Genomic DNA, 144179 nt, shown 5'->3' on the forward strand with positions numbered 1-144179 from the left:
AGGCACATAGATGTGCACACCACTGCAATGGGAATGTTATAATATATCCTGGATGCGGGATGATGATTATATGATAATGATATGATGATGACGTACTATACACACACACACACACATACACACACTTGTATATGATTTTTAAACTCATGCATTGCATATTGCACGTCCTTAGATGGCTCAGGTTACTTCTATACTTCTATATTTATGTCTTACTTATGATGTTGTTTCCTGTCTTACATACTCAGTACTTTTGTCCGTACTAACGTCCCATCCTACGAGACGCTGCATTTCGTGTTGTATGTCTTGACAGGTGTAGCAGAGGACCACAACCACAGTAGGACTTCCAGCTTCAGCGGGTGTAAGCAAGTGCCACTACTCGGGACTGGCTATCTTTCGGTAGATTTATGTTATCATGATATATGTTCACATGCACACTCTTAGAGGCTCATAGACACAGTGGGTATGTAGATATTATGTCTGGCCTTGTCGGTCATTTTTTGATTTTGGTATTCTCCTGATAACCTTGCCGGCTTTATGACACTTATTATGTTATAGCGGCCTTGTCGGCTCGCTTATGTGTGTGTGTGTGTGTGTGTGTGTATGTATATATATATATATATATATATATATATATATATATATATATATATATATATAGAGAGAGAGAGAGAGAGAGAGAGAGAGAGAGAGAGAGAGAGAGACATACATATATGTATGTGTGTGTGTGTGTCTCTCTCTCTCTCTCTCTCTCTCTTAGAGGCTCATAGACACAGTGGGTATGTAGATATTATGTCTGGCCTTGTTGGTCATTTTTTGATTTTGGTATTCTCCTGATAACCTTGCCGCTTTATGACACTTATTATGTTGTAGCGGCCTTGTCGGCTCGCTTATATATATATATATATATATATATATATATATATATATTCTGCGTGCAAGGTGTCCCTCGAGTTATATTATATGATAATCATGGTAGCTGTAATGCCTGGTGGTATCCGACCTATGGGTCGGTGCCTGTCATACTCCTCATCGGGGTGTGACACAAGCATCACAAAACCCTTTTCAAACCAAATCAAAATGGTCTCCAAACCATCATCCTCAGAGCACTCAATCTTCTCTAACTAAAGAACCTATGAACCAATTCCAAAATCCCCCATACTCGTCCCTCCAAAAACTAATAGACGAAGAGTTTCAAGAAAATCTACATCCTTAACTGGTTTCCTTGACCAAAGAAAACTTTTCGACCTCATAGGAAGTGATGTAGATGTATACCTGCTATCATCAGACTCTTCATCGAGAGAATCAGACGACAGAAGTGGAGGGATTAAAATGGAAAGAGCTAACATCGACAACTCTGTAGGACAACAGATCGAAAATGGTAATAGGGAAGAAAATCCTATTGATGTCTTACCCATCTCCCACCCTGAGAAGAAAACCCGGTGCCCATCTGTGCTGAAGCACTAGGTGCATCAAAAGAAAATAAGCAAAGGAAATCAAATGGAAAGACGGGAGGAAAGGAGGAGCTAGGAGGAGAGTCTGCTCTTAAAAGAAGAGGAGGATAAGCACAACTAAAAAACCAAGTGCCTCTATGAGACATGGAAGTAGACTGAGAGAAGGACATCTCCAAACACAGAAGATTCTCTTTGGAATGATGATTGATGTAAACCTGGAGAGGAGAATAGGATGAAAGAACTGTTGGAAATGGTGGAATTTCAATGTTGGACTCATCTTCTTACTCCGCTGGCTCTGTGCGAGTATGAAGCTGAAGTGATTGAACTGTTTACAAATCTACGTCATCTCGATAATAGTACTTTGATTCTAACAGTGAATGTGACAGAGTTTGTTTTGACTGAATCAGTGTTATCCGAAATCTTGGAAGTGTCACTACGACACATTTGGTACTCATGAAAGCCTTATCAGCCTTTGAACCAATCAATCTGCCAGCTATCATGATCAAGGCAGTGAGCACGGGGGCAAATGAGCCTGGTCTTCCTTATGGCTTTCTCTTGACAAAAGTGCTTGGGAATTTCAATGTAAGAACTAGAAAAGCTGCCTTAGAAACAGAAGAGAATTTGCTCTCCAGAGCTACTCTGAAAAACTGTGAGTGTGTGGCTGAAGGAGCGGATTCCACCATTCCTATCCTAACCGAAACACTAAAGGTAGCCAATGCAGAAATTCAGCAGCTGAAGGCTGAGAACGCTCTTCTGAAGGATCAGTTGAAAGCTACGGTGGAAGATCTTAGGAACCAACTGCTCCAGGATCAGGGTGCACACATTGAGAAAATTTACAAAATTCTTCACGATCTAGATCATCCCTAGGAATCAGTCCCTAGCATTTCCCTCCAGTCCCTATACTCCCCTCCTATGTCTAACTTCTCTCTTTCTGACTGGCATAAAATTAGTTTATTTAACATATGTATGCACTGTTTGAACTACTATCTATTTTTGGGCTATTATTTTTTTTTATCGTGCCTTGTTGCTCGTGCCTCTTATTGGTTGTGGTCTATTTTCTTTTTGGTGATGCTAAAAGGGTGAAGATATTTGTTGATGATGATGTGTTGCTGTGATTCTAAGGGTGAAGATATTTGTTGATGATGATGTGTTGCTGTGATTCTAAGGGGGAAGATATGCTAAAATCAAGGGGGAAAGATTTATATGTGCTGTTTATAATTAAAGGACCCTTTAGTGGGCAACAACCTGGTTTTCCAGTAGAGGAAATGGTATTATGTTGCTAACATGTTGCAGGTGCCTTGACAATAATGATCTGCGTCGCAGGGGGAACAAGTGGGATCTGGTTCTCATGGGAAACGTTGTCTATGAGTTTGTCATCATCAAAAAGGGGGAAATTGATACGTCCAAGTGCTTTTTATTTTGATGATTGTCAAACTGATTTAGAACTGGATAGAGACCTGGTCTGTGACCTGCTCTCTGTGCACCTTGCACGATAAGCAGAGACAACTGTAAAGTTGAGCTACTCATTGCTAACAAGTACAACAGTTGAGCTGGCCCATGTTTTAGGTCAAATATTGAATGAATGGTCTTTATCCATTCCACATACTTCCCTTTATATAAACAATATGTTGCAACATATCGTGTATCACTTGAAAAACCTAAAAATCACTCAAAAGGTGCAGTCGTCATAAGACACTCCAAGTTCAACAAAGCTAATCACAAACTGAAGGATCAAATTCCACACTAAAGATGCTTTATTCTCTTAGTTTGTTTTAAGCTTTGTTTTATGTGCTTTAATTGTTTGAAGCTTTGTTTTATGTGCTTTAACCTGTAAATCTACTCTTCTCTTATAAGAAGTTGTTGTAGGTATTTCAAATTCTTAGTAGTTGTTAGGTAGTTTACCTTTCAATCTGTTAGGTGGTATCCTTGGCTAGTGTTTAGTCTAAGGTGTATTAGTTGGGTTTGGCTAGAGGTAGTCAACCTTATGTCCTTGGCTAGAGTTAGTCAAGTGGAGGTGCTTGCAATCAGAGTATCACAAATGTGGAGGGACTAAGGGGTTTAGTTCCTGGGTTGCAAAAGCGTTATTGTAAGGGTGAGGGATTATGGGAGTTGATTCCTAGCTTACAATAGGTTGTAATCTGAAGTTGCTCGTGTAGTGGAGTTGAAATCCTACTGAGGTAGGTCGTTTTTTTGAATCCATTGAGCAAGGAGTTTTCCACGGTAACATCCTGCCTTATGTACTTACTGCATTGCATAAGGGAACTGGTACTCAACCAGGTCCCTCATACACTATTTGGTGGACGCATAGCCTTTAACAGTTTCCCCTTACCCTCAATTCGGAAAATTCTTTTATCCAAAATGGTATTATGTTTTTTTGAGATTGGATTCCTCATTCTTGAGATTGGAAATATCTTTTTCCAAATCTTGTGTTGTGGTAGGAGTACTTATAATATTTCTCCTTTGTTCAAAAAGTCTTTTAACTTCAGACATGGTGTATGGACCTGATGATACTTGACTCTGTGTTTCACCTCAAATTTCAGGTGCTTCATTAATTTTATCAATAATCTGAGACCTGAGCTCTGGATCCTTGACAATCTTTAATAAATCAACCAGGCTATTACCATCTAAGACATGGATATTCAAATCTTTGAACTGAGAGAAAATATTATAAAATTCATCATCCTCTTTGTTGCCTTTACTAGAACAAAGTTGTCCCATTTGAGAAGGAGCACATTCCTCATATGAATCCGAATAAATATAACTTTCATTTTCAAGGACCCGGAGATCTTCATGTGAAGTAGAGTCCTCTGATTCATCTGAATCAAAACCTAAATCTTCCGGTTTTGAATTCAATAATAACTTGAATAATAAATCCTTTAATTCGTCATCAATGTTAAGGTTCTTAATTTTCTCCTTAGCTTTGGAGTCTTTATAATAATGACCTATGCGACAACATTTATAGCAAGCTTTAGAATTTTTGGATTTAATAAAATTCTTCCTTTTCCGGAGTTCCTTTTTCCTTCTTGCTTTCTTTTCCAAGTGTTTTTCTTTCCAGGCTTGGAAATTTTTCTTCTTCTTTCTATTCCTATGGGGCGCTTTGGTTTGTGAAATATCCATACCAAATTATCCACAAAATTCTCCTAATTGTTGTCTATCATTTAGATGATGTCTCTTACTCTGCTGGTTTAATTTAATCTCATTGCATAAGGATAAACCTTCTTGGACACAAGTACCTATTAACTTGCCATAGGTATATTCATCATAATTGATTCTAGTTTCTCCTTTTCTAAGAGTTTTCCTAACTCTTTCTGCAAAAAAGCTAGGTAGTCCATCTATAAACCTGGACTTCCAATGGGTGTTATTATACTCAAGTAATTTCATAACCTTACTAAAGAATACATCCTTATACCACATAAATGAGGTAAGGGTTTTACATCTTAAATTCTGAAGTATGGTCCTAATGTTTTCACTATTATTAGACCATCTTTCATAAAAATGCTCTATTATTTTGAGAACGAAAGAGCAGACAGCATCCTGTACAGGAACAGTTCCTTGTTTTCCCTGTTCCTACTTGATAGCAGTCAAATAATTATCCCACCATCCTTTCAATTGGCCAGTAAAACCAGCAATAATCATTTCAGCAATGTTCTGTACATTAGCATTCTATGTACCAAGGTATAGATTTATCTCTCGGTATAGCCATCAATATTCCATTCATAAATCTCTTTACCACTATAACTATTGGTAACAATATGCACATGTTCTTCGAGTAATACATAGTGAGGAGTAGGACGAGGATAGTAGAACATCCTTTGAGAAGGCTTACGAGCATAAGCTTCCGATATTTAATTAATTTCTTCTGACACGTTCTGCTTATAATCATGATCAGAAAGGTTAAAATCATTCTCTTCCACTATTAACGGACTAATTTGCAATCCTTTGAATTTATAATCAAGTAATTGCTCCAATTCTGAAAAAGCTTTTAACTTAAAGTCTTTGATTTCAGGAGGAGGCTGCACACTAGGAGTGGCGATGGTTTCCTGCTTTTTGTCTTTAAATTAGCAGAATGATGTAATTTTTCGATTTCGAAAAACAAATTTTCAATTCTATCATGTAATGAAATAATTTATTCGCCCAATATACACTAGTAAATACTGGTGTAATTTTGTTGCTTTAGCATAATATTAATACGCCTAACAATGGTGTAAAGTATCATGTTCAAATAATTTTGAAAAAGCTGCAAAATGAAGGACCTTATCATCCTTTTCTATTTGAAAAGATTGTTGTTGAGAGAATATAGTATTAATAATCTCTCCATTAATCAATCTATATTCTCTTTCTAAAATAGAAATATAATTTCCGACATATTTGGCCATAAACCAAGGAACAAAAGATATAATCTTGTTGACCTGGGAAAGATCTTTATAAAAGTTTTTTGAAAAAATGTCTGTTCTTCAGTATTAAAATTTTCAAAAAACCATTTTCTAAATGGTTCCCATCTGGGTTTGAAAAATTCTTCACTAATTTTTGTCTTGCGGGTGATACCCGACTAAAATCTATTTTTTGGTCTTGATCCATGTTAAACCATCTGGAAAATTTATTTTTAACTCGGTTAATTTCATGTCCTGAATACCGCTGACAATATTATCTTTGTCAATTTTGATGCTACAGATTCTATTATCATCATTCATATGGATCATGTCAAAAGAATGAAAGTTAGCCTTAACATACCTCAAGTCATCAACACAGTCCCACAACAAATCCGTCGAACTAGTACTCGAATCCTATAACAAAGAAAGGCATTTACAAGCTTAGATGGTACTAGTATATCACGTATATGAAGTGATAAATAGATTTTATGTAATGACCCGTCCGGTCGTTATTTAATACTTCGCGAACCCATGCCAAATCTAGGTCTACGATCGTATATGATGAGCCCCATGGGGTGTTTTAAGGATTAATAGTGGAAAAAATCAGTTTCGGAAAGAGATAAAAATCGTGGGCCTGGGGCAGGAGGTGGACCGCTATAGCAAGACCTCGTCCACCGCAGCGGACGAGGCAGGGCAGTGGACGCGTTTTTGGTTCCTCAGTTTATATTTCACCCTCCTATTTAATAAAAGACCTTCCAAGGCTGCCATTAGATTTTCACAAGAAGAAAAACCTTTGACACCAAGAAAAGAGATTTTTTCCAACATTCTCCACATCCCTCTCCACAACTATCATCTCCCCTAGATTTGGATAAAAGCTGGGAAGGCGAGCAATTCATGGAAATTCAAATAGTTGTTCGTCATCGAGGTAGGTTATGATTTACTTGAGTTAGACTTTGATTAGTGAATCGTATATACAGTTAGAGTTGACGGGAGATTGCATGATTAGGTTTTCAGACATTGAGTTTGAGTGGACACATTCGAAAACTTAACGAAAATTATGTGTAAATAGTAACTAGGGTAACATTGAGTATTCACTTGAGTGTTGAGTGCTACTAACGTTTAGGGAGGGGGGGGGGGGTGTTAAGAAAGGGGAATTGATTAATCATCATGGCTAGAAAAGGGCATTGCGTTGTGTAGGATATGCATTCCTAGGAGTATTCAATTTTCGTCTTATTTTCCAAGTATATTGAAATATTCATATGATTTTTCATTTGTGTTAACAAGAGGTTTGTAGTGAGAGGACTGAAGGAAATCGCAATAGTGCTACCCCCAACAAGGGCATGATTGATGACATTGTTTCATTCATTTGCATCATTGCATACAATGCATGTGGTTATGAGGAAATACATGGAGTAGGAAGTATGAGTACGTGTCAGTTGTGTTATCCGGTCATATGGCCGAGTCAGGTGGAATATGAGGTACTATTTGGTATCCAATTATTGGCAGCAAGGTGACGATGAGTATAATTATATGATGTTGATCAGAATTCGAGGTTCTTTTCGGAGCAGAGGATTTATGGCTTAGGTCCGATGAGTATCCGAAACGAGTAGTACATAGACACCATGGGTCCCCTACAGGTCATGACTACTGAGCAATGACATCAGTTAACATGTATGTACAGTGTGATTGGGCCCTTGCGTCGCATCTGCATTACATTTCATACTGCTATGCCCTTATGGTTGTGTACTGTCAGTCTGTTATATTGCATTGTGCATCTCTTATGATTTTGTTGAGGCTGTGTGAAGTGATGACTTTATGAAGGTAAGTGTAAAAACGAATTCAAAATGGTAAGTTGTTCCCTGGGTGCATCACATCGTAGTAAGCAAATTGGGTAGACAAACTCTACGGTTAAAAGTTAGAAATTAGAGGTTACGGTAAATATGGAGATGAGATTTACTTAATTGGCTTAAAGGAATGGGACTGTAATGATTAATTAGAAAATCGGTATTTTCCATGGGGATAAGAAGAAGGATTAAATGGGAATGGAAAGGTGAGTTGTGACGATAAAATAATCTATGATTGAGAGTCTAGAGGGTAGTTGACTTATCTACTTATCTTATTGACTTTACATTGTGTTGCATGAACTAATCTTAGTCGACCTATGATGCTTACTAGTACGTGTGGTGTGCTGATACTACTCTTGCTACATCCATTTTAGATGTAGGTATGTTGCAAGTTTAAGTTGAAGTTTCTTCGTGTGAATTACCAGGCATTCTCCTATAGCCTCGCTCATCTCACTCCAAGCAGAGGCTGGGTCATTTATTTTGTTTCCCTTGTATAATAGGAGCTCTTGTACCTGTCTAGACTAGGTCCGGGGAAGTTGCTTTCAGTTTTCTTGTATTTAAAACAAAGTCTGTGTGAGCTTTTACTTTAATCTTTGTGATTTTTGAGAAATTGTTTATTATAAAATGGAAGAGTATTTGAGTTGGTTGGTAATGGTTCCCCTACTAGTTAGTAATATGGTAGGTGCCCGCACAGCCCGTAAGTGGGGTCGTGACATTTTAAAATGAAACGGACAACATCTCTCCTACTTCTTAATCATCACAACACATCCAACAGCCAACAATCAACACAGTAACCTCATATGATCCTTTTTAACTCATATTATCAACATTTAGAGATGTACAATAAAACAGTCCGGTATACACTTCGCATACGACAACTATACACCTCCTTCTTCCAAATACACACCAATTATAATAACCCCAACACAATCTCAACATCAACTACTATCCACACAACAAGAATTTAGCTAAAAAACATATTAACAATCATGACTCAAAATAGATTGCGACTCAAAATAGATTAGAACTCAAAATAAACTCAAGTTCATATTTAAACCTTTCCTCCAACTTCATTCCCTCCAAACCTAGCATAACCATCACATAAACTTATAAACATGGAAATAAGATGGAATCTTACCTCAATTCCAAGATTACTTCACCTTGAAGTATTCTCCAAAGCTACTACAAAGAGGAAAACAAAGCTTCAACAACACTTTGGAAACTTTAGGCACTAATCCGTTAATGTCATTCGGCGGTTGATCTCATATGTTGGAGTGGTTTCTAAAAGTGTTAGAGGCCCGTGGAATGAAGAAAAAATGAAGGGGTACGAAATATATAAAAAAGAAAGTTGGCACCGACTTAAATTTACTGTCCACTTTTACAGACCGTAAAAATTATGCGGTCCGTATATCTGACCGTAAAACCCAACTTTCCGAAACGTATTCTCGTCGATTCATTTAACCTCTAATCCTTACATCTCATATTAAGCATGAACTTAAACTCTTGTATCCTCGAGATGAACATGCCTAATCTTATAAAACCTCGAAGATAATTCTGTATCCTAAATCTATAACAACCAACTCATGAAGAAACTTAACGTATGAAAGTATAAGGTGTAAGACCTCACTTCCTTTAGGGTGTTGTCTTTATTTTAAGTAGATATGTTATGTTAGACAGTCAGTTATGCTAGGGAGCTTGTCCTAGCAATAGTTAAGTATTTCAGATTCATCTCAAAGATTTCATAGACTAGTCAGTATGTCATGTTGGGTATTCAGTTGGTCAGCCTGGTGGGCTACACTGTCATGTTTTCAGATTATTTTCACACTTATGTTTTAAACAATATTTTCGATATTATATGATGTCACACATGTTTTAACTAATATTTTGCATCAGTACATGTCCCATGTTGATTCAGTAAGCCATGTGGTTCGCTCGGTCACATGCAATCGGGAACGGAGTGCCATGTTACGCCCAGGCTCCTGTATGGGGTGTGACAGATTATGCGTACAACATATATAGTTCCTATTAGAGCTGTTAAAATGAGCTAGCCCAACCTAGCTCAACTCAACACAAGCCTTGCGACCGAGAAATTTGATGGGCTAGGATGGGCCAGCCCTTTACTTTAAAGGACCTTAAAATGGCCAACCCAATCAAACCTTAAAAGGCCTGTTGGCGGGCGCCCTTCATTTTTACTAATATCTTTTTAAATTTATACTTTAAAAATGAAATATTGGTTAGAAACTCCACTAAACGTTGCACTACTTTCTAACTTTAGCTTCTTAAATAGTGTAAGACTTTAAAATTAATTCTGGACTTTTAATTAACTTCAAAAGAACTTAATCAAACTAACTGATGACATCACAAATAACAGATCATTACTTAACAAAAGAGGACGATATTCAATTCATTAAGTTGGTAGCAACACAAAATAACAAAAAAGAACTTAATCAAACAAACTCCTCTTTATAAAATTTTCGCGAGCATTTCTACACTTCAAGATGGATGCAACTTCTATACTTGGTGGGATCACGACCACCAATACTGAATGTTTGAGTCCGATGCTACAGTAGTAATCGGGATACTGAGTACATCACACACTATCACTGAAAGATACCTTCTTATCTATACTCATTCTTTCAAACAATCATATATAGCAGAAGTCAATTCAACTCATGTGGGGAGGATACACACGACACAAATTTAGAATTTACAAAACCAACCTCCAATTTTCATCAACAAGTTGGGCAGCTAAAAAATATAACCCCCAGAATTAGATTATGTCCAACAATCAGAAGTCAAACATATTTTATTAGGAATTTTAGCTAAGGTTTGTTTCAATTTTTCCTTCCGCCTAATATGTACTTTCTTGACATTTACAACACGAATATTCTGAAAAGGCATCATAACATCTGAACTTATATAATTCACCCAAGCCTTAATTCCATTAATCTAACACTTAAGTATTAGCTCTCTTTAGTTTATACCTTTTCTTTGAGTATCAAATTGAAATGACATTATTTTGGCGCATGGCCGGCCCAGGTCTAGTCTCGATAAGTCTTAAGGGCTAGCGGGTTAACTTGGGTCACCTATAAGCCTCAGTTTCAAATGGATTCGAAAAATTGGAACCCAATCTTATCTAACTAGCGGGATGGGTTAGGTTGACCCTACGAGTCAAGCTTATTTTTACAGCTCTACTTCCTATCAACACAGAACATAAGTTTGCTCGACAGGGAGGATCCTGGATGATCTGGCTGGTAATTGCATCAATGCTTCTTGCTTCTTCTTTTCTACTGAAGAATCCTCTTGTGCTGCTCTGTCCATACATGATATATTGTTACAACTATAGCCATTTCATAAACAACTATTTGTGATCTCCTTTCTTTGGAATATGTTATTACTCATATTATTTCCTCATTTCATTCATAAGAGCTTCTTGCAATGCCTTGTCATAGTAGGACTTTCTGGCAAATAGTAGACGAGACAAAGCATTTGAAAAATAGATGTCGGCGGTCTTCTTCTTCATCATCACATAATGGACAAGTCAAGCTCGTTGTGTATTTTCATAATACACAACGAGAATGAAAACCTCTTCATATGTCAATCTCTGGTGCACTTGGATAGATTAACAACATAATAGGATCATACATGTACTTTTATAGTACGGAAACATGAAAATACATAATGGGTAGATGACAATTTTGATGGCAATCGTTGGGTGACAACTCATATGTAGTATTTGATTGATCATTCTAGGAACAAAGAAAAATCAAGGGCTGAAGATTTGATGCAATCGTAACATAATTGGAATGAGAAAAATAAAAGTAGTATTGTCAAAATGTATTTGTTATCATTTTCTCATCAAATTAAATTCGAATATGCAAAAAAGTAAAATTGGAAGATGAAACAGATTTCCTAATTCATTTGCTAGAAATAATAAGAATCAAGTAAACTAAAGAAGAAGATATAAAGAGATAAAAGAAAAATTATAGACGCTGTTTTTATAAATTTTCTTATCATTGAGGCACAAAAGCATAATTTAAGGGGAAAATTTCAAAAATATACAATTTGGTCACTTACATTGTGAGCAAATAGAGCAAAACTTACATTGCAAAGCTTTGACCCAAAAACACTTTTATACAGTCTTATATACAAAAAACAAGTACATTATGTATATAGTGTTTGAAAGTGTATAATGTGTATGTAGGTGTTTGAAAGTGTATAATGTGTAGGTATATACACTAATATATAATTATACAATATGATACACAAATATACATACTTATACGCATTTATACACAATTATACAAGATTGTATAAGTGGGTATAAACATAGATCTAGACTAGTTTTGAATAAGAATCAGACTTTTATACAAGACAAATACATTATGTATATATGTGTATAAAATGTATAATAGTGTATCAGAGGTGTGTATATACCCACATACTACTATTATTCAATATTATACACTTTTTGCAAAACTAACTCCAACACCACCAACGACAGAGCGGTAGCAGCCACTAGCCATCGCCGGAGTTCCGTTATTTCCGGCGAGAACTACCAGCCACCACTACTAGATCTGAGAGAGAGAGAGAGATTTCTTGCCAGATCAGCGGAGGAGGCGGCCAGATCTGAGCCACCGCAGGCAGCCGACGATGGAAGAAAAATCATCGTCTTTAGAGAAAAAGAGAGGAGGCGAAGAGAGAGATGAGAAGGAGGAGGCCAGAGAGAGAGGAGTGAGTGAGTCATTTTTTGTAAGATTTAAAAATATGGGTTAATTTTTGTAGCGTTGTTACCCTAATTAACATATAGTATAATTATCTCTAATTTAAGCAGTTTTTAATTGCATCAAATTTTATTATCAAGTTGTAAAAATTAGAAAATACTAAGAGCCCGTTTGGATTAGCTGAAAAAAAGTGACTTTTAAACATAAGTGCTGAAAATTATTTTATAAATAAACAATTACGTATTTGGATAAAAGTGCTTAAATGGTTTTTAGAAGTAAGGGTAGTATTGAAATTAATAGAAAATATAAGGGATAAAATGGTAAAGTTGTTGGTCAAACCAAAATGACTTTTAAACCAAAAAAATAAGTTGAGGTTGAGCAACTTCTCGGTTTTGGCTTATGTTAAGCACTTTTTAACTTAACTAGTCACTCTAAGAGCCTGTTTGGATGGGCTTATGCCTTTAAGCTGAAAACAACTTATAAGCCAAAAAACAAAAGTTGGGGTAGTCCAACTTATTTTTTTTTGGCTTATAAGTTATTTTCAGCTTATAAGCTGCTTTAGATAAGTTAAGTCAAATGGACTCAATTATTTTTTTGAGCTTATTTTAAGCACAAAATGACTTTAAGCTGGTCAGCCAAACACTCAAAAAAGCTAAAAACAGCTTATAAGCCAACTTATAAGCCAATCCAAACGGGCTCTAAATGTGCGTTGCACATTATTTCCTGTCTATCCCAGTCATCGCAAGAAAATGTTCGATAATATTATCCTTAATTACATTACATTTGTTTTTTAGGTAAAAAAACATGTTACTACATATAAGATTGTATATTCATATATTTATTTCGTACAAATATGATATGGAAAAGCATTAAGACTTGAGAGTCCAATTTGAAATTTTCATCCCTAAAAGAACATAAAATTCGTAAAGAAAAAGCTATGTGGTGCCCAATTTAGAATAGATTAAAATAGCGAGAATATATATTTCAATACAATAAGAAAATGACAAATCTATTTAGAGAAAAAATATATGACAACACTTAGAAGGTTTGATTTCGGACTTTAACTCTGAGTATTAGACAAACGTAATTAATTTCAATACAATTTAATCCAGTATAGGATTTCTTCTTTTAATATAACAAGGAAAGAGGATCGAAGTCAGTGTTAGTTTCTATTTAAAACTCCACCTCTAGCAAAGTATGGCTCTTTTTACCGAAATAGCCCATCAATTAAAATAAATAGGTGTATAAAAATAGTTCAATATTAAAAGAATATTTTGGTCAACCAACATTTATATTCATGCTTTTATAATAATAGTTTCTATGAACATGCCTCGCATGTTATTCCCTATCAATCATAATAAATGATAGGTAATATTATTTGAAATTATATATTATTTATTTTATTAAGATATTGTCTTTTGGTATATATCCTTTGTATTTTTACCTAGGTGGAAAAATATATTTAAAAAAAAGAACGGCAGCTCAGTGCACAAACATTCCGGTGGAAAAATATATTTCATCATATATTGAAAATCATTACTAAGAAAAAATATTTTTTTATCAGTTAAAGGGATTAAATACTTGATCTCACTTGCTTATATTTTTTTAAAATTAACTCCGCTAGACAATTCTATATCATTCATTTTATTTGGTGTAATTCTAAAGATTGTATCAGATCACGATACCCGGTAAGAAGATAGGATGGAAAAGTAATACTAATACTAATAAATAAGAATAATGCGAAGAAATTAAATTAAAGTAGTTGCATTACAATGTTTCCTTGATTTCAATTATTAATTTTAAGTGTTTATTAAAACAAAACTCAAAGAAGTAGTTGTTTTGGTTGAATCAGTTACCTGATACTGAGTAAGATAGGAGTCCTTGTCTCTTAATAACTCAAATTAAAAATATTTCAAAAAAGAAAAAAAGCAAGGGGTACGTGGGTATAGGATTTCTAGGATTTCAATAGTCCTAGTATATTACAACAAAGATTAATATTACAATATTATCCTATATGAAATTATTTTTTAGATAAACTTCAACTTAAAAGGGTATAAAGGTCGTTCAATATGTGAAAGATATTTTGGTCAACCAACATTTATATTTATGCTTTTGAAATAATATAGACTAGTCTCTATAGACATGCGTTGTCATGCCAATCTTTAGAAGTTTTATGCAAAAGCTAGTAAATTTTAACCGCATTAATATTAAAAAAAAAATAGTTGAGCTATGAACAGATCAATGGCAGAAGCATAATTAATCCTTCCATAACTTATTCTTACATTACTAATACCTGAATAACTTTAACCAGCAACCAAACGACCTCTAAGTTCCTTTTATTTTTGTTCTTATATCTGCTTTTTGTTTTCTATTATATTTTAGTCGTAGCATCCGTGAATAAGTTATTTTTAAAAAATTAACTTTATTTTCACAGAGAAATTTAGGTGTTAGATTGTATCATATTAGTGTAACATTCTATTTGAATTGGTTGCTATTAAGTGAGTTCCCGATAGGATTGGAGTAATTTAGGTGTTAGAATTGTATCATTTAGTGTAGTTTTTTTTTAATTGAGTTGCTATTAATGTGAGTAAATTAGTTCCTAATAGGATTAGATTTAGTTAAGTTCATAGTCGTATAATTATTATCCTAACGTGCACAATACCAGTTGTGTCCTTTTCTTGTATGTTCTAATGAAATAATTAAGATCATAAAAGTCGTTCAATATTTAAAGTATATTTTGGTCAATCAACATTTATATTCATGCTTTTAAATTAATATAGATATAGATGTATATGTAGGTTTAAGTTATTTTCTATTTTTGCCAAACATCTAAATAAGTTAAAAATTGCTTATCCAAACGAGCTCTAAATTTAAAAAAGGGAAAAGGGTAAAAAATACCCCTCTACTTTGGAAAAAGGGCTAAAAATATCCTTCGAACTTATTTTGGGTCAAAAATATCCCTCACATCATTAAAATTTTCAAATATATCCATGTCTTGACGGAAATTATCCCCCAAAATAACCCAAAATTATTTTTTAAACCCACTCCATCATCTAAACCCAACCCAACTAAATAATAACCCATAAGATCTCCATATTCCCCCCAATCCCCATCATCAAACCTACGTATTGGGGGAATAAGGGAATCTTATGGGTTATTATTTAGTTGGATCGGGTTTAAATGATGGAGCGAATTTACAAAATGATTTCGGGTTATTTTGAGTGATAATTTCTGTCAAGATAGGGGTATATTTGAAAACTTTAATGATGAGAGAGATATTTTTAACTCAAAATAAATTTGAAGAATATTTTTAGTCCTTTTTCCAAAGTAGAAAAGTATTTTTTGACCCTTTTCACTTAAAAAAATCATGGAAGGTGAAGTATCAAACGCGTCGGTGACAAAAAAAAAAAAAAAAAAAAAAGTTATAAATTGGGAATTAAGCTGCATGATTAGGGAAGCCTAAAATAATTATGATTGGGCTTTTAGTCACCCCCAGTATTGACCCGTATTATGCCTAACCCGAAAGAAAGCCCTAAGAGCCGTCAATTAAATCTAGCTCCAGCTATATGCAGTCCATTCATGCTCTTTATTTTTAGACAGATCCATAGTGAGATTTACACCATCAATCAAGATTAAATAAAAATGACTTCTTTTGGTTCTTGCCATCTTTGCTAAAGAAGGGGATGTTCATAAGGTGAGGCTCACCAACTCTATTTATTATTAGCATCTTATTTTATATTTCTAGTGACTTTGTTAGTTGGAATATTTTGTATCTTGCCTTGTTCTTTTCTGCTAAATTGTGAGTATCTTGCTCCCCCTTTATCAACTGAACTAGTTGAATCTCTTGGTATTATTTTAATTTAATGCATGATTAAAAATGGATTACAACATAAGGTATATATTGATGGGGTAGCACTATTGCTTGTAGCATCAAGATTATTTTTTGCTTGTAAAATGTGCCCAGAGCTTAAACAACTTGTGATTGGAATTTTCTGCTTATTGATAGACAATGCTTGAATTCCATGGTAAATCCTCAAAATGTAAAAATTTCATAATTTTCTTTTTAAACTTCTTTCGCAAGGATGGTGGAGCAGGTTCTTCAAGGTGTTTGCTTAACCCCAACCGTAACCAGCCCGATTAGTTACTTTAGATATATAAAAAATATAAGGGAATGTTGGACTATTTTTTCAGTCCATGTAGTCCACCTCCACCTTTCTAAAGCAGATTGCAGAATAGATCTTCCGCAAAAATTATCAGCAGTGGCAGTGATACACATTGATATAGGATGATTTTTGGTTTAGAAAGTGTGTTATCCTAGAATCACATTAGAACTATCGAGTCAAAATTTGCTTCTGTGGACTTTCTTTTTTCGGTTATTTGACCATGGTCAAGGTAGACCATGGTGAAAAGCCTTGTTCTTGATCATCAGTGAAGAATTGCATAAGCATTTAAATAACACATTTGTTTCCTCCTGGTGACGTAACAAGCACCGGAGGTGATTCACTGTGCCCTTCTTGTTGCTTAGAATGGGTAAGAAGGCTACGTAGCCCATACACATTTCTTAAGTTGAATTGTTAATTGTTAGATAAGCTGATGACCAGTGGCCTATTCCTACCTTGAACAATTTATGAAGACATGCAAACAATAACCTGTTATTTTGTTTCTCCTTGGTGTCCTACATCTTGCGGTAATTCATAGCAGTGTTGTCAAAGGTGCGCTTTAGCCCTGAAGCGAGGCTCAAAACATGCTGAGCGCTTCGCCTCGCTTTATGTGCGCTTCAGTGTCATCATCAAGGCTCTAAGACATACTTTTCCTTGCCAATGAGCCTCTCTTGAAGAGGGGACACTAAATAATTGATATTCCACTTTATCGTAATGTTTGTACTCTTTCTTTGTCCATACATTTGTTATTCATGCTTATTATTATTAGTCTTAGACTAATATATATATATATTTGTATTTTTGCACCTTGCGCCTTTTTTCATTAAAGCCCATGCTTTATTTGCGCTTAAAGCTCCAGCTGACCTTAGAGCTTTTTTGTGCTTTTCGCGTTTGATAACACTGATTCATAGTCCCCTACTTTCTTCTTTGTGAGAATGTAGGCTATGATAGCCCTACATCTCTACGGAAGGTACTAATCTATGATCATGCAAATTTGTTGCCTCTCTTTTGCTCCTTATCCTATGAGTTATGTCCTTCATGTGGTTCAGGAAAGTTTGATGGCCTTTTATTTTCTTTAAACACTGGACACCAAGAAGAATGCAAACAACAATAACCTATTAGTTTCTTTCTCCTTGGTATCTTACATGTTGTGGCGATTCAAAGTCCCCTACATTCTCCTTCTCATGAAAATGTGGGCTACGATAACCCTACATCTCTATTCGGTTATCTTTACGGAACCTACGGATCTTTGATCATTTAAACTGGTTGCCTCTTCTTTTGATCCCCTACCCCAAGAGTTCCTTCATGTGGTTAAGCAAAAGTTTGATGGTTTTTAGTTTGTTTAAACATTGGACACCAAGAAGACATGCAAACAACAGCCTATTAGTTTGTTTCTCCTTGGTATCCTACATGTTGTGGCTACTCAAAGTCCCCTACATTCTGCTTCTCATGAGAATGTGGGCTACGATAACCCTACATCTCTATTCAGTTATCTTTACGGAACCTACTGTTCTTTGATCATTTAAACTGGTTGCCTCTTCTTTTGATCCCCTACCCCAAGAGTTCCTTCATGTGGTTAAACAAAAGTTTGATGGTTTTTAGTTTGTTTAAACATTGGACACCAAGAAGACATGCAAACAACAGCCTATTAGTTTGTTTCTCCTTGGTATCCTACATGTTGTGGCAATTCAAAGTCCCCTACATTCTCCTTCTCATGAGAATGTAGGCTACGATAGCCCTACATCTCTATTCTGTTATCTTTACAGAAGCTACTAATCTATGATCATTTAAACTTGCCTCTCTTTTGCCCCTAACCGAGAGTACCATGCACATTATCTCATCCCTGTGATATTGCTTATGATTGACAGTTAAATGGATGGACAGCACATCAAGGATATGCTGATTGTAATGTGAAAATAATGAACTTTGACTATAAGCCAGCTTGTATTGAATGTGAAGAGTTAAGTTGTTCCTTGGGGTTGTACTCTTGCTGGGTGTTTGTTTTCTTGGATGTTTGTCTTGAAAGCTCGTGCATTCTCTTTCTTCCATTGGAGGTTATTCTATGAGTTTGTTTTGGATCATAGTGATTCTTTCTGGTCCTTGCTAGCATTTCTCCTTTTCCCCTTTTCTATGTGCTACTGTTTTATTTCCTGAATAGCGAATAGTGGCCAAAGGTTCCTAACTAACCTAGTGTATTTTTATTTGGTTACCTGTTGACTGCTACTTCTTGAGTAAACTAAGCTTGTCTACGCATTCCTAACCTACTACTTTCATGTAGTTGGATAGTAATACCCATAATAAAATACAAAATATCTGATGTTATCCTGTAAAATATTCTTTAATGTTCTCCTTACTCAAGTTCAATGAATATAGACATGTCGTGAATTTAGAACCTATAATTTCATTGATTCTCTTGACTTCGTGTACTCTATGGTTTGTCGTTCAAGAAGTCATATTTGCCAGTGTTGTCAAAGGCGCGCTTAAAGCGCGCTTAAGCCCTGAAGCGAGGCTCAAAACATGTTGAGCGCTTCGCCTCGCTTTATTTGCGCTTCAGTGTCATCAACAAGGCTCTAAGACATACTTTTCCTTGACAATGAGCCTCTCTTGAAGAGGTGACACTAGATAATTGATATTTCACTCTATCATAATGTTTTTTCAATTTTTTTGTCCATATATTTGTTGTTCATGCTTATTATTAGTAGTCTTGGACTAAACATATATATATTTGTATTTTTTCACCATTGCACCTTTTTCATTAAAGCCCACGCTTTATTTGCGCTTTGCGCTTAAAGCCCCAGCTGACCTTAGAGCTTTTTTGCGCTTTTCGCTTTTAATAACACTGATATTTGCTCAGAAATTTGGATGGCTACCATTTTTTCAGAAAGATATCAGTAAGTTGGATGGCCTAACAGTTATAGCCAAAAACATGTGCAAATTGGACAAAAAGAAATGCAGAAAATACCTAGTGATTGTTTGTTGTATCCTGTTGTCCTACAACGTATGACTGATGAACAATCTCCTTCTTCAGAGTGGAAAGGAGGCTACAGTCACTCAGACAGCCTCTTAACATGCTGCTATAGTTATCTTTGGGAACATGCAATAGCTGTAAAAATCCTTTGCCTTCCCATTCTAGGTGTATATTTTTGTACTGTACAATTGGACAAAAAAGATTACAGAAAATACTGAGTGATTGTTTGCTGTATCAAGTTGTCCTATAAAGTTAGAGTGATGAACAGTCTCCTTCTTCAAAGTGGAAAAGGAGGCTACAGTCACTCGCACATCCTCTTAGCTTGCTGCTGTGGTTCATTTTTGTTTTCCTTCACTACTTTATGTACATGTCCTAGTTTTATGGGTTTCTTGGTCGGAATTTTAGCTCTGAAGCACGATATCAGACATACTTGAATGTTGAGGCTAAGTGATGACAAAATGAATTACATTATGGTGTCCATTGAAAATTTTGAAATATGATATGATGAAATGTAGGTTTTGAACTGGTTTTTATGGTTAGCGGTTAAGGTTGGCTCTCACTCAGTTCTTTTTTGAAAAATGAAAATAGAACACTTCATCCACGGGAGCATAATCGCCAAAAATAAAACCTTGCAAGGTTCAGATTTGTGTAAATGCAGCAATCAACACTACCACCGCACATGGCGGCGGTACCAGGAGCTTCAGCGGCGGAGTCCAACGAGGCGAATGGAGATGCGCCACCGAAGCAGGTGGCAATGGCACTGGAGCGGCTGGGGCAGGCTAGTCGACTCATAGCTGATATCAGACTTGGCGCAGATCGGCTTCTGGAAGCCCTATTTGTGGCAGCTCAGCCACAACACTCTTCTAAACCTTTGCATCTTATCCTCAAAGAAGAAGATTCCATGAGACAACACCTTCAAGACCTTCGCTCTGTTGGAAGGCAGTTGGAGGATTCTGGTGTTCTCAATGATTCCCTTCGATCACGAAGTAATTCATGGGGCCTCCACATGCCCTTGGTTTGTCCCGATGGTGCTGTTGTTGCATATGCATGGAAGAGACAACTTGCTGGTCAGGCTGGTGCATCTGCAGTTGATAGGACCAGGTTAGCTCTCAAGGCCTTTAATGATCAGAAAAGACGATTTTTCCCACACCTTGATACCAATTGTGGTGGGGAGGGCGTGACAAAGAAACTTTGTGGTCCTCCATCAACTGATCAAGAAGAAACTTGTGAACTGAAAACAGTGTCTGAAGTTTTGACACATCTGAAAAAGGAGGTTCCAAATGTAATAACTTTCTCCTACCAGCGTTTGGATTGGTTAAAGCGGGCAACCTCATTGCCTTCTTCGACCAGTGAAAATTCTATTGAATTATCGAAAGAGAATACTTTCCGAAGCACGACAACGTTAAGACAAGGATCATCTGATGATGTTATTCCAGACAAGGTTGCTATAATCGAATTGTTGATTCCTTCTGTTTTTAGAGCCATAGTATCAGTTTCCCCTGCTGGTTCCTTGGATCCTGATGCTGTAGCTTTCTTCTCGCCAGACGAGGGTGGTAGCTATGTACATGCGAGGGGATTTTCAGTTCATCATGTATTTAGGCACATCACGGAGCATGCTGCTATGGCTTTACAGCATTTTACGGGTGTTGGTACGGAGACAGCCTTGCTTTCTTTGCTGTTGTGGGTCTGCAGCTACCAGACTTTGTTCTCAAAAGTTTGCAGCAAGTGTAGTCGTCTACTATCAATGGACAAAGAGTCTGCTATGCTACTGCCTCCTGTTAATCGCCCTTACCGGAATTTTTGTGCGGGAAAATTCTTGTCAAAGTCCGTCTCAAAAGAGGATCAAAGTGTGGATTCTACTCAGGGTTTTCATATCGGCTGCTTTTCTGAGGAAGCATAGAAAATCAGCTTTCTGACACCTTAACTGAAACATTGTACAAAGAAATTCTAAATCTATAAATAGGCTTTCAACTATTTGGACCTCTTCCCAACCAGATATTATCTGCTTTTGTACTTTCTTTGTTTTCTTGCATTTACATTTATTTCCTTCTAATCATGCTTGATCTTGAAGATTGTGCTAAGAAATGTCAAATTTATAGGCGTTGTAGTTCAACAACAAAAAGAAGGTACCTCATCCACTTTGATTATAAATGTAGCACTTTGAATTGTAGCAGGACTAGATACGCTTTTCCCTTTTATTTATTAGCATGTAGCAGGACAAGATTGTTATGGAATGGCTAAATAGGTACTGCACATAAAATTGAATGTAAACTATGCTTGTTTGATTGCTACGTTAAGTTTCATTTATTTTAAAACTCATGAGTCATAGATATTGCGTAGCTGATATGACTCGATATAGGACTGGCAAAGGTATATCTACTTGTGATGGATTGTTAATGCTTATTGACAATTTGATATGTTATTTGAAGCGCTTCATTTCCTCTTACTGCCTTTCTAGCCTGAGAAATGAAGAGTCTAGGGAGAGGTGGATTCATACCTTTTTCATAAAAGGGAAGGATTTGGCACAACTCAACAGTCCAAAGCAAGCTTGATGTGGTTGGTGAAAGAGATATTTGATTTAAGGGATTGACTAGTGAAGGATGTGGATCTTACTTCCGAACTTAGTTTGATGTTAAGAGAACTTTTAGTATAAAGAAAGCCTATAACTCATTTCTTCCTCAATTCCAAAAAGTACCATGGAAGAGTTTGGTTTTGGTGTAAGGTGTTTAGTGCCTAGACACCGGTTCATTTTATGGATAGCTATGCAGAGAAGGCCATCTACTATTGACAGGTTAAAGAAATGAGGAACACGGGTATGCAAAGAATGTGTATTGTGTAATTAGGGTGAAGAGGAAATACTGGCATATTTGTTCTTTGCCAGGCTTTTTCAAAGTATATATGGAGGTCTCTGCTAGCTTAGCTGGGAGCAAGTAGGATTATCGGAAGATCAGAGGATGAAGTGTAGTGGGCCTCTAAGATGATCAACAATGATCCACATTTGCAGGCCAAAGAAACTGTAAATGAAAGAGGAGTTTAGACAGTTTAAACAATTATCCTATATAGGTTGCTGGCTTGCTTGCTATAGGATGACGCTCTAGATCATACCCTTCCTAGATGTTGATAATCTGGAGTTACTACAGCATTTGCAACACCAAAATTTTGGTTAGTTAATAATTTTAGTTTTTTTTTTTTTTTTTTAGGTCTCTTAACTCTTGAGGTGAAAGAGGTGGCTGTGTAAATTGATATACTTGGTTGAATCACATGAAGTCCTTGTTTCTCCAAGCTTACCACTGATAAATTGATTTTGTAAGTGCGATTGCTATAATGTATACTTTTTCGATCACTTTGCTGTAAAGAGGAGTAATATATAATACATGTCCCTTCCAAGGAATTTAATACCTCCTTGACTGTTATTTAGCAGCAAAATTCACATTGATTTGAATAACCTTCCATGTTCAATTTTTTAATCATCCAGTGTTGAAAGTTGAAACATCAATTTGCTTTTGTATTGGTAAAAAATGAATTTGAGGCTTAGTTATTGCAATGTGTTTATCATTCGAACTAGAACAAGGTCCCCTTTCTCAATTGGGCTTGGTTTGTAGTTGTAGCAGAAAAAAGTGGAGTCCTAGGCCAGCAAAGAAAAGTGGAACAACTTTCTTCAAGTTTAGAAATGAGACTATTATGTCAAACTTCAATTCATGCAGTTATTTCTGTGTTGCTTGTAAGAATGTCTGACTCAATCTTCCTCAAAAATAATGGTTGCTTGTACCACAGAAACAACAACAATTTGCTATATGTCAGTAATTTGCTGGCTTCCATTTATAACTTCTTTGTGAAATGTATAAGCAATATATATTTGCAGTAATGTTAAGAGTTTTCTTTTTTCAGGTATCCAACCTTGCTTAAATCAATAAACTATACAGGATATTAGCTCCTCAATTGCTTGTAGACTCGTATTTTTACACTCTTTCAACCCAAAATTAAAACAATAGACGTGGTTCTTCTCCGTAAAGCATATCTTGAAGTGATATCTCATTAAAAACTTTCTTATGGAATTGAATCATGACCTTTGGATCTTTGTTAGTGTGTTAACGGAAAGTTGTACCCTCTTATTGACAACACGTAAATAAAAGGCTTTTGAGATCATATCTTGAAAGTGTATTATAGTGTAGACACAATAGAGGGATACAAAGCGTCTACCTGGATAGATACTTGATCACTAGTCTCACCCGGAAAGAATAAATCATTTATATTAAACATTCAAAAGTCCACATTTAACAACGCTCAGTGTTGAACAATAAATATATTTTTCCAGCCAAATGCGAGAATGACAAATAATTCTTTTAATAACTCAAAAGTGTTATAAATATCCCAAATTAGTGGATATCCATTAAGTTAGAAATATCTCAAAATATCCCAAAATATCTCAAAATATCCCATGTCCTGTTGCTTCTATAAATAGGATGCACAGATGCAATGTTGAAAGAGCAGAAGTAATATAATCTGATATCTCTCTACATATTCTCTCTACATATTTCTTCTGTGTATTTACTTCATAGTTTTTATTTTATAACACGTTATCAGCACGAGTCTCAACCATCTTGAGCAAATACTTTGAAAGCCTCGAAGTTGCTGAAGGCCTTATGCCAATATTCTACTGGAAGGTTAGTTCGCAAATATGAATTGATTAAATGAGTTTATATCCGTGAACACCAGAAGTGGTAATATTTTACGGGCTTATTGTGTTTATGGTTGAAGATGTGTTAGAGAAAAATTCTCCACATTATATGTATGCCTCGATTTGCTCCTGAAGTAGCAATATCTTAAAAGAGGCTGTAAGCTATCACGATTTGATATGCTTAAAGCACGTTCAGATAATTATGTTTTATTCCTGCAGAATTAAAACTTTTGATAAATGTTGCAAGTACAGATCCATTCTCTGAAATGAATGTGATAGTATGTCGTAACACCTATAAATATAAACGTGCATTTGATTGTGAAAATATCATGATTCATCTCCAAAAGAGCTAGAATAATTGAGAAGAAATATTCTGAATATTATATGCTTTTCTCTCGAAGTACTAAACTCATAATTTTGCTCCACGAGTAGCAAACTTTGAATTCTACTCCAGAAGTAGTAAGCCTATGTATTTTACTCCTGAAGTAGTAAGGCTTTTAATTCTACTCCTGAAATAGTACAACTTTGAAAGCTACTCCCGAAGTAGTAGAATTCAGAAATTTACTCCTGAATTAGTCAACCTTTAAACTTTACTCCCGAAGTGGTAAAACTTGAAACTTTACTCCCGAAGCAGTAAAACTCTGAAACTTTACTCCTGAAGCAGAAATAATTACCAAAATATCTGAGAAATATTCTGAAGCAATGTCTTCTTGTGTTTGAGCAAAATAACGAGCTATTGATGAGCGTCGTATTTCAAGCACATTTAAATAATCAGGTTTCATTCCCCGAAGTGAATGAACAAATACCACAACTTATCTCCTGGAGGGATAAAATACAAGGAATGTAGATGTTATATTTTTGTGGTATGAAATTCAGACATTGCTATACGTACCTGTCGTACGTCGAAACATATTAAAGTATCATTCTAAGGAAAAGGGAGCAGAGTAGAATGGTTCTGCTATAACCACATTAATACATTATGGTTAGTTGTTATTGATTTCCTCGAAGGAAATAACAATTAATGTATTTTCCCCTGAAGGAATTAATAACTGTGTGGTTGCCTCTTTGATACAAAATGCTCAGATGTTAATGATGAATCTCCCTGAAGGAGATGTTTGAAATATTGAAGTTTAGAATTCAATGTTTATTTCGTGACACCAGTAGTGTCGAAATTTACTTTCATGGTACCAAAAGTATTTAAGAAATATTTGGTAATAGAAATTAATGATCAAAGGCTCCAGAAGAGCTAATTATTTATTTACAAGTATCATGACACTAGCAGTGTCCATATAATATCTGATTATGATAGATAAATTGAAGTCTCTCGAAGAGGCTATATGTAATAGCACCATTTATCAAAGATCATAATTATTTCGATTGGAAAATAAATTATAGTAAACCTGAAGTTTACTAGCGAGAAAAATGGTCATCATATTGAGACTACAGATGATTGGAAGATTGAATATCTCCAACTTATTACGGGTAGGGTCACGTGTGTAAAGCGTTACCCGAGCATGATGAGATCGCATGTCACAATAAACCAGAAGTTTTGACATAAAATTTCATGCAATAGTAAACCAGAAGTTTATTAAAAGAAATAGCACTCGTCATAGTAAACTTGAAGTTTACGGGTACAGATAATTTTATCAGTTGACAAGACCATTTTGATCGTCCTGATTTAAATCTGATGTGCTAATTGAGTATTAAAAACATATTGAAGAACTAGAAGATTCTTCAAGAATTTGTTTGTGTTGCTTGTTCTCATGATAAGTTGATTACACCAGCTAATGTTGGGACTGAATCCCCAAAATTCTGAAAAATATAAAAGGTGAATGTGGGCCCCTTCACCTGCAATGTGATGTCTTAAATAGATGCATCTATTTAAGACATTCACATGTATGTTTATTGTCAACTGGCAGTTTGACATTTACAAAGTTGCTTGCTCAAAATAATTGAGTTGGAAGCACAATTTTCAGAATATGTAATCAAGACAATCATCTTGATAATGCTGGTTTATATCTAAGTTGGTTTGGCATTGGATGCCTCCATAATACAGCTAAACAATTGCTTATGAGAACAGAGTTTCAGATGTTGGTCTGAGATATGATATATTGCATACAACAGCACTTGTATGCTTCAGATCATTAAATTTTGATAAATTCTCCCCTCATATTTGGTTCAGGGTCAGGAACTAGATATTTTCATCTTTTAGCATTTGATGTGCGGTACATGATTAATGGATATATCATGATGCACACAGATGGATTTTCCCAAAGAAAATGGGGACATATGTCACTAAAATTAGGGGGAGATAATAAGCAGCTAAGAAATATGTTGTGAATTATCATCAGTATGATCCTCAGATAATTCAAATCAAATGCTGGAAGCATTTGCTGACCCAACTATTTCATATTTCATCTGCAAAATGCTCTTAATGTCCCTGAAGGACAAAGTCTATAGCGTGCATGGAGCATGGTAGACCAATCGGTTCCAAATATAATAATCCTTGAAAAAGGGAGGAGCGAATGATCATAATAAGGAGGCAATGTGCTCTTGAAGAGCTACGACATAACACTTCATAAACCTTATGGGAGGTTCAGGTACCTGAAAATAATGAAGTGATGAGATCTCAGTAAGTTATGTCGAATTGCGAACCGATACAACATGATATCTTGTCGACAATATACAATATAGCGCGCAATATTGTACAAGGTCGTGAGGATTTGATTTCTACGTCTCTTAAAGCATGTTGACGTAGAATAATTACCAAGTAAAATGATGCATCTTGGTAAACGTAATGTTTATTGGGCCAGCAGTCCAAACAACAGAAGATGTCACATTATTTATACTGATGGATGCTGTCACGGCCTATGTGGCTTACTTGATGAAATTTATATGAAAATTCCTGAAGGATATAAAATGCCTGAAGCATTTGGTTTAAAGTCTCGGGAAATGTATTCAATCAGATTACAAAGATCATTATATGGTTTAAAACAATCAGGGCGTATGTGGTATAATCGCCTAAGTGAGTACTTGATAAATGAAGGATATATAAATGATGCCATTTATCCATGTGTTTTTATTAAGAAAACAAAATCAGGGTTCATAATACTTGTTGTTTATGTTGATGACATAAACCTCATTGGAACTCCAGAAGAGCTCCAAAAGGCGATTGAATATTTGAAGAAAGAATTTGAGATGAAAGATCTCGGAAAGACAAAACTCTGTCTTGGTCTGCAAATTGAACATTTCGCAAAAGGGATCTTTATCCATCAATCTGCCTATACTGAGAAAGTTTTAAATCGGTTTTACATGGACAATTCGCATCCTTTAAGTACTCCTATGGTTGTTCGCTCACTTGAAGTGAGCAAAGATCCGTTCCGACCTCAGGAAGAAAACGAAGAGCTACTTGGTCCTGAAGTACCATATCTTAGTGCAATAGGTGCACTTATGTATCTTGCTAATGCTACAAGACCTGACATAGCATTTTCTGTTAATTTGCTAGCAAGATATAGCTCTTCTCCTACACGGAGGCATTGGAACGGGATTAAGCATATATTGCGATATCTGAAGGGAACTAGCGATATGGGTCTGTTTTATACTAACAAAGGTAGTACAGATCTTGTTGGTTATGCAGATGTAGGTTATTTACCCTGATCCACATAAAGCTCGATCTCAAACAGGTTATCTGTTTACATGCGGAGGTACTGCTATATCATGGCGATCGACCAAGCAGTCCATTGTTGCTACTTCTTCAAATCATGCTGAGATAATCGCTATTCATGAAGCAAGTAGAGAATGTGTGTGGTTGAGATCAGTGATACATTTCATCAGAGAAAGATGTGGCTTGAAGTGTGATACAAAAATACCCACAATATTATATGAAGATAATGCTGCATGCATAGCTCAATTAAAAGGAGGTTTCATAAAAGGAGATAGAACAAAGCACATTTCACCAAAGTTATTTTTCACACACGATCTCCAGAAGAATGGTGATATTGATGTGCAACAAATCCGTTCAAGTGACAATCCTGCAGATTTGTTCACTAAATCTTTGCCAACTTCAACTCTTGAGAAGATGATATTCAAGATTGGAATGCGAAGACTCCGACATCTGAATCTTGGTTTTCGTCAGGGGGAGTGAAATACGCGTTGTACTCTTTTTTCCTTAACCAAGTTTTGTCCCATTGGGTTTTCTTGGTAAGGTTTTTAATGAGGCAGCTCTCAAAGCGTATTTCTAGATATGTGCACTCTTTTTCCTTCATTAGGACTTTTTCCCACAGGGTTTTTTTTTAATAAGGTTTTAACGAGGTACATCATCTATTAATGGACATCCAAGGGGGAGTGTTATAAATATCCCAAATTAGTGGATATCCATTAAGTTAGAAATATCTCAAAATATCCCAAAATATCTCAAAATATCCCATGTCCTGTTGCTTCTATAAATAGGATGCACAGATGCAATGTTGAAAGAGCAGAAGTAATATAATCTGATATCTCTCTACATATTCTCTCTACATATTTCTTCTGTGTATTTACTTCATAGTTTTTATTTTATAACAAAAAGGCCATATTTAATTTGAATAGCAGCTCTTTACAAAACCAACAAATTAGATATGAATGAATGCCCATGAAACAATATATCTTTGTGCTTAATTAGTTCCATATTGGAAGATTCCTCAATTTACCTGACATGAGCTAGTGTAGTCATCTAGATACCTAACAGACATATCCTACAAATTGCCTTCATCCCATAGAGTTTTTATATAAAAAATCAGATTCCAAGGAATATATAGCGTTGGTGTATCATTTTGAAACAACTGCAAGTTATAATTCTCAAAATTGATAATACCCCGTGTTGGGAACTAACAGCTGACTGTGACCACATTCGTACCACATCTGACTGTTTGAAAATTCAAAATGTTTCATAAAATGCAATTGGTAGTATGTTAATTTCGGTAATCTCGTGGATGATCACACAATGTTTATTTTATTGCATACATCACAATCACTTAACTAGTAGTACTTTTATGACGAAGGAGTAACTCAAACTTTACCTAACTATTATAGAAATAATTAAATGATTTCTTATAAGAAAAAAAGTAATTCAATTTCACTTAACTATAGTTATATGATGTTTTTATTGGAACTTATTAGAAAATAACACAATAAATCTGTAAATTTAAAATATTTTTTTCCTTGGGAAATTATTTTTTGCTATTCATATTGCAAGCAGGGTTGGAGGGAGGAAGGGCTAAGGGGTTCATCCGAACCTCCTTCGAAGGAAAATTATATTGTTTGTACATGACTAAAATTATATTTCATGCGTATATAGTAGAAGTTGAACCCCTTTAGTCTCTTCATGTGTTTACTTTTTCATATTTTGAACCCCTTAGTGAAAATTCTGGCACCGACACTGATTATAAGCAAGTATAATAAGGAGTCGTTTGGACATGATTTGAAATCATGAGATGAAATCACGAGATGAAATCATGTTTGGACATGCAATTTGACTTTCTTAAGTTGTATTTTTTCTTGTAGACATAAAAACCTCGTAAGTTGTGAAAATCATCAAAACTTTCAAAATTCTTAGACAATCTTATCAAATGAGCAAGTCATAGTTCATATCAAAATTAATACGCTACTAGAAGGCCTTTATAAAAAATACAACATCAATTGGTCAAACTTTAGTTTAATAATTTTTTTTTAAACATGAATAGTAATGTAACTATTCTTTAATAATCATGCATTTTTGGATGATTTAAAATTTTATCTCATTAGATGAAATCGCATATCCAAACGCTGATTTTATCTCATGAGATAAACCGCGTATCCGAACTTACTAAGCGACAGATGACGTTGAATTTTGATAAGGGTATATTCCAATGAGGTGTCCGATTTTTCAAAACTCCAACGTCCAACCACGTGTCCAGCTGAAGTTAAAAAAAAGTGAAAGCCGCCTGTTGTCACGTGCCATACACGTGACATCCGTTGTTACCTAGAACCACGACAAAGCGCCGTCAAGAAACGGCGAATAAGCCGTTAAAATGTACCCACCAACACCAATAACTGTTGTTTTTTTATCTGAAATAAACCACGCGTCAAGCACCAAACGGTGGACCCCACAAAGCTAGCTCAGCTCATTATGGGCCTGACACGTAGTTGCCTACTAAAGATGGTCTCAAAGCTTTTTCAAAAAGCCAATTAATTAATTAACTATGGTTTATGGTTAATCATCCTTATGATACTATTGTCTTGACTAATTTGCCCTTGTGATGTGGCTTAATTACGAGATTGACCATATCCCAATTTTCTTTTTTTTTGAAACTAAAGGTGGACCTAGGTGTTTTGGTGAGTGATGGCTTTTGTGTAGATAAGTAATCTCATTGTCCATTTCAACATCACTCACTAAGGATTCATCATTTGGTTACAGGATCTGGAGAAGTTTACTTGCCACGAAGTTTTAGGATTTAAGACTAAGGTGTACAAGTAAACCCATCAACCGGTCCGGTTTAATCGGTTCAAACCGGTAACCGGACCGGTAGAACCGGAACCTGTTGAACCGATTCCGGTTAACCGTATATTACTTACCGGTCCGGTTTCGATTTTTTTGAAACCGAAACCGGTTAAACCGGTAAAACCGGAACCGGACTGGTTAAACTGGTGAATTTTTTTAATTTTTTTTTTAATAAAGTCGTTGGGCTGTCCGTTATTGGACCGTTGGCAACGGTCCATTTGCAAAAATGGCTGTTGCCAAACGGCCATAAACTCATTTTTTGCCCCCCCAACCCCCCAAACTTTTTTTTAACACTTTAATCCATCCCCCACCCCTATATAAACCCTTCTTCATTTTCATTTTAATCCACACCAATTCACTCTTCTCTTTCTCTCAAATCTCAATCTCTCAATTATAGTTATTTTGCAACAATTAGCCACTTTAAATTTCTCTCAAATAAATATTATAAAGTCTTATTATAGTTTCAATTATTAATTTTGCAATTATAATATTGTTGGTAGAGTTAGTGATTTTGCAACAATCCGAAGTAGCTTTGGTGGATTTGCAATTCTAGCCGCTCCGGCAATTTGGTACCTTCGTTCCAACTCTATCTTTATTTTTCGCAATTTAATTTACGCAATTTAATTTGTTGCAATTTATTTTCTTGTGATTTATTTGAGTGTGATTTAAATTAATTCTATTTAATAATGGCAAAGAGATTTAGACGTGGTGCCAGTAGTAGTGGTGGTATTGTTAGGGGTGGGCTTAATGAGGAAACATTTGTGAAAGAAACACCTAATTTAGGTATTGATGTTTGTTGGTAGAAATAATCCACTTTTAGATCATGAGGCAATGCAACAACATTTTACCGACACTTTTAATGAAATTGATGATGATGATGATGAAATACAAGCCCCCGAAAATCGCATAGGAGATACATGTCCTGCACAATCACATACACAAGACAAACCGCCTAGAACTCGTAAGCCAACCGCTAAAATTTGAAAATTTATGACTAAGGATAGGGAAAGCCAAACAGTTAAATGTACTCTATGTGGACAAGTATTTGCTTTTAGGCAAGGAACTGGTAAGGATGGTGGAACGGGTACACTAAATGGTCATATGAGAAAGAAACATATAGATGTTTGGGGAGAGCAAACGGGTTCAAATGTGGGGGTATTCAAATGACGATAGACCCACGAACCGGTAGAAATTTTAAGTATGACAAGAAAAAAGAGCGTGTAGAAATAGCTAAAATGGTAGCTTATGATTGTTTACCATTTTCCTTTCCTTCGGGTTTGGGGTTTGTTACTTACATTCAACGTTGTTATAATCCGTTATTTGAGGGTATTCCTAGAAGTACTTGTAGAGCAGATGTTACAGATTTGTATAAAAAAAATATAGATTATATTTGCGCCATGTATTTAATTCTTTAAATTGTAATGTTTCTTTTACCGCTGATTTGGGTCTTAGTCTTAACAAGTTAGATTTTTTTGCTATTACATGTCATTGGGTTGATGACAATTGGGTTATGCAAAAAAGAATTATAGCTTTTTTATATGATGAAGGAAAAGGTCGTCACGATGGAAAAATTTTAGCGGATTAAATGTCTACTATTATGAGATTATTTAATATTTATAGAAAAACACTTTGTATTGCTTTAGATAATGCTTTTGATAATACAAAGGCGATTGGTCTTTTAAAAAGAGAATTAAACCCTCCGCTAAAAAATATTTTTCATGTGAGATGTAGTTGTCACATTTTAAATTTAATTGTTAAAGATGGTCTTGTGTGTTTTGACGATTCTATTCAAAAAGTTAGAGATACGGTTGCGTTTCTTTTTTGTAATGCTAATAGGGGAAGACTTAGAGATTTTAAGAATGCTTGTGTGGAAAATAACCTTAGACCTAGAAAAATTCAAGTAGAAATTGAGACTAGGTGGAACTACACTTACATTATGCTACAACAAGCATATGAGTATAGGATTCCCATACAACAAGTTCACAACAAATATAATATTAATAGTGATGATTGGTTAAATTTTACGCATTGGGAAGATGTTAAAGAATGTGTTGAACTCTTAGAATTTTTTTATAATGCAACTCTTGCTTTTTCTAGACAATTCTATCCCACGGTAATCGGAATTTTAGCCTACTTAGCGGAAATAGCTAGAGTTTTACAAGAGTATAAATATAAACCGGTTATCAAGCGGCTATTTTTGAAATGATAATCAAATTTAAGAAGTATTTTTTTTCCCATCCCAACTTTATTTATATTGGGTTCTCTTTTAAATCCTTGTTTAAAAGTGTCTTATACTAAAGCATTGGTTGGTCAAATTTATACATTTTTAGAAATTGAACAGGGAGTTCAACCATCTTTAGCTGAAGCCGAACTCGCTATTGATGACGAGTTTAGAAAAGTTTTTACTCATTATTCTAATTTGGAAGAACGTGCTACACCCGTTGCTCCACGCCCTACTACTTCTCAAAGTAGCAAAAAGGGCTTGTCGGGTTTGTTGCATTTAAAAGTTTTACATTCACAGCCAACTTCTTCTTGTAGTGCAAATTTTGATGAATATAACTTTTATTTGATGCAGCCAAATGTGGATATCAAGGAACTGGATGAATTGGACGTCTTAGCATGGTGGAAGAAGTACAAGGCAAGTCATCCAATACTCTCAAGAATGACTCGAGATATCCTTACGGTTCAAGTATCAACCGTGGCTTCGGAGAGCGCATTTAGCTAAGGAAGACAGCAAATTGGAGACCATAGACATTCATTATCCGGCTTTAGCTTGCAAGTACTAGTGTGCATTCGCGATTAGATTAGATCGGAGCGACGCAACCAAAACTTAGAAGCGGAAGAAGGCGAAGAGGAAGAAATTGAAGATTTGATAGCAAGTGGACCGGACCAAATGGAAGACTTTGAAGATATCTCCATGGCCGAATATGATATGGGGAAATTAACGAAATGATTGAGAATTGGTGATTTTATTATTCTACTATTTCTTTACAACTCATGTATTATTTGCAAGTTAAAAAAAAACTACAACTTGCAAATAAATGTTATCCAAGAATGAATAAAATATATGACTCATTGAGCTTTCTTCTATTTACTTGTGTTCATATTTTTACTTATATTAAGTTAGGAATATACCTAAAATATATTAAGAATATACTTATGATATACATCTACTTAAATTAAAAACTAGAAAGTTATATACTTGAAAAATAACTAGAATATACTTATAATATATAATATACATATAACTTACACACACACACACACACACACATATATATATATATATATATATATATATATATATATATATATAAGTTATAAGTATATATAGTATACATATAACTTAAACATATATATATATTAATATATATATAACTTGAACATATATCTATATATATATATATATATATAAGTTATATAACCTAAGTATATTGATATATATAAGTATATTCTTACTATATTTTAGGTATATGTAGTATAACACTATAACTTGAGTATATAACTTAATATATATATATATATATATATATATATATATATATATATATACACGTATATGCTATATTGCTGACTTGCTGTTAGCCTGTTAGTCAGTAAATATTTAAACTTTACTTATAAACTTATATAACATATGTAAATATACCTACAATATACTAATAAATACTATAATATATATAATACAAAAAACAAAAAAAAAGAGGTTTTGGACTGTTTGAACCGGACCGGTTCCGGTTTCGAATTTGTAACCGGTAAACCGGAACCGGTTAAACTGGAACCGGTGACCGATTCCGATTTTTAACCGGAAACCGGCCGGTTCCGTAACCGGATACCGATCCGGTCCGGTTTGAACCGGTTGACGGGTTTATGTACAAGTAACTAATAAAATATTGTTTCTGTCGCTGCTTTGGGATGTAGTGTAGCTAGCTTGTTCTTTTTTTTTTTTTTTGGTGTCAATTTTTTTTTTTTGTATATTTAGTTGTTTAGAGACTCATCCATCTATCATATTTCTAGTAGGCACAGTTAGTTTTTTTTTCTCCATTATATATAATGACTTGATTGACTGAATAATTACTTGATGCTCACATTCATAAAAAATTCGTTGTTTAAATCGGAATTAAGATTATCAGAACTCAAATAACTAGTAATTTGATCTATTTATTAATGATAACATGAACGATATGGTCTCCAGAAGAGAATAAGTCGATTTGACTTGAACCGCATGATATTAGCCATCAGAAGAATTAATGATAGCACTATTTATGATTGAAATTGTATAGCCTTTGAATACTTATCTTTTGATTTTTAAAATCTTAAACTTCATACCGAATAGTATTTGCTATACTTTTCTTAATTCGGAAACGCGCTATAGGATGAAGAACATAATACTGAAAATTAAAGGATTAATGTTTGAACATTTTTAAAAGGTTAATTTCTAAAGAATAAATTTTTGAACACTATTAATTTTAAACTTAAGTACATGCCATGAAAGTGAGAGTGCGTTTGAGGGAACATGCACTTTTGAATAAAGTGTAGCAAAGTAGATAGATGGGTAAATACAAAAGCATTGGAGTTTTTTTGAAACTTTTTGACATAAATAAAGTCGACATATCTTTGTTGTGACTCGTAGTCATCTAATTATCTCTTCTTTAATTTCTCCTTGTAGTTTTATGGCAATTACTTTAGTGGACAAATTTTTATCGGAGGCCGGCTAATGGATAATAGTGGAAAACAATTACTCCTTTTATCTAAATAATTTAAATTAAAGTTTAACTTCCCAACTAAAATATAAAGTGTTCACCGACGAGAATTAATGCGGTAGAGAGGTACATATTCTTCCATCCTTAACTAGTGATCCCGTGTTCAAGTCCTGAGTATGGAATTGTCTTTGTTAAGGAGCGTTTTACCCCAGAGTGAGATTTTCAGCACGAATTTGAATTTAATCGAATCCCAATACGAATATCAAATATCGGGTGAAAAAAACAAAAACAAAATGTTCCATGAATATAGTGGAACTGAGGGAACATGCGATCTGCTCTTTTAATTTTATAACATGATATAGTATAATATGAAGTAAATGTCAACGTCAACTTTTATTTTTATAAAAAAGCGTACAAAATAGATATAGATGAGTAACTACAAAAGCATTGGATAATTTTGAGTCTTTTGGCATAAATGAAGATTCAACACTTCTTGATAGTCACCTTATTTAATCCTTTCTCCTGGTAAGTTTTATGACCGTCATTTTAGCGGACAAATTTTTATATTGGAGGGCGGCTAATGGATAATGCAAGTTAAACAAAAATGGTAAAAAGGAAGAGCATTAATCATTTTTTTCTTACCATGTTATAGATTCGTGATATTTATTTAATAAAAGCAGTACATAGATTCTCTTTTTCAGCATTTCATATGTTATATCATGTTTTATGGGAAGTATGATTCTATTGGTCTGTCTTATAGTTATCCTCGTAAGTGGATTTGACTTTTTCACGAACAAAAAATGGTTCGAAATAATAGTATTAATTTACATTTGAAAGATAAGTCATGCACTCAAAAGTCACGAACACGTTCCGTTGACAATTTTATTAGGAAAGTATCATATATGAAGGAAAAAGAGAGATAAGGATGCTTGAAATCTCCTTACTTTTTCTCTTTGAATGACTTTAAAATTGTGAAAGAAAAATGAATATAATAACAACAACATATCCAGTATAATTTCATAAGTGAGGTCAGATGAGGATAGAGGGTACGCAGACCTTACCCCTACTTTTAGAGATATAGATGTTGTTTCCGATAGACCCCTGGCTCAAGATAAAGCAAAAACAAAGCAGGTCAAAAAGAAAAAGGAACAATAACTACAATAAAACAATATGCTAAGCAAGAACAAGAGACATTAGATAGTGACATAAATCGAAAGACAAGAAACTACAGGAAAAAAATACTACGAATACTGATAAGAAAGGATAAGCAAGGAAACACTCTACTCCCAACTAACCTTCTACCCCTGTGCCCTCCACACCCTCTTATCCAAGGTCATGTCTTTGGTAAGCCGCAATTGCGACATGTCCTATCTAATCACAGTCTCCCTAATACTTATTCGGCCTACCTCTACCTCTCATGAAACCATCCATAGCCAACCTCTCGCACCTGCGCACTGGGTCATCTGCACATCTCCTCTTCACGCGCCTGAACCATCTCAGCCTTGCTTCTCGCATCTTGTCCTCCATCAGAACCACTTAATTCCACCTTGTCCCGGATATCTTCATTTTTAATCCTATCTCGTCTAATATGCCCATACATTCTGCAACTTTCATCATCTGAACGTCAAAGTTCTTGACTGGACAACACTCTGCCTCGTTCAAAAATAAATATTTGAAATTAAATAAATTAAAGATGAATAACAGAAGATTCAGAAAATCCAAAAATCATCTATACCTATTATTAGAGGTTCGTTCAAAATGATCCTTTATATATATATATATATATATATATATAAAAGCATTGCTAGTAATTTAAAGCAGTTTTTGTCTTTTCTAGTGAAAAATACAAAAATTAACATAATTAGTTATTACATGTGACTCGTGCCGAAATTTTAAAAAGCATTGAAGTTATCTTTTCAAAAACAAATTAAATGACGAACTTAATTTAATTTAAACCCTTACTATTAAAAAATTCCATATGGTGAAATGCAAATTTTAAAATTTGATCTTCAATCTATCCATCTTAACCATTACTTTGTATAATTTAGAAGATATTCTCAATGTTATTTCTAGTTAAAACAAAATAACAGAAAACAATCACTTTTTCATTATATTGATTATCATTATGTGAGTTTCATCTCCAATTACTATCAAATAAAGCATATTTAAAATTACTAAGAAGACCCAAAAATTTAAAAGAATAGTACTAGCTTTGAGTTGGATTCTTATGCAAATTTAGCAAAGCAAAAAAGAAGCATAATTATGATTTCAACACCAGAGAAAAAGTACGAGTTACTTTACCTCAAACTCAAGTTAGGTAAGTGGTCCTGAAACCTCCAATTTTCATCAATAACCCGTTCAAGTCTGAAAACTTCCAAAAATGGGTGTTTAAGTATTTCAGTTTATCCTCAAGGGTATTTTAGTCATTCAACCACACAACAACATAATAAAATGTAAATAATCAAGAATTAGCCAATGATATAAAAAGTTTTTCCTTAACAGAGACATGGAAAGCGACTTTGGCGTGACATACACATAAAAATTCCAAAAACAAAAACCCCACAAACAAGAACACAGTGAATCTCTCACCCCCCCCCCCCCACTTTCTCTCTTATAACAATAAATGTCACTGTAGTATACTTATAGGATTAGATGTCTGTTATCTTCTATATGTAGATGCATATATATATATATTTGCATGTATGTATAATCTTGAGACATCAACAACTTCTTTTTTAGCTTTGTATATGTATAGACACAAACGAAATTTGTGAGCTTTGCTAGAAGGGAACTGCTGTCATCCTCAGAAAAGAAAGGCAAGTTTCTATTTTTCTATGTTTTTAATTTTCAATTTCTTAAATACTCAATTGGGGTTTCTAAATTGGTGTACTGGATCTTTTGTCTGACCAATCTTAGTATTGGTAAAGTTTTTGCCTTTAAACTCTGATGGGTAAAAGTTTGAATTTTTTGTACGAAAGAAATATAATTAGGGAAATTGGATGTGTCTTGTTGTTTGGTTTCTGTTTTTCTGTGCAAAATGGTTGGTTTATTCATCCTTGGTGCTTATTTGACTATTGGGGTTTTTTGTTTTTCTTGGTGAATTCTAATGGTTAATAAGGGTTACAATAATGAACGTTGGTGTCTGAGTCAGATATATTCATTTTTGCTTGTGTATTACATTTATTTGCAGAATTGAGGTTTAGGTGTAGTAATTCTGACTGATGTTTAATTGCAGGTAAAGTAGTGAGATCCTTTCTTAACCTCTCAAAAATCTGTTAATGGACCTTAGTTTGACAAGACAATATATGACATGATTGAAACCTTGAAGCTGAAAACTACCAGATATACTAAAGTAAACAAAGGGAAAAGAGAAATACGAGCTTTTCTATTTTGTGGATCAGATATTTGCTTTTAGCTTTTCTGGTCCGCATAATCTGGTTCCCGGGGATTATGCACTTTGTCGTATTGATTCCACTTAACTAATACCATTCACTTACAATGCGGAAAATAGCTTGTCTACCAAGCCGATTACTTGAGCAGTAGATTCAGATGTCACATAAGGGGACTTCAATTTTAGCAGTTCTCCGAAGCCTTATCCCATACAAACTGGAAAAGCTCTGTTCACGGCCTTACCCAGGAATAAATCTTATTAGATGAAAAAAAATTGATTTACGTGATGGTCTATATATAAAAGAAGTAATTTTCTCTTGTCATGTCATTAGACCACAGCTCTGTATACGTTCGTTTCAGTTCCCTTTATGGGTTTACAGCGGAATATGGTAGCTGTGGACAATGCTACTGTTTTTGCTGTAAGTTACAAGTTTTCGGTTAAAAAAATGGCAAAACTTGTTTGTTGGGGATGAAGTCCTAGAGAACCTTCTTTATGCATTTGTACATACTTGAGAATACATCAGTCCGAGATAAATTATATCCAGAGTTGGCAAATGCTTCAGCACTTAATTCACGTTCTAAAAATACTACAACAACAACAACATACCTAGCATATTCCCACTAGTGGGGTCTGGGGAGGGTGGGTGTACGCAGACCTTACCCCCATCTTTGTAGAGAGGCTGTTACGATAGACCCTCGGCTCAAGAAAATCGTTTTTCAGAAAAATAGTTTGACATGTAAAAATCTTTTAGAAAAATTAAGTGCCTGAATGTAGTTGGTTGACAAATATTCAGATAGCATGTAGTTGCTTCAGATAGCTGTCTATAGCTCTGCATGATACAAAAAGATGAGTTTTGATGTCTGTCCAAGTTGGATTGCTTCTATTATTCAGCTTTGTGAGGTATCGACTGTTCTTACTAACAAAGTCTATACTGTGAACTTTTGAGTAGATTGTAATTACTTGGGGCAGAGTCTAATAATGCCTACTATTGCTAAACATGATGGCCGGCAGCTGGAGACCGGGCTGCGAATTACCTCACAATCAACTACCCAAATGCAACCATGGTGGCAAGGTTATGGTGATAATACTACGCCTTTGACAAATCAAAATGGCGTTGCCCAGGGGAATGCAGAAGGTGGCAACAAGGAAAAAGAAACAAAGGCTCTAGCCACAGAATCTGGTATATTCCATTAGATATACAGTGTGAATATTTCATCCTTAGTTTCTACCTGTATCCGATTTATGAATCATCGACACTGCTGTCTTCTGATGATAATTCCTGAAAAAAGGTGAAAACCATAGTTACCAAACTAGAAATGAAGTCTTCTTTTCACTGAAATGTACTCTATTTTGATGTTGAAGCATAGAAATATATGTCATGCGACCAAAGTTAGCTGATTACTTGCAGCTTGAGCTTCAACTAGTTGAACTCAATGTGTTTCTGCAACAATTATTTTTTTTTTGATGAAATAAGTGGTATATTAATAACAAGGCATCCAGGGGATGCGAGATTACAAAAGTAGGAAAGTCAGCTCTATAAAAGGCAAAAATAAAAATCTATCATAAAACTAGAGAGCTGACAAAATCCAAGAATTGATCAGGATCATACAAGGGAGTATGGTTAACCCAACTAAAAAGTAAGACTAGGCATCTGCCTTTAAAATTGGAGCTGTTAGTTGCGATGCCATCAAAACATCTTTGGTTCCTTTCTGTCCATAAACCCCACACAACAACAGCGGGAACCATAGACCAGATTCTTCTGATGGACTTTTCAACTTTCCAATTGCCCCAACTTACAAAAACTTCCCTGAGACTATTTGGCAGAACCCACTGGAGACCAAAAAGGGAGAAAAACATTGACCAAATGTCTCTAGCAATCGAGCAGTGCAAAAAAAGGTGGTTAACAGTTTCAAGCCTGTTCAAACACATGTAGCATCTGTTAACTGTATTGAAGCCTTTCCTGTTAAGATTATCTATAGTGGAACAAGAGTTGTTCAAAGCTATCCAGCAGAAAGCGCTGATCTTGGGGGGCAATTTGACCTTCCATATCAGCTTCCATGGCCACTGGTCAATCAGAATTTTGTTGGAATTCAAGAGCTGATAATTAGCCTTAACTGAGTATGATCCATCCATGCTAGTGCCCCATTTGAGCGTGTCATTTCTCAGTGGGTTAACAACGTTGGGATGCAATCTTCCCAGAAGCGCTGCAAGTTCATCAAATTCCCAATCATTCAGGTTCCTTCTCAAGTTGGGGCACCAAGCATGCCCCTCCCAGTTTTGAGAGACAGTAGAGTTAGGATTAGAGGCAATGGAAAAAATCATAGGATAGAGCTCCTTCAAGGTATTCTGCCCTAGCCAGTTGTCTTCCCAGAAGCGGATGCGGTTCCCATTGCCTACATGTAAAGATGAGTTAGAAGAAAAATCAGTCCACAACTTCCTAATTTCTTTCCACAGTCCGCAGCCATGAGGTGATCTGCTGAGATTAGAAACCCAATGGCTATCATTTCCATATTTAGCCTGGACCACTTCCTTCCACAATCCCATATTCTCTTGGTTGTACCTCCAATGCCATTTCATAAGCATGCTTTTGCTATGGAGTGCCAAATCCTTCACTCCTAGCCCACCAAGAGATTTTGGGATGGTGACCTTGTCCCAATTCACCAAATGAAGTTTGTGGTTCTCATTCTTGTCATCCCATAAGAATAAGCACCTAAGTCTGTCAAGCTGCTTCAAGACTTCACCAGGTACGGGAAATAAGGACATGAAATAAGTTGGGATGCTGTCCAATACACTGTTGATCAGTGTAATTCTGCCTCCGAGAGAGAGATATTGTTGTTGCCAAGAGGCCAATCTTTTTTCAAATTTTTCAACCACCCCATTCCAAGCTTCAACAGATTTGTAGCTAGCACCCAAAGGAAGTCCCAGATAGGTAGTTGGAAAGGTCCCTGTACTGCAACACATTATCTCGGCCAGATCTTCCAAACCATTAACCATATTCACCGGATAGATTACACTCTTAGACATATTGATGTGAAGTCCAGATATAGCCTCAAAGATCATTAAGGTAATATTAAGATGTTGAACCTGGGACCTCTCAGCACCACAAAATATAAGGGTATCATCGGCAAATAGTAGGTGAGAGATAGAGATTGATTGACCAATCCTGTTGCCCACATCAAATCCCTCCAACCAGTGAAGTTCTTTTGCCTTGTCAAGCATCCTGCTAAGTCCCTCCATTGCTATGATAAAAAGGAAAGGGGACAGAGGATCCCCTTGCCTTATTCCTCTCTTGGGAGAAAAAAATCCAACTGGACTCCTGTTAATAAGAATAGAGTATTTAACAGTAGAAAAGGAGAACCTGATCCATCTGATCCACCTGTCTCCAAATCCCATTTGCCTCAAAATAGAGATTAGATATTTCCAGTTAAGTTTGTCAAAAGCCTTTTCTATGTCCAGTTTAAAAAGCAGACCAGGAACACCACTTTTTAGTCTCCAATCTAATACTTCATTGGCAATAAGGGAAGCATCAGTTATCTGTCTACCTTTTATGAATGCATTTTGATAGCCTGAGACGAACTTCCATATTACCCTTTTGAGTCTTTCAGAGAGCACTTTAGCCACTATCTTGTACACACTGCCAATCAAGCTGATGGGTCTGAAGTCCTTTAGTTCAATTGCCCCTTTCCTTTTAGGGATAAGGGCTATGAATGAGGCATTAAAGGATTTCACCATATGACAGTTGGTGTGGAAATGGTTGAAGGTGTTCATGACATCCTGCTTGATAGTGGACCAGCATTTCTGAAAAAAAGCCATAGTAAATCCATCTGGTCCAGGACTCTTATCTGGAGCACAAGAGTTGATAGCATTGAGGACTTCTTCTTCTTCAAAAGGACATTCTAAGGTTTCTTTGTCTTCATTGTCAAGACAATTCAAACCTTCAAAATCAGCGGTAGGCCTCCATTCTTCATTCTCAGAGTATAGTTCTTGGTAGAAGTCCAAGATCACTTGCTTAATATGTTCTTTATCCTCAATAATGTCATCAGCCACTTGCAGCCTATCGATACAGTTATACCTCCTATGAGAATTGGCAATTCTCTGAAAGTACTTAGTATTTCTATCCCCTTCCTTCAACCACAAGCATCTAGATTTCTGCCTCCATGAGATTTCCTCAGCCTTGGCTAGTTGTTGAAGTTCCAATTTTAGTGTCAAGGATTTGTTAGTCTCGTCTTGAGTCAACACTCTATTTTCAGCAACCTGATCCAACATTTGCAGCTCCTCCAAAACCTTGTTGATCTTAGTGTTGACGCTACCAAATACTTCCTTGTTCCAAGTGACCAGGTCCTTTTTGAGCATTCTGAGCTTCTGAGAAAGTACAAAATCTGAGGATCCATTCACTTCATACCCCTGCCACCACTGTTTCACCAGATCACCAAATCCTTCATGTTGCAACCACATGTTCTCAAACTTAAAGTAGGAAGGTTCAGATGTCCAATCCCCACATTCTAGCGCTATAGGGCAATGATCAGAGACAACTTTGGGCAGAGCTTTTTGAGAAATAACCCCAAAGTAATCACTCCATTCAGAAGAGACAAGAAACCTATCAATTCTGGAGGCTTGAAGAAAATCAGCATTCCTGGTCCAAGTGTAGAATGCCCCTTGAAGAGGGAGGTCAATCAGTCCCATATCTTGAATGAAATCAGAGAAAGCACTCATTGCCCTGGATCTCCTGATGCAATTGTATCTTTCATTCTCGAATCTACAGACATTGAAGTCCCCACCAACCACCCAGCCTTCATCCCATAATCCTCTAACATCAGCCAGTTCCTCCCATAATTCAGCCCTCTCCCAATTAGTGTGGGGTCCATAAACTCCAGTAAAGCAAAACCTAAAATTAGAATGCACCCCTTCCAACATAGTTGTGATAGTAAACTGACCTTGATGGGAGTCAAGACAGTTCCATTGTCTCTTGTCCCATATAATAATTACGCCTCCTCTAGTACCACGAGCCCTCAACTCAGCCCAACCAACCCATCTAGAACCCCAAATTTGTGTGATAGTAGCCACTGGACAGCCATCTATTTTGGTCTCTTGCAAGCACAAAATGTCTGGTTTCCATTTTTGCATAAGAGCCCTGATAGTACTCCTTTTGCTCATATCGTTGAGCCCCCTCACGTTCCAGCTAATAAGTTTTAATTTCATTCAGAGAAAGCTTTTTGAAACCTGCCCCTAGCTGATCCTTCCCCTTTTTCATAAGTAACAGTGCATTCCATATTCCTGGCCTCTCTTACCCCTTTCTTTGCAGAGCACCTTCCCCCATTCTTCTTTTCTTTTTGTAGCATTAGTTGAGCTTGTCTTCTCTGTTCCATCCTGAGAATTATATCGAACATCTCGTGCTCGAATCCAGCCAAATTAACTCCAAAGGCTTTGCAAGCCTTAGCCATAAACAGCTTGGTCCAGTGAGAAGTCTCGATTACCATAGGTGTGTTGATTAAACAATTCCCATTATTTAACCCATCATGCAGAACTAACGAGTGTGTCTCGCTGCCAGAGAAGGAAGAGATTTCAAAATCCATGGAGTTGTCAATAAGATAGTCGTTTAGCGATGTCGGAATAGAGTAAAGAGGGGGATCAGATTCATCATCTGCGTCCTCTGCTCCGAAGTTCTCTGTATTTTGACCAGAAAGTGCTACCACAGCCTTCTCAATGGTGGGGTCATTAATGAAACTTCTGGGATAATGTTGAATTTGGGCTGGCCCTTTTGCTTTCCAACACTTTATCTGTCTAGGCTTTGCTCTTGATTTGGGCCTTTTCCTTTTGGGCTTGCTACTATTGTTGTTATAAAAATAATAGGGGTGGTCCCTGTTAAAGGAATTAGAAATATTGGCTTCACAGTGGAAATAATTAGTGTAATTGTGGCCCAGAATGTTGCTGGCCCCATTAGCCCATACTTTTTCCTCCCCTTTATACTGTGGCACGTGACCTCTATTTTTCTCTGACAAACCCAGGGATTTTGAATTAAAGTTGCTTGGATAACTGAGCTTCTTTCTAGGGTTTGGAGTAGCAGCCTCCATCTTCTCCACCTCTCTCCGTCTGTCAGGGATGATTCGAGTAATTTGGTCTTCCACAATCACCACCAGATATCTCAAACCTCCAACATACAAGTCTATTTCCTTTGGGATTTCTTCCATAGTGATTTTAACACAGATGCGCGCCCAGAAAAGATGAGATCTTGCCTTCGTGTCTGCATCTGCACCTATGAAACCTCCGCACTTCTCTCCGATACATCGGAAAGATTCCATGTTCCAACCATTTAGCGGTACCCCAAAAGCCTTGACCCATTTGTGTCCAATCTCTGATTTTGCTGGATAATACTCAGATTCTGTTGACCACCACTCAAGATTTAGATGACGACCGTTCCAGAACCAATCTCCAGCTTTGATCCTGGCTGCTTCTTGTCTTGAAGGCAGTTCAAATCTCCCTGTTGTTCTTATAGTTTGCTGTGTCAAGATATTATGATAGTGAAGGTAGGAACAATCCTTCAAGTTTCTTGCATATTTGCCATTTCTTGTGTTAGACCTTCACAATTTGGAGTACTCCATCTGCAGCTTATGTTTTGCCTGAATGTGTTCCTTTCACAACTGACTCAGTAATTTAATGATGCTGAACCAATAGCCTTGTAAGCAGTCTGACTTTTATGTAAATGGTGATAAGACCTAATAGAACCGCCAATCACCAGCCACCACCTCCAATCACTACCATACCAACCACAATTGAGAAGAATTTTCACCACGTCTTAGCAGTTAGTTATTGGTTTGGGTGAAATTAACTCGGGGAATCATTTTGAGCTAAACCTCTGGATAAAGTGAATAGTGTCTGAACAGGCAATTTTTAGAGAACTTGGTCAAGAGTTAGTATCTAGATGAGTCTTTTGGGTAATAGTTTGCTTCTGGTTTTGGTGAAATTAACTGGCGGAATCATTTTTGAGATATACTTTCCTGGATAAAGTTGATAGCACAGGCAATATTTAGAGAACTTGGTAAAGAAGTGGTATCTAGATGACTGATATTTTGCTCCTTGACCGGGAGTGGAAATTTGATAAGTTGAAGAGCTACATATTGGATCAGCACTCAGCAGAGCTGGTGGCTGCTTAAGTGACAATTTAGTGGAGAATAGATTCATATTTATTACGGAACAGCTTATAGAGTAAACACAAATCTTGGAAGCATTTCCACTGCATTGATACTTCTTCTAACCCGGAATAACAAAAAATTGGATGAATTTTGCTATGGAGGACATCCTCTACATTGTTTGACCTACTTGAGGAGCCATTTGCCACTCTTGTCTACACTTCGGAAGTTTTGGCTATCAAGCTGTTGATTCTTGATTGTGACAAGTGGGGAAAGGATCCAATAGAAGTATGAGTTTCCTGTCTGTTGCATCTTTGATTCAGTGAGAGTGTTAAGCTGAACTTTTCAGTATAATTGTGCGTTATATGAAGTTCTTACTTCTTACACCCGTAATAAAATAGGTTGGCTGAAATAGAGGAGTCATGTTGAATTGTTGTGTTGTATAAAGATACTAAGTGAGTGATGTTCCGTATGACAGTTATAAGACCAATAACGTTATATGGGAGGAATCCTTTGAGGCCGATCATATCCACATGATAATGCCTTGGAAACGAAAATGTTAAGATGGATGCGTGTTTATATATGATTTGATTGGTTGGAGAAGATTTAAAATGATCACATCCAATAGATGGTGCTTGTAGCACTCTTAGAGGATAAAATGAGGAAAGTTTGCACGGGATGGTTAGAGTATGTCCTACATAGATCTCGATATACATCGGTACATATGTGTGACACTACAATGATTGATGAGATAAAAAGCGAACGGGATAGATCTAAGAATATAGAGGGATTTGTCTGAAACGATGTCCAATCTTAAGAGCCATGAGCTTAGCTATACCACAGCGGAGGCAAAGGTAGAATTCATAGAGGTGAAATCAACTAGTTAGAATTAAAGCTTGGTTGTTTAGGTCCAAAGTTCCAACAGTAACTCAGGCTTGAAATTTGTATATCCATACAGGACATCTGTATAGGAATATGTGTTAGATTTAGGGAACTCCCAATGAAGAAGTATTTGGTAGTGGAATCAATTAGGTCTGAATAGAGCTTTATGGATACGGAGAATTCCTATAGCCAACATCGACTAGTTTGAGATTGAGGTAGAGGTGATTTACTGCCTATAATGATGTCATGAAGTATCTTAATCATTGCGAAAGGTGTTTATCTTGATTTTACTTTTTCTGAATCTTGATTTGCATGTGGCTTTTTATTAGTGATGTAATTTATATTTTCAGGATTAGATGGGAATAACGAGCAATACAAGCAGCACCTCAAGCATATTGTACCCACAACTGCTGCCATCATGGGTGAGCAGCAGAAGGAACTCACAGGTCATTCAGCTGTAAGTTATTTCCTCTTCCCTCTCTCTTTGTCAACAACTGACGTCCACAATTACATCTAGCTGGTGTCATCAGTTGAAGTCAAATTGGCAGTTCCATTCTTTCCATGATTGACAGTCTACTAGAATTCGAAAGATTTATTCAGTTACCTATTTTTGCAGATGCTGACGTCATATCCATATCCAGATATGCAGTACGGGGGAATGATGACTTATGGCGCACCTGTAAGAACAAATTTCTCCAGCGTCTTTTTGTAGATCCTGATAGTTATATGCCATCAACTTCTGCGCTTTCTCGTTTTTTAATGTCGTTATGTTTGTGTTCTCTCACTTTCTTGCTTAGACTAGTGAAAAGAAACAGTGTTGTGGCTGTCATAGTAGCACCTTTCTTAAGCACCGTCTTTGTCAAGTAGAAATGAGTGCTTATTCTGGTTTTCCTGGATGTGAGGGTAATATGTTAGTAAGGAACTGTTGTCATGTGATATTTGCTAATCATGTTTTCTTGTTGTTGACTGGTTACGTTTATTCAAAGTACTTTTTTGGTTGGTAACTCAATGCTATATTTGTATACAATTAATTGCGTTTAATTCTCACACTCATTGATCCGTGGAGTTGTATGCATTTGTACATGGTACTAGCCTTTGGCCTTTAGCTTCTGCACTTTGAACTCTGTATTATCCCACTTGAATTGCAGCTATATTCGAAATACTTTCGCTTTGAAAGCAAATTATTGATAAAGCAAAACATTGCCTAAAAATTTGGTGTGTTGTCAGGTACATCCTCACTTATTTGAAATTCATCATGCCCGAATGCCTTTGCCTCTTGACATGGAAGAGGAACCTGTCTATGTGAATGCAAAACAGTACCATGGAATTTTAAGGCGAAGACAGATAAGAGCTAAAGCAGAGCTTGAAAGGAAAGCTATCAAAGCGAGAAAGGTATAATCAGTCTTGGGAAGCACTTCACCTCCATTTTTTTCTTCCCAACACGGAGCAGACCTATATTATCTTTTTTTGGACATATTCTTTATATCACTTAAACTTTCAGGTTATTATATTAGTAAATGTATGAAGTTCCATGGTATTGGAAAGTGAAAGTACTTACAAAACATATTAGAACATCGTTCCTGATTAAAAAAAAGTACTTACAAAACACCTAAGAAATCCACTAACTGTACTTCATCCTCTATACAGTGTTCTTTACACCAAAAACACAAAGAGACACATTTCCGTTTGATCTTTTGTATGGAGTTGCATCTATTCTCAAAGATCTGATCATTTCTCTTCTTCCAAATGGTCCACCAAATACAGGCTGGAACTGTTTTCCACCGCTTCTTTTGACTTTTGCTACCGCCCTTCTAATCCAACAGCTTAAAAGGTCTGTTGTATTTTCTGGCATTGTCCATTCTCCTTGGCCAGGCTAATAAAAATAGCCCATCCTTGTGATGTTACTTCACAATGCAAGAGTAAATGGTTATTTGTCTAAGAATTTCAAATAATGACAAGTGAGGTTATTTCAAATAATTTCAAAACATTATCTAAGAATTTTAAATTACCTAAGAATTTGGTGTGTTGTTATGACATATGGGCACTAGTTATTAGCTCTCTTTTTTTCATTTCCCTTTGAAGGTCAACCTAGGCTTATTAATTACTCTGACACGATTAACAGTGATACACGCACACAGTTAGAGAGAGGTTGATATGTTATGCCTCAGGATTGTTATGTTTTGATACGTCGAACGACCTTTATTTCTCGGTCTGTTTTATAAATGTAGTATATGGCCTTCTAAAGAAAAATTCCTATGTTGTTTGTTCGTTGTATCTTTGCTTTGTTGAATTCTAAATCAGTGGGCTAAAGTCTCAAGATTTTCTCAACAAAAGGATCATTATCATTCTTAATAGTTTTTTCATAGACTGTGAGAGAAGGAATTAAGATGTATTCTTGACTTTTTTTTTTAATTCCCCTCCCCGTTGATTCCCCTTTGATCCTCCTTTGTTGGAGCTATTGCTCCTTTGGTGGCTCGAATCCCCTCTTGTCATGTATTCTTGACTTGGTTTACCCCTATTAGTGCAGAAATAACTTATATATGTGAAGGTCCTTGTGATGCTGCACGAAAGGTGGCTTTTATAAGAACTTCTCTTTTTTATATACTCCTATATTTTTTTTTTGTTTTTTGTTTTTGAAACTGGTAAGTTGTATTCCTCAGCATTAAGGACATGCTGGAGACCTCCAAAAAGTTGTTAAGAACAGCCTATAGTACTTACAGAGAACCTAAAAGATCTACCAAATGTTCAACTTCTATACAATGTTCTTTACACCAAAAATAAAATGTAGCAATGCATCTTCCTTTAACTTTCTGGATGCGTTAACTTTGTCTTCGAAACATCTTCCATTCCTCTCCCTCCAAATTGTCCGCCAGATACATGATGGAATTAATTTCCACCGTTTCTTCTGACTCTTATTGCCCCCTTTCCTAATCCAACAGCTTAAGGTCTGCTGTATGCTCAGGCATAGTCCATCTGATCTCCATTAGACTAAAGAACAAAGACCATAGTTGGGAGGTGAATTTACAGTGAAGAAATAGATGGCTATTAGTCTCTCTCCTTTCTCACAACATAGGGAACACCTGGAAGCAATATGAAATTTCCTTCTCTGTAATCTCTCATGAGTGAGGCAAGCTTTCCTGACAAGTGACAACCAACCAAGTAAAACACTTAACCTTTGTTGGTGCCATATTTTTCCAAAACTGCTTCCATGGGCCTGGCCTAATCTGAGGCTGCAGCTCTGCTTCCTTTTTGTAGCTTCTGCTTCTGAAAATTTCCCATCACTGTCATGTTTCCATCTGATGGTTTCAGGATCTGTAGTAGTACTACTGAAACCTTCTAGGACATTCATTAGATCAACAATTCTGTATGCAGATTGCTGCATTTTGGCGTTTATGTCACGACCCAACCGGAGGGCCATGACGGGCACCCGGAGCTAACCCACCCGGGCACCTCTCGTCGCACGTTCACATTCATACCTAGGTGAGCCACATGGCTTATCAACAAACTCTATGCCTCAATAATACCATTTCCAACGGCTAAAACACTTTTATATCACGTCAACAACTACGCCCATATACATATACACAAGCCGACGAGGCTTACAAAATAATATACCAAAAATATGAGCCGACAAGGCAAAAGACATCTACTATACATGACTGTCTACGAGCCTCTAAGAAGAGTATGAAACATCATCATAAGGACGGGACAAGGCCCCGCCATGCCCATATGTATATACACAAAAGAATAGTACCAACAGCTGCAGCTCCGAGTCAAATGGAGCTCCTCTATGTAGTCTCTGAACAAGCAGTCTATGGGTCAAGTCTATCTCCCTGTTCACCTGCGGGCATGACGCAGCGTCCACAAATAAAAGGACATCAGTACGGATAATGTACTGAGTATGTAAAGCATAATCAATAACATAATAGAAGCATGAACGATAACATAAGAAGGAAGAGTCATGTGGTGATAGAGCCATTTATACCTCTAGAGACATTCATCATATTCGGTCACCCTTTTTCTAATGGGAACCTTCCATTACATACACTTATACATATAGTAGTATCATACCCGACCATAGAGGTTCGGTGTCTTACGTACCCGACCATAACAAGGTCGGTGTTATACATACCTGGCCCTACCAAGGCTCAGTGTTATCCTTACCCAACTGCAGTGGTGTGCGCACAATAGATATCATACCCGACCATATAAGCTCGGTATTCTTAATAGTCATACTTAGATATATATACATGCATATGCATAGGAGTACATAAGTATCATCAACATCATCATCGTCATCGTCATTTTCATTATACCTTTCCTTAGAAGATCAACTATCATAGGATGGGACCAATAGTGTCATGGGAATATCAAGAACTGTGATCTTTAATGATTCTAGGAAATGAAGTCATCATGGAAGACGTTATGGAATTCATGTGAAGGTATACGACAAATGGGAACATGCCTTAAGAAGAAGGGTTAGCCTTACATACCTGTTTGTCTTCTCAACTATCTAATGTTCACCGCCAAAGCTTGAGAAATCTACATTTAAAAGGATTCATACCAAGGTTAAGTTCTAAGGACACTCTTAAATTCAAGCTAGAATAACTCATGAGCTAACAAAAATTGGGCAGCATTTCCCCTATTTCATCGACTTCCACCATATCGCAAAACAACCCCCAAACAACTATAATAACATCCACAATATCCTACTCAAGTAGTCATATTCAATTAAGTCTCAAAGTTCATTCTCATATTCAACTTACATCAACAACTTCACATCCACCCTTTGCACAATTTTATACAATACTTCCTTGTCATCATTAATACCCTTCATAGCAAGATTATATCCATAGCATACTAAGAATCATGACTCAAGTTAGTTTACTACTCACAAACATCATGAAATCTACATTTAGACCTCATTTTCTACTTTCTCCTTTCACCCAAGTTATTCAACAACTAAGCATTCTTAATAACATGAAATAAGCATGAAGACTAACCTTTTACCTCATAAAAATGAGCTTTGGAGCAAGTTATCAACTTGTATGAAAACCCTAGCTTCAATACCCAAGAAGTTCTTGAAGTCTACTAACCCTAGCAAGTCTTCCAACACATGGATATCTTGATTCTTGCCTCTTGATCTTTAATTTCTCTTGGATTTGTGTTGATATGGTGTGTGGAATATTCTAGAGCTATCAAGAGTTGTGGGGAAGATGGGAAATGAAAAATAGGAACCTGGGTCATCTATTTATAACAAGAAAATAAAGCTGCCCGACGTGATTATACGGACACTTATACGGTCCCTATAATTTTATACGGTCCGTATAAGTAACCGTATAATACCACCAGTGATGACCCTTCACTGTAACTGTTATACGGACCCTTATACGGACCGTATAAGTGGTCGTATAACTCACCTTTTCCAAAATTGTTTTCGTTGATTCGCTTGATCTCAAATCCTTATGGAACCTTATTAACACTTACATAACACATCATTAACCATACAAGAGGCCCCATAGCCCCTCCTCAAGACATTACTAAATAAATATTAGCTCAATTACGGTGAAAACCTTTCCAAACATGACTTACATCTCACTCCCTCCAACGAACTTAGTTTCACATATTCATATGACTTCAAAATCCTATGGTACACACTTTAAGCTATCTAATACTTTCCTTATCCTCGTAAGGACTTCATATTCACCTTAAGCTCGCATTAGTCTACTCACAATGCAACAATCCGAAATCTCCGATATGTAACAGTTTAGTGCCTATAATATGTCATCACTGGTTCCAGGAAGGCTTGTTGGTTAAACTAACATTGATTTGTTTGTAATTGTTAGCCATATTTGCATGAATCTCGGCATCAACACGCTATGAGAAGGGCAAGGGGATCTGGAGGCCGTTTTCTGAATACTAAAAAGCTCAATGACATGGACTGTACACCAGAGGAGACTAAAAAATATGGGGCAACCGTTCCAACTCACTCTGGCAACTCGTCAGGTTCCGGGAGTTCTGATCAAGGAGGAAAGGAAGGCTCTACAGTTCAAGACATGCACAAAGGACACAGCCACATTTTCTCAACAGGCAATGGCCATGGATCATCTGTGTATTTTGCCCCGAGCACTGGAAGTGAGCAAGGGAATGGCCCCTATGGTCGTGGAAATTGGAGCCTGCTGGTCAATCAGGCTTCTCGGGGGGCAGCATCCAGTAATTAGAAGCTACTCTCCACTGACGAAGGGTTCAGCCCAGCATTTTCTCATGCCACGTGTTCATTTCTTGCATCGTACATGCGAGGTAACCTCACTGTGGCATAGCTTTGCTCAGGCAATTCATTCTTGGCTTGGTTACTTGTACTTTATGAGCGGCGATGACGCAGAAAAGAGTATATATGGTGAGTATGATATGTTACGAATTCGCCATTTATTTGTCTTTCCCCTCACCCTTTATGTAAATAAAGAAAAATATGTCAGAATGTAGGATTAATAGTAGTTTGGAATCTGATACCACAAAGTACTGCAGCATCTTGGACGTGTGGCTATTTGTTGGATGGGTTTGTAAAATTGACATACTGTGAAGTTGCTTTTCTGTTGTTTGCTTAATTTTCCAATGAGGATCTGCAATCCTTGAACAGCTTATCACCATTGAATGGTTATGCCCTTTTATCTATTAAAATAAGTGTGTTCACGTACTAATTTTAGCTTTTAAAAAGATTGGAGATGCATAAATATTTTTTCAAACAAGAACACCCGAGTGCAGGAGATCAGTTTTCCTTAAAGCTATAAACTTTTTCCAACTTTATATTCATAGTCCTAAAGGTCTAGAAATATTGTAAATGGTAGAAACAAGAGAACTCAGATCTTAGTTGATGTCAAAAGTCCATTAGGTAATTTCTCTCCTCACTTGCTCGTGTAGGCTTTTATGGATAAAATTATCTGGTACATGCGGTGGTATTTGGTAGATTGTTTTCTGAAATGTTGCTCTTATGAAAAACTTCAATTGCTGTTTATGCAAAAAAAAATTAAATATGTACCACATTCCATTTAAAGGTTTGTGGCACATGATCTGAGTCAATTTCTCAAATGGTCACGAACGGTCATTGAACTTGTAGAGAAATTTCACAAAAGTAATTTTTGAATTTTTTGGACAATAAAGTCATTAAACTATGTCATTATTTTTAATAAAGTAAACAATTTCATTTTTTGACATAAGTCTCCTTAGCCTATTTTTTAAATTAACAAATTCATTTGAATATTTCATACTTTATTTTCAGAATATAAAAAATATTAATTCGAACAAAAGTTTCAATGTATTGCAAAATTGTGTCTAAGTAACCAATAAAAGGATACGGTTGAATGATAGTAGAATTCAGCACGGTACTTAACTATAGATTTTTTAACTGACTGTAAATAATTTTTCTTGATATATAAAATTTAAATTATCAAAAATAATATTTACTATTTTTATATTCTTGGAGATGAACTTGTAATATTGTAATTTTATTTAAGTTTTATAAATAAGTAGATTATAATTAATATAAAAATGCTTTATACGGCTAATTGTGAACAAAAAATGTTTTATTATTTCGATTGTAATATATTAAGTTTTAGAAAGCATATATACAACTAATTGTAAAAAATGTTTTTATTTTTACAAAGTAGTTATCCAATAAAAAAAAAATCCTTGATAAAATTTATTCAAATATGCTACCAATAAAGGAAGTTTATTCTAATTATTACAACCTAATAATAATAACACGCATCATGCATCTATATAACGTCTCATGTCTCTCAATTATGTCCAAGCACTTCTATTGAGTGAAATGTTTAACTTCTGGATTTGAGCAATATAAAAAAATCAAAATAGTTCTAAATAAGTTGATATAATACTTAAACAGTTATATTGTTTTATTCTTATAGCTTGAAATATTACATTGAATATTTCTATTTTATTATTAAAATATGAAAAATATTAATTTGAACAAGAATTTTAGAGTATCGAAAAATGGTGTCAAGGTAATAGATTTTATAATTTATATATGGGTTAAGGGGTCTTACATCTAAAATGGAATGGTTTACTTTATTGGAAACAATAACATAATTTGATGACCTTATTGTCAAAAAAATTCAAAAGTTATTTTGTGTGATTTGTCTACAAGTTCAATGACTATTTGAGAAATTGACTCCACACAATCTCTTTAGCATTTAAAATACTTTTTTTTTTTTTGCGCGGATTGCCCTTCATTTGGGGTGGTCTTTAATTTTTGCCCTTCAAATTGGTGGTCTTTAAGTATTGCCCCTCGCCTAACACCCTGAGGTTGTGGGTTCGAATCCCAGCTCAGTAAAAAAAAATCGCAAGGCAGAATTTTGCAAATCTGCCATGTAAATTTTGCCTATTTGGGCCTTAAGGCAGAATTTGCATGGGCACAGGCAAAATTTCTGCCCATGCAAATTTTGCATTGAGGCAGAAATTCTGCTTGAAGGGCAGAATTTAAAGACCATCATTTTGAGGGGTAAAAATTAAAGACCACCTCCAGCGAAGGGTAATCCTGCAAATTTCCCTTTAAAATACACCGTATATTTATAATATACAAAATCAAACTGTTAGATTCTCCTTCTAAATGGCAAGACCGAGTCTTACATTCTAAATATTTTGATGAAAATGGTAACGTACCTATCTTCCTAAACGAACCAATTTTAAGCGTTAACACAAGTTAACTTGGATACTATCATTAAAGGACAGCTTGATACACGAAGCATCTCGTGTTCATTTAGGATTAGGGAAGGAGCTCGCCTACTAGTATTAACCTAACTAAGATATTGTTTATTCTTCCCATGCTAATATTCTCTTTAACAATTTATTTCTTCTGTCTATTTTTTCTTGTTCATATTTGACTTGGAACACTCCTTAAGGAGCAATAAATAAAATAGAAATTTTACTAATCACCCTTAATTATTATAAATCATCTAAAACATGCTTTAAAGGTTAGTACAACAACAACAACATATCCAGTATAATTCCAACAGGAGGGTTTGGGAGTAGAATTTACGCAGACTTTACCCTACCTTGTGACGGGTAGAGAGGTTGTTTCCGATAGACTCCCGGCTCAAGGAGAGATGAACAAGCATCAGTAATAATATACAGTACTAATAAGCAGTAATATCAGCAAGATAATAAGATAACAGAATGAAAGAAACAATCACATAGTACTAGAATCTAAATAATAAGCAGACGAAAACATATTTTAAAGGTTGTTCAACCATTAATAATTCTTTGAAATTTCCAACCCAATAATTAATAATAAGGGTAAAGTAATGATAAATTATCTTTTAATTTTTCAAACCAAAAAATAAAAGTAAACATTGATTTTTTGTATAGTGGACAAGTAAAAATGGACGGAGGGAAACTTTTGTTAACGTTATCCATGTGAGAGAGGGAGAAGTCCATAACTCCATATACATCAGAATTAAATGGGTCGGGTAATTGTCATTTTAAGTCAACTTCAAGGATTGATTTGTCAATTCATACAAAAGACTAGATGAAGCACGGGCCCAATAGGCCTAATATGGGCTAACGACAAACATAATATTAGTATGACTACATTTTCGTTCGAAGAAGTATGTACAGGAATTATTTGGTTTCATTTCATCTCAAAGTTTTTGTTCCATTGAAATCTTTACATTCTACTGGTCCTAACCAAAACTTTAGTAGTATAATTTAATAAAGTAACATAACTTATTATTTTTTAATTATGAGAACATTCATTTCTTAAGTTGTAAAGCACAAAGAATCTAACATTGTATCTGCTTTTTACTATCACTTAATGCTATAAATTTATTAGGTTTGCAAAGATATATATTTGCTTCTTAGATTGAATTGCATTTTATACAACAACCGTGAGTCATTATATATTATTCTCCTGAAGATCAATCATTTCTTATTTACCATTCACAAATAAAAATTAGAAAGTTCAGCGCATAATTCAAATGCGTAATTTATCTCGACAGATAGCAGAAATGTTGTTAGCATGATACAATATTTGCTTCTGTTCTTCTTTCATAATTACAATGATATATTGTTAATAAGTACTTTTATCATTTACATCAATTTAGTGAAATATTATCGTGCAGTCTCACATCATAAATGTATTTTCTTTAATATTTAATTTAAATTCTACTAAAGTTTATGTTATATAGTTACACATCAAATTAATTTTTAGACCCATATATTTTTCTTTTATTTCAAAATTTGTTCTTATTAATGTTAATTGGTTATATAATTTCTCAAATTGCAATTATTTTATTCATTATTTTGTCAGCTTTTTAAATAAAAATTTGCTTGAATATTTTTACTTATATTACTAATAAGTTTTATGTTCAAAACACGATTAATATAACACTATAGTTTGTGCTCCGTATCCAAAACTTTATTATATTAATGTTTGCTACGAATACAAAGTTTGCAAAAATTTATTAATACTTTTTAAAAGAGAAGACTTGTTTAAAAGGAAACCATTTTCCCCTCTTTGAGACAAAACAATAGCAATATTTAAGCATCAGTTGATAACTTGAATTTTAATTCGATTAATTTAAAGGTGTAAAATATTCTATTGTTAATGTATGTAGATTGAACCTAAACAATACTTATTAGTTTTTATCAAATTTTGATTTGGATAATTCTAAAATTAAATCAAATTTACATTAGTTCAAATTAATAAATTAATTTTACATGTTTAAAACGAAACAAAGTAGAAATTTGATTTTTATTTAAATGAAGAACTACTACTGTTTAATTTTTGGTGAATATTCTTGGTTTAGCTCATTTTACTTGTCGTGTTGTCTTTTGCACGTTTTTTTTTTCTTCAGGAAACGTCAATTAGAACTAGAATTTGACTAATTTACCTTATTTATTATTTGATCTCCATTTAATATTATTTTTCTTTTACGACATTAATCTCTTTTTACATTTATTAGAGTAAGAATAAAAATGAAAAAGTAATTCAATTCTATCTTATTTTAAAATTAAATATTTTAAATATATTTATTTTAGTAAACATAACAAATAAATGACGTGGCGAAATAGCAAATACAATAGTTAAATATCTAGATTAGATCTCAAGCTAATATAAGAAAAGAAACGAAAATTGTATGGTTTGACTACTTAACCTTTTGAAGAAAAATAATAATATGGGGTCCACGTTTTTTGCTGTACAATGATTTCATTTGCTCCTACTAATGGATTGATACGCATGTGGCAATGAACCCACCATTATTGACTTAATTGAGATACTTTGGGAATTACATGGATATTGTTTGATTTTTTAATATGGGGTCCACTCTCTCTCTCTCTCTTTTTTTTTTTTTTTTTTTTTTTTAACATGAGTAGGAGGTGGACGACGATACCACCTCCAAACTCATGCTTCTTTTACTAGATAATGGGAAGCCCGTGCAAGCACGGGCCCAACACAAAAAATGAGTCGGTCTGATAACAAAATTATAAAAGTTTTATTACATAAACACCATTACAATTCAAATAGCATTTGTTATAATCCTATATTTTCACGTACAGACTAAGGGGTTGAGAGCTAGCTTTGGCAAGCTCCTTGCCTTCCACGATTGAAATGAAGGGTTCAAATCCCATTAATTGCATATAATTCCTTTTTCCTAATTGCTCTCTCTCCGAATGTAATACGAAGAAATTGTTTTTACAAAACAATTACTGTATGTTAATCCCTTTTAAAGAATGTGTACACATGTCTTAGTGTTTTACGGGTTCAATCTAAATCCACCTTTTTCCTTTTAGTTTTCTCTATGTTTAGCTTTAATTTCTCACGAACTTATTATGACTCAGTTTCGGGTACACCCCTTATATTTTAAAATCAAACACTTATACCTCCTACGCTACGAAAATTATACACCTTCACCCTATGAGGTATATTTGTACTAAGTATATTAAAATTTAATTATTAAAAATAAATTACAATTATAAATAAGAAGCTAATATGTATTTATTTTATTAAATTTAATAAAGAATACAAATATTTCTTTGAATATATTTATTCACGCATTTGATTAAAATAGAGAATAAATATTTCTGAAACATGTATCTTTAGAAACTTATTAATAAGAAATGAATACAACTTACTTAATAAGATATACCGGACTATTAGTAATAATTTCCTACACTTTAAACGTAATTTACTTTTATTTTATTAAAAGATATAAAAATCTTTTCAATATTAATAAACACATTTTTTTTAATATTCTATTAATTTTGATAATAACCAAATTTGGAAGTAAAATTTAATCATACCTTATATCTGAAATTTGTTTTTCGAATGAAATAAATAAAAAATCTTACCGTAAATATTTATTATTTTATGCTTATATAAATGGAGCAGTAATGATCCGGTCCACGCAAAATATCACTACATCATTGAGGACCCCACGCATGACTTCTTTATGTAATGACTTAAATAAATGCCCTCAAAAAAAATTTTAATCTCCAATAACTAACATGTCGACAATTCAAATAGCATTTGTTATAATCCTATATTTTCACGTACAGACTAAGGGGTTGAGCTCTAGCTTTGGCGAGCTCCTTGCCTTCCACGATTGAAATGAAGGGTTCAAATCCCATTAATTGCATATAATTCCTTTTTCCTAATTGCTCTCTCTCCGGATGTAATACGAAGAATTTTTTTTTACAAAACAACTACTGTATGTTAATCCTTTTTAAAGAATGTGTACACATGTCTTAGTGTTTTACGGGTTCAATCTAAATCCACCTTTTTCCTTTTAGTTTTCTCTATGTTTAGCTTTAATTTCTCACGAACTTATTATGACTCAGTTTCGGGTACACCCCTTATATTTTAAAATCAAACACTTATACCTCCTATGCTACGAAAATTATACACCTTCACCCTATGAGGTATATTTGTACTAAGTATATTAAAATTTAATTATTAAAAATAAATTACAATTATAAATAAGAGCTATTATGTATTTATTTTATTAAATTTAATAAAGAATACAAATATTTCTTTGGATATCTTTATTCACGCATTTGATTAAAATAGAGAATAAATATTTCTAAAGCATGTATCTTTAGAAACTTATTAATAAGAAATGAATACAACTTACTTAATAAGATATACCAGACTATTAGTAATAATTTCCTACACTTTAAACGTAATTTACTTTTATTTTATTAAAAGATATAAAAATCTTTTAAATATTAATAAACACATTTTTTTAATATTCTGTTAATGGCATGACTTCTTTATGTAAATAATGGTAATGGCTTTAAATAAATGCCTAGGACAGACGACGATAAAGTAGATCAACCGACTCTTCTAATAAAGTTAAGCATGAGTAGGAGGTGGACGACGATACCACCTCCAAACTCATGCTTCTATATAAGTTAAACTAGATGATGAAAGTCCGTGCTAACACGGGCCCAACACAAAAAATAGTACCACATTTTTCTTTTTAGTCTGTCTAAAAAAGAATGATATATTTTTATGTTTAATTTGAAATTTTCCTTTTTACCTTTAATGAAATGATTTAAATTCACATAAATATCTATGACTTAGTTTAGACCACAACTTTCAAAGATTTTTCCTTTCTTTTTTAAATTTCGTGCCTAGTCAAACTATGTCACATAAATTAGGACAGAGAGAGTACATTTTAATAATATAATTATAAGATTTTTATTATAGAAAGTATTATAATTCAATTAATTGAAAATATCAATAAATTATTTTACTTAGTCCGCTTCTCCCATATATCTGTTATAGTCTTAAATTTTTTAAGTATATGTGTATACGTTTCTTGATCGTCTATATTTCGTCTTCTTGATGTTATTCCTCATTAGTTGTGTGAGACGCATGTGTCTAAAATTAGTGCATTTTTATCCTTACCCAAAGGTATAAGTTTTAAATCTTTTGGTTTTATGAGTTCTTTAGCGGTTTTTGTGTTTGATTTAAATCATTATTTCTTTTTTCCTGAATTTCTCTCCTTTAAATTTTCTCTAAGCGTATCTTTACCATTTTTCGAACTTATTATCATTATTTAAATATCCTATTTTTTTTTTCCAATTATCTCCTACTGCTTCACGTGGACTCCACTTTTTTTTTTTTTTTTGCAATTGTATCCTACTTATTCACTTGGATCACACCTCAATTTCTTTTATTATTTTAATTAATTTATTACTATATTAGAATAGTGAGTTAAAAGAGTGGGTGGTTGACGACCAAATCCACTCTTCTAATACAGTAATAAATAATAATATATGGACTAGCGGGCAAGGTGCTTAAAAATGTGCAGGTGCAAAACTACAAATATGGCAAAATAGAAGGGCTTGAAGCACAAACCCGTTCAACTATATATAGACCTCATATCGGCTAGGGACTGATAACAAGCGCCGTTACCCAGCCGACCCGACCCGAATATCCTCCTTCGCCGGTATACAGTACACCCTCCATTTTTATGTTTCTCTCTCTCTTTTTTTCCCCCCTTTCTGTGGTACAATTGTATGGGGTTTGTTTTTAGGGGATTATAGTTTACTAGTACTTTTTAAATTGAAATAGACATTTCAGATAAACTCGAAAAGAAAAAGAAAAAAAATAGATTTTAACTTTTCATTGTTTTTCAATTCAAGTTTTCTTTGCTATTAATAGGTTGGCTTCCTCGTCTTTGGAAGAATACGTTGTAGGACATTTTTTTTTTTCATAAATCCAACGTTGTAAAACCTTGGTATATTTGTTTTAGCAAGGTGGATACACTTTTATACTTTTTAATTTTATTGCAAAAGCTTTGCTACTAGTGTTGTATGTATCCATCTTGTATTAGTTTTCTGTATGAGATCCCAGTGATGAAACATTTAGTAATCTGAAATGTGTGGGTGCTCCCTTTTGCTAATAAAGAAGGTTGAGGAACCATGGCATTTGTTTACCCATGTGGATACTAGGCATTCTGAGGGATACCAATCTTTATTTAATTCAACCTGATTGGATTTATAGTTGGTTAATATGGACGGCTCTTGTTTTGGACTACTATTGGCAACCAAATGTTCTAGGGTTAGGTCGCATTTGTTTTCAAAAATGTGTTCAATATTTTTCTAATTTTCCTTCACCAAAAGTTTGTGCAACGGTTTGACAGGATTGTAGCTTTTTTTTTCTCCTCAACCCCAAGTGTTGGAGTTCCTGTGCGTGAGGGAATTGACCGCCTCATCTATGTAATCTATTACTCTCTCTTTCAAACTGTTTTAGTTCCACGAGTAAGATTTTTGAACAGCTTTAAATTAAAGATTGTATCCCTCACTTTCATATTATAAGTGGTGTTTTAGGTTTTTGATTTTATTTCAAGTAATTCTTACTTTAGAATTTCAAGAAGAAATTGATTCAATTTAGGCATTTAATCAGGAGTAAGTTAATAAAATGCTCATAATTTTTTTTTAGGAGTGAACACTTTCTTTGACGATGTGCATAAGCTAAAAAAATCACTTGTTAATTATGAATATTGCACACCCTTAAGATATGCTGAAATACATAATTTATCATAATACTCATATTACATATTTTTAATGCATTTGAAAAAATGATTTGAAATGAGTAATTAATACCATGAGTAAAACATGAAAAATAAATTGTTTCCCTAGATATGCTAAAAGTAAGCCTGTTATCCGGTTCAATCGGAACTGGATTGATAACCGGTTATAATCTAAAAATCGAAAACAGCCATTGGTTCCGGTTTACTAGCTCCAAATATGGAAACCGGAACCGGATCGGTCTAAAACATTAGAAATTTTTTTTTGTTTTTGTTTTTTGTATAGTATATATATTATAGTATTTATTAGTATATTATAGGTATTTATATATGTTATATAAGCTTATAAGTAAAGTTTATATATTTACATATTAAGTTATATGCTTTTAAGTTATATTATATATACTAAGAATATACTTTTATATATATATATATATATATATATATATATATATATATATATATATATATATATATATGTTTAAGTTATATGTATACTATATACTTATATATGTTTAGTTATATGTATTATAACTTAAGTTTTTTCTAAGTTTATAAATTCCTATTTTATAAATTAAGCATATTTATATTATAAGTATATTTTAGTTATTTTTCAAGTGTATAACTTTCTAGTTTTTAATTTAAGTAGATGTATATTATAAGTATATTCTTAGTATATTTTAGGTATATTTTTAACTTAATATAAGTACAAATATGAACATAAATAAACAGAAGAAAGCTTAATGAGCCATATATTTTATTCATTTATGGATAACATTTATTTGCAAGTTGTAGTTTTTTTTTAACTTGCAAATAATACATGAGTTGCAAAGAAATAGTAGAATAATAAAATCAAAAAGTGTCAATCATTTGGCTAATATTCGCCATATCATATTCGGTCATGGAGATATCTTCAAAGTCTTCATATTGGTTCACTCCACTTGCTATCAAATCTTCAATCTTTTCCTCTTCGCCTTCCACCGCTTTTAAGTTTTGATTGCGTCGCTCCGATCTAATCCAATCGCAAATGCACACTAGTACTTACAACCTAAATTCGGATAATGAGTGGTCTCCAATTTGTTGTCTTTTTTGGCTAAATGCACTCTCCGAAGTCACAGTTGATATTTGAACCGTAAGGATATCTCGAGCTATTTTTGAAAGTATCGGATGACTCGCCTTGTATTTCTTCCACTATGCTAAGATGTCCAAATCATCTAGTTGGTTGATATCCATATTTTGGTGCCTCAAATAAAGGTGATATTCATCAAAGTTTGCATTATAAGAAGGAGTTGGATTTGAATGTAAAACTTTTAAATGCGTCAAACCCGACAAGTCCTTTTTGCTACTTTGAGAAGTAGTAGGGCGTGGAGCAACGGGTGTAGCATTTTCTTTCAAATTAGAATAATGACTAAAATTTTTTCTAAACTCGGCATCAATAGCGAGCTCGGCTTCAGTTAAAGATGGTTCAACTTCCTCTTCAACTTCTAAAAAGGTATAAATTTGATTAACCAATTCTCTAGTATAAGACATTTTTAAATAAGGATTTAAAAGAGAACCCAATGTAAATAAAGTTGGGATGGGAAAAAAATGCTTTTTAAATTTTGTTGTCATATTAAAAATAGCCGCTTGATAACCGGATTTATTTTTATACTCTTGTAAAACTCTAGCTATTTTCGCTAAGTAGGCTAAAATTTCGATTATCGTGGGATAAAATTGTCTAGAAAAAGCAAGAGCTGCATTATAAAATTTTTGTAAGAGTTCAACACATTCCTTAACATCTTCCCAATCGGTAATATTTAACCAATCATCACTATTTGTATTAAAATGGTTGTGAACTTGTTATATAGGAATCCTATACTCATATGCTTGTTGTAACATAATGTAAGTGTAATTCCACGTAGTCTCAATTTCTACTTTAATTTTCCTAGGTCTAAGGCCATTTTTCATTTTCCTAGGTCTAAGGTCATTTTCCATACAAGAAACGCAATCGTATTTCTAACTTTTTGAATAGAATATTCAAAACACTCAAGATCATCTTTAACAATTAAGTTTAAAATGTGACAACTACATCTCACATGAAAAATATTTTTTAGCGGAGGGTTTAATTTCCTTTTTAAAAGACCAATCGCCTTTGTATTATTAGAAGCATTATCTAAAGCAATACAAAGTGTTTTTCTATAAATGTTAAAAAATCTCATAATAGTAGACATTGAATCCGTTAAAATTTTTCCATCGTGACGACCTTTCCCTTCATCATATAAAAAAGCTATAATTCTTTTTTGCATCACCCAATTATCATCAACGCACTGACATGTAATAGCAAAAAAACTAATTTGTTAAGACTAATATCCAAATCGGCGGTAAGAGAAACACTACAATTTAAAGAATTAAATACATGGCGCAAATAAAATCTATATTTTTTTTATACAAATCTATAACATCCGCTCTATAAGTACTTTTAGGAATACTCTCAAATAATGGATGATAACAACGTTAAATATAAGTAACAAACCCCAAACCCGAAGGAAAGGAAAATGGTAGAGCATCAAAAGCAACCATTTTAGCTATTTCTACATGCTCTTTTTTCTTGTTATAGCAAAAAAATGGTTCGTGCGTCTATCGTCATTTGAATACCCCCACATTTGAACCCGTTTTCTCTCCCCAAACATCCTTATGTTTAGCTTTCATATGACACGTTAGTATACCCGTTCCACCATCCTTACTAGTTTGTTGCCTAAAAACAAATTCTTGTTTACATAAATTACATTTAGCTATTTGTCTTTCCTTATTCTTAGTCATAAGTTTTCGAATTTTAGTGGTTGACTTACGAGTTCTTGGCGGTTTGTCTTGTGTATGTGATTGTGCAGGACTTGTATCTCCTATGGGATTTTCGGGGGCTTGTGTTTCATCATCATCATCATCATCAATTTCATTAAAAGTGTCGGTATAATGTTGTTACATTGCCTCATGATCTAAAAGTAGATTATTTCCACCAATATCAATACCTAAATTAGGTGTTTCGTTCACAAATGTTTCCTCATTAAACCCACCCCTAACAATACCACTACTATCGGCACCATCTCTAAATCTCTTCGCCATTATTAAATATAATTAATTTTAATCACACTCAAATAAATCACAAAAAAATAAATTGCAACAAATTAAATTGCGTAAATTAAATAGCGAAAAATAAAGATAGAGTTGGAACGAAAGTACCAAATTGCCGGACTAATTTCCAACAAAGTGAAGGCGGCTAGGATTGCAAATCCACCAAAACTTTGGAGCTACTTCGGATTATTGCAAAATCACCAACTCCACCAACAATATTATAATTGCAAAATTAATAATTGAAACTAGAGTAAAACTTTATAATATTTAATTGAGAGAAATTTAAAGCGGCTAATTGTTGCAAAATAGCTATAATTGAGAGAAATTGAGAGAAAGAGGAGTGAATTGGTGTGGATTAAAATTGAAAATGGAGAGGGGTTTATATAGGGGTGGGGGATGGGTTAAAGTGTAAAAAAAAAGTTTGGGGGGTTGGGGGGCCAAAAAGGGACTTTGGAGCCGTTGACAACTGCCATTTTTGCAAAATGGACCGTTGCTCAACGGTCCAGCCCATTTGAATAACGGCTATATTTTTTTAAAAAAAATAAGTTTCTTTTTTGACCGGTTTAACCGGTCCGGTTTCGGTTTACTGGTCCCAAAAATACAAAATCGGACCGATAATATTTATAAGGTGAACCGGTTCCAATTTTACCAGTCCGGTTACCGGTAAAACCGGACCGGTTGCTAGGCTTAGCTAAAAACAACAAATAAAAGTAAAAATTTATTTTTAAAATACTGAACAAGTAAAAGTGAACGGAGAGATTATTATGCAAGGGAGGGAGTACTAAAATGTCATTTGCATCTTAGGCAGCTTCCCCACAATACTAGATTTATGTTGATTCAACACACTATGCCTTTGTGAACAGATCTATTCACGTGTGCAAAGATGACCCAACACTATTATTATTAAAATGAAAAAGGGGAAACCTACGTAAATGTACCTTTCGGCCAATTAATTTACCAAACAGGGTCGTAGTATAATTACCTATACATTTCAACTGTATAGGTATGTTTATGTATATTTTGTATAAATTTTACACTACCTATGCACTATCTACATATTTTATAAATTAGATGATCGAATAGTATTTGACTGTAATTTGCAACGCCAAGACATCTGTGAACACAATCAAACATATCCACCTGGGCTTGCTAACAGATTCATGATGACTTGGATCGATTAACACAGACTATATTAACATTTTTTTTTGTTGATTAAACACAAACTATATTAACATTGAACTAATTATACTCATTACCACTACAGTATGATAGACCAAAAGTGGCATTGGCGGAAGCACCTCTGAACTTTTAAGTCACCGTGCCAAGCCAGTTACAAATTTGAAACTTTTCTAGGATTGTATTACATATCATGTGACTAAGAGCATCTTCGTGTTAAAAAAAGATATCTATTAGAGTTGATATTCGACCAAGTGTTGCTCTTTGGTGAGACACTATTATCTTTTATCTGACAAATGTTTGCTGGTCTATTTTGTTTCTGATCATTGAAATAAGATGCCATCAGTAGAGGCTGAAAGTACAAATAATACATCCGTACATTCATTGTGTTTCGAGTCATGCGCAAACAGCAATATAGACGTGGACATGTCACAAGATAACGAGGTATATAGGTTGCTGATCACTCTCACAGCTTGGCTTGTTCTTGAATTTGTTCCTGTTCAAAGTATAATGAATTCGGAGAATGAGTTTTAGAGACAAGCTGACACAACTTGCAGGCATGATACTTCTGATAATGCATGTAAATTTCCCTCAAATTATATACTCAACATCGATACCAAGCAGATTCATCTTCACTTGTCAGGGAATTAGTTTCACAGAAAAAGAAGTCATAAAATTTCAATTTCAAAGAGAAACCTAGCATAAAGCATAATATGGAGATTCAATAGAAAAACCAGTAGCTTTTTTGGTTGCACTGCTGATGTTCCAGAAGAAGCAAGCACTCTAATTAGTTGCTCTTTCTTTTTTCTTCTGTGTGTGTGTGTAATTAACCAGAAAAGAAACAGTAGTGAGTCCTAGTCTTGAGTTTGGTTCTCTTGTTACTGAAAGAAATTTAAAGGCAAAGAACCAAAGTAATTGGGATGACTCACCTCTGTGACAAAGAAAGCATGGAATCCATAAGGAACTCTTTTTGGTAATTCAACAACTGCCACAGGCTCCGTGGACATTGTTTTAGCATCAAGTACATTCACAGCTGACTTTCTGCAGAAATTCGTAAGAGAATGGGTCAGTCAAGGTGACTCTGTTTTAAATTTCAGTTATGAACTTTGCTAATATTCCATATGCGCCTAAGAACTAAGATAGGAATATAATGGACAGGTGAAGATAGAGCATGTTCAATGCCCAAGGGAAATAGGGACATATGCCACTTTCAATTTTATCTAAATGAAGTCCAAAGAATATTATAACTAAATAGTGAATGCTCTTCTCATGTACACATTTTTCTAGCTATAGTCCTATCAAGGTGAAAAACAAAACAGACTTGAGCATCATATATGATCTTAAAAGCATGTAGCTTCAGTATATTGTAGTTGCAAACTTTCTACACACACACACACAACAATGTAGAATATGTTATGTCTTTAAATTATGTGGGTTCAACTGTTGGACACAACAAGCGGTCTTAACTGACCCCCTTTCACTTTAAACAGCAGAACAGAAGAATTTTCCTTAACTATTGGAAGACCATCAATGCAGAATAGTCTTAGTGATGCTAATGATAATGCAAGTAAGGGAATGGAAGACAAGGTACCCAGTGTTCTCATCATGTACGAAGAATATCAAGTAGCCATCATCTTCTTCACATTCTGTACCAGGCTGACGGGGAACAAATACAGCCTCCGAACCAAATCTGCCAGGTCCTAGATCAAAGATGCCTTGAACATTTCCTCCAACTTCAAGCTGTGATTTTCCAGTCTCTGGTTCAGCATGCAAATCAAATTTGATGATTCCAGTTACCTTGGCAATGCTGTTCAAAGTGGTTCCGTATACATATCGCTGCTTCCTAAATTTCAACAGAGCTAGTATTATTATACCAACATGAGAGAGAGGCCTTCTGATAAACCTCTAGGTAAACCAGATCAAGCAATCAAAACCAAAAAGGAAAAAAAGGTTAATGCACACAGAAAGCACACACTTAGTACTCATGAACAAAAGTAGAAGCAAAATTGACAGGTGATAAATTAAGGTGTTCATCACACCCAGCATTTTATAAGGCCAATACTCATGCTATGTTGATTGGACGTTGCCTAATAATTTTATAGACAGGAGAGCTAACCTGCCAGTGTAGCTCTCGTTGATCCTTGGAAAATCAACAGCAGACTCCGATAGTTTCTTCTGTGAAGCTGCACCACTCTTCATGTTGAATCTCATTTCATATCTGTAAAACAAAACCGAGATCAAGAATTGTGGCGGATAGAAACAAGGTCAATTTAAACAATCGTTGTCAGAATCTCCTAACAGTTCATTGCAGAAATTCTCAAGGTTTTCTTTAACGCCTCCATTGACCATGTCTAGGTCTGGATTCTGAACGCGGCAGGTGATCAGCACGACTTCATCTCCCTCCTCCCAAGCATTGGCTGGTAAAACAATCAAAATGATAAAACCAGTCAGAATAAAAAAAAGAAGACAATTGAAAGTCACAGAATATTCTTCATGATTGAGTATTATCGATATTTTGTGGAGTATTCTCATTTGATTTTTCCTTTATTGATAGTAGAATATTTTCATCGGTTATGTTTCAGTTAAGAATTCTAATACTAAAGAAAATTTCATTATTCTCTATGTTCTTAAAACCAATTTTAACAAAAGTTTTCCCTCTCGCTTCTTGAAATGGTACTCGATCCCCTAGAATCTTACTAGAAGCATACTTTTTGCTCACTAGAGGCCGTCCTTATGCCGCACCCGGTTAAAGTTTTCTATTAATCTTTTCTCTTTTCGACCATTCTAATAGAAACTTATTTATGACAACCCTTTCTGTGGCACCACACCTCTTTTTGTTGACTGTTCCGGCATAACATAACCATCTCTTTTCATTAATTTTTTTTTTGCTGCACTGTCTCTTCCCATCAATATTTTGACAATTCTTCTGGCAACTTCTCAAGAAAATTATTACTCAGTTTCTTCTTCTAGATATTATTTTGTCATTACATAACTTCTTCTATATATTTATCCCTTTACTGTATCAGAGTCTGGCATTGAGTTCCTTGTCTAAGACTTTGAATATTTCTGTCGATAATTTGAAAGAAGCTTCATCTTTTCTTTTTTCATGGTGGCATAGTTCGGATGATTGAGTCCTTCTCTGAACAACTTCAGATAATTGTCCAGCAAGTCTTCTTTACTTTTTTTTTTGAGTAAAAGGTAACTTTGTATTCACACAAAAAACTCATCATATGGTGATGAGGTATAATCTTACATCCCTTGGTAAGCTGAGACTACCCTGAAACAACAAAAAAACTAGAGCTTACAGATGTTCTATAAAATCAACTAAAGATTCTACTTCCCCCACCATATACTGTTTACACCAAAAATAAAGTAAACTAAGGCACTTCATCTTGATCTTTTGAGTGTTGCTGCCATTATCATGAAAACATCTTGCATTCCTTTCTTTCCATAGTGTCCACCAGATGCATGCCGGTATATTCTCCCACCAGTTCTCCTTAGATCTTCTTTTTCCAATTCCTTTCCAGCTGTTCAAAAGTTCAAAAGTGGTCTTTGGCATGACCCAACTCACTCCAAGTAAACATAAGAACATGCTCCATAGATTTACAGCTATTTTGCAATGTAGGAACAGGTGACCATTGATCTCTGTTTCTTGTCCACACATAAAACACCTTGAGCAAATCTGAGTACCTCTTCTTTGTAAAGCTTCATGAGTTAGGCATGCTCTTCTGATTACCAACCATGTAAAACAGGCTACCTTATGAGGAACTTTGACCTTCCAAATTAGTTTCCAAGGCCATTCTGCTAGTATTAACTGATTGCTATTCATGTTCCAATAACAAGATTTTACTGTGAAATCTCCCTTGTTATGCAACTCCCAGACAGGTCTATCAGGGCCAATTGAGGTGCCCTGGAAGGTACCTAAAATCTGGAGCAAGTTTGTTACTCTGTCTATTTCCCAATCGTTCAAGGCTCTTCTAAAAATCAAGTTCCACCCTTGATTGCTCCACAATTGAAAGACAGTGGCATTTTTCTGAAGGCTTATGATGTATAAGTTTGGGAACATCTCTTTTAGACTAGTATCTCCTATCCATTTTTCATTCCAAAAATCTGTTTTTAGTCCACTCCTCACTTTTATGTGCATTTTACTATTTAGCAAGGGCCACAACCTTCTAATTGTCTTCCAAACACTACACCCAAAGGTTCCATCAACTTCTAAAGTGGTCCACTGATTTAGAAGACCATATTTCTGTGCAATAAATCTTTTCCAGAGGGCCCTATCTTCAAAGCAGAATCTCCATAGCCACTTAAGTAGTAGACAATTATTCTGTATACTTAAGTTCTTTATCCCCAAACCTCCTTGAGTTTTACTAAGAGTTACATCATCCCAATTCACCAGATTATGACCTTTCTTTTCTTTGTTACCATGCCAGAGGATATTTCTTCTCAGTTGGTTAAACTTCTTTTCAATGCTTTTTGGGACTGGGAATAGGCTCATCATGTAAGAAGGAAGACCATCCATCACAGATTTTATCAGGGTCACTCCGCCCCCCAAAGATAGATACTGGCTCTTCCATCTAGCCAGCTTCCTTTCACATTTTTCCAACACCTCACACCAAATTTCCAATTCTTTGTTTTTAGCACCCAAGGGCAGGCCCAGGTATTTTGTGGGCAGAGATCCCACTTGGCAGTCTATGTTCTCAGCTATTTCCTGTAGGTTCCCAACTTGATTCACTGGAAAAAGATGGCTTTTGTGCCAGTTTACATGCAACCCAGAAATACCTTCAAAAATGGTAAGAATAACCCTCAGATGCCTGACTTGTAATACCTCAGCTTCACAAAAGACCAGAGTATCATCTGCATACAGCAGATGAGTTACTTCCATGGCATGACCCTTATTTGTTAGAGCCTTGAAACCCTTCATCCAACCATTTGTCTTAGCTTTCTTGATCATGTGATTGAGCCCCTCCATGGCTAAAATGAAGAGGAAGGGGGAGAGAGGATCTCCCTGTCTCAGTCCTCTTTGAGAATTAAAAAATCCTTCAGTATTTCCATTGATGATAAGTGAAAATTTAACATTGGATATGCAGAATTTAATCCAATTCAACCACTTGTTGCCAAATCCCATATCCTTGAGAATCTTCAAGAGATATCTCCAGTTTACATGGTCATAAGCCTTCTCTATATCCAGTTTACATAGAATTCCTAGAGTATTCTGCCTCACCCTAGAGTCCATTAGCTCATTTGCTAGCAAAGCTGCATCCAAAATTTATCTTCCTTTCAAGAAAGCCATTTGGTGGACATCCATCAATTTATCCATCACTGTTTTCAGCCTCTCAGTAAGCAACTTGGAGATTATTTTGTACACCCCCCCAATCAGACTAATAGGTCTAAAATCTTTTAGTTCCTCTGCTCCATGCTTCGTGGGGATAAGAGCTATAAATGTAGCATTAAGGGATTTCTCAAAAAACTCATTCTGATGGAAGTTTTGGATAGTCAACATCAGTTCATCTTTTATTGTTGTCCAACATGCTTTGAAGAAACTCATAGTGAAACCATCAGGCCCAGGTGCTTTGTCACCATCACAGTGGTCTACAATTTGCAAAACTTCTGCTTCTGTAAATGGCCTTTGGAGCCAGTTTTTCTCTTCAGTTGAAATCTTTGGGCAGTCTACAAGTTCAAAAGATGGCCTCCATTCTTCAGTTTTTGAATAAAGTTTCTTGTAGAACCCATTTCCATTTTGATTTCTGCTGGTTCTGTTATTTCCTCCCCCCTTACCACCAATCTGTCTATGTTATTATATCTCCTGTGAGCAGTTGCCATTCTCTGAAAAAACTTTGTATTGTTATCCCCCTGCTTTAGCCATTGTATTCTAGACTTTTGCCTCCAACTGCTTTCCTCATTCTTAGCCAATTCTTCCAATTCAGCAAGAACTGTTGCCCTTATCATCATCTCATCTTCAGACAACTCTCTTTGGTCTTGAGCCAAGTCAATCTCAGATAGTTCATTGAGAAGACTGTTCTTCCTGTTTGTGAGTTCCCCAAAGGTTGTTTTGCTCCAGTCCTTGAGTTTCTGTTTGAGCATCTTTAACTTTGAACAAAAAATATAATCAGGGCACCCTTCTACCAGGAAATCATTCCACCAGTTCTGGATCAACTCATTAAATCCCTCCACCTTTAGCCACCAGTTTTCAAACTTGAAACTTGCTTTCTTCTGTTCCCAGTTCCCACATTCAAGGACAATGGGACTGTGGTCAGATACAATTCTAGGCAGAATTCTCTGTCTGATGTTCTTGAAGCTTTCCTCCCATTCCATAGAATATAGGAATCTGTCTATTCTCGCTGCACTGCGGTGATTAATTCCCCAGAACCAAGTAAAGCTCCCACCATTTAAGTGGGGATCAGGCAGTTCCAGTTCTTCTATCCAGCTGGAAAAATCATTCATCACATTTGTGATCCTGCTACAGCCTCTTCTTTCCACCATGAATCCGATAGTGTTGAAGTCTCCATAGGTTACCCACGACCCTTCACAAAACTCTCTGACAGCTGCAATTTCTTCCCAGCATTCCAGCTTTTCCATTCTTGTATGTGGAGCATAAACCCCTATTAGGTGCCAACTGAAGGCACTCTGGACTGATTCAAATTTATAAGAAATAGTATATTGCCCAGATTCTATATGTTTCCCACTCCAAACCCTGCTATCCCACATAATCAGGATCCCACCACTACTACCAATAGCTTCAATGAAACCACACTTCATCCACTTGCAAGGCCACACTTGTTTAGCAATAGCCTCCACCTCTTTGTTCACCTTTGTTTCTTGAAAGCAATAAACATCTGCCTTCCATTTTTGCATAGTAGTCTTAACAAGATTTCTGTTGGATATCTTGTTAAGTCCCCACATTCCAAGTGATTATTTTGACATTCATCTGAAAGACAAGGCAAGTACTCTCCCTCTACTTCTAACTCCCTCCACCTCTTCATTCACGCTGGATTGTAGGTTCTTCAGTTCATTTTTCCCTATTCCTCTGCTTTTTGGGGAGACAATTATTTTCTTCCTCCTTTCTTGATCTTTTTCACTTGCGGCCTTCTTTGCATCAAGTTTTATGAGCAAGGCTTGTGTTTTCTCCCTCAGCCCTTCTATGGTTACTCCATAGTTGCTGCTTATATCCAGAATTTCCCTTCTCACCCAATTTGTAGCTTTGATTTCATTACTTTCCTGATCATTTGGAAAATGCATTGCTACAGGTACAGCATCATGAATTTGTTGGAGTTGTAAGTTGAAATCCTCAAGCACTCACCTTTGTCTGAGGCATCTTCACTCTCTTGTAAGGGAGCAGGATCAATTCTCTCCTCTCTTCTTTGCTCCATTTCCATGGAATGTGACTTATTTTCCTCTCTCAACTGAGTTTCAGTTAAAGAGTTGGGAGCAGCAGTGCTTTCCCATTCATTGAAAGCCAGTAGAAATTTTGAGGCCAGTGTTTGGATCTCTTTTAATCCTTTAATAGCTTCTTCATGCCTCTCACATGTCTTTCCTATTGGTTTAAATGAAGCATTGGCTTGGGCTTTGGATGATTGGCCCACAAGAAAGTTTGGGCTTGGTTTCTGTGAAGGGACTGCACCCAAAAAACCCAGGCCCACTTGCTTTTTGCCAGCTTTCTAATAGGAACAGAGGTTCAGAAATGGATAAATAAAGAGAAGTTACTCTGATATTTTAATAATAGAGAGACACAAACATCTCATATCTCTTAGAACAATCTGTCTGCATACAATAGATGGTTACCATACAATCCTACAATACTAAGATGCATTATTTATATAATAGGATGACCCATAACTACTAAACTACATTTATGATAGGAACATATAACTTCTAGTAACTGTAAGAAACTGCCTAGCAGATAACTTTCAGTAACTTAATTAAGTAACTGTTCAATCCTCCAGGATTTCTATATTTCTTTGCTTCTTCCTCCTTGAATAAGTATGAAATATACGTGGCTTATCAGTACACCCCTCCTGGAAAGACGACTTGTCCTCAAGGCGAAAATCTGGAAACTGGGCAGCTAACAAGTCATAATTTTCCCAGCTAGCTTCTTCGAGAGGTCGACTAACCCATTGAATCAACAACTCAAGTTGAGGATTGGCTGTTGGTGGTCTCCAACGATGATCTAGCACCTGTGCAGGTGAGAGAATGAGCTCGCCCTCATCATTTAATGGTAGTTCCGGCGGCTGGGAAGGAATGTCAGAACCAAGGGCAGGCCTTAAGAGAGAAACATGGAAGATAGGATGGATTTTGGAACTGGCTGGAAGTTCAAGCTCATAGGATACAGGTCCCACTTTACGAATGACTTTGTAAGGGCCAAAGAAACGAGGGGACAGTTTCTGAAATGGACGGTTGGCCAAGGACTTTTGGCGATATGGCTGAAGACGTAAAAGGACAGCATCGCCAACATTAAAAGAGAGATCTCTGCGCTTAGAATCAGCCTGTGCTTTCATCCTAGATTGGGCTTTCAGAAGGTTGTCCTTCATAAGTTTCAGCATAGCATCTCTAGTCAACATCTGTTCTTCAAGGTCAGCAATATTGGTGTCGCCACGATGATAAGAATGCAGCGGTGGGGGATCACGTCCATACACAATCTTAAATGGAGAATAACCAGTAGATGTGTGAAACCCGGTATTGAAGGAATATTCAGCCCAAGCAAGAAACTTACTCCATTGGCGAGGCTGGTCATGAGCAAAGCAGCGCAAGTATGCCTCTAAACAACGATTGACAACCTCAGTTTGGCCATCAGATTGAGGATGATAGGAAGTGCCCATGCGAAGGCGAGTATTACTGAGGCAAAAGAGCTCCTGCCAAAAAGCACTAAGGAAAACAACATCACGATCAGACAAAATTGAACGTGGGATGCCATGATGCCGGATAATTTCCTTGCAAAAGAGGCCAGCAACAGATTTAGCAGTAAATGGGTGAGATAAGCCAATGAAATGACTGTATTTGCTGAAACGATCCACTACCACCAATACTGAATCAAATCCACCAGATTTTGGAAGGCTGACAATGAAATCTAGTGAAATATCTTCCCAAACGCGCTCGGGAATAGGAAGAGGTTGTAGAAGACCGGCTGGAGCAAGTGTCTGATACTTATTTTTTTGGCATATCAAACAATTTTGGACATAGTGCTTGACATCTTTCTTCAAATAGGGCCAATAAAAACTCTCGGAAACCCGTTTAAGAGTTTTTAAGAAACCACCATGTCCTCCAACATGAGAATCATGAACCTCAGCTAATATCTTAGCTTTAAGAAAAGAATCATCAGGAATGACCAGTCGGGACTTGTAGTATAAAAGATTAGATGATATCTGAAAGTCCGGTAGAGAAGTGGGATCATCAAGCTTCTGTAAAAGAAGTTCCTTTGTGTAAGGATCTGATTGCAACTTGGCTTGCAAATTTCCGAAATCCATGGAAATAGGAACCACCAAAGCCAAAAGACTGGCAGAATGTGGCCTGCGAGAAAGAGCATCTGCTCCTATATTTTCACGCCCAGGCTTATGAATGATAGTGAAGTCAAAAGGCAGAAGCTTCAACAAAAGGCGTTGTTGTTCGGCGGTGGTAATCCGCTGATCCAATAAGAATTTCAGACTATAATGATCAGTTTTCACAAAAAAATGACGCCCCAATAAATAATGTTTCCATTTCTGTAAAGCCAACACCAAGGCTAAGAGTTCCCTGTCATAGGCAGATTTGATTCTGTTAGAAAAAGACAAGCCTTTGCTGAAGTATGCGATGGGATGATCCTTCTGTAACAAAATGGCACCAATTCCTGTTGTAGAGGCATCACATTCCACCGTAAAAGGTTGAGTAAAATCTGGAAGACATAAAACAGGAACTGAAATCAAAGCCTCCTTTAACTGGTGGAAAGCATCAGTAGCATCATCATTCCAATGAAATGCATCCTTCTTAGTCAAGTCAGTCAAAGGACGAGCCAGCATGCCATAATTACGCACAAAGCGTCGGTAATACCCGGTTAAACCCAAAAAACCACGTAGCTCCTTAATAGATTTAGGTAACGGCCATTCCAAGACAGCAGCAACCTTTTCAGGATCAACCCCCACACCTTCACTTGATACTATGTGACCCAGAAACCCAATTTGTGGTTGGTCAAATAAACATTTCTTTGGATTGGCATAGTAAGAATGGCTAGACAAAAGGCTAAGGGTTGTCCGAAGATGCTCATAATGTTGCTGGGAGTTAGGACTGTAGACTAGAATATCATCAAAGAAGACAAGGATGAATTTGCGCAAGTAGGGGCGGAAAAGATCATTCATGGCGGCTTGAAATGTGGACGGAGCATTAGTCAAACCAAAAGGCATGAAAACATACTCATAATGGCCAGAATGAGTGCGAAAAGCAGTTTTAGAAATATCGGAAGGATTGACACGAATTTGGTGGTATCCAGAACGGAAGTCTATCTTAGAAAATATGGTTGACCCATGGAGTTCGTCAAGTAGTTCATCGATGTTGGGTATAGGGTATTTATCTGGGATGGTGATCTGATTAAGGCTACGGTAATCGACACACATACGCCAGCTACCATCTTTTTTCTTAACTAACAGGACAGGACTCGCAAATGGACTGGAACTTGGACGAATAAAACCAGATTGCAACAGAATAGAGACTTGTTTTTCAATTTCAGTTTTTTGGGAGAAAGGATACCGATATGGACGTAAATTAGGGGTTTTTGAATTTGGAAGCAAAGGGATAGAATGAGTGAATTGACGAAAAGGGGGCAGGGAATTGGGTTCTGAAAAGACATCATTAAACTCATTAAGGAGTTGTTGTATCATATGCGAAGTAGGGATGTCACCTGAATATTCGGTTGTGGCCACCAAGGATTGAAAGGATGCTGTTGCGAGTGTTTTCTGAGAAACTCCTTGCAACTTGTAAGTTTTTCCATCTAATTGGAAGATTAGAAACATCTCATTCCAATTAGCTTGTATTGTGTTTAAGGAAGCCAACCATTTTATGCCCAACACAATGTCTGCTCCACCAATGAGAAAAGGGAAAAAATCTTGCGTGATGACCAACTGAGGAAATTTGACTGACAAGTCCTTGCAAATTCGATTGCATTTGATAATGTCACGATTTCCAATTTGGACACCGAAGGTGGGAACATGCTGGACTGCCAACCCAAGTTCCGCGACAAGTTCTTCAGCCACAAAATTATGCGTAGAGCCGCTGTCAACCAACATCAGCACTTTATGCCCACAAAGAGTGCCCTGAAGTTTCAAAGTTGAAGCAGATTCTTTGCCCAAAATTGCATGAAAGGAGATTTCTGCCAAATCAGTTGGGGGTATGCCGTCATTCTGTTTACCTTCAACATTTTGCACATCGTTCTCCTCTTCCAGTAACTCCAAATGTGCAAAAGTCCCAGGTTTGCAACGATGACCGGGGCTAAACTTGTCTCCACAACGGTAGCATAGACCTTTTTCTCGCCGAATTTGTTGTTCAGAATTCAATTGGCGAGTGTTTGGAAGTGATGGTTGTTGGAAAGGACGTGTAACTGGTTAGCGGGATGATTGAAAATTAAACGATTCTCGAGCCGCTGGAGAGGAAGTCCCAATTGATGAAGGTCTTGATACAGAAGGCCAAGCGGTTACCTTACTGGACCGATTTGGTCCCAATTTTCCTTCATATTCTAAAGCCAGACTCATTGCCTTATATAGAGATCGAGGCTTGTGAATCCTTACGTCCACACGAAGGTCTTCTTTGAGCCCACTAAGGAAAACTCCAAGCAAACAGTGTTCTGACCAATTTTGCACACGTGCTGCTCGTTTTGCAAATTCCTGCCTATACTCGAACACCGATCCAGTCTGTTGGATACTACACAAATGCTCATCTGGATTTTGAAATTCAGCGGGTCCGTAATTTTCTTGCATAACTTTCACCAACTCATCCCAGTAATAAATGGTTCTTTCGCTGTTGATCCAAGCAAAAAGATCCAATGCATCTCCTTCCAAAGACATTGAAGCCACATCAACCTTGCAATCATCAGGTGTTTGATAATATTGAAAATACTTTTCTGCTTTCAGAATCCAACCTCGAGGATCTCCTCCCTCATACTTCGGAAATTCCATCTTTGTGTGCGAACGCCGATAAGTATCTGGATGCCTCCAAGTGCTATCGACCTCACCCTCTTCCGGTAAAACTTTAGATTTTCCTTGCTGATTCTGACTGTTTTGCGCTTTTAATGCAGCAACATCCGCAGCCAAAGCGTCTATGGCTTCCAATTTCGCTGCTATAGTGGTCAATTGTTGACTGATCTGATCATTAGTCGACATGATGGGTTCGCTGGTTGAAGCATTGGCCCGTGTGTTAACCATGGCAGATCTTACTGCTCTGATACCAATAATAGGAACAGAGGTTCAGAAATGGATAAATAAAGAGAAGTTACTCTGATATTTTAATAATAGAGAGACACAAGCATCTCATATCTCTTAGAACAATCTGTCTGCATACAATAGATGGTTACCATATAATCCTACAATACTAAGATGCATTATTTATATAATAGGATGACCCATAACTACTAAACTACATTTATGATAGGAACATATAACTTCTAGTAACTGTAAGAAACTGCCTAGCAAATAACTTTCAGTAACTTAATTAAGTAACTATTCAATCCTCCAGGATTTCTATATTTCTTTGCTTCTTCCTCCTTGAATAAGTATGAAATATACGTGGCTTATCACTTTCTCTCTATGTTCACGTGCCCCTGTGCTCTCACATGGGCTCCCATCACTTCCATCTGTCAACTGTTCAAAGGTGCAGTCACCCACCTCTTTATCCACTGGATATTTATTTTTTGACTGATGTGCAAAACGATTTGAACCTCCAGCTCCGGTAACCACCATTACTGGTGCTTCAGTCCAAATCTGCATGGTATAGCAAAAATCATCATCTTCATTTTCTTCATTGTATTCGTAAGGGCATTGACCACACCATATTTCCTGTGATTGTTTTTGTTAACTTTTTCATCTAATCTACAGTCACCAATTCAAAAGATGCTATATTATCCTGAAGATTTCCACCACTGTACCTCCTATGACTGACTGATAATAGATTTATTTTCATGGGTGGTGCAAGCAAACACTTCTTTACAGTGCAACGATTAGCGACTTTTTTTTATAATGGTAACATTACAATGATTAGCGACTTTCTGAAGGAAAGAATCCCAGCAGTACTTGTCTTTTCAGAATGGGACCTAGTCTAGTATCCTGAAGGGAGCCTTGGAGAGTTGAAGCAACGGTAAAGTTGTCTCCGTGTGACCTATAGGTCACAGGTTCGAGCCGTGGAAGCAGCCACTAATGGTTGCATTAAGGTAGGCTGTCTACATCACACTCCTCGGGGTGCATCCCTTCCCCGGACCCTGCTAACGCAGGATGCTTTGTGCACCGGGCTGCCCTTCATCTAATCAAGTATCCATAGGTTATGGCTACGATACTGGGGTATCTAATGCCATTCGCTCCCCTAAGCTTTCATCTCTCAGTGTACCCAGCAGAGTGTTGTTGCCATCGGCATCTTTCCAATCTTCATGCCTTTCATCTTTACACCGATAATTCTTTCTAGCCCTATTATACTCCAACTTGGTAGTTTCCACCGTCTATCTAGGGTTGAGATTTGACGACTGACTTAAAGGCCAACTACATAAGATTTACACAAGAGAAGAATGCAAAAAACATGGAGTCAAAATGTTAATTTCCTCATCCTCACTTTTCAACATATGCACTCCGAAGAAGAAGATGAAGAATCCAGGATTGAGCCCTGGGATTTGTCGGCGTACTTAAAAGACAACTAGATATACTTTACGCAAAAGAAAGATGAAAAAGCATAGACAGCCTAAAGAAACTATCCTCACCCTCTTTAGCACATACAACCTTAAAAAAGAAAAAACGAAACAAAAAGAAGAAGAGGAAAAGATGCTTCCAATAAAAAAAAAGGAAAAAGAAAAGAAAAAATGGGTTTCAACAATAGAAGTTCTTTCCAATACAGTAAGTTGTGCAAAATGGGTTTCAACGATAGAAGTTCTTTCCAATACAGTAAGTTGTGCGTATGGATAGAATGACCACATGCAAAGCAGAATTTAGAAGCATTTCTTTTTTTTTCCCTCTGTTTTTATCCATTTCAAAAAAGAAAAAAAAAATGCTTCCAAGTTCTGCTATATAAATTGCATGTACTGTTGGCGTGTGGTCATTCTATCCATGCAAACTATCAAGTTTCAACCGCCAAATTATGTATAAAAATGTAATGTTTTATTTATAAACATAAATTCAAACTGGTGACTCCAAAACTTAATTTAACGGTAATCTGATTCCAAAAGGAAAATTCTTTTACTATAAAGTTTCTTATTGACAAATTATTTCCGTTACAGTATATCAATCAAAATTGATGCCTGCTAAGCACTGCATGCATGTGCGAGGTATTGGCTAGTTACCAGCTTTTCTGTTCAGGGCCTTCAGGCTAGAATTATCTTTAAACTTTTCAAGGAAGACAGACCACAAAGTTGCATACCGTTGTGAAATATGAAGCAATTAGGAAGCTCGAACCACTTGATTAGGGCCTCATTGTTTGCATATCGTGCAAGGACTCCAAATCGAGCCTTTTTAGTACCATCGAAGGTAAAAGCCAGCTTATTGTTTTTCACCATTTCCTGAATAGAAATTTCATAAATAAGATATATCACATGTGAAAGAATCTGATGATAGAGACCAAAATCATAATGCAATGGATGGAATAGCCCAAAGCTTTATAAACTCTTTTGGAAGCCCTTACACAACCCATGTAAAACAAATACAGGCTCAACACCCTCCCTACAAGTAACCTGATTATGGGGTTCACGCGTGAACTTTATTACAGACTTATGGATATGAGAATGGGTTTACCAAAGGTTGGCTCCAGTACCGTGTGAAAGAATCCGAGCATCCAACCAAAACCTTAAGGCAATAGATGTAGTAACCATGACCTTTGTAAACTCCTTTAGAATGCCTTGCACAACCCATGTAGGAAAAATATGACTCAAAAATAGATTGACACTTTATCAAACGAAAGATTGAGTCAGGGTATATTTATACAAGTTTTTTCCATTCAATTGATCATCTAGCACTAGCAGATATCCTTACAAAATCATTTTGCGATTCCAAGATCAGGAACATATAATATATATACTCATCCAACTTGAGGAAGAGTGTAAAGAAAATTGTGCAAATATGCAGTAACTAAGGAAATATTGTGTATATCAGCTCAGATAAATTAGACAGGTTCTTACAATCAGTCAAGGATCTTGTAAATTATGATTCTTTCCTATTTTCTATACACTATTTGAACCCCTATTGCTTCAGCATAATCTTATTCCACAATTGTTTTCCTCTCTTCTTCTACATTTTCCTTCTCATTCTCTCCTTTTCATACGGTATCCGAGCAAGCAAACATGCTGGTCCAAGTCTATTGTAGCCCCTGATCTACATCTAAGTCTCATTGCTACCCATTATCCAAAAGAATTTCACATGCTTAGTCAAAAAACGAGTCAGGCCTACAAGTGAAAGGATGTGTGTTGCAGACCTAAAATGAATGAATAAATAAATAAATGTGTCTCTACAGTTATTTATTTTTATTTTTTTTAAATCAAGCAAGGACTATATTCAGTAATAATGGGGGGAAAAACTCCTGTATACAAAAGGTATACCAAAAAGAGAGAACCTACATCATAGTATGCACTGTAAATAACTTAAATATTTTCAAATGAGATGGTCACTCCATTCAACAGAAACTATGACCCCAAAGAAATCTCTGCTAAACGTGACCATAAACCCGATTGTAATTTTTCCAGAATAAGAGAACATATGATGAAGAATGAGAATATTCCACAATATATGTGAGAACTAGACTATCAGGAAAACTGAAAGTAGTGTTACAAAGGAACAGAGGAAACTGATAAATAGCTTAGTTATTCCCATCAACAGAGGAAACTGATAAATAGCTTACGTTATTCTCAACATTTCATCTCTCTTTTAAAAGCTTATGTTGTTCCCATCAACAGAGGAAACTGATAAATACAAGAGAAGCTAATAGATTGTGAGCTATAGAAGTCTCTCACCTTCGGACGAAAACACAAAGGAAGATCCATCATAATTGCATAATTTTCAGTAATAGCAAAATCATGCATCATGATAGCCTCTGGTATTGTTATTGGGACCGGGTCCTGCATAATTCCATCCTTTGATATAACCCTATAAGTGATGTACGGTGGGGTGTGAGAGTAGCCAAAGGTAAACATCTCACCTGCATGTAAAATTTCAACGTCAAACTCAAGAGTGTTCTGCCTACACAATGACTGAGTAATACTTCAAATTTGTACTAAATGATCTAAGTTTAGACCTTCTTCTCTCACTTCTGAACGCTGAACCTTGAACTAAGATATAATCAGAGTCTCACAGATGCACAACGTAAGCCCTGACTGGTATCAGATATAATATAGATTGACTATAACTGTATAGTTAATGCAGAGTTAGCAGTTAAAGTGAAATCCTAATCTTGTGCCAACGTACATGGACAACTGTATGGACTTACCCAGCCTTGATCGTTACAAGGGCGATGCTTTAATACCTCTCATTCTTATTACTTTTTCAATATGAAAACGAAAAAATGTTCTCTTTCCACTTGCACTACAGCCCAAAGGGAACCCTGCTCCATCTTCGGTTCAACACCCTATCCTCCATTCCAAAATCAGTGTTGTTGAATTGATTTGACGAAATATTACTGTGTTTTGGAAGAAAATAGATTCTTCCCTTTTTGTTTATTCCAAATCAACATCACAACCACCAGATTGGCAGCCAGGCATTTATATTGGAGGAAGAGAAGTCAGCAAATGAGAAAAGAAGGCTGAACAGATGTATCAACAAAGGAGGTTACGCAGTTGCAAGGATTGCAGTTGTAGTTACAATTATTAGAAGAATACATGTAATGGTACTTCTTTCATCAGAAAATATTTGGGTAATATTTAAGGGTAAATAATTTGAATTTATAGATAGTGACATGCTTGTTATTGGTAATGCAGAACTAGTATGATTGTTCTCTTACCGGTTACAGGATCAACTTTTGGATGGGCAGTGAAGGAATGTGCCAATCTTTTGTCATAATCCAGCATGCCAAGTGTTTGAAGATCTCCATCCTCCAGAACTTTTAGTGCATCTGTGCGGTGTAAACTTAGTGTCAAAGCCATAAAATTCAAGGTACCTATAATCTAAATCCTTGCAGGAAACTGTATTAACTATTAATACTTGTACTTGCCCAGACAAGCAAACACTTCAGATTACAATTTCACTATATAGAGCTAGATACGATGACATAGAATGGAGAAGGGGGAAAATACACCTACTCCAAGGCTTGCACCTCAAAATCATAGATAACTCATCTTTCTGAATTAACATGTCAAACAGAGAAGTGGCTTACAAGGTTTATCAGCCTCTGAAAGTGCCAAAAGCTTCCCATGGTGATATATTAGAGCCGTATTAGCTGGACAAGGAAACGAATCTTACTTTCAGTTAGTAACTATCACATAGACTTAATAAATCTTGTTATGACTGAGGACTTATTCCTTCCAACATAACAAATTATATCTGGAAAGACTTGTGAAGAGAAGATACACATACAACTAACATTCCAGCCAACCAACCTGTGCCATTTCCATAGGAAGTGTCCAATACTTTCAGCTTTGTTCTGAGCATTTGCATATAAACTGTGAACAGACCAAACAGCCCTTTAAGATCTCCAATCTGCACATATAGTAAATGCAAATGGTTTATAAAGCATAACACGTGATTTCATGATGCAGTGGTTACATTTGGTTTGGTACAGAAAATTTAACGAAACTAACAGCAGAATGTAACAAGCCAATGGTGTGAATCAATTCCAGGTTATAAACACTAATAGGATGTCCCAATTCCTTTCCTCTAAGTTATATGAATGCCGGCAGATGAGCTTCCAGTTATCACAAATTAAAAGGAAAAAGGACAAAATTTTGATGTCTCCAGTGAAAGAGTATTCCTCCAGTTTGCTTGCTGAATTCAAAGAAACTTCTGTTTTCTCACAATTGCTTCCTGCGGCATTCTTAAATTAGGGTTACCATCGTCCTTTTGTAGTGACGAATCTTTAAATTCTGTACATGACCACATTGAATAGACTAGGAAAGGAAAGGAAAGGAATCTTCGCGTGGACAAATAGAAAGGAGAGGGCTAGGTCAACCTTACGGATAGTGTGGCGCAAGGACTGGATAAAAAGGATGCTAAGCACTCGAGAAGGGTGTAGGGTATTGAGCAGAGCTAGTCAATGCCCCAAAGTAACACAAAACCTCAAATGCAAATATAAGCAACAATATTTTAATCTAGCTAGAAGACTAGAGACTTTGTGTCACATGAAACATCAACAAACAACTTTAACAATGTTTAGCACTAACTTCAAGTGACAAGAGGCTTCAACCCTTTCCATCATACAATTCTTACTGACTTATTTCTCCAGTATAATGGTTTACTCTACAAGTTACTTATTTGACCTATGATCAACTATTAAAAAGTCATTGTTGCGCTATAGAATCACAAAGTCAGTATCAAATGCCTATAAAAAGGAACTTCTTCATTCTTCCTACACTATGATCTTGATATGCTCATTAATTGAAGCCTACATATGTTCAGTCCATTATCCTGTCCACTTTCTGATGTCATATTTGAGAAATTAAACCTTTTCTACGCTATCCAGCTTGGATGAGAAATTGGCAATGAAATAACATGTAAAGATCAAAATTAAGGAGTTGGAATGACAACAAGATAATTGTGATGTCACAAGCTTAGAAAGAGCAGAGAAATTAGGCACACAACATAGTTGAAAGAGCATTCCAAAATGCTGTAATTCTTGGAGCATATTTTTCAAAATGATGTTATGTCCTAAAGGACAAACCACAATCGAACAACATAATGAATTTGGTCATAATTCCTAATTCCACAAACATATACAATAATACATCAAAGAGAAATTCCGCCCCTTTTAAATAGCATACAAAAATTAATACTTAATGAAGCATTCCATAATGGCGAAATATTAGAAAACTAAAAGGAAGAAAAGCAGAGTGCCTGTAGTTATGCGACGAAGTTGCTGAAAGTATCTATACATGTGAAGAAGTTTTAGTACAAGAAACTTCAGTCATTATCATATTAAGCTTGATGGGAACAAAAATTTACGAATAAGTATTAAACAAATGCATACCTTCATAAACTTAGCTCCACCAAAGAACTCTTCTTGCTTTAGACGTGAAGTCCTCACATAACGTGAGACATACGTTGCTTTTCCATCTTTAACGCGCAAGCCATGAATCATGCTGAACAAAGGTTAGAAGTTTGAGGTTACATTACTTCTTTTCACGTGAAGGTTATAAGGACGTGATACTTTTTAAGCTTTACATAAGTCGTCTAAAAATTAAAGAAAAAAGTAACTGGTAAAACAGAATAGGAAAAACCAGAATAAAGAGCGCTTTGTCATTATAAACGGCAGCTGAATTATCAATACAATTGGATCACATTTTTGCAAAGTAAAAAAGATTAGACAACAAATATTAATAATACTAGAGTTAAAGAGGCGCTCCGTTGCTTCGTTTTCAAAGTAACTTGGAAATAATCGATTTTGCTCCAAATTGCAAAGTCAAGATTGTAAAGTACATACCCATCCCCATCAAACCTGCATATAAATAGAGCCGGGATAAGCATCAAAGCAATTGGGAATCTCTGTTTCACAAAAAAGTTACTATAGAAGAGAAGGAACTTGAAGGTCCTGAGGACAATATATTCAGAATAATAGCGAACCAGTGATATCCAGCAACCGGAGCAAACTTTGGATTCGGACCAACTCTAACAAATTCACCATTAAGGCATTCCTGTAATTGAAAGTTCAAATTACAAAGCATAGTAGAGTCAAGTTGATGGCAAAAAGAATAGTATATACTATATACAGCCTGAGCAGTAAATTCTACAATATTCCTTATGCTTTTAATCCTGGGAGAAATGAAAATAATGGTAAATAACTCTGCTCCTGCATCAGTTCCAGACCAACAGTGAGATGTGGGCCCAAGAGAAAAACCATTCACAACATTGCAAACTGAACTTGAATAAGTTAATTATCCTTACCCTTGCCCTGTAAATTCTTAATAGCACTACTTCACCAACAGAATTTCATTGGATAACTCCTTGTCACTGGAGTAATTAGTACCCTTGACAATTTGAAATTATTACGCACTATTCAGAAGTAACAATACCACTAGAACCCAAAAACATCAAATTAACTTTCACACAAACAACCCCAACCTAATTACATGGCAACTGACTCACGGTGTGTTTTGATAAATAGTTCAGGTAGGAAATGATAATTCAACTCGCAAAAAGTGATACTTGAGGTGTGTTTTTTGACAATTATCTCTAACATAAATAAATAAAAAAGCTATCGCAAAAGTAGAGATAGAAAACTGACAGGAAGATGGCCTTGTACAATAAGGTCATTAAGAGGCGGAGTTTCATCAGTAGGTGCAAAGTTGCCTTGAAGATAGTGAAGTGGTTTGGATGCATCGTGCATTAACTTGACTATTCCCCATTCCAACACGTCTACAGCCTTTGCAATTAGTCCCTTTCCTGGCTTTGGTTTAACAACCACCACTCCTCCATCATCATCTTCTTTTCTCCCCATTTTTTAGTTTTAGGTGTTATTGTAAATTGTGTGTGTATTATAGATTGGATACTTGGAGATTTCACCATTTTATTGATTCCTTCACGGAGATGCCATTATTTTCTTTGTTTGTATTCGTGGAACGGCGGATACTGGGTACAGCTACTGTATGGTTGTTCCTTCACGAAAATTTTATTATTTTGATCTCATTTAGCTTTATAAATAAAAATACGTAAATAATTATTTTCTGTATTTTTAATGTTATAAATAAAAATTGTATATTTGTTAATTTTAAAATTTCAATTGAGTTTCATATCTCATTAATTAAAAATTAATAAACTCATAACTAGTTATATTACACTGATAAATAATTAAAATTTAAAGAACATATACATTTAAAATTAATTGAGATTTAAATATTTCAAGTGTGACGTATGGATTATGCAATTATAGCTTGTTTGTAAACTCCAGTTTCTCAGTGATAATATAGGGCTTGAATTAACAAAGATTTTTAAAAAAAAAATCGGCAAAAGAGAATTCAATAGCTTTGGCTTAATAATTGATGGCGGCGGAGATAAGGACTGTGAGGGGAGAACTACCTAATCAGCAATAGATTATGAAATGGAAGGAGAAGTTGGTCGGTGACGAATTATCCACCGGCTCATGGCGTTGGCCACAAGCGAGCATTTGAGAGTAATGGGATCTGAGTGGTGGAATCCGGCGTTGGGTTTATTTGGTATGGGGCGGGTGGGTTTATTTTGGTATGAGTTCAGGTGAAAATTAAAATTAAATATAAAAATGGTTGGAGCCATTGAGATCATGTCACGTGTCCCCGTTAAATGGGCCGTTAGACGCTAGGGTATATATGACCAAAACGCTATCAGCGGGGTGTATATCATCAAAAAAGCAAACGGGGGATACGCACAACTATATAGAACAGGGGTATATATGACCCTTTGCCGCATGAAAAATGGGTTTCGGAGAAAATCAAACTGTTATAGTGAAATGGTGATATATCGAATGGCAATTATAAACAGGTTTGACTGTACTTAGAATACGAGTGAGTACCAACTATAAACTGGCAAGCTTCCACTTCACACTACTTTTACTCCCTCCCTCTCAAATTATTTATCGTGGTTACTAAAAATAGTTATCTCAAATTATTTATCATTTGAGAAGTTCAAGGTACAATTAATTACTTTTTTTCCATTTTATTCTTAGTAAAATTTTGTCATTAATGAAGATGACATATAAATAGAGTAAACATTTAATGGATAGAGATTATAACTTAGACATAAATAAGAGCAAAGTTAGTCAAATTACTCTCCTAATTAATATTCTTAAGGGGCTTGTAAAACAAAAACACGACAAATAATTTGAGACGGAAGGGATATTTTGCATTTTGCACTCCTAATATAGTATGTCTTATTTTTCAATCTACGTCCTGTTCTCTAATTTTTTGTGATTTACCCCCTAACTTATTATTTTCTAGCAAAATGTTTATCATCCTATGATTTGTATTTAGAATGTGTCTTATTCACCATTGGTAATGCTTACCTTATCCAGGAGACGAGGAGTTAGCAAATAACCCTCTGTCCCCACAAAAAATGTCCTATTTTCTTTATTAGTTTGTCAAGAAAAGATTTGACATATTTTTAAATTTAAAAATATTTTAATTTTATGAGATAATTTAAAACCACACAAATATCTAAGGTTTGTTTTAAGCCACACATTTTAAATATTTTTTTTTATTTCTTAAATTCCGTACCAAGTCAAATCAAAACAATCTTTTTGAGACGGACAGAGTAACATATAAGAAGATTTTATATTTGAAGTAGGGACAGATCCAGGATTTACGTTTTAATATTTAAAGTTCTTAGCATTGAACTCATTACATTTAAAAGATTTGGTTAAATATCTATTATACATTGCATCTTTTTTTTATAACTTTTTACATATAATTTTATGTTTTGCATCAAAAGTACTGGTTCACATGAACCCGATAAGGCATATGAATATATGATATCACTTGCTAAGAAATTTTACTTATTTTACATGTATATTAAAAGTAACAAAATAATAAATTGCTTGCTAAGTACAAGAGTTAAATTCCCTTAACTTGAAACACTTTTCTATTCTTATGAATTGTGTATCCCTTAATGAAATCTCTGGTTCCGCGTAAGAGTAAGCGGCGTCCGCCCCTGATTTGAAGAATACTTTGTTACTTATGAATGAGTGATGTGGAGAAACCTTTTTTAACCATGAAATAAAATTTGACATTGCTCTACCTTTTTATTTAGATTTTCATTACAAATTATAGAAGCAAGATAGACTTCCCTATTGACTGCAGGCCAGACTGGTAAGTTTACATGTTGCAGTGCCTGGAGAAAACTCAGGAAAGTCAAGAATCACACTCTGTCTAATCATAACATTGGGCACAACTTCCAAAATCCCCACCCAGATATCTGATTTTGGAAGTTGGGTGAAAAAAAAAATAGAGATAGAAAAGTCCCTCTATATGTTTTGGACTTTTCTAGTTTAGCTTAATTTGTTTAAGCTTTAGACATAAAGGGGTACTGGTGAGGTTTAACAATTCCATTCTTATATGTATAATGAGTGTAGATACATATATTTATATATATCTCCAGAAGGCTTAACAATACTTTATTATTATGATCTAGTCACCAGTCCAGTAACCACCTGCTTTTAACTGGTACTATGTATGAATATAGTTACATAAATCACAGAATTGATGATGACAACTGAGAATAGAGTTGCATGCTGTCAATGGACTGGCTTGCTGATCCACTCTTCACAAATACCTCTCACAGTTTGGCTTGTTCTTGTATTTGTTCCTGTACAGAGGATGATGAATTGAGTAGATCATGGGACCAAGTTTAAACCAAAATGTAAAAAGAAAGAAACAGCAAATTGCAACTCTACAGGAACTCCCACAGGTTCACAAAATAAAATGTCAAAGAATGGTATGTCAACTCACCTCTGTGACAAAAAAGGCATGGAAACCATATGGAACTCTATTGGGTAACTCAACAACTGCCACAGGTTCAGCGGACATTGTTTTCGCATCAATTACATTCACTGATGACTGTCTGCATAATGTACCAGAGAATGGAATTGGTCAGAGAATATTTCAAGTTTCTAGCACAAAATAATGAACCTCAATTACTCCCCTGAAATGAAAGGCTAATACATTGGTCATTCACCTATCTAGGGCTGAGATTTTATTCAAGAAGAATTCTCCTTTTCGAGTATTTGTATCTTAAGTAAATAAGGATTATAGAGAGCCACTTCAGGTTTAGGCACAGTAGATATGTATTAGGGCTACACTTTTGCTGAGAAAACTGATGAAAATTACTACATACAGGAAGATGGGTCGCCACATGGTTTTCAATGACTGAGAGAAAGAATATAGAGTTCCAAAAGAAGTCCTTTTATGGGTGTTTCATAAGTAAGAATTTGTTATCACATATATAAATGTTAATAAAAGATATCTATGAGGGAGCGGTCACAGGTATGAGAACAATGGGAGGAATCGTTTATGCAATGCAAGAGAGTGATAGATGAGGTACCCAGTGATCTCATCATGTACAAACAATATCAAGTATCCGTCATCCTCTTCACATTCTGTCCCAGGCTGTCGGGGAACAAATATTGCTTCTGAGCCAAATCTTCCTGGTCCAAGGTCGAAAATTCCAGGAATGTTTCCACCGACTTCAAGCTTTGTTTTTCCAGTCTCTGGTTCCGCATGCAAATCAAATTTGACAACTCCTGTGATCTTGGCAACGTTGTTCAAAATGGTTCCATATACATAGCGTTGTTTCCTAAATTTTGCAAAAGTCACTAGCATTACGATGACATAAGGAATGAAATTGAGATGATCAAATCACAAAAATTGGGGCAAGCATTCTCTCAACACTGAACAAAAGACAAAGCGGGAGAGACAGACAGCAGATGAAGGTGTTCCTATGCAGCATTTTAGCAGCCATTGATCCACATCCTGGATATTTTATGTGGTGCAGGAATTTCAGAATTAAAATGAAACTTTTGTAACAGCTGACCTTCCAGTGTAGTTCTCGTTGACCCGTGGAAAATCAACAGCAGACTCTGACAGTTTCTTCTCTGATGCTAGACCATTCTTCATATTGAACCTCATCTCATACCTGACAAATATGACTAAAGTCAAAGAGCATTGAAAGATTTGAAGGTCAATTAAGATCATCAAGTTACAGTTTCCCTACAGCTCATTTGTGAAACCGTCACGCTGTTGTTCATTTTCAGTTCCATTAATCGCATCTAAATCTGGATTCTGCAGGCGGCAAGTGATCAAGACCACGTCATCTCCCTCCTCCCAAGCATTGGCTGGTCAAGCAATTAAATAAAACTCAGTTTGGATCGGTTAGTAAGACTAAAGCATTTATATCTTGTGATTCGTTGAGGTTTATGAATAATGGTGTCCAATAAGAGGATACACATTTTTGTGTTTTTGCAGTCTATAATAGAAGTTACTCAAAGTTGGGTGTCATTATGTCTAACAAGACGATCTGACAAGTGCAAACCATCTACACTGGGTCCAAAGTGTATATATCTCTTCAAAGTTGTTTATAAGTATATCAGGAAGCGGGTTCAACGAATTTTTTTCTCAGTTGGTTGGTAGAAATTTGTTTTCTTTTGTGTAGCATAGACCCAGCATGAGGCTTTTCAAGGTATCCACCTACTTCTGAGTACCCCGCTGAGCTCTCTCTGGGAATATGTCAAGGTCAAACATCAGGACTAGAGACCACACAATCTCGTTGAATCTCCCTTATATCTTTCTTTCAGCTTGATACTTTAACAAAGAGGTACTCAAATTCCTTTTCACCAAAGGATGGGAGTAACTAAAAACTGACTTGAGCAACTTCTCTTCCAGGAGCACATTTGTATGCAGACAAATCGAGTCCTTTACAAGTTTCACGTACACTGCAAGTTACTTATGGGTTAATTATCAGTTTTCTTGAGCGACTATACATATTATAATTTGACATGTGTCAACGCTAGTCTCACATAGTCTCTGCGAAGTTAAATATAGCCACATGCCAGTTTGAGTGAAGTGAAGCAAGTTAAGCCAGCACAATAAGATTTGCAGGAAACCCTTCCAAGAAAAATACATGAAGTTATAATGCCTAAGTAATGCACTCCTATCAGGCCAAAGAATGTAGGTCAGTCGCACATGCCAAGCCATGATTGCCATCAAATGCTTACTTTCTTAGGCACAGCCAAAAGATGCATTTTCATTTTTTCTTTTGTTGGTTGTCTCACTCAAATGTTAATGAAGTTAATTTGCCTGAATTTATCATCATTAAGAGTTACAAAGTTCCTGCAAATAATGTTAACCATCCAACAGCTTAGGAAAGGAGATTTTTTGCAGAAAAAGCAAAGGACATAATGTAAAACATCATTGGAAATAAACCTGCTACATGTCTCCTTTTTTCTTTCTGTAACCAGTTTAATGGAGATATATTATCAATTGAAGTGAAACTTGCTCCTCAAAATAATCAAACGAAGTGAATAGTTATACACTGATATCTACCTCTTGGCTAGATTTTTGTTCTATTTTCAATCAAGGGGCATGAACTTCCAGATTTCAGATATAAAAACATAAAAGAATTTCAAATTTCATACCATTGTGGAATATGAAGCAGTTAGGAAGCTCGAACCACTTGATTAGGGATTCATTCTTTGCGTAGCGTGGAAGAACTCCAAAGCGAGCCTTCTTTGTGGGGTCAAAACTGTATGCCAGCTGTTTATTTTTCACCATTTCCTAAAAAATACATAGCTCATTAATATCTGAATTTTCCCTATCAGAATAAGTTCTGCCATTGTCATCAGGAGAGTAAAGCTAAGACTCTCCATAATATAAATTAATAGAAAAAAGAAGCTGTAAAGGTGGATACCTTTGGCTTGAAGTACAATGGAAGATCCATCATAATTGCATAATTTTCAGTAATAGCAAAATCATGCATCATAACAGCTGCTGGTATTGTTATTGGAACAGGATCTTCCATGATGCCATCCTTGGATATGACTCTATATGTAGCGTAAGGTGGTGTCTGCGCGTATCCAAAAGTAAACATTTCCCCTGCATGCAAATATGTTCAAGTCAAACTTTGTATTTCCAAAACAATCTGCGATTTAATAAATCATCATATATTTTACTCCCCAGCTTTATTTTAGACCCATGTTTGGTTGTCGCTGTACGCTTGAACAAAATGCACCTGGAAACCCAAGTTCTTCTCAAATAAAGGCTACATAACTTGAATCGAGTTAACCTTAGTTCCAAAATCCTTGTGATCTCCACTACTAAGTAGCTAAGTGTACTTTCATAATATGGTAGAGGATAGTAACAGGAAATTTCAAAGGTTTTTATATCTCCATTCAAGTAATGACCAATATGGCATTCGGGAAGCAGGGTCTGAGATGGGAGGAAGAACCCTGTTCATTTAAGAAACAACTCGGAGGATTTTGCAACTAATGGAAAGGATACAGGGAAGTGATGAGCTGATAGCCACAGTTGACAGGTGTTCCTTTTTAAAAGTTTAGGTAGCATTCTTTACGAACTAAGGATTGGAACCAATAAAGCATGTCCCATTTATTTCCATAATTACTAGCAGATTCACGCAACTGTTCTCTTACCAGTCACTGGGTCAACCTTCGGGTGAGCAGTAAAGGAATGTTGCAACCTTTTATCGTAATCCAGCATGCCAAGCGTTTGTAGATCTCCATCCTCCAGAACTTTAACTACATCTGTGAAAGGAATTTTCATTTTGTCAATATGAAGAAGGAAACACATTATACCAATTGTTTCCTTCGATCGCACAAAGTCACAAACTTCAACAACAATAACCATCTTACTAAAAAACAATCAACCCACTGTTTGGCAGTGTAAATCCATATAAAATCATTTATTAAAAGGTTACAGTCTTACAGAATAAATGAAAGAATGTAATTAACTATAATATGTCAAAGAATCTTAACAACATATTCAGGCTAGCAAGCATTTAGATGGTAGATAGCTTAACTTTCTCAGTTAATAGATCAAATGGACAAGTGACTTACATGGTTTATCACCCTCATGAAGAGCCAAAAGCTTCCCGTGGTGATATATCATAGCTGTATTAGCTGAAAGAAGGTGAAAAAAGTTTGTTTCCTCTTCATAAGTCTCGCAAAGGCATACAAAAACACGCGTATATGAATATCATTATTCAAGAGAGATTCAGTTCATTTATAACATAATGTTGTTGCAGAGGTAACCATCAAGATAGAAACATCATTCAACCTCCAACCTTTCTGACCTACCTGTGCCATTTCCATAGGAAGTGTCCAAAATTTTCAGCTTTTGCCTGAGCATGTAAATGTATACTGAGAACAACCCGAACAGCCCTTTAAGATCTCCAATCTGCAAATGGAATAAAGACTAAATAATATACAAGAAATGGCTCCTTGACAGAGTAATAGCATCAAGTTGAGGACAATAAAATTAATGGCTTAACATTGAAAAAGAATGCATCTAACATCAGAAGTAACTAGATATGAGTCGAATCCAGGTAAGTGATTGGATATTCAGGACCATTCTATAACGTTTTTTCATTCATGACAGGTTCAGTTAAGAACAAGTAGACCAAGAAATATGAGTAGGTCATTTCAGTGGAAAATCATTCTAATTGCAAAATGTCCATAGTACTAATGTGAAGACAGAATGACCACAGTTGTTTCTTTTTTTTGATGAAGATGGCCACAGTTGTTTCTTTCCAGTCACCCCATCTTCTAAAGCTGAGTATACAATAATGATTCCTTTATCTGCGAGAGAATTCTCAATAATCATCAAATTTTGACCAGCTTCTCTTCCCCCAATTCTTCTACTTCGCTTTCTGATTGTCTAACAGGAACTTTTTGAAAAAAACAATTGCTTTCTAAAACTTGTAGCCAGCAATAAAGCACTATAATAACTGAATAACTTTGGCAGTGTTACTGTTCATCACATCAGAGAAATATTCCAACATTTAATTTCGCAATTTAAGTTTTCCTAGTTTTATTGCTCATATAGAAAAGAGTACCAAAGTCTCTACATTCTCCTTCAACTGAGTCCCGACAGAAGAGGTAAAATCTCTTAAGTATTCCTTCAGAACATTGTTGACATGCTTGAACTTTTAACATTCTCATCCTGTATTCTATATTCTCATTTTCACACACGGACCGAAGGTACCTTTCCTGTAACTCCTTAATGCTATAAGATGGAAGTTGTGAAAGACTCCGAGTATCCAACCCAGAACCTTAAGGGCTAAGGCAATGAATGGAGTTGCCCAGGATCTTTATGAACCCCTGTTGGAAGCCCTTATACGGTTCATGTACGACAATTATGTAACTCAATACTCTTGCATGTGTGCCTCAATTATGTAACTCAATACACATGGATTTTCATGAAAACTTACCAGTGTGGGATTGGCACGAATACTATGTGAAAGAATTGAGTATCCAACCTAAAACCTTACAGCAACGGGTGGAATATCCAACTCCAAGACATTAATAAACCCTTCTGATAGCCCATACATAAACCATGTGGGATGATTATATAACTTAACAGAAGCCAATGAATACTTCAAGATTATCTGCTCTCACATTCAGAAAAAAGAATTGGAGCAAAATAATTTACATGGGGAGGTTAAATCTATCAAGATACAGGAGGAACAAAATGCGATAATCTGCTTCGATTCTTTGCTCTGAATGTGAGAGGTCCTAGTGAGATATCAGATAACAAAGATTAATTAAATAAAAAAGTGCGATAAAATAATTGCAAAGTACTGGACTAAAGACTGACAAATCTTTTTTTTCAGCTGAATATATGCCTGAAATAAGGGAAAAAATAGAAGACCACCCTCATATCAAGGCATTGTTTTCTACCACAGGAAACCAGGCGCTTCATTTTTGTTTCTTTTTCCTTTCCTTACTTTTGGTAATGATCGTTATTCGATAAGATGAGGATTGCAGACCACGTCATACAGCAACAGAATGTCACATGTTGATATTCCCAAAAATACCTAGTGAACAATTTATGCTAGTCTTCTAGATAAAGGATCCTAGAACATGCTCAATGTCCTCTCCAAAAAATAAAAAAAGAACAGACAGAAGAATACATTTAGTTCAAGAAACTTCAAATGTTTATTGTTTGAAGTTCTATAGAATAAAAGATTGACAACACAAGAAAATCTGAGAGTAAGAACATCAAAACAAATCATACCTTCATAAACTTGGCTCCTCCAAAGAACTCTTCTTGCTTTAGACGTGATGTCCTCACAAAACGTGAGACATATGTTGCTTTTCCATCTTTAATGTGCAAGCCATGAATCATGCTGAAGGAAAAATAAAGTTAATCAAGGTAACAGATTTCTTTTATGTCAAACAATGAAGAGGATATTTTTCTTCACATTCAACATGTGCTCCTCCACAAATCAAAAGCAACATGAAACATAAAATTGAAGATACACCAAACAAATTTAGCTTTGTTATTGGAAGGGAAAATAAGAAAATTGAACTAATAAACACGATTGATGCTGCCAATAAGATCATTTTACAGAGAAAATATTTTCATTCCATGATGTCTCTTAATCAGCAGACATGGTAGATTGTCCAGATAATGAACAAAGTTGGCCCTGATATTATGAAATGTTCCATCTTCAATCACTTATACGATGAATATATATCTAGCAACAAGCATGTCCCTCTGTATATCATAACTGACTCTTGTTAAAATGACATGGTATTATTGAGTTGAAAGCTTAAAGAGCCACACTCAAGGTCGAAAAACCATAGGAAACAGTCAGGTAAGAAAAGAGTACAACTACAGCCATAAGTTCTCGAAACATTAAAACATTACCAAGTGCCAGCTTCATTCAACAACACCAGAAAGCCGTTTAAACACATGAAATGGAATAATCTAGCTCAGTTTCAGCAAAACAAAGACAGTGTTCTCGGTCAGAACAAGTACAGTACTAGAGGCACTTATTTTCCAAAATGCTTTGGGAGAATTTAATGTTTACTCTTAATTGAAAAGCCAAGACTGCAAGAGACGTACCCATCTCCATCAAACCTGCATAGAGAGGAAGTAAAGATGAGTTTAGTACTGGCAATTCTAAATAGAATCTCTTTACTAACAAAGAATGAGCAAGAATGATAAAATTATTTTGTTATGTAACCTCAGGGATTGTGTTTGTTTTTGTGTAGGAAAGGGGAAGAATTGAAGGAACATAAAGACAGTGATGGAAATAGGTTATAAAGAGAATAAAATACCAATGATATCCAGCAGCTGGAGCAAATTTAGGATTTGGACCAACCCTGACAAACTCGCCATTCAGGCACTCCTGTCGTACAAAGTTCATCATGGATTATTAAATATCTTCAAAGCCAGCATAAAAGGCAGACCTTTTGTATCAGATATATTCTCCTTTATACTAGAGTATTAAGGAAGGAACGGAAAGTGAATCTGTTCAAACCCAATCGGTTTTCATGCATCAAACATGAAAGGATTATGGGGACAAAAGGAACTCGAGAATCAATCAACTGATTACTAGTTTTATGAAGTAAAGCTTGTTTGTTAATCATCTAACATTTCCTTCCTTCAAAGCAGACCAATATCAATTGATTCATCTGTACAGCTGAAAGTTGGCCCGTCCCAAACTAACAAACAGGTTACACATTGGTCCGTATCATGAGCCAATGAGTTATGAACTGTAATCTCAAAATCACACTCTGTAGAACACAGCTACAAAAGATCAACAACCTTGTCTTCTAATTGGTGAAAACATCGTTGGATACTCCACCTGTTTCAGATGATGTGACACGCTTTTCTTTTTAGTCTGTTCCAATAGAATGACACACTTGTAAATTTGGAAACAATTAACTTTATGTCATCATCTTACCTTAACGAGAAGCCCTTTTTTTTTTTTTTTTTAAAGGTTACTTGTATTTCATATCCAAAAACTCAACACCACCAAAGGTGCTGAGGAAAAAGAGACGAGAAGCTTTTATTACCACACAAATGTTATAGTCATACAAATATTATCAACATAATTAGTTGGAAAGTCAAATTTCTTTATTAAACTCTATGCTGATTCAAACTACGTCATTTCAGAGAGAATTCTTCATTTCCATGAGAATCGGAATCTTCAGTGACAACACCAGTCACATTAATAGCAGATACAAAAGAAGTGAACTGACCGGAAGATGGCCTTTAACAGGAAGGTCTTTAAAAGGAGGAGTTTCATGGGTAGGTGCAAAATTGCCTTGAAGATAGTGAAGTGGTTTGGTGGAGTCATTCATTAACTTGATCATCCCCCATTCTAACAAGTCTATGGCCTTTGCAACCACTCCTTTTTTTGGCTTTGGATCAACCACCACTACTCCTCCCTCTATTCTTGCCACTCCATTCTCTTCTTTCATCCCCATTAAATTTACTCTCTTTCAAACGAACCAGATCGAAGATGTGCTTATATGTGTATCATGTGTGTATATATATATATAGGAAACTTCTACTTAAGCCGCAGCTGACGTGCATGACAATAAGATGTTTATCCCCTAATCATAATTAGTACTCCTTCCTGCTGCATACTTTTTTTTAAGTATGTCCGCTTGTTTGGTTCACGGACTAAATTATCTATGATTATAGTCTTGAGAATATAATTTTTGGACTAATTTATTTCATATGGGTGGTGGGATAAAATAATCTAATGGGATAAGGTAATATATCCAAGATTAAGTCTGAGACTAAATTTATATTGTGTTTGGTTGACAATAAATTTATACCATCAACCAAATACAATATAAATTTAATTTCATATGTAATTCTGGATATCCCACCTTATCCCGCATACCAAACGACCCTAGGGTCTTTCGGAAACAGTCTCTCTACCTCTATGAGGTAGGCGTAAGGTCTGAGTACACGTTACTCTAGGGGCGGGACTATTCATGCCCGAGGGGTGTCAAGCAACACCCTTCACTGAAAAATTACATTGCAAGTGAAATTTGAATTTTATAGGTATATATAATAGTTTTGACACCACTTAACACAAGCTTAAGGATTAGCTCAATGGTTAAGAAGTTGCAAAAATAACCTAAGGTCCCGTGTTCATTTGAACCTGGGTTGTGAAATATCTATATTTTTTGACACCTCTTAATGAATCTTGGCTCCGCGACTGCTTTACCCTCCTCAGACTCCACTTATGAAATTACACGGGATATGTTGTCGTTCTAAAAATTTAAATTTTTTAAGTTAAAAACAAATTTAATTTCAAATTTCTTATTTTATTTTTATCAATTTATAATCACATAAATATAATTTTTAACTTAATAAATTTAATTTTAAATTTTTTATTTTATTTTAAATAATTTATAATCACATAAATATTTATAATTTATTTAGATTAGAAATTTTCAATTTTTTCTTTCTTAAATTGGGGCTCCAACAAGTATTATCCTAATATATATCCGTCACCTATTTTTTCTGTAAAGCTAGCATATATTTTAGTGCATACCTACAGTATATGGTACCCCAAGACTGGTGAGTGCACGGCATTTGCGTGTGAGAAGGGACAAGACTGAAGAGTTTGGTCTTGACCCTTAAGTTTGTGGAGATGCTGCTGCCACGTGTTGAGTATCCATCGGTCTATTTTCTAGGTTTTTTTTTCTATATATTTTGTTGCCTAAGAGGTTGATATTTGTTACTTTCTCCTCCCCAATATATTGGTACATTTTAGACTAAACACGTAGCTTAAGTGTTTTTTTTTCTTCTAAATTTATGGTTTAAAATAAGTTTTAAATAATTATATTTGAGTAAATTATCTCATAATGTTAAATTATTTCTAAATTAAAAAAATAACATTCTTTTTAAGACATGCTAAATAGGAAAGTGTACCACATAAATTAGAATTGATGGAATAATATATTGTTTGGGATAGAAAATAAAAGGTACAAATTCCTTTAATTTTGGAATTCTGGGAGAGAGCAAAACGGATTTTCATAGGAAGTATTTTATTTTCGGAAATCATATTTAGATCATTTTTTACTGCGTGGTTGTCGATTGAACATAGAATATGTCGCCACATGGTATGGCGTGGATATTTGTACGTCCTTCATTTTCTTTTTGGCATGAAAAAAATACTTTATGCAACGAGATATTGAAAAATGATTCATCATGACACATCTTCCCTACAGGCTAGAAAATATTACTAAAAGCATTTATTTTACTTTATTGGTCTCAAATATAACATCGAATTTCATTTACCCAGGACTGAATAAACGAAGGATTGAATTAACTAATTCTTAAAATAGGATTACATTAACTACTGTCTGTTGTTTAGAGTGATAAAAATATTAAATTGATTTCATATTTTGAACTAATTAGGTTTTCTTATATACTATTATTCTTCCACTCTTTATGCATTATTCTTCCACCTTAAACGGTTTATTTCCGATTGCTCTACAATCTACACGTTGTTTTTAAGTAGGGTAATAACTATTTTCCAAGATAGCATTATTTGCTTTCATTATGGCCACATACTCGTTTCGTGGACCGTCTCTTTTCGGGAAGATTCTTTTTGGACAATTTACGAGTAACAGGAATTTGTGGAGCTTTCCTAATTCCATCAAAGCATCCAACTTATATCACTGAAAATGATAAGTACTCCATAAGAAAAAAAAAAGACTTAATACCTAGATGGACCCTTAAACTTGGCATGTTTTGTAAGATAGGCATATAAACTTATAAGGTGATCAGATAGACACTTAAACTTACTCAAAGTGTATTTTTCAAGTTTTTCAGTTGTTTTGAAAACAAAAACTATATTTTTCAAACACTCACAATTTTCATGGCCAAACAAGCCCTAAATATATCACAAAATATTTTTTTTAAAATGCAAAAATAAGGCAAACGCATATACATGAGACTATAAATGTGCACTTAAACCAATAAATACTCGCTAATCGCAATTTTGCAGCTTTCAATTAACTCGATTTTTTTTTTACACTTGAATAATTAAAAACAATAACTTTAACCAATAAAAATCCTTAAAAAAGAAATTTCAAATTAAGAAATTTCTAAGTTCAGTATTTCAAGTGTAAAAGAAATTTCAAATTAAGAAAACTGTAAAGCCGAGAAGAAAATCCTTAAAAAAAGAAATTTCTTAATTTGAAATTTCTTTTTTTAAGGATTTTTATTGGTTAAAGTTATTGTTTTTTAATTATTCAAGTGTAAAAAAAAACCGAGTTAATTGAAAGCTGCAAAATTGCGATTAGCGAGTATTTATTGGTTTAAGTGCACATTTATAGTCTCATGTATATGCGTTTGCCTTATTTTTGCATTTAAAAAAAAATATTTTGTGATATATTTAGGGCTTGTTTGGCCATGAAAATTGTGAGTGTTTGAAAAATATAGTTTTTGTTTTCAAAACAACTGAAAAACTTGAAAAATACACTTTGAGTAAGTTTAAGTGTCTATCTGGTCACTTTATAAGTTTATATGCCTATCTTACAAAACATGCCAAGTTTAAGGGTCTATCTGGGTATTAAGCCAAAGACTTAATTGAAAGGGAAAGAGGGTTGGTCTCATGTTACCATAAAAGAAAATATTCAAACCACTAGCATTAAAATTGATCATGATATACTTGATTTACAATTCAAGAGTCATTTCTTCATATTTCGACTTTAGACAATAATATTTTTTATTTTCTTCTAGTAAAATCAAAAGAAACAATTAGTTTGTCTCATTTTATAGAGAGAACTAGAAATAGTCAAGACACTTGACATAATCTTCGGTGTTTATTCTAGTCCTATTGCGTTTCTGACAGTTGAGTAATTTTAAAATGAATTAAACGACTAATGCCAGCTTCTATTTTTTTTTTTTTGAACCGGTAGACAAATTTTATTTATATATAACAAACGCTTTGGTAGCTATTACGTGAGCGTTGATCACACTTAGATTTTCTAACTTTACTAGATTACCACAAGCAGAGGCAAGTTAAGGATTTCAAGAGAATGGGTTTACCATTGCTTTTAAGATACGATAAAAAAAAATTATAATGACATCGATTTGGCGAGCAAAAGATAATTAATTACATTTTTTTTATGAAGTAAATTATTTTATATTCACAAAGGCATCAAGGAGATGCATAGTAACAAAAGAGGAGGATTAAAACTAAAATTAAAAAAAAAAGAAAAAGAAAACCTGCAATAGAAATTAAAAAATAAAAGAAAATAAAATAACAAAGGAAAACATGCTTTAGAAATAAAAAAAAAATAATAAAAAAAAAGAAGCAAGAGTGCAGTAAGTAGGATTTGATCCCAAGACCTTAGGAAGTAAACTCAATACTTGACCAATGCTCTACTCAATCTGTTTTAACCATGTGTTTACTAAGATAATAATAGATATATTTAAAAATTATACACCTAATATATCAAGTTTAGTCGGGTGACCATGAGTTCACCTGATCCATTTTTTATACATAAATTCGCCCCTGACCACAAGCATTGAAGATACTTTTTCAGTGGTATAGTTCTCTTCCATGTCTTCAAATACTTGATACATAACAAAAGTAGGGGCATTATACAAAGACACTTGATGGTCTATTGTTCTCCAGTTGCTCCTTGTTGCGCCAGCTTCTAGAATTAATAATGCATCATTTTTTTTATTTTTTTTAAAATGTATATAAGAAAAGTTCAATTATATAGGGTGCTTGAGGGATAAATTTTATAGATGATCACATAATTATCATTTTTTTTCACTGAAGTCACTTAACTATATTGTCTAACACAAGAGTCATGTTACTTTTTTTTTACCAAAGTCGCTTAATTATATTTTATAACCCAAAAGTCACAAAACTTTGAACTAACTAACACAAAAACCACACCTACCAAAAAATCTAACTTCCCATGGGTAATATTTTTTATTCTTTTTTAATTTTTAATCTAATTGATATAAACTCAATAAAAAAGAACCGACCCGACTCAAAACTCATATGCACATATTAAAATACTAAAAGGGAGAAAATTTTGAAAAAACTTATACACAAGATTATTACCTCCGAAAAAAGTTATCACACTAAAAAAAAGTTAATTTTAGAATGAACTTTTTTATTTCCACACATTTTTTGCTTGAATGCCCCTATAGAGAGAAGAATCGTATATTTGGTGGAAGGATTGGTTCTGTTTTTTTAATATTTTAATTTCTGCATATGAGTTTTGGATCGGGCCGGTTCTTTTTTAATAGTTGTATTTAATAGATTAAAATAAAAAGTTTAAAAATATATTACCCATCGGAAGTTGGATTTTCTGACAAGTGTGATTTTTGTGTTAGTAAGCTCAAAGTTTTGTGACTTTTGTGTTAGAAAACATAGTTAAGTGACTTTGTTAAAAAAAAAGTGATAATTATGTCATATGTGACTTTTGTGTTTAAGAACATAGTTACGTGACTTTGGTGAAAAAAAATGATAGTTATGTGACCATCTATGAAATTTAAGGTGTTTGAGTAAAGATTATAAGCTCATCAAACTAGTATATAAACACTCTTTGACTTATTCATGTATTATGTAAACATCAAAAGTGTTTATAAGCCAAGAATTAACTAAAAATCATAAGTTGATCATCCCTAACTTATGAGTTTGTCGCTTATAAGCACTTTTAATTTAATCATATTTTTTTACTATTTTATCACTAATACTCTCTCCGTCTCAATTTATGTGATATACTTTGACTAGGCACGAAGTTTAAGAAAGAAAGGAAGACTTTTAAAACTTGTGGTCTAAAACAAGCCATATATATTTGTGTGACTGTAATTCATTTCATTAAAGGTAAAGAGGAAATTTTAAATTAAATTATTTCTAAATATAAAAATAAGTGTATCACATAAATTGAGACAGAGAAATATCTGAGTTTCATTACTGGTGCTCCTTTTTCTCCTTCACAGATACCTTTTCATTTACTTTTAATTTGTAGTTTTTGGAAATGACTTTAAAGACAGACACACTCGTAGTTAGAGCTGTCAATATGGGCTTGGCCGGCCCAACCCAACCCTTTATTTAAGTAGGGTTGGGCTAAGATTTTTTTGGCCCATATAGAAGTGAGGTTCAAAAGCCCAGCCTCTCTTGGCCCGCCGACCTCAAGGGTTGGGCTGGGTTAGCCCTTGAGGCCAGAAAAGAATAATAAATAATTAAATTTAAAAAAAAAATATAAGTAAATTAAACAAAAAAATAAAAAGTAATGAGAAAAAAGAATGTACTTACTACTAAATAGTAATTAGAAACTGGAGTAATACTTTTTAGTCTTAGAATTTATATTATGTTTAATTTCTTTTGAACGTGATCTGAATTAGTGATTAAAAATAATAATTTATATTTATTCTCTTGATATGGATTTGCGCAAGAATGGGTGGTAGAAGATTCTATTTGATATTGCAAAAGTTTCATGTTCAAATTGTACCAAAAATCATTAGAAAATGTTATTTCGGAAGACGAAAAAACTTAAGGGGCTGACCCGTCCTAGCCCGCGGCACACTTAGGGCTGGGTTGGGCTACCATTTTGTAGGCCCTTCAATTAAAAGGGCCAGCCCATCCTAACCCATTTAATTCTTTGGCCCTTTAGAGCTGGGTTGGGTTGGGCTGGGCCAACCCATTTTGACAGCTCTACTCGTAGTCAATGTAACATAACACTTGCTTATAATCAACACCTTTTGTCAATTACATTAATTGCTTATTATGAATTTCGACACTTCTATTTAAATATGTAATTGCCTATTTATAAAATCAGTTTCAACACTAAAAATATTTATTAGACTTAATATTTATCAATTACTTTGAATCAGCTAATTTGAATTAAAATCTAATTATATGATAATCACCAAAAAATAACTACATGTAACGGAATTTGAAGTATATACAAGAAGCAAACCACATACTAAAACATGTCAGTAACATAGAAAATAAGCACCCTACATATTTCAACATGTTAAGATACACTATTAGTACAAAAAGTTTTTGTAACATATTATCAATATATATAAGTTAAATCCGGATGGAAAACCATTAAGGAATGTAATTGAGGGGGACTGACTACTTACAGGTAAGTAACCTTTGACAGGAAGGTCCTTAAGGGGGTGTTTCATCAACCGGTGCAAAGTTACCAGATAGAAAATGGCAAGGCCCAGTTTTGTACATTAATTTCACTATCACTTTCTCTAACCAATCAATGGCTTTTCCTCCAAACTTCTTGGTGGGCTTTGGTTTCACCACCACCCAACCCCCCTCACTCCTCTCCATTGGCACCCCCTCGTCTTTTTTCTCCCCCATAAATTCTCAAGCTGCAAAAAGTATGTTCAAATATATAAATCTAAGTGAAGTCATGTACTGTGTCAGTTTTAGTGTTTGTTGTATATATATGATGTGCTTTGATTTGTTTTCTTTTCTTTTTGTGTCTCAGATTTTTTTCGGTTTTTCCACCTTATTTTTTATTTTACATAACAATATTTGATTATATTGTCGGATTTAAGATCTAAAGTTTATGGGTTCTACACCGACCTCAAGTTAATATATAATGATAAGTGAATTCATAGTGAAATACTTGCAGATATTTAGCGGATATTTTAATACATATACAAATATGGTATGCTGAAAACTATTGATTTCACGTGAATCAACGTGTTATATTCCGAATCTGCCCCTATTTGATTATGTACAAAATTTTGAAATGATTTTTTTTTGATATATTTTGTTAACAGTATTTTAAACAATTTGAGCTTAAACATATCACAATATTTTTATATTACAAGAGAATATCATGATTTTTTTTTTAATATTTTCTTAAATGTAACAAAATATTTTGTGTAAACTGATTTTAAAAAAATACTAATATATAAAATGAAACCGATAAAGCAATATTCAATTTTCCGGTTGAAGTTTGAGAGAGGGCAGTTTGTGGTGGAATGGCGTTTGTCTATTATCTTTGTGGTTAGATGGTGAAGACACAGGCCACGTCCCTCATGATTTAAACCCCAAAAAAGAGAATAGAACCTTTTTGCACTTTTCCTTATTTTAAAATTAATTATAAGTTCTCACTAACTGACCCAAAAAAAAAAATGCACTTACATTTGTAGAATTTTAGGGTTTTAATTATTTTGGTGTCATTTACTTGTATCATTTATAAAATTGTGATTGCAAATAAGATAATTTAATATTAATACTAGTAACTATTTCAAATTCATTATTATTTTATTAAGGCTGAATACATAAACAGCCCCCTAAATTTGTCCAAAAATTCCATTTAAGCACCTAAATCAAAGAACTTTCCTATTGAACACTTAAACATTAGTCAAAGTGTGCCTATTAGACACACTTTTGACTATCAGCCAAAACATTTAGGCGCCTACATTTCAAACGCAGCTTGTGTGGCAACATAGCCAATGAAAAAAAAGCTACAGGAACAAAAAAAACAAAAAAACAAAAAAAAAAAGATGAAAAGAAAAGAAAAGGTGCACGTCTGAATTTAGTCGTTCTATAATCACCTTGACTCTACCACCGTAATCCCTCCTTACCTGCACAACCAATTAGTTCCACCACTTTCTCCCTCTGCTACGTCACTTTCCCCTGCCCCTCCCAATCATTTTCACATTTTTTTTTCTTCACTTCTACTTTTGCCGCAATGGTTTCAATTTTTCATCATCCAATTTTTACACCACATGACTGGAGAACTGTCATTAGCGGTGTGCTAACAAAATAAATTCAGCTACTTCTTTAACATAGCAGCCTTTGAACAGAAAAACAATTTGTAAATGGGGGTTCCTCAAGTTTCCTTCCTTTTCAATCTGAATTTTTCCTTTATATTTTAGAACACCATTTTGTAGTGTGAAATTTGCTCGAGAATTGAGCAGCATAGCCACTGCTATAAGGTATTCGTTTGCTTCCACATCAGATATATAGCTCTGCCAGATCTGTTGGATTATTGAATTGATGACCGGAAAATTAACAGCATTTTTCACTCCTTTAATATAGGCCACCTTCCATCTTCTAGTAGCCACATGAATGAATTCTTCAATTTAGTTTAGCTTCTGGTAGCACTTCCATTGCTTGGATTCTCTTGTTCTCTCAAGAGATGGTCGTGGCGGCAGCGAACGGTGGTCGCAGATTATCAAAGATAGTGAGACATCTAGAGGAGGGATTATAGTTGGTTTAGGACTGTTTGAGGGTGTTTGGTTAAAGGAAAAGAAGATTAAAGTTACTTCACGCGCTAGAAAGAAACGGCAAACACATACCATGCCATGTCAGCAATATGTGTCTAATAGGTAGACTTTGACTAATGTTTAAGTGTTAAATATGAAAGTTTCTTAGTTGAGGTGCTTAAATGGAATTTTGGAAGAAGTTTAGGGAATTGTCTATGTATTCAGCCTTTTATTAATATACTTTTATTAACGGAACATATTTTGCTAGTCGAGAATTTTTCGATATTGAACCCCCAAGGCCCCAATAGTTTAGCTGAACAAATTGCAAAGGTGCCAAGTTTGTACAATATCCTTTATAAGTATAACAAGTTATGGGCTTGAAATAATTTTGTATTACACATAATAAGAAAAAATCTAACACATGATATCTACTCTAGAGCTAATATGTGCAACAAACCCCGACTTTTAAAAGGGATGCATTTATTAGATAAAAAGTCGATGTAGGATCTGCCCGTTGCTGCGATGCTTCATGATAATTCAATAGATCGCACAACATTGTGCCGGCAACGCATCATTCAAACTTCTGCCCTATCAACTTTTGATCCAACTAAAGTTGCATCAATTGTCAGCTCTGTTATTCTAACATTGCATCCAACTTCAAGCGACTTCAAATTAGCATCCTTGATCTCATGAACAACACCATCCCTTTGAGACCTCTTCTTTCCTGACATTGCACATATGTGTCACTACCTAAAATTACAACCGTGAAGGCACTTACCCTCATCCAATAAGCAAACCATCCACAACCCTTTAACAAATTATTAACCATCAAATTCATGCGGAAATGAAATAAATAAGCCGATTCAAGTTAACTTATTATCAACATATGCAATTTGGAATTGCTCAGAGGATGGAAACTATTCGAACAGAATTGCTTGACAGGTGATTAAACTATGCAGACCTAAAGATCCTTTCATGTGTAAATCTATGGCATAAAGCAATGCTTTTTAAAATATATCATTCTTGAGTTGGAAACTTTGCCTTAGCAAAATTCCTTTCAATGAAGCACTTTTTGGATTTGGAAATAATTATAACGTTGATTGTTTGTGTTGCTGGTCACCCACACGAGACTCAATCCAACATATATTCATAGAAGGAGAAGTGGCAAAACACATATAGAAATACATTAGAGCACGCAAAACACATATAGAAATACATTAGATCACCATTTGGCATAGCATCAAACGAGACCAATTCGAGAAGTGATCAAAATATGGTGAGAGACATGAAGACCAATAATGTTATTCACGAATTGATCATGAAAGTGGCACCAGTGATTACTGTTCGAACCAGGAATTGAGTTTGCCAAAGAGAAAACAAAGAGAAAGAAGAGAGAGAATTTACGGATAAAGGAGAAGATACTTTCTATATGATGAAATGAAATGAAATTGTTATTTACATCTGGAACCTTTCTGTGCTTATATACAACAAGAAGAAATTGCAAAACTGGACTATGCTATTACAAAAAAGTAAGGCTATCAAATAAATAAACGCTCAACTGAACCGGGTAATTGGTCCCTCAGTTGTTGGGCCTGTGTGAACGAGGCCAGTTTCAAGCTGGAGGGTGTAAACACACTAAGCTTTCCAAGAAACACCTGGCAATGCCTTGGTAAAAATATCTGCTAACTGATCTGCATTTTTAACAAAATGAAGTGTAATTAAACCAGCATGAAGACAATCTCTAAAATAATGACAGTCAATTTCGATGTGCTTTGTACGTTCATTAAAGACAGAATTCTTGGAATTTTTAAGATAGCTTGACTATCACAGTATACAGGTATAAGAGCAGTAACAGACAACCCCAAATCACCAAGTAAACCAATGAGCCAATAGATCTCAGCCACCACTGTGCGTAGTGCCCTGTACGCAGCCTCAGCAGAAAAAAGGGAGATGGTTGGTTGCTTCTAATTACACTTCCAAGAAATGGGACAACCACCAAGAGAAATAAAATATTACGTGACAGATCTCCTAGAAGTGGGACAAAAAGCTCAGTCAGAGTCTGAATGTTGACACCTAATTTGCACCGCATAAGACGCGTATTTTAATTTTTAAAATTTCTAAGTCAAAGGCGAAGCAAGGATGCACCCTCAGAAAATTAAAATTTCAAAATCCCGAGAAAATTGCAAAAATTGACGTTCTGTGAAAATTGATAATTACAAGAAGTTGCGAGTTATTTACTTTCACAAACTTGATTCGAAAAGAAAATACATATCCCGCTCCGTCTAATTCGGGAAAATTGTTAATTAAAGACGACGTACAAATTGCCGCTCATTTTCACAACATTTGTTTTTAATTTTTTAAATATTTCTCAAAAGTATATCAATATTGAGCTCATTTTGAAGCTCGTATTTTGCTCGTATTTTAAAACAACGTATTATAATTTTTATCTTGTCAAAATATTAGTTTACGAGGGCATTTTAAGGTAATTAATTTAAACTATATACTATACTTTTGAAAAATATGTGGTGTATTTTAAAGGGGGGGGGGGGGGGGAGTAAATAATATACTCCCCCCCCCCCCCCCCTCATTTATTTTTCTCGTCTGGCCCGTCATTTTGTTTTACCCTAAAATGTTGCCCTTCTCTCTTCTTGAAAGAATCCAGTGGCGGCGCTAGGGTTCCCACCACTAGCCACCGCTCCACCACCATTTCTCCACCATTTTGGTTGATTGTTGGGTATTTACCCACCGTCTCTCGTGCTGTGGGATGCCCTAGGCGGAGCCATTGAGCTCTTAGCCATCTGGAGCCACCACACTACGCAAGAGAGATGGTGCTGTGGTGATTTGCTCAATATTGGCCATGGATTCGTACTTTGTACTGGTTTGCACGACGTGTAAGGTTGGGACTGATTTATAACGGTCCTTTTTGGAATTATGCTCGGGTACAATTTGTTTGTTTGTGTGATTAGGTGCACTATTTGGGATTTTTGTTATCTTTGTGCACTGATTTGGGTTTGTTTTTGTCCCTCTAGTGTACTATTACACGTGATTTTTGCAATTTTGTACGAATTGGATAAAATTCCTTTTGTCTTTACTTGATTTTGAAAATCGGATAGGGTTTGTTGAAATTAGGGGGAAATCTGATTTCTATTTTGGGTCATTTTTGTCCCTAGGGTTGATTTTTTCGTTTTCTATAAATTGGAGATGTTGGTGACATTTGAGGGGTCCGAAATTTTTTTCTTTAAAAAAATAATATAGAAGGGTTTGGATGATTACAGATTTTCCAAATCTTGCTACTCTATACTATATGATATACAAATACTATCATTGAGAGACCATTATTATAACTTTAAAAAAATTATAATACTAAACTAGAAAATCAAGAGCAATGTTATTTTGAGGATTTGAGTGTTGGTGTTTGATTTTGTTGACCTAATCCCAAGTTTTGATCTTTGGGTTGCCCCCTAAAAAGGTAACATCTTTATACTATTCTATTTATATCCTATTCTAGTTTACTTACATGTATTGGTATGTATTTATAGTTGCTTGAGTTTGTTTTGATTACAGTTTTTTTCATGAATGTTAAGTTGATTATGATGTGATGGTGTTGATATTATGGGGGTTCAGGAAACTCTAGTGTTGATTAGATAATGTTGTCACTTAAAAGGATTAAAGTATACAGGGAATGGTGTCTCATGTCACATTATCTTGTTCCATAGATTACAACTTGCTTATGAATTGTTGAGTAAACTGTCCATGTTATAATATTGTTATTTTGGCAATTTCTAGTGTTGACTAAAAGAAGTTGATGTTTAAATGGTCAAAAGTTGTGAAGAAGGGCCTGTTTTAGTTTGTGATTACTGTTATATTGAAATTTGAAGTATGAATGTGACATATGACTTTTGAGAGGTTCTATGTTGAGTTGAAGGTCTTTGGAGTGTTGTTTTTCCTAGATTTTGCTGTTGTTTCATTGTTCTTTCTAGTTTTAGTTCAAAGTTCTTGGTATGGGAGGTATAATCACCCTGGTTTAAAAACTATGTTGGAACTAAACTAGATTGATTCTCTTTTGCTTATTGTTAATGGTTGAAGGCATAAGTTTTTTTTTTTTTTTTTGAGAAGATTTAAGAGTCTTTAGGAAGAAACTGGATAAAATGGTTTTCAAAATGTAGGTAGTGTGTGCCTAGGTATGTTTGTGTATTTCTGTAAATCTCTTGTTGTCTTTGAGACCAAGGTTGGGAACTTAATGTATGTTTGATCTTGAAGTACCCTTTAAAGGCTGTTGTAAACTTGAAAGTGATCTTAAAACTTGGAATTATGTCTTGTTGAGATTCTGTGTTGCCTTGTCTGTTTTGAATTGATCTAAACCTCTGCTTGTCATGCTCATGTTGAACTCATCTTCATAATATGAGGTTGTTGTTTTCCGTATTTGTCATATGAACTTGAAAAATGGTTTCCAACTCTTTTAAAAGCTGGTATGTTGAAGATTCTTTCTTTTTCCTAAAAACTATTTGCTTGGACCTTGAGTGTTGATATGGGAACTTTGCTAGTTCTAAGAATCTTTAAAAGGTATTTTGACTTCCTTGTTCTTGACTCTATGATTTTAAAAGATTTACGAGGGGAGTTTATTGTCTTGTGGTTGTTACTTATTTGGCTTGCACAGTGAATTTCCCTTTTGAATCCTGTCAGTTACTGGAAATCTAAAAATGGCTCCTTGAGTTTGTTTAGTTGAATTATGAGACTGATAAGTGGGATATTTGTTTAAAATAAGGGCCTTAAAGACCTGTGACTTGTCCTTTTAGTTTTTTTTTTTTGGGGGAACCTAGAAGTCTGAACATTGTATGATTGTTGATCCTGTTATTTTTGAAAACTTATTAAGAGGAATAAGGAATAGGAAGTGTGAGAAGTTTGTTTTTCTTGACTTGTTTGTGATTTGCATTTGACAGTAGTATTGCTCATAGTTTGCTTGGTCCTCTTTGCCTAACATTATCATCTAAATGGATTAAGTACAGGGAGTCTGAAACTAGATCTAATCGTGGCTCAGGATTTTCTTTCCCTTCCTTTCTATTTGTCTGACTTTTGAAACTTGTTTTCCTTGTCCCCTGCTTACTGTTTGAACTATTCTATGCTTTGACAAACTAAGACTAAACTAAAAGAGGTTGGCATGTACTTTCTTTGTTTATCATATGGGCATTTGGCCATTTATGTGAACTATGCTCAGTGGTGTGCTTACTGTAGACTGCCTATGTGCCATTTACTTGTATGACTCCCACTCCTGCTTGTTTTATTTGAACAAAGACATGTCTGATGAGATGTGTTGAACTTAGGATAGTGTCATGAACCTATCCTAGTTATGGTTTAGGCTTTTTGGGGATCTGTAATTACTTCAATATGAGTTTTCTATCATTTGTGACTTGCTGTGGCCATAGTTAACTCATGTTTATACCTAAGATAGTATCATGTCCCTCCTTTAATATATTTGGAAACTCGTGAATTACTAAGTGCCTTGTTTGAACTTCTCCCTTTGACCATGTTTTGAGCCCAGCTATATTTAATGAACTTGCATACTTGTCCATTAGGTATTTGAACTTGCTTAAAGCTAAATCTAGTCTGTTGAATTAGAACCTTGTTGTTTGAATCTGTAACCTGCTTAAGTGGGGAATATGGCTAAAATGACCTCTATAAACTAATTTAGCTCCTTCTTGGTTCAAAATGAACTTGTCAGCTAGGATAATCTCTTATCTTGCCTTGTGTTGACCATTGGTTCTATTGAAAGCTAAGTGTAGGACCTGCATTGAACCTTGAGTAGTAAAACTGAGAATCTGAGACTATTTTGAACTTGTAACTTGCATCATTTGACATCTTGGACATATTTTGAGCTAAACTGGTTCCCTAAATTTGTAATCTTATTTTTGTGACCTCTTGTTTGGTAATCAGAGACTATAAATGAACTTGACATTAGTTTAACTTGTTGATTAGTTTAAGAATACCCTTCTAAACTAGCTTAATCCACTCACTTGGCTCATTGACTCCTGATTTCTTTAAACTGGAAACTAGTATATGGCTCTTGCCTTGACTTGACTGTCTTTGGTTTGGTTTGGCACTCTCTTCCCTCCTATCCTTTCACTGCATCGCTGCTACTTGCCTGGTCATTTTGAATTCTCACATTGGTTTTTTATTTGTGGTGTTGTTGCCTCTCTGCTACTTGACCCTATAAGCCTTGTCCTATCTAACTTGTTGACTTGTAAACTGAGACTTCCAACACATTACCTTGCTTGCTTTGCAATTGGATATCTTCCTAGACTTTGTTGCCATTCTGGGATTAACTTTTGTGACATGATTGGAGTTTGATTAGGCCATTATGGTTCACCAAGTTGTTCTTGGAAGTTGTTTGATTCTGCCATAGCTTTGAAAGTCCTATTTGTTAAAATTAATGATAAAATGTGAGTTATAGTAGCCTTAAAATGAGACCTTTTGGATTTGTACTTATATTGACTTCTGGTGTCTGAGATGACTGAAATATAGTGGTATAGAGGGCATACAATCTTTGTTTTGCTCTCTATGTGTATATAGTAAGTATATGCTGTATATTTGGGCTTTGACACTTAGTTTAATCCTGAGAATAGCTTGGCTCAGGCCATTTCTGGGCCATCCAAGCCTGAACACTTCATTCATTATGGGCTTCCTTTATTGATTAATTCTGATCAGCTTCATTTTGGTATCTGGGCTTGGCCCAACAGTGGTGTAATTAATTTTTGGCCATGTAATGATTGTATTCAATTTAAATTCTTGTATTAGTTTGATTTATGGATGTATTCTAATGTCATGTATGTCCTTTACCTCTCTGTCCATCCAAAACTCGTTGGTGGGCCCCGACTAACATATCTAGATCGAGTCAACCCAACTTGGAGCGAAAAGGAGCTTACGTCGGATTTAAGACAAACCCGATTGCATAAACACTTTCCTTTTGGGGTTGGTCGGCCCAAACTCTCTATCTCCTTTAATTATGTATGTTAAATTATTATTTGTGCAATTATTATGTCAATTGAAACCCTTATAAGATTATCACGTATTTTAAAGTCGCCAAAAAATGAATTTGCTACAAAAGTCAAGACTAATTTTGGGGCATTAATGCAAACTTGGGACTGATGTGGATAAAAGGACTAAAACTGTCGATTTTGTGAAATCAAGGACTGATTTGAACATTTATGAAACCTGGCACTTATGACATATGGACTGATTTGGACTAATATCCAAAACTTGTGGGACTAATTGTGACTATTTAGACTTAGACTAAAAAAAAAAAAAACTTGGCTAAAACTTGACCAAAAAATAGAATAAAAATGGACTATATATATAGAATACGATTAATATATGGACTATAATAGTATGCCTAAAAATTATTTTCTATACTTAAAAAATATTTTTTAAATTATTTTTTGGTGGAGTTACGTAGAGTCCTACTTAGGTTAAGAGCCTTCGGGTATTAGCCTAAGTGTTCTAGTCCGACACCCTAAACGCCTAATTTTGGGCAAAATTTTACCACTTTTGTTCCTTGAAACATGATATATTTCTCATGAATGACTAAAATCTTGGTTGTGAAAATATAAATCGAAACAATTTTTTTGCGATAAACAATTCATATCTACAAAGGCATACTATTAGAACCCGTAGGTCAACTGTATTTTACGGATCCTTAATACCGGGGTGCCTAACACCTTACCCGGGGGATCACCAGAACCCTTGCCCGAACATTGGTTAGATTAGAATTCTTTTAAAATTTAACGGTTTTAAATGAACCCTTTTCGAACTTTTTTTCTTATTTTCTAAAAATTAGGTGGCGACTCTAAAATAATATCCATTTAGAGTACCATTCACATAGAAGTATATTTTTTCCCTTTTCCCGGTACGATTGACAACCGTACTTCCCCGAGACACTTTCCTTTTCAAATGAGGCAAGTGTAAATACGAATCGGAAAAAATAGAACCGCTACACTGAATATACAATAAGAGAAGTATCAGGACTATATGAGAGCAAGATTCTTTGAGCAGGGTCATTGGAAAGGTATCTCAAAACATGCAATACAACCAACATATAAGGAACTCTAGGAACTTGAAGGAATTGACTTAGATGCTGAATATAATGTAAAGAATGGATCTTGGGGCTTAACTCAACTCCAAAAGCTTGCTCTTCTCAGCAACTCATAAACACTAGCATAATCCCGGCGAGCTAGCTCCGGTGAAAATCAAACAAAATATGATTGAAAACCCCTAACTCGAAAATCCTAGATCGCGAAATTAGAAACCCTAGATCCAAACCACCATGAAAACATGCAAGGGTAGGATCAATCGAAAGATGAGATTAAAACCTACTCGAATCCTTGCTCTGATACCATGTTTGAACCAGGAATCAAGTTTGCAGAAGTAAAAAAAAAAAAAAAAAAAGGCAGAATGGCTTGGGACCCCCCTGAACTTGTCGATTTTTATTCAGTGTACACCTAAACTTTACGTTGGCCTAATTACCCCCCTCAACTTGAAAATATGATAGCCCTGACCCCCTCTAGACGCTGATGTGGAAAATAGCGTGGATACACTCTCTTTTAGGCTCATGGAAGGGTGAAAAATAAAAAAACCAGCTTCTAAATTGGGCGTTTTTCAACTATTAATTGCCACATAATCAATATAATGATTTTTTTTGATCCAATTGTATTTCTTATTGGTTTTTCTTAATATAAATTGCATATTTTATCCCAATTGTATTTTTTTCTTTTTCGATATGATGATTATTTATTTCAGCTATGTATTTTTTTTTCTTTATTCGGATCCAAATCTAAATAACTTAGTTGAAAGTTTCAACTAGAAACTCTATTTATTTTAGCGAAATAAAAATAAGGTTTAGCAAAAGTAATGAAGTTTAGACGGTGTATTTTCTACAAAAATATTGTGTATTTTTCTTTTCATGTAAGTACTATTTATTTCAATTGTGCATTATTTTCTTGCGGTCAAATTCGTAAAATATTTGGTTAGTATTTTATTTGATTTCTTTTTTATATTCAATGATTATTTGTTCTTACTGTGTATTTCTTCTTTTCCTGGCCAAATATATAAAAATAACTTGATTAGAATATCATTATCTTTGGGCAAATAAAAAAATTATAGTCAAAATGTTTTCAAGTTCTTTTTTTACAGATTTGGCCCGAAAAAGATGATTCAAATAATTGTTGAACTTAAAAAGTAAAAAATATATATTTTATCCATTAAAAAATGCCACATGGACAAAAAAATCCATGTGGCAGCGCGTGTTGACCACTTTCGTGGGTTATCAGCGTCTAGGGGGGTCGTGTCTATCATATTTTCAAGTTGAGGGGGGTAATTAGGCCAACGTAAAGTTTAGCTGTACACTGAATAAAAATCGACAAGTTCGGGGGGGGGGGGGGGGTCTCGATCCATTCTGCCAAAAAAAAAAAAAAAAACAGAAAGAAAAGAGCGAATTTACAGATAAAGGAGAAGATATTTTCTGTATGATGAAATAAAATGAAACTGTTATTTACCTCTAAACATTCTGTGCTTATATACTACCGGAAGAATTACAAATTGGACTATGCTATTACAAAGAAAGTGACGCTATCAAATAAATGCTCAACTGAACCGGATAATTGGGCCCTCAGTTATTCAAACCATGTGAACTAGGCCAGTGCTAACAATTACTTGTTGGGAAAGTTGGAAATAATGGGCAGCACGTAAATATGGAGAACAACAAAAAATATACCACAACAAAATAGAGTACCATGTTATAGGAAACATCCAAGCAGTGGTAAATACTGCCTTTTCAGGGTGTAGATTTTCGAGCAACTGTCCATCTACGAACAGGTAGATTAAAATATTAAAATCAAAAGTGAATATTCACCTAGTACGGAACAAACCAGAGGTACGAAAATTCAAAATCAACATTGATGGAAGCTTTAGGGATGATGAAATAGCTGGTATAAGTGGAAGAACTAGGGACAACTATGGTAATTTTATCATGGCTTTTGCTTGGAAGGTTCACTGTATCAGTAGCAACCAAGCTGAAGCAATAGCTGCAAACTTTGGTGCTCAGCTATGCAAACATATTGTCTAGACAAATATAACATGGAGATGGATTCTTTGGTAGTGGCAAACATGCGTATCAACAGAAACACGACTAACATAAAAGTGAAGATCCTCAATATAAATCTATGCAACAACGGAGCAACAATGAATATTACTCACTTTTTTCAAGAAGCTAATCAATTAGTCGACTTTCTTGCTAAAATTGGCATCTTCTAGTGGAAACAAAACCTTATACTCCTCTCATCAACTACTTTCTATAGAGATTAATGGTTTAATTCAACTGGATAAATGGAAATTTTCAAGAAATGAGAAATGAAATCTTTTTTATTAGCTAAGAAACTTTTTGTATATGGGAAAGGATATTGTATAGGCTGTTCCTTTCTTAGGAAACTTATTGTGTAGTTGGATTCTTGTTAGAGGTTTGGTCCATGTACCCCTTTAACACTGTACCTTTTTGGATAAATACACATGGCCGGGATCAAGCCTAACCCCCCCCCCCCCCCCCCCCCCCCCAAAAAAAAAAATGGGCTCACAACACAGGTGACGACTATGAAATAAATACGTAATAAAAAGTGGACATCATTGCATATTGAAGTAGCAAAATAATTCTAAAATGGTAAGAATAATGCAATGGAAGAATTATGATTGTGCTTATTTCATAAATCTAAGAAAGTCTTAAAAATTAACTAAAAATGGGTCGTCTCAGATGTAGATTAATCTATTAAAGGAAAATTATAATATATAACTTCACATGACAACTGTAACGACCGGTTTGATTGTTACGTGCGTTTTGACCCTTTTACCCCTGTTGACCCTTTCTCTAGCCCCGTTAGCATGACCGTGGGATGGGTGACATGGTTCCTGAGGTCATCGATCGAGAATTGATAGGATCTAAGGAAGTTAGGACCTTAAAGTGAAAAATGTTAGACCAATAGTTGACTTTTGAATAAATGGACCTTTTTGGGAATTTCGTTGATTCCATGAGCTCCAGTGGGTCAATTATGACTTGGTGGGATAGTTGGTTCTGTTCCCGAGGCATTCGGGTGCGTTTTGTACCTTGTGTTGCAAACTTGATTTTGGCCCGTTTGGGGGTTGACCGAGTCAAGGCGATCTCCGTTGGGAATTCTGAGGCCACGGTTGAGTTCGTAGCATATTTTTACTTGTGTCTGCATATTCAGTTTATGCCCGGGAGGTCTCGGGTGGATGTCGGGATTTGGGATGGAACTTGGTGAAAACAAGATTTTCTGGTTTCTGGTGTCCCGCCTCTGCGAGAGTATGTCCACCTCTATGGGTCCGCCCACATGATACCTAGCTCTCAAATGCGAGAAATGACATATTTAATGATACCCACCTCAGCGGACGGTTATCCGCCTAGGCAGGAACGCAAAAGCGGAACCTTGATCGCAGAAGCCGGGATCGCTGAATAGATTCCCCTTTTAATTCCCAATTCGAACCACTCTTTATTCATTTACCAAGTTGAAACCCTAAGAGATTCCAAAGGTGATTTACAGAGCTAGGGGCTAGTTTCTTCATTGGGTAAGTTTCCTTTTACTTCTTTATGGTTATTTTATTTATTTAGAAAGGAATCCATGGTGGTTTTAAGGTGTTAATTGGGGAAGATGGGTTTACAAACCCTATTGTGAATTTTTGAGTCTTAAGGTATGAAAATGAGTTTATTAGGTGAATCTTGCATAATATAATCATGGAACCTTGTGAATACTAGACTCTAAGCTTGAATCTCAATTTTGATTAAGTATTAGATTATGAAAAGTTAGGGTTTCATTCCAATTTGGGGTTTTTCGATCTAATGGGGGAATTGATGGTAAATTGAGTCTAATTAGCAATTGGGGAATAGTATTGAACTTCTACAACGTTGGGTTACCGATTTTAATGTTTAAATTCATATTTTGCCCTTGTGGGCCCGATTTTCCTTCAATTAAAGAGCTGTTTCGATTCGATTAGTACTATAGATTATTGAATATCTTTAGTCTCTATTTCTCATATAGAATGTGTTGTTGAATAGAATTTTATCTTTTAAAAGCTCTTCGTAAGGGCGAGGCTCAAGTTGGATAGTTCGTGGCACCCGTTCGGCATCGAGGTAGGTTATGGTTTACCTTTCGGTTAGACTACAATTAGTGAAGCATATGTTGGAGTTAGATATTTATGGGGAAAGCTTTCTAGGCCTACGGGTATGAAGTTGGGATGGAAATTCTATTAGGTTGGCTGTTGTGCTTTGCAGGCTTCTCGCCTTATTGTCGTGGTTTGGGCTTGTCGCCTTATCTACTGTGTTGTGACTTTTGTATTCATTCACCTCTCTTGTTTATGTCACTTATCATCGAATATAGGAAGAATCATGAGATTAGGCTTGAACTATGATGTGTGCTTATGATAAGACATTAATGAGACTTTGATTTCGATTTATTGTTGACTATGATATTCTGCATTGCATACACTCTCATTTCATATGATGCATTGATATGAACTATGACTTGGTACTGATGATGATAAGTGAGACAAAGGAACATACGATGTCTTTGCCAGATTATATATGAAAGAGATGAGAATCTGTGATCTGAGGTTGTTACCGGAGCGGATTGTGATATACTTGCTTCCCGAGATTTCTTGTCGGGACGAGAGAGTACATAGACTTTGAGGGTTCCCCATGGGTCATGACTATTGAGACGTCGAGATTTTCTTTCTTAGCTTATGTGTATAGGTTTGAGGTTTGGCCAGTGCATTACATATGTAATTCACTCTTATATCCATTATTTGTTGATGAGTTTGTTATGTCCCGTATTTTTATACATTGGGACGTTTTAAACTAAACGCGACAAGTTAAAGACAAGACTATTTTAAGATACGAAGTAGGGACTCTAACTTCCGGTTTCGTTTCAAGTCACAGGTTGCCTATAAATTTCGTTTGGTATAGAAGTATTAATGGAAAATTGGGATTAAATTAACCATGATTAGATTAGTAAGTGGGATTAAAAAAACTAAATCAGTCCATTAAAATAGCCATAAGTGGCCGTGTAAGTTATATTGAGGTGGTCAATGATAATTGACTCAAATATTGAGTGGGTCACATGTCCAAATCATGGACTACATATATATATAACAAGAATGCTGATTCATTCTACACTAACTAAATCATTTGCATCTTCACAAAGTTTAGAAACTTAGAGATAGAGTGAGAGGGTCTCGGCTAGAGCTGGCCGAGAATAGGGCTACTCCAAGTTGATCAAAAATTCAATTTCTCAAGCAATTTAACCCCTTTGAAGGTGTACAATAACGTGTAGCATTCATTGGAATAGCAAGAACAAGTGTTGAAATTCAAGAAGTGAATTTGAAGGGCTAGCCGATTGAAGGATTGAGTGACAAGGTAAGAGTTGATCATCTTTCATATGTTTTGTGGTGAATTGAATGTATATGATTGTGCATGTTGGTATTGGACTGTTGTTGTTGAAGTTGAAGTGGGCAGTGTGCTATAGGTCTATAGGAAATAACGTGTAATCTCATTGTACATGTATTGGAAATGGATGGAATGTGTTGTAGTACGAATAAACGAATGAAATTCATGAAGTTGTTGTAGTTGTGTTGAAGTCGTGTAGGGGGTGGTTTAGAGGAATTAATGGACTGTTTTGTGTCATGCTTTGATTGTTGTTGTTATGGACATTGTGGTGTATTGTATGCATTATGAATATGTGAATTGAGGTGTAAAAGAAATGATTTATGTTGAAGTAGAAAAACAGTCCAAACCATGGACTGTTTTAATGAAAGGGATAGATTAGTTTATTTTGAACGTTGATTGTTGTTATGGACGTATAGTGAAGATGAAGTTTAATGATTCAAGTTGAATTGAGATGGTTTGTGGGCTGTTGTAGGAGTTAATATGATGCTAAAACAGTTCCAATAATCGTATAAGTAATGTTGTTAAACGTGTTGTTGTCATTGTAGTTGAAGTTGGAAAATTTCGAATTGAAAATGGTAATGTTGTGTGGGCTGTTTGGCCGTGAATAGGGGACTGTTTTGAATAATGTACGGGCTGTCCGAAGCTCCCTTAAGTCATGTTTTAAATAATCCCGGGTTGGTACTTGAAAGTATGACTAGCAATATTAGCTTGGAGTACTAGTTGGGTTGAATGCGAACGAAACGTCGTCTAAATGTTATAAAGGGATTATTAACGTTAAAATACGTAGTGAATTCCCTCGTGGACTAATCGTAACTCTTGATATCTTGATATAGGATAAGGTACTATTGGGCAGCGAGTACGAGTTATAATACGACTAAACGCTAAAGGTATGTAAAGCCTAATCCTTCCTTCTTTTGGCATGTCCTAGACGTAAGTAAGAAATGATATGAGCCTTGGGGTAAACTCTACTCTCTAGTTCCAAGCATGACTTATGATTCTATTCATTCCTTAATGTTATTGTCACGAGCCTACTATATGATTGACTAACAAATGATGTATGGAAATTCCTACTCTTAAAGAATTGCATAATTAGAGTCATACTTGACCTTCAAAAGCTATATCTTGTTAAATTGATACATGTATATGAATCCTGAAACGTTCCTTGCTATGGTTTGTAATAAGATTCAGAAAGAACTGAATATGATTATTATCCTGACACTTGAAAGCTGATTAGTTACTTATCTATTGAGTCTCCAAAGATGATTTGCATGTATGTGGTTGCTTATTATTCTGCTTGTGCTTACCGTTACATCCTTCACTGAGTCCCGGGCTAGGACACGTTTTCGTGCGCATATTTACTATATTACTCACCGAGTCCCTCACTAGAGGGCCGGGACACGTTATATATATACATGATGATATGATGATATGATAATATGATGATATGATGTTATGATGATATGGGGATGGCGGCAAGGAGGGCATATGATCATTATTTCACCGAGTCCCTCACTAGAGGGCCGGGACACGTATATGTACATGTTTATGATGCTATGATTTTAATTACCGAGCCCCTCACTAGAGGGCCGGGACACGTTACATATGTTAGGTACAGAATGATTATTCAGCTTTGACTACTAAACTCTATATTGATATTGGTATGAGGTTGATAAATATGAATTATGTTCAAAGGTAAGTTTTATGGATTTCTGTTTGTTGCATTAGATCCTACACTCCTTGTCTCAGTATGATTCTATTTACTATATTTCACGCTTTACATGCTCAGTACATATTCCGTACTGACCCCCCTTTCTTCGGGGGGCTGCGTTCATGCCCGCAGGTACAGACGCTCGTTTTGGAGATCCGCCAGCCTAGGATATCTATCCAGCTACTTTGGGAAGCTCCTTTGTTCCGGAGCCTAGCTTGTGGTATAAATCCATTTTGTTGTATATATATGTGTTTGTTCGGGGTACGGCGGGGCCCTGTCCCGTCATATGACACTGTCATTACTCTTAGAGATCTGTGGACATTTGTGTGGGTCTGTATATAGTTGTTGTTTCGTTGTATGGACATGACTTATGTTTGGGGCGTACCCATTCGTAGTGGCAGCCTTGTCGGCTTGCATATATATATGTTTGGGATGTTGCGTGTAGTGGCAGCCTTGTCGGCTTGCGTAGATATATATATGTTTGTTGTTGGAAATTGTAACTTCTCAGGAGACAGGTGGCTATGACATGCATATATGTGACAGCTTTAAAATAACGTCTTTCCTTTTTATACAAATAAGTTCTCGATATGCTAGCTGTAGATGATTATAGTTAACAGGTGATATGAGTGTCCAACTCGGGCACTAGTCACGGCCTACGGGGTTGGGTCGTGACAAAAGTGGTATCAGAGCAGTTCATCCTCAGAGTGTCTACAGACCGTGTCTAGTAGAGTCTTGTTTATCGATGTGTTGTGCACCACATCCATAAACAGGAAGCTACAGGACATTTAGGATGTCATCTTTCCTTCTTATTCTTGATCGTGCGATAGAACTGTATTATCAGGATAATTCCTCCCTAACGGATTGTTATGTTTACAGTGATGCCTCCAAAGAAGGCGACAGCCGCCCAGAAGGGCAAGGCCATAGCTGGAGAGACCAGTCAGACCCGGAGGATTACTAGGGCTTATGCCCAATCTGCGCCTGAGATTAGACTCCAGTCAGCGAGCTCCGCTACCCCACCTTTATCAGATAAGCCTAGGGCAGCAGCAGCTGCAGATCAGGGGACGGCTCCACCTCCAGCTGCCCAGCCAGGGGCGGAGGACAGGGCTATGAGAGACGCAGTCCTGTTATTGACCAGGTTAGTGTCGGGGCAGGCCCGCAGACATGGATTTGGAGGTGATTATGCGGACAGACATGATAGTTTGAGGGTCCGTGATTTCTTGACTTGTAACCCCCCAGAGTTCTATGGGTCAAAGCCAGCAGAGGATCCACAGGATTTTATTTGACAGATGCTGCGTACGCTGCGGATAATTAAAGCTTCTGAGACTGAGTCGGTTGAATTGGCTTCATATCGGTTGCGTGATGTAGCGGTTAATTGGTATGAGTCCTGGGAGTTGTCTAGGGGTGAGGATGCCCCTCCAGCAGTGTGGGACGAGTTCGTGGAGGCCCTTCTCGGCCATTTTCTGCCTCCGTAGATGAGGCGGGCCAGAGTGGATAGATTTTTACACCTGAGACAGGATGGCAGAAATGTTCGAGATTATAGTCTCGAATGTGATTCGCTGGCTAGGTACGCGCCCACTATTTTAGCTGACATGGCTGATAGGGTGCATCGCTACGTGATGGGGCTGGATCATTACTTGATTGATAGATGTATGGCAATGGCTTCTCAGCCCGGTATGGACATCGCTCGAGTGCAGGCATATGCACAGGGGGTTGAGGACCGACATAGAGAGCGTCGATCTGATAGAGAGCAGGGCAGGGGTCAGCATAAGAGAGTTAGATCAGCTGGGTATTCTGGTGAGTTTCGAGGCGGGCAGCCCCAGCAGCAGTATAGCAGATATCCTTCTCAGCCGGCACGGAGTGCACCGCCACGATTCACCGGTAGGAGGTTTGACAGCACGGGGTATTCAGGAGCTGGTCAAAGCTCCATGACTTCAAGTTTCCAGATGCACAGGGATTCAAGCCAGACGAGGCCATCTATACCTCAGTGCCCTCGATGTGGCAGGCGCCATCCGGGGGAATGCCGTCGCATTACTGGTGCTTGTTTCTCTTGTGGCTGTCAAGGCCATACTATGAGGGAGTGTAGATTTGGGGGTAGTGCAGGTGGCGCAGCTCAGCCTACTGGATCAGTTGCGGGTTCATCCTCTTCGGTAGCTATGCGCCCTAGGAGGCATGGTATTCCGACACCAGCAGGCCGTGGCAGAGGCCGTGGTGGAGTTTCCAGTTCTAGCGGTCCTTCGAACCACATATATGCTTTAGCTAGTAGACAGGATCAGGAGGCCTCGCCAAATGTGGTAACAGGTATACTATCGATTTTCTCCCGAGATGTATATGGATTGATAGACCCAGGCTCCACACTATCATATATTTCTCCCTTTGTTGCTAGTAAAATTGGGATAAAATTTGAATTTATAGAACCATTCGAGGTAGCTACACCAGTAGGGGATTCTGTTATAGCAAATCAAGTGTATAAAAATTGTTCGGTGGTCATATATAATTGTTGTACCAAGGTTGATTTGATAGAGCTAGATATGGTTGAGTTTGATGCTATCATGGGGAGGGATTGGTTATCTTCCTGTTATGCTAACGTTGATTGCAGAGGCAAGGTAGTTCGGTTTCAGTTCCCAGGGGAGCCAATTATAGAATGGAAGGGGAATACAGCATCGCCGAGGGGTAAGTTTATTTCATACCTCAAGGAAAGGAAGATGGTTAGAAAGGGCTATATTTATCATCTGGTTCGTGTGCATGACTTGAAAGCAGAAGTACCGACTCTTCAGTCAGTCCCAGTGGTTAATGAATTTCCAGATGTATTTCCAGATGAACTTCCAGGTCTTCCTCCTGAGCGTGAGATAGAGTTCACTATAGACATATTGCCAGACACTCAGCCCATATCTATTCCTCCTTACAGAATGGCACCTGCAGAATTGAAAGAATTGAAGGAGCAACTAAGAGATTTATTAGAGAAGGGCTTCATTAGGCCCAGCACATCACCTTGGGGAGCGCCGGTATTATTTGTGAGAAAGAAAGATGGGTCGCTGCAGATGTGTATTGATTATAGGCAGCTGAATAAAGTAACAATCAAGAACAGGTATCCTCTCCCCAGGATTGACGATTTATTTGACCAGTTGCAGGGTGATAAATGTTTCTCGAAGATAGACCTACGGTCAGGTTATCATCAGGTGCGGGTAAGAGAGGCGGATATTCCGAAGACTGCATTCAGGACCCGATACGGGCACTATGAGTTTAGGGTGATGTCTTTTGGGCTAACCAATGCTCCAGTAGTATTTATGGATTTGATGAACCGAGTGTTTAAGCCATTTCTTTATCTGGTTGTGATTGTATTTATTGATGATATTCTGGTTTATTCGCGATCAGAAGGGGAACATGCAGATCATTTGAGGACGGTACTTAGGATACTCCAGCACTAGAAGCTATATGCTAAATTTTCTAAATGTGAATTCTGGTTAACGTCAGTAGCATTCTTGGGGAATATTATTGGAGCTGATGGTATTTGAGTAGACACACAGAAGATTGAAGCTGTCAAGACTTGGCCGAGACCTACGACACCTACTGAGGTACATAGTTTTCTGGGGCTAGCAGGATATTACAGGAGATTCGTAGAAAAGTTTGCTTCGATTTCAGCGCCTTTAACAAGGCTGACACAGAAGGCAACTAAATTCCAGTGGATTGATGCTTGTGAACGGAGCTTCCAGTTGCTGAAGGAAAAGTTAACTACAGCTCCAGTTCTAACTCTTCCTGAGGGGCCAAATGGCTATGTTATTTATTGTGACGCTTCAGGTGTTGGGCTAGGTTGTGTATTAATGCAGCATGGTAGAGTTATAGCCTATGCCTCCCGGCAACTCAGGAAGCACGAAAGAAATTATCCTACCCATGATCTGGAGTTGGCAGCGGTGGTTCATGCTTTGAAGATATGGAGACATTATCTATATGGCGTACATGTTGATATTTATACAGATCATAAGAGTCTCCAGTATATCTTTAAGCAGAAGGAGCTGAATTTGCGGCAAAGGAGATGGCTAGAGTTGCTGAAAGATTATGATGTTAATATTCTATATCACCCAGGAAAGGCCAATGTGGTAGCAGACGCACTCAGCCATAAATCTATGGGTAGTTTGGCAGCTGTACCACCAGGTCAGAAAGAGATAGTCCATGAGGTTTGTCAGTTAGCTAGTCTAGGAGTTCGTTTGACTGATTCTGATAATGGTAGAATTTTTGTGCGAGGTGTTGCTGAGTCATCTATTGTAGAAGAGGTAAAGAGACACCAGTATGAGGATCCTATTCTTGTACATTATAGAGATACAACACTTCAGAAGGATGAGACCCCATTCGAGATTGCGTCTGACGGAGTACTACGATACAGAGGCAGACTATGTGTACTTGGGGTTGAAGGATTACGGCAACAGGTTATGGGGGAGGCATACTATGCCCGTTATTCTGTTCATCTAGGGTCAACAAAGATGTACCATGACCTCAGATGCATGTATTGGTGGGATGGCATGAAGAAAGATATAGCAGAATTTGTTGCCCAGTGTCCGAATTGTCAGCAGGTTAAGATCGAGCACCAGAAGCCTGAGGGACTATTGCAGGAGATGGAGATTCCGACTTGGAAATGGGAGGTAATCAATATGGACTTCGTCACAGGTCTACCTCGCACTCCACGGAAATATGACTCTGTCTGGGTCATCGTTGATAGACTGACGAAATCAGCCCACTTTCTTCCAGTCAGGACTACGTATTCAGCTGAGGATTATGCCAGATTGTATCTTAAGGAGATAGTGAGACTTCATGGGGTTCCCATAGCTATTATCTCTGATAGAGGGGCCCAGTTTACAGCTAACTTCTAGAAATCCTTCCAGGAGGGATTGGGGACACAGGTGAGTCTCAGCACAACATTTCACCCTCAGACTGATGGACATGCCGAGCGTACCATTCAGACGCTACAAGATATGTTACGGGCCTGTGTCATTGATTTCAGTGGCAGCTGGGATGATCACTTGCCACTTATCGAGTTTGCTTATAATAACAACTATCATTCTAGCATCCAGATGGCACCGTACGAGGCTCTATATGGCAGGAAGTGCAGATCACCTATAGGCTGGTTTGACGTTCGTGAGACTAAGTTGATAGGCCCAGATATGGTTCAGCAGGCTGTCGATAAGGTGAAGCTCATTCAGGAGAGATTACTGGCAGCCTAGAGTTGGCAGAAGTCATATGCAGATAATCGACGTCGACACTTAGAATTTCAGATTAGCGACTGGGTATTCTTGAAGGTGTCACCCATGAAGGGTGTTATGAGATTCGGCAAGAAAGGGATGTTGAACCCGAGATACATTGGGCCTTATCAGGTTATCCGTAAGGTAGGCCAAGTTGCCTACGAGTTGGACCTACCAGCCGATTTGGAGGCAGTACACCCGGTCTTCCATGTGTCAATGCTTCGCAAATATATAGGCGATCCTTCCAGGGTTTTTCCAGCAGTGATATCCAGGTAACAGAAGAGTTATCCTACGAAGAGCAGCCCATAGCGATACTTGATCGACAGATTAGGAGGTTGCGAACCAAAGACGTGACTTCGGTTAAAGTGTTATGGCGGAACAATAACAAAGAGGAGATGACTTGGGAAGCTGAAAAGGAGATGAAAAAGAAATACCCTCACTTGTTTCCCACGCCTACAGGTAATCTAAACCCCCTTGCTTAGTTGTGTTAATTGTCTGCTCAATCTATATGTTAGCGATAAGGAAAACACTTCCCAAGACTCTTGTAAAACCCGACGGGATAAACTTGACATTAGAGGACGAATGTTCTAAAGGGGGGAAGGATGTTATGTCCCGTATTTTTATACATTGGGACATTTTAAACTAAACGCGACAAGTTAAACACAAGACTATTTTAAGATACGAAGTAGAGACTCTAAATTCCAGTTTCGTTTCAAGTCACAAGTTGCCTATAAATTTTGTTTGGTATAGAAGTATTAATGAAAAATTGGGATTAAATTAACCATGATTAGATTAGTAAGTGGGATTAAAAAAACTAAATCAGTCCATTAAAATAGCCATAAGTGGCCGTGTAAGTTATATTGAGGTGGTCAACGATAATTGACTCAAATATTGTGTGGGACACATGTCCAAATCATGGACTACATATATATAACAAGAATGCTGATTCATTCTACACTAACTAAATCATTTGCATCTTCACAAAGTTTAGAAACTTAGAGATAGAGTGAGAGGGTCTCGGCGAGAGCTGGCCGAGAATAGGGCTGCTCCAAGTTGATCAAAAATTCAGTTTCTCAAGCAATTTAACCCCTTTGAAGGTGTACAATAACGTGTAGCATTCATTGGAATAGCAAGAACAAGTGTTGAAATTCAAGAAGTGAATTTGAAGGGATAGCCGATTGAAGGATTGAGTGACAAGGTAAGAGTTGATCATCTTTCATATGTTTTGTGGTGAATTGAATGTATATGATTGTGCATGTTGGTATTGGACTGTTGTTGTTGAAGTTGAAGTGGGCCGTGTGCTATAGGTCTATAGGAAATAACGTGTAATCTCATTGTACATGTATTGAAAATGGATGGAATGTGTTGTAGTACGAATAAACGAATGAAATTCATGAAGTTGTTGTAGTTGTGTTGAAGCCGTGTAGGGGCTGGTTTAGAGGAATTAATGGACTGTTTTGTGTCATGCTTTGATTGTTGTTGTTATGGACATTGTGGTGTATTGTATGCATTATGAATATGTGAATTGAGGTGTAAAAGAAATGATTTATGTTGAAGTAGAAAAACAGTCCAAACCGTGGACTGTTTTAATGAAAGGGATAGATTGGTTTATTTTGAATGTTGATTGTTGTTATGGACGTATAGTGAAGATGAAGTTTAATGATTCAAGTTGAATTGAGATGGTTTGTGGGCTATTGTAGGAGTTAATATGATGCTAAAACAGTTCCAATAATCGTATAAGTAATGTTGTTAAACGTGTTGTTGTCGTTGTAGTTGAAGTTGGAAAATTTCGAATTGAAAATGGTAATGTTGTGTGGGCTGTTTGGCCTTGAATAGGGGACTGTTTTGAATAATGTACGGGCTGTCCGAAGCTCCCTTAAGTCATGTTTTAAATAATCCCGGGTTGGTACTTGAAAGTATGACTAGCAATATTAGCTTGGAGTACTAGTTGGGTTGAATGCGAACGAAACGTCGTCTAAATGTTAGAAAGGGATTATTAACGTTAAAATACATATTGAATTCCCTCGTGGACTAATCGTAACTCTTGATATCTTGATATAGGATAAGGTACTATTGGGCAGCGAGTACGAGTTATAATACGACTAAACGCTAAAGGTATGTAAATCCTAATCCTTCCTTCTTTTGGCATGTCCTAGACGTAAGTAAGAAATGATATAAGCCTTGGGGTAAACTCTACTCTCTAGTTCCAAGCATGACTTATGATTCTATTCATTCCTTAATGTTATTGTCACGAGCCTACTATATGATTGACTAACAAATGATGTATGGAAATTCCTACTCTTAAAGAATTGCATAATTAGAGTCATACTTGACCTTCAAAAGCTATATCTTGTTAAATTGATACATATATATGAATCCTGAAACGTTCCTTGCTATGGTTTGTAATAAGATTCATAAAGAACTGAATATGATTATTATCCTGACACTTGAAAGCTGATTAGTTACTTATCTATTGATTCTTCAAAGATGATTTGCATGTATGTGGTTTCTTATTATTCTGCTCGTGCTTACCGTTACATCCTTCACTGAGTCCCGGGCCAGGACACGCTTTCGTGCGCATATTTACTATATTACTCACCGAGTCCCTCACTAGAGGGCCGGGACACCTTATATATATACATGATGATATGATGATATGTTGATATGATGATATGATGATATGATGATATGGGGATGGCGGCCAGGATGGCATATGATCATTATTTCACCGAGTCCCTCGCTAGAGGGCCGAGACACGTATATGTACATGTTTATGATGCTATGATTTTAATTACCGAGCCCCTCACTAGAGGGCCGGGACACGTTACATATGTTATGTACAGAATGATTATTCAGCTTTCACTACTAAACTCTATATTGATATTGGTATGAGGTTGATAAATATGAATTATGTTCAAAGGTAAGTTTTATGGATTTCTGTTTGTTGCATTAGATCCTACACTCCTTATCTCAGTATGATTCTATTTACTATATTTCACGCTTTACATGCTCAATACATATTCCGTATTGACCCCCATTTCTTCGGGGGGCTGCGTTCATGCCCGCAGGTACAGACGCTCGTTTTGGAGATCCGCCAGCCTAGGATATCTATCCAGCTACTTTGGGAAGCTCCTTTGTTCCGGAGCCTAGCTTGTGGTATAAATCCATTTTGTTGTATATATATGTGGTTGTTCGGGGTACGGCGGGGCCCTGTCCCGTCATATGACACTGTCATTACTCTTAGAGGTCTGTGGACATTTGTGTGGGTCTGTATATAGTTGTTGTTTCGTTGTGTGGACATGACTTATGTTTGGGGCGTACCCATTCGTAGTGGCAGCCTTGTCGGCTTGCATATATATATATATATATATATATATGTTTGGGATGTTGCGTGTAGTGGCAGCCTTGTCGGCTTGCGTAGATATATATATGTTTGTTGTTGGAAATTGTAACTCCTCAGGAGACAGGTGGCTATGACATGCATATATGTGACAACTTTAAAATAACGTCTTGCCTTTTTATACAAATAAGTTCTCGATATGCTAGCTGTAGATGATTATAGTTAACAGGTGATATGAGTGTCCAACTCGGGCACTAGACACGGCCTACGGGGTTGGGTCGTGACAGAGTTGTACTTCGTATTAATATTGAGATGATTTCATTGTTGATTGTTTCATCAACATACTTGTTGCTTACATGTCTACTTGTTGATTCTTTCTCCATATATGTGAACTGATTGTTGTCGATCTATGATATCTATCAATATATAGTGTTTGTACTGATACGACCTTGTTGTACTCCTTCCTTAGTGCAGAGTTTGCTACCGAATCTACATCAGCACCTCGAGAGTGATTCTTGAGGCTTTCAGTGCGAGTTTCCAGGGTGAGCCATGTTCCAAATCCGCAGCTCGGTAAACTCTTTTTTTATGTTAGCTGTCATTTGTTTCGAGACAGCATTTCAGACATTTATGTATTTCTCTTATTCAGACTTATAATAGATTTGTAGTAGCTCTTGTGTAGTACTTAGTCCAGATTTTGGGACATTTGTAGTACTATTTCGCCCTTACTAGTATTTATATATATTAAGACTGCTTCTATACTTCTATTTCTTATTGATACGCTTAAAATGAATGTTGATTAAGGGAAGGTTTCACCCACCAAAGGGGTTAGCGTGGGTGCCCGCTCAACTCACGAGTTTGGTCGTGACAAGTTGGTATCAGAACCCTAGGTTACCCGATCTTATAAGTACAAGAGCATGTCTAGTAGAGTCTTTCGAATTGGTACGATGAGCTCTGTACTTATCTGCTAGAGGCTATAAGACATTTAGGAAACTTCAATTCTTTCATTTTTTCGTGCTACTTTATTCAAATTGGTATCTAGGATGTTCTAATTAGTATCTAATTTTACTTCTACTCTCTCACAGATGGTGAGGACCCATGCTAATATCGCGAGGGATGAGGTGCTCGTGTCTACCGCTGGAGTCGAAGCATGAGGACGAGGCCGAGCGAGAGGCAGGGGTCGTGTTGCAGCACCATCTAGGGGAAGGGCCCCTGCAGTTGGTCAGAGACGTGCTAGATCCCTATCAACTGAGCCAGAGCATCATCCTGAGCACGAGCCTGCAGATGAGGAAGAGCTTGGACCAGCTCACACTCAGCCCGAGGTGATTTTTACTCCGGTGCTTCAGGACACTATGGTCCGTATTCTGCACTATATTGATAGGATGCATGCGGTGATTAGCTATCCAACCACTCCCGGAGGGTCACAGACTAGAGTGGGAGCACAGACTCCCGAGTAGGGCCAGACTCAGGGGATACAGCCTGCTGCTGCCATGTCTCCACGTATCGACGAGATCCCGTCACCTGCAGGTACTCCTAGGCTTGTTGTCGGCCCAGCTATGACTGTTGTAGATAAGAAGATGTTTTCTAGATTTATTAAGATAGAGTCGCTGAAGTTTTTGGTACTGCATCTGAGGATGCCTATGGGTTTTATAGTTGAAAGTCATGAGAGGTTGTATAAGATAGGTATTGTTGATTTGCATGGGGTGGATTATGTATCTTATCAGTTTCGAGGTGATTTTAAGGTGTGGCGGAGGTCTTTTGTCGAGTGTCGGCCAGTTGGGTCGCCTTTGTTGTCTTGGGTTTAGTTTCATCAAGCGTTCTTGCAGAAGTACGCCCCCCTCACTCTTAGGGATATGAAGAGAGACAATTTAAACAACCTGGAGCAGAGGGGTTTGTCTGTTGCTGAGTACGAGGCTCGATTCCTTTCCCTGGCTCGTTATGTTGTTTAGTTGATTCGTACTGAGACCGAGAGGGTTAGGAGGTTTGTCAGGGGATTGATACTCCAGTTGTACTTGTCTTGTCTTCAACTGGTTGTGATAGGGTCTTCATTATAGTCTGTGGTAGATCATGCTATGAGGACGGAGTCTGCTAGGCTCGAAACACAGGGTGAGGCTGGCGACAAGATGGCCCGTTAGGCATGACTCACCAGGGTGAGGCACTCGGCCTATTTCTATTCCACCTTACCGTATGGCTCCAGCCAAGTTGAGAGAGTTGAAGGAACAGTTGCAGGATTTGCTGAGCAAGGGGTTCATTCATCCCAGTGTGTCCTCTTGGGGTACTCCCATGCTATTTGTGAAGAAGAAAGATGGTTTTATGCGGATGTGTATGGATTAACGGCAATTGAACAAGGTTACTATTCAGAATAAGTATCCGATAGCCCGCATAGATGACTTATTCGATCAGCTTCAGGGTGCGTCGATCTTCTCTAAGATCGACTTGAGGTCAGAGTATCTCAGTTAAAGATCTGAGCGGAGGATATTCCAAAGACAACCTTCAGGACTTGTTATGATCATTATGAGTTTCTGGTTATGTTATTCGTGCTTAAAATGCCCCTGCAGCGTTCATGGATTTTGATGAATGGGATGTTCAAGCCGTATTTGGATTCATTCATGATTGTGTTCATCGATAACATCTCGTTTTATTCTCGAAGTAAGGAAGAGCATGAGAAACACTTGAGGATTGTGCTTGGTCTATTGAAAGAAAAAAAGTTATATTCTGAAAGTATATAGTGTTGAAAGTATGAGTTTTGGCTCAGTTCTGTGGCATTTCTGGGCCATGTTGTGTCTAAGGACGGGATTATAGTTGATCCCAAAAAGATCGATGCTATTAGGGATTGGGAGAGGCCTACCTCAGTTACTAAGATTCGTAGTTTCGTGGGCCTTGCGAGCTATTATCGCTGGTTTGTGAAAGGGCTTTCTTCAATTGCTTCGCATTCGACCCGGTTGACTCAGAAAAATGTTCCTCTCCAGTGATTCGACGAGTGAGAAGAGAGCTTCCAAAAGCTCAAGGCTTTGTTGACTTCCACATTTTGGCATTACCTGTAGAGGTTAAGGACTTCACCGTATGTTGTGATACATCTCGCATCGGGTTTGGGTGGTGTGTTGATGCAAGAGGGTAAGGTAATCGCGTATGCTTCGAGGCAATTGAAGGTTCATGAGAAGAACTACCCCAGTCATGACTTAGAGTTAGTGGTGGTAGTCTCCGCGTTGAAGATTTGGAGGCATTATTTGTATAGGATCCATTATGAGGTATTTACCGATCCCCGCAGTCTTCAGCATATGTTCAATCAAAAGAATCTTATTTCGAGACAGTGTAGATGGATAGAGTTGCTTAAGGATTATGATATCACCATTCTTTACCATCAGGGCAAGGCAAATATGGTACCTGATGCGTTGAGCCGAAAGGCGGTGAGTATGGTAGCTTAGCCCGTATGGTTATTGAGGAACGTCCTTTAGCAATAGAGGTTCAGACTTTGGGTAATAGCTTTGTGTGATTGGATATTTCGAAACCTGGCAAGGTTCTGGCTTGTGTTGAGGCGAGTCGTCTCTTGGAGCAGATTAAGGTCCAGCAGTTTGATGATGTGAAGTTGTGTAAGATACGAGATAAGGTGTTGATTGGCGAGGCCAAGAAGGCCATGCTTGATAGCGAGGGTGTCTTGAGAATTAAGGGGCGCATTTGCGTTCCTCATATGGGCGTATTGATTCGTTTGATATTAGGAAAGGCTTACAGTTCCAGATATTCTATTCATGCGGTGCGACAAAGATGTATAGTGATTTGAGGTAACACTATTGGTGGAGTAGGATGAAGGGGGACATCGTGGATTTCGTCTCTCAGTGTTTGAATGTCCAACAAGTTAAGTATGAGCACTAGAGAGTAGGTGGTGTACTTCAAAGGATACCCATTCTCAAGTAGAAATGGGAGAGAATTGCTGTGGATTTCGTGGTTGGTCTTCCGAAGACCTTGGGCAAGTTTGATTCGATTTGGGTTATATTTGATAGGATGACTCAATCTGCACACTTCATACCGATTTAGATGACTTATAGTGCAGAGAAGTTAGCGCAAATTTATATTATAGAGATTATTCGATTGCATGGGGTGCCAATTTCCATCATCTAAGATAGAGGCACTCAATTTCCTTCTTATTTTTGGAGGAGCTTGCAGCAGGAGTTTGGTACTTAGTTGGATCTTAGCACCATGTTTCATACACAGACTGATGGTCTATCCGAGAGGACTATTCAGGTGCTTAAGGACATGTTGAGGGCTTGTGCTATCGACTTTGGTGGTCATTGGGACCAATTCTTATCGTTGGCAGAGTTTGAGTACAATAACAGTTATCACTCAAGTATCGACATGGCACCGTTCGAGGCTTTATATTGTAAGAGATGTTGTTCTCCGATGGGGGTGGTTTGATGCTTTCGAGGTGAGGCCTTAGGGTACAGATTTGTTGAGAGAGTCCTTGGACAAGGTAAAGCTGATTCAAGAAAAGCTTCTGGCATCTCAGAGTAGGCAAAAGAAGTATGCAGGCTGGAAGGTACAGGGTCTCGATTTTATGGTTGGCGACCAATTTCTGCTCAAGGTTTCACCCATGAAGGGTGTAATGCGATTTGGGAAGAAGGCAAGTTGAGCCCAAGGTTTATTAGTCCCTTCGAGATTCTCCGTCGTGTTGGTGAGGTGGCTTACAAGTTGGATTTTCCATCGGGTCTGTCAGGTGTTCATCCGGTATTCCATGTTTTCATATTAAAGAAGTACCATTCAGACGGTTTTTATATCATTCATGGGATTGGGTGTTATTCGATCAGAATTTGTCCTTCGAGGAAGAACCGATAGCGATTTTGGATCGGCACGTGAGAAAGTTAAGGTCTAAAGGGATTGCTTCAGTCAAGGAGCAATGGAAGCACCGTCCAGTTGAGAAGGCTACTTGGGAGATCGAGGCTGATATGCGAGAGAGATATCCCAGCTTTTCACCGACTCAGGTACCTTTCTCTTAGTTCCTTTTCTTTTCCGTTCGAGGACGAACAATTGCTTAATTTGGTCGTTACGTGCGTTTTGACACTTTGACCCTCATTTAAACTTTAGCTAGCCCTATTAGCGTGATTTTGACCCGCGGGGATGTGTGACACGATTTCTGAGGTCATCAGGCGAGAATTTATAAGATTTGCGGAAGTTAGGACGTTAAAGTGAAAAATGTTTGACCAATAGTTGACTTTTGGATAAACAGACCTTTTTTAGAATTTCGTGAATTCCATGAGGTTCGGAGGGTCGATTATGACTTGGTGGGATGGTTGGTTTGATTCCCAAGGCATTCCGGAGCATTTTGTACCTTGAGTTGGAAACTTGGTTTTGGCCATTTAGGGGTTGACCGAGTCAAGGTGACCTCCGTTGGGAATTTTGACGCCACGGTTGAGTTTGTAGAATGTTTTTACTTGTGTTTGTATGTTCAGTTTATGCCCTGGAGGTCTCGTGTGGATGTCGGGATTTGGGATGGAACTTGGTGAAAACCAGATTTTTTGGTTTCTGGTGTCCCGCGTCTGCGAGTCCGCCCACATGGGGCCTGGCCCACAGACGTGAGAAATGACGTATTTAATGAAACTTCTGCTGAGGCGAGAGCGCGAAAGCGGAAGCGGGGATCGCCGAAAAGATTCCCCTTTCAATTCTCAATTCGAACCATTCTTCATTCATTCACCAAATTAAAACCCTAAGAGCTTCCAGAGGCGATTTACAGAGCTTGGGAGTGATTTCTTCATTGGGTAAGTTCCCTTTTACTTCTTTGTGGTTATTTTATTTATTTAGAAAGGAATCCACGGTGGTTTTAAGATGTTAATTGGGGAAGATTGGTTTACAAACCCTATTGTGAATTGTAGTCTTAAGCTATGAAAATGGGTTTATTTGGTGAATCTTACCTAATATAATCATGGAACCTTGTGAATAATAGACTCTAAGCGTGAATCTCAATTTTGATTAAGTATTAGATTATGGAAAGTTAGGGTTTCATTCCAATTTGGGGGTTTTCGATCTAATGGGGGAATTGATGATAAATTGAGTCTAATTAGCAATTGAGAATAATATTGAACTTCTAAAACGTTGGGTTACCGATTTTAATCTCTAAATTCCTATTTTGCCATTGTGGGCCTAATTTTCCTTCAATTAAAGAGTTGTTTCGATTCAATTAGTACTATAGTTTATTGGGTATCATTAGTCTCTATTTCTCATATAGATTGTGTTGTTGAAGAGACTTCGATCTTTCAGAAGAGCAAGGCTCAAGTTGGATAGTTCTTGGCACTCGCTCGGCATCGAGGTAGGTTAGGTTTACCTTATGTTAGACTCCAATTAGCGAAGCATATGTAGGATTTAGATATTGACGGGGAAAGCATGCTAGGCCTTCGAGTATGAAGTTGGGATGAAAATTCTATTAGGTTGGTTGTTGTTTTTGGGCTTTTCACCTTATTTGCTATGTTGTGACTTGTGTATGCATTCATCTCTCTTGTTTATGTCACTTATCATCGATCAGAGGAAGAATCATGAGATTAGGCTTGAACTATGATGTGTGCTTATGATAGGACACGAATGAGAATTTGATATTGATTTATTGTTGACTATGATATTCTGTATTGCATACACTCTCATTTCATATGATGCATTGATACGAGCTGTGACTTGGTACTAATGATGATAAGTGAGACAAAGGAATATCCGAGGTCTTTGCCGGATTGTATATGAAAGAGAAGTGAATCTGTGATCCGAGGTTATTACTGGAGCGAGTGTGATATACTCACTGCCCGAGGTTTCTTACCAGGACTTCGCGGGTCCCCCATAGGTCATGACTATTGAGACGTCGAGATTTTCGTCCTTAGCATGTGTGTACAGGTTTTAGGTTTGGCCAGTGCATTGCATTGCATATGCATTTCACTCTCACATCCATTATTCATTGATGAGTTGTACTTGGTATTTGTAACACCTCGTAGCTTCGGGCTAAGGTTTAACTCGTAAGATGATAATGTAATGGAACCAATATGAGGATTATAAGAAGTGTTTTGAAAACTAATCAAGTCATAAGAAGCGTCTTTAGGCCAAACAAAGTTGGAAGCCACTCTACGGGGCATGTTTTCAAGTGAGTTTGTAGAAGGTCTTACTTCCAGCGACCATAACCCCTTTATTAATTAAGAATTTGGTAAAACTTCCTCAATGAAAGTTGTAGCCCTTTGAAATACCTTTCGAACGGTATATTATGGAGGTCAAGCGGACATCTGTACAAAAACTTATGGCCATTTTACTGAAGGATTGCAGAGCAGTCCACTCACTGGTCATAATATACAGACGAATTATACGGTCCATATAATTTTATACGGACCGTATAAAATGGCCATATTTCATGAAATTTCGGCTCGACATTCTGTTTTGCGCCATGATTAAATATGGTCATATTATACGGACCGTATAAATGACCATATAATTTTTCGATTCAATTTGGTATAAATTCAGGCCTTCATTTCTTTTATTTCATTATTCACAATTCCAAACCCTAGAAACAATCCAAAACATCAAGGTAAGTCAATCCAAGCCCTTCCAAATCAATTCTAACATGTACTCTAATAATCTAAGCAAGAAATCATTGTTCCTAATCTAGGGTTTCCAAGAAAAACCCAAACTCAAGGCTCAAGGTCTAAACCCTAGTGAATTGTTTCAAGTTTGGAACTTTACCAAGGTATGTGGAACTTCTATCTACATGTGGGAATCTCCACGTTCTTCCCCATGCCTCGTTTCTTTTATTTTTATTTTCTTATATTTTATGAAGTTTAAATCCTAGGGCATTAAATCCAACATATTGGTAGCCCATAGCTATGTAATTATGATCATGAATTGTGTATCTATATCCATTATTGTATTCCTAATCTTCCATTATGGTTATTAGGAACCCAAGCTTAATTCGTGAATCATGAATTCATCCTCATGCATTCCCATTATGTTTTTATTAAACTTTATGGTTTCATTAGCAAGACACAAGCATGTTTTCAAGATAACTATATGTATTTATGATTATTATTATTATTCATGAATCAAGAACATGTTTTCAAGACTATGACAAGTATCTCATGAAACCATGATCTTACAAGTTATCATGATAATTCACATGTTTTGGGATTTTCTTAGGTAACCGAGAAGGCTCAGTAAAGCCTGAAACTACGTAGCCACCGTAGGATAAGGTTTGTCAGCAAGGAGACAACACCTTCATTATGTAGTTTAGATCCTTACAAGCTTATTATTATTTAAATCTCATATCCCTGGCAAGGTGTGAGTGTTCTACTGGTAGGACGCAAGTACCAGATCATGATGTCGGTTATACTAAAGTACTCCCCACGTTACAAGCAGTTATATATACATGTATTTCCATTGATTTACTGTTTTCAGACTTTACTCACGCTTCATGCTCATGTTCAGGCTATATTCAGTTTCAGTTCATGTCCTATACCTATATTGTGTCATGTTCTTCATTTCAGCAGGTTTTACATACTAGTACTATTCACCATGTACTAATGTCCTGTTTTGCCCGGGGGGCTACACTTTACGGTGTAGATACCGATTTTCATGAGCATACACCTGCGCAGTAGGATGACCTCAGTTATCAGCTTATTGGTGAGCCCCAACTTCTCTCGGGGTTCAACATGGACTCTGCACTAGTATTCAGTTTATGGTAGTCCAGGGCCATGTCCTGGTAGTTAGTATTCAGACATGTTTTAGAGGTTTCATAAACAGATGTTAGTTCACGGAGTCAGTTGTGCTTTTATGTTTGCAAACTATTACGTTTCTCATGATTTTTCATGCTATGAGATTACTTCAAGACTTTATTCCGTAATTACGTTTTCATGATTCATTTAAATTGCATCATATATATTATGTTGTTTGATGCCCATGTTGACAAGCAAGCCATGAGGTTCGCTTGGACACATTCAAGCAAGGCCCGAGTGTCGTGTTGCGCCCAGACCATGGTTCGGGGTGTGACAATATTGATATTGAGATGATTTCATTGTTGATTGGTTCGTCAATGTACTTGTTGGTTACATGTCTACTTGTTGATTTTTTCGTCATATATGTGAACTAATTGTTGTCGGCTTATGATACGTCCCAATACGTAGTGTTTGTGTTGATACTACCTTTTTGTACTCCTTTTTTAGTACAGAGTTTGCTACGTGATCCACATCAGCACCTCGAGAGTGATTTTCGAGGCTCCCAGTGCGAGTTTCCAGGGTGAGCCATGTTCTAGATCCGCAGCCCGGAAAACTCTTCTTTTATGATAGTTGTATTTTGTTTCGAGACAACATTTCATACATTTATGTATTTCTCATATTCAGACTTATAGTAGTTTTTTTGTAGCTCTTGTACTGTACTTAGACCAGATTTTCGGGCATTTGTAGTACTATTCCGCACTTAGTATTATTTATATATATTGAGATTGCTTTTGTACTTTTGTTTCTTATTGATATGCTTAAAATGAATGTTGATTAAGGGAAGGGTTCGCCTATTGAGGGTTAGCGTGGGTGCCCGCTCGACTTGTGAGTTGGGTCGTGACAACAACAAACTAATTTTCTAACATGCTTCCACAATATAAAGGGAATAATAGCGATGTTAATTTGCATAGAAATTAAATGTAACTCAAGTTTCTTCAAAATCTGAAACAACCATAATATAATAGTATGGCTAGTTTTTAATCTCTAAGAAAATTACACAATATGCAGTTCATTCAGAGATAATTACTCATAGATACGTTCAGACATCTAGATTTCCAATTTTAGTCCAATTCCCCATTACTTACCCACCCATCCCATCCTAATCACTTTAGCACACCTCTTAATTTAATCTATGTGATTACCACAACGATCTTGTGTAACGACCCAGTCGGTCGCTTTGATAACCGGTGCTCTAGTTTGCGCATCGTCTATTTCGGAAGCTCCGTTATAATTATTTTGACTTGCTAGCCAAATTTAAAGTTAAACGAATATCATTTGGTTCACTTCGAGAGAAGGTTTCACTTTGAAAATTTCAGCATTCAATTATTTGGATAAATTGTTTACTTTGGGAAAACGTGCTTTGATTGTCAATCTGAAGATTCCGTTAGATTTGAAATATTAGTTATGATTTGTGGAAATTTACAGGGCTAATTTTAGAGTTCGTCTAGTTGGTTTATTAATAATTAAGTCTGTTAATGTTTAATATGCCTATTTATGGTGAAAAGATGGTCACGGGAAGAAATTAGACCTGGATATGAGATTTATTATTTCTGTTAGCTTTTTTGTGATGTTTATGACTTGTGGGGATAGGTTACTCCATCCCGAGGTGATCGGATGAGAATCAAAGAAGAAAATTTAAGTTTTGAAATTTTGAAGGCTTAAGTTTGAGAAGTTTGACCAAAAGTTAACTTTTGGACAAACATGCCCGTAATTGAATTTCGACAGTTCCATTAGGTCTAGAATGTCATTTATGACTTAGTCGAGTCGTTGGTTCGGTTCTTGAGAGGTTTGGGTGTAATTTGGGTGGTTGATTGAGAAACTAACTTTTGGTATGATTTGGAGTTGACCACAGTCAACATCGGGTCAAGCCGGTCCCGTTTGGATGTTTTGAGAGTTTGAGCAGGTTCGTATGATGATTTTATACTTGTCCACCAATTTTGGTTAGATTCCGATGAGTTTCGAATTTGTTTGGATTGTATGGTGTTTGTTTTTTATTTCGACGTCGTTTTGAGCAAAAGGGTACCATAATGAGCAAACGACTTTTGATTTGTGTTTCGATTGAACCGTTAGATCCGTATCGTAATTTCAGAGCCGTGGAAACGAGAATCGTCGCGTTTCGCCATCGTATGAGGGAGATACAAATATTTTATTAAAATTTTGCTGTGCAGATTTTTCTGGTGTGATTTTTGCTGAAAATTACGAAATTGTCACTGAGATCGTCCTTTAAATTTCTGACTTCTTCCAAAAATTGAGACCACCATATCTCACTCATTTTAAGGCCAAATGAGGTGATTCAAAAGCCTAATTTGAGTGAAATTTCGCAAGGAATCTATTAGAGTTATCAAAGGTGAGCTTTGAGATCGTTATAGCACCAGATATGGGTCGGACAACTGGGCGTTTTCGTTTTTATTATTTGCTTGGGGTTTCTCACAATCTTAGAAGCTCGATTTGAGGAGACTTGAAGAGACTCCTTCAAAAATTATCATTTGGATAAAGATTCCAAACACCTTTTTTATGATTAGTTCATCATTTAGTAGGATGTTTCATGTTAAGATTTTTGAATTAAGGGAGGTAAATTGGGGATTTGAAACCTGATGTGCCTTTATCACTAGAACTGTTGCTTGTTTTTAAGTGTTTTTACACCGTTTCTTATGTTATTTTGGTGTTTTGTAGGGTTGGTTGACTAAGGAACGGAAATGATAAGAAATGCTGAATAAACGGACAACTTGGAACAAAAGGACGGTCCGCAACTCGAGTTACGGACCGTAACGTGATCCGTACCAGAGAGGAAGATCCAGATGCGTGCCGCTATAAAGGACGGTCCGTAACACATGTTACGGGCCGTAACGTGTACCGTAAGCTGAAGGAAATTTCCAATAAGAAGCCTAAGTAGTGTCACATGTTACGCCCAGAAGGACGTTCCGTAACTCAGGTTACGGGGCGTAACGTTGTGGCGTAACGCATTGGCCACTGAACACTGAGGTCATGATCCACTGGAAGATATGGACTGTAACCTGTGTTACGGTCCGTCGCAAGAAGCCGTAACGGTTGACCTATATCAAGCTGACAAAGGACGAAACCGAAGGACGGACCGTAACCTGTGTTACGGTCCGTAACGATGCCGCGTAAGGGTGTTTTTGTCCAAAAATTTGGCGCGATTTTTGGCCTTATAAATACTTGAAGTTAGGGTTTTAATTCATAATTCTGATTTTCAAGGAGCATTAAATTTAAGTCTTGAATATTTGTGAAGTGGTTGAAGCATTTAAGGCACCAACTTCACCTTTATTCCATATTGTATTAGCTTTGTAAGTATATTATGTTAACTTTTAAGCTTTCTTTGTTAACTAAAATGATGAGTAGCTAATTTTAATTCTAAGGTTGTGGATCCCATGATAGGTATTATGTGAATGGGTTTCTACTATTGATATATGCATAATGGTTGTTGGTATTTATTCTATCCTTGTGCGTTAGCGTCGGGTAATGATTGCAAGCATTAGCCTAAGCCATTATACTAACTTTTCTTGGGAAAGAGAGTCAGTATTGGTGAGATTGAATAACAATGACTCGGGGCGTTAACCCTCATTTAATAGACTAACTTAGGGATAAGAACAAGTCTAATTGGCATTATTGGTCGCTCTTCGATTTCAACTCTTTTACATTTGGAAAAATCATAAAGAGGAAATACGGCCTAACTGTTGGGAAACATTAGGAAGTCCTTAAGAGATCAAGTGCATACTCTTAGAACAACCATTAGAAGTATATCATATTGAAACCTGAAGCATAATATCTAATCAAAGTGGGGAACACAACCTTAGTCTCTCTTTCGCGTTAAGTACAATTCAAGTCAAAGTATTCAATTACATTACTTAACAAATATTTCAAACTATTCATAATAGGATTAAAGCTTTTAAAGACTAGTATCGCATACAATCAGTACCCTTTTCTCTCCATATTCCCTGTGGAATTTGACCCCAACCTTGTTTGGGTTACTATATTTGACAACGTCTGCTTTACGCCATTAATAGGTGTA

The 144179-nt window shown here is 36.1% G+C and overlaps 5 protein-coding genes, 1 long non-coding RNA gene and 1 other non-coding gene across 10 annotated transcripts; 5 read left to right on the forward strand and 2 right to left on the reverse strand.

Annotated features, from left to right (window-relative positions):
- The first annotated feature begins 15851 nt into the window (after positions 1-15851).
- Positions 15852-21687, forward strand: LOC132644703 (mediator of RNA polymerase II transcription subunit 27). The gene is made up of 2 exons (XM_060361306.1): positions 15852-16083; positions 20106-21687. Exon 2 carries the CDS (start codon positions 20170-20172, stop codon positions 21415-21417), a length of 1248 nt encoding a protein of 415 aa, XP_060217289.1. The 5' UTR covers positions 15852-16083; positions 20106-20169; the 3' UTR covers positions 21418-21687.
- A 16300-nt stretch (positions 21688-37987) lies between these two features.
- Positions 37988-53493, forward strand: LOC132644705 (nuclear transcription factor Y subunit A-1-like). Of its 3 annotated transcripts, none has more exons than XM_060361310.1 (6): positions 37988-38228; positions 39753-39983; positions 47163-47269; positions 47429-47491; positions 48040-48204; positions 52659-53493. In XM_060361310.1, the coding sequence occupies exons 2-6, from the start codon at positions 39782-39784 to the stop codon at positions 53031-53033; spliced, it is 912 nt and encodes a 303-aa protein (XP_060217293.1). In that variant the 5' UTR covers positions 37988-38228; positions 39753-39781; the 3' UTR covers positions 53034-53493. The 3 variants fall into 3 exon arrangements, with proteins under 3 accessions (XP_060217293.1, XP_060217294.1, XP_060217292.1); XM_060361311.1 differs by having other exon boundaries at positions 39815-39983; XM_060361309.1 differs by lacking the exon at positions 37988-38228 and adding an exon at positions 39548-39703 and having other exon boundaries at positions 39815-39983.
- Positions 53494-60954: 7461 nt separating this feature from the next.
- LOC132599790 (uncharacterized) lies at positions 60955-62200 on the forward strand. The gene is made up of 2 exons (XR_009567016.1): positions 60955-61280; positions 61977-62200. It is a non-coding gene; the product is annotated as an uncharacterized LOC132599790 (long non-coding RNA).
- On the forward strand, positions 61682-61799 carry LOC132601044 (small nucleolar RNA snoR130). The gene has a single exon (XR_009567491.1). It is a non-coding gene; the product is annotated as a small nucleolar RNA snoR130 (small nucleolar RNA).
- Positions 62201-66699: 4499 nt separating the features above from the next.
- LOC132644706 (carotenoid 9,10(9',10')-cleavage dioxygenase 1-like) lies at positions 66700-87582 on the reverse strand. The gene is made up of 14 exons (XM_060361312.1): positions 87216-87582; positions 86555-86625; positions 86415-86429; positions 85962-86073; positions 84379-84478; positions 84156-84218; positions 83784-83894; positions 82801-82985; positions 81219-81357; positions 68947-69064; positions 68764-68865; positions 68239-68490; positions 67577-67688; positions 66700-67143 (listed from the first exon to the last, which is right to left on the reverse strand). Exons 1-14 carry the CDS (start codon positions 87426-87428, stop codon positions 67114-67116), a joined length of 1623 nt encoding a protein of 540 aa, XP_060217295.1. The 5' UTR covers positions 87429-87582; the 3' UTR covers positions 66700-67113.
- A 2405-nt stretch (positions 87583-89987) lies between these two features.
- Positions 89988-105776, reverse strand: LOC132644709 (carotenoid 9,10(9',10')-cleavage dioxygenase 1-like). Of its 2 annotated transcripts, none has more exons than XM_060361315.1 (14): positions 105562-105776; positions 97749-97819; positions 97534-97548; positions 96700-96811; positions 94761-94860; positions 94521-94583; positions 94098-94208; positions 93359-93543; positions 93087-93225; positions 91667-91787; positions 91487-91588; positions 90998-91249; positions 90406-90517; positions 89988-90262 (listed from the first exon to the last, which is right to left on the reverse strand). In XM_060361315.1, the coding sequence occupies exons 1-14, from the start codon at positions 105604-105606 to the stop codon at positions 90233-90235; spliced, it is 1458 nt and encodes a 485-aa protein (XP_060217298.1). In that variant the 5' UTR covers positions 105607-105776; the 3' UTR covers positions 89988-90232. The 2 variants fall into 2 exon arrangements, with proteins under 2 accessions (XP_060217298.1, XP_060217297.1); XM_060361314.1 differs by lacking the exon at positions 105562-105776 and adding an exon at positions 98676-98962.
- Positions 105777-134803: 29027 nt separating this feature from the next.
- Positions 134804-136921, forward strand: LOC132644170 (uncharacterized). Its single transcript, XM_060360750.1, has 6 exons — positions 134804-134833; positions 134944-135177; positions 135636-135830; positions 135933-136145; positions 136226-136399; positions 136868-136921. The coding sequence occupies exons 1-6, from the start codon at positions 134804-134806 to the stop codon at positions 136919-136921; spliced, it is 900 nt and encodes a 299-aa protein (XP_060216733.1).
- The last annotated feature ends 7258 nt before the right edge of the window (positions 136922-144179 follow it).

Source organism: Lycium barbarum, chromosome 6 (assembly GCF_019175385.1).
Source record: "Lycium barbarum isolate Lr01 chromosome 6, ASM1917538v2, whole genome shotgun sequence".
Lineage (NCBI taxonomy): Eukaryota > Viridiplantae > Streptophyta > Magnoliopsida > Solanales > Solanaceae > Lycium > Lycium barbarum.

Bases quoted from the DNA above. Each gene is read 5' to 3' on its own strand.
- LOC132644709 (XM_060361314.1), bottom strand. From the start codon at position 98,903: ATGGGGATGAAAGAAGAGAATGGAGTGGCAAGAATAGAGGGAGGAGTA. The intron at 93,544-94,097 runs GTAAGAGAACAG...ATTTGCATGCAG, and splicing joins GAAGGTTGACCCAGTGACTG to GGGAAATGTTTACTTTTGGA. The intron at 91,589-91,666 runs GTAGGGAAACTG...CATATTTGTCAG, and splicing joins GACGGTTTCACAAATGAGCT to GTATGAGATGAGGTTCAATA.
- LOC132644706 (XM_060361312.1), bottom strand. From the start codon at position 87,428: ATGGGGAGAAAAGAAGATGATGATGGAGGAGTGGTGGTTGTTAAACCA. The intron at 86,626-87,215 runs GTCAGTTTTCTA...TTTCAATTACAG, and splicing joins TTGTACAAGGCCATCTTCCT to GAATGCCTTAATGGTGAATT. The intron at 67,144-67,576 runs GTGAGTCATCCC...TACTTTGAACAG, and splicing joins ATGCTTTCTTTGTCACAGAG to GAACAAATTCAAGAACAAGC.
- LOC132644170 (XM_060360750.1), top strand. From the start codon at position 134,804: ATGGTACCTGATGCGTTGAGCCGAAAGGCG. The intron at 135,178-135,635 runs GTGCGACAAAGA...TTTCATACACAG, and splicing joins CCAGATATTCTATTCATGCG to ACTGATGGTCTATCCGAGAG. The intron at 135,831-135,932 runs GTTTGATGCTTT...ATCTCAGAGTAG, and splicing joins GTTGTTCTCCGATGGGGGTG to GCAAAAGAAGTATGCAGGCT.
- LOC132644705 (XM_060361309.1), top strand. From the start codon at position 39,650: ATGAGTTTTGATGTCTGTCCAAGTTGGATTGCTTCTATTATTCAGCTT. The intron at 39,704-39,814 runs GTATCGACTGTT...GATGGCCGGCAG, and splicing joins CTATTATTCAGCTTTGTGAG to CTGGAGACCGGGCTGCGAAT. The intron at 47,270-47,428 runs GTAAGTTATTTC...CTATTTTTGCAG, and splicing joins AACTCACAGGTCATTCAGCT to ATGCTGACGTCATATCCATA.
- LOC132644703 (XM_060361306.1), top strand. From the start codon at position 20,170: ATGCAGCAATCAACACTACCACCGCACATGGCGGCGGTACCAGGAGCT.